At 42.1% G+C, this 141199-nt stretch overlaps 5 protein-coding genes across 5 annotated transcripts; 4 read left to right on the top strand and 1 right to left on the bottom strand.

Annotated features, from left to right (window-relative positions):
- Window positions 1–843: 843 nt before the first annotated feature.
- Window positions 844–23479, top strand: LOC104253195 (protein mono-ADP-ribosyltransferase PARP14). Its single transcript, XM_059820376.1, has 19 exons — window positions 844–1030; window positions 1156–1262; window positions 1362–1395; window positions 2409–2483; window positions 3246–3443; window positions 4425–4712; window positions 6629–6865; window positions 7767–10021; window positions 11449–11682; window positions 11965–12186; window positions 13201–13291; window positions 14257–14406; window positions 14929–14991; window positions 16010–16177; window positions 19909–20115; window positions 20207–20800; window positions 21681–21826; window positions 22375–22549; window positions 22773–23479. The coding sequence occupies exons 1-19, from the start codon at window positions 844–846 to the stop codon at window positions 23060–23062; spliced, it is 5721 nt and encodes a 1906-aa protein (XP_059676359.1). The 3' UTR covers window positions 23063–23479.
- Window positions 23480–24111: 632 nt separating this feature from the next.
- LOC104261588 (protein mono-ADP-ribosyltransferase PARP14) lies at window positions 24112–48031 on the top strand. The gene is made up of 17 exons (XM_059820328.1): window positions 24112–24298; window positions 25358–25497; window positions 25589–25622; window positions 27701–27961; window positions 28574–28810; window positions 29890–32168; window positions 35926–36162; window positions 36409–36630; window positions 37087–37150; window positions 38110–38259; window positions 38961–39023; window positions 40387–40554; window positions 41825–42031; window positions 42121–42729; window positions 43307–43452; window positions 44761–44935; window positions 46576–48031. Exons 1-17 carry the CDS (start codon window positions 24112–24114, stop codon window positions 46863–46865), a joined length of 5469 nt encoding a protein of 1822 aa, XP_059676311.1. The 3' UTR covers window positions 46866–48031.
- A 1926-nt stretch (window positions 48032–49957) lies between these two features.
- On the top strand, window positions 49958–64125 carry LMLN (leishmanolysin like peptidase). Its single transcript, XM_059820634.1, has 17 exons — window positions 49958–50125; window positions 50490–50587; window positions 50690–50720; window positions 51422–51504; window positions 51982–52099; window positions 52923–53101; window positions 53728–53833; window positions 54077–54171; window positions 54991–55108; window positions 56397–56504; window positions 58186–58262; window positions 58889–58999; window positions 59629–59761; window positions 60357–60516; window positions 61459–61589; window positions 62344–62554; window positions 64031–64125. The coding sequence occupies exons 1-17, from the start codon at window positions 49958–49960 to the stop codon at window positions 64123–64125; spliced, it is 2022 nt and encodes a 673-aa protein (XP_059676617.1).
- Window positions 64126–70379: 6254 nt separating this feature from the next.
- On the bottom strand, window positions 70380–84723 carry LOC104257663 (glycerol-3-phosphate dehydrogenase 1-like protein). Its single transcript, XM_059820362.1, has 8 exons — window positions 84683–84723; window positions 79117–79289; window positions 77054–77130; window positions 75680–75818; window positions 73835–73947; window positions 72044–72277; window positions 71790–71896; window positions 70380–70476 (listed from the first exon to the last, which is right to left on the bottom strand). Exons 1-8 carry the CDS (start codon window positions 84721–84723, stop codon window positions 70380–70382), a joined length of 981 nt encoding a protein of 326 aa, XP_059676345.1.
- An 11605-nt stretch (window positions 84724–96328) lies between these two features.
- Window positions 96329–138885, top strand: OSBPL11 (oxysterol binding protein like 11). The gene is made up of 13 exons (XM_059820174.1): window positions 96329–96468; window positions 113663–113731; window positions 114851–115026; window positions 115796–115875; window positions 116889–117071; window positions 121102–121303; window positions 125540–125685; window positions 127749–127889; window positions 129969–130467; window positions 132019–132205; window positions 136289–136471; window positions 137104–137257; window positions 138650–138885. Exons 1-13 carry the CDS (start codon window positions 96329–96331, stop codon window positions 138725–138727), a joined length of 2238 nt encoding a protein of 745 aa, XP_059676157.1. The 3' UTR covers window positions 138728–138885.
- The last annotated feature ends 2314 nt before the right edge of the window (window positions 138886–141199 follow it).

The raw sequence follows: 141199 nt of genomic DNA on the forward strand, positions 1-141199 counted from the left end.
GCAAAGTGACCAGGTATTTTGCCAAGGGAGGAGAGCATGCACCTGGGCTAACTGCTGAGAGAACAGTGCATTAGGAAACAAAAGATTAATCGCCCACCGAGGAACGAAGGCATCCCCAGGAGTCCGCTCAGCAGCGTGTCTGACGACACCTATGTTTAGCTGACATCCACCTGTGCTTATTGTATTTAATAACATTTGGTTATTATCCATTTCCTCAACGAACTTTCAGTGAAATTAGGGGGAGAAACTGTCGTTTCTCTGCTGTTTTAGTGTCTCATATTAGGAAAATACACAGCAAGAAGTAGCTGGAAACTGTAACCTTTACGAGGGGAAGTCCTGAGCGCTCAGTTGGGAATGTCTCAGCTAGCTGATATGTTGGTGTGAGGAAAATACTCTTTCATTGCAGTCTCGCACAGTTGTACAACTATTTCTGATGGAGAATGGTGGAAACGGGTAGTTTTACTTTGCGTCACGACTTGATTTGGCAGCGTAACGCAGGGCGAGCGAGGCCTGTGCTACCCAGTGCCTCACCATTATAAGCTCAGGCATTGAAAACAGCTGTATTTGTAAAACCGGCGTCCCGTACGGCTCTGTGGAAGTACAACGCTACGTCTGTGATCTCCTGAGCGAAGCGGGCTGTGTAAGCCGGGCCGCATCCCGCGGGCGGGGGAGGCCGCGTCCTGCCCGCCGTGAGGAAGCGTGGCAGGGGAGCGGGGCCTCCGGCCGACGGCTCGTCCGGGGCCCCGCCCGTCCCCGGTGCGGGGCGGAGCCCGGCGCCGCTGCCTTCCTCGCTGAAGAAATGAAACCGAAAGCGGGGAGGTGGGGGGAGACGTAGAGGCGGCCATGGCGGGGCAGCGGCCGGGCGTCTTCCCGCTGCTGGTGCGCGGCGACTGGGGCTCGGCCGAGCCGCCGCCCGCCCTGAGGAAGAAGCTGCTCTGCTACTTCCAGAGCCAGAAGCGCTCGGGCGGCGGCGAGTGCGAGCTGCGGGCCGGGCCCGACCACCTGCTCGTCTGCTTCGCCCACCCCGAGGGTGAGCGGCCGGGCCGGGGGGTGGGTGTGCGCTAATGGCCATTACCCGCGTTTGGGGGGGGGGGCGGCCGCCGCCGCCGCCCCCCCCCCCCCCCCCCGCCTCACCGTTGTCTGTCACTTTGGCAGTGAGGCAGCGGGTGCTCCAGCGGCGGGTCCATGAGTTCGACTGGGGGCCCAAGGGGCGGCTGTCGCTGCTCGTCACCGAGCTGCCCGCGGACGGCGATGCCGCGCAGGTGAGGCGGGCGGCTCTGGGCGGGGAGGGGAGGGGAGGGGTGGGGTGGGGTGGGCGAGCGGGGCCGTGGGTAACCGCTCTCCTCTCGTTCCGCTTCCAGGAGGTGGGACGAGCCGATGGGCCCGAGGCGCCAGGTAGGGTCTGCGTGAGGCGCGGTGCGGGGCTTAAACGCTCGCCTCAGCCCTGCGCGGCCGGGGCGCCCGGCCTGGCCCACCCCTCCCCTCCCCTCCCCTCCCCTCCCCTCCCCTCCCCGCAGCTCGGCGCTGGCCCGGGGAGGCCGGACGGGAGGAGCCGGGGCACCGCGGGGAGGTGGCAGAAGGGGGTGACGGAGCTGTCTGCTCGTCCGGGCTGGCGCTGAGCTCTGCTCCATCCTTTTCCCTTTTTCCACCTTCGGCACTCTCCTTCATTGTTTTAAAACCACAAAATTAATTGAATTCATAAAGCAGAGCCCTTAAGTAAACTCCAAGGCACGCATAAAAACTGAACGAATTAACCTCCCATGCGGTTTTTGTTGCGGTTCCAGCTGACATCGCCTGTGTTCTCCCTGCGGGCCAGAGTTTGCTGATCATGCACAGCCCGCTTATCTCTGCAGGCAAATTACTTATTTGTGCAAATAAGGGCGGTGCATAGCTGAAAATTGAGACTAGAAAAGCAGTCTGGCAGATGTTACCTTTACCTACTCTTTTTCTAATTTAGCTGTGTTCCTTATTGTTTTAAACTAGCAGATAAAGATGTCGTGCAAAGTCAGAATACGTCATGACAGATGCTTTTACAGAGGTGCCTGGTTTCTAAAGGCGCTTCCCTCCAAAGGAGGGATGTCCTCCACAGATTTCTTCTTCGGTGGCACAGTTTTTGTATGAGGATAGTGCTGTAATGCGTGGGAGAACCTACTTGCAGTGGTTCACGCAGCATGACTATGTGCTAGTTTGTTTTTTAATGTTATGCCCGAGGCTTCTTGAGCTTAAAGAGTGTTTCTGTAACCACATTCAACACATGGTTTAAAAAAAGGATTATATGGCAGTCTGCGATGCTGGCAGTGTCAAATGAAACTAAATTGAAGCTGTGTTAGCTCTTGGGTCTACAAGAGTGTGACCTTTTTCTTCTTGAAGAACCCAGTAACTGAGAAATCATTGTCATTTATCTCTAGTTAATGAACCCCAGGTATCTCTTCCCCCCTGCCAGAATAAGGAGACTTCTGCGTGCACTCAGCAGGAGAAGGCAGGTAAGTGTGCCACTTTTCAAGCAGAGACTAGTGTGTTCTTGCTTCATTGGTTTTCATTGACATTTATGCTGCAATAGTGCCCTAGTCACCTGGTTGGCTTGTGGTGTTTGTCTAATGTAGTGTAGAAATCATGACCTCAGGCTAAAATAAATACTTTTTTTTTTTCTTTGTATGAGTTCCTTTAGGAAACTCCCCACTTCACTGGCTGCCTCAGACAGGTCAGTTCCTTAGGTAGAGTATGCAGTGGATGCTGACCTTTGTTCTGGGTAAGGCTGTCCCTGTCCAGACCTTCCCAGCTGCCACCAGCCCCGCTGCAGTGACCTGTGATAGAACATCGCTAGCTGTGTACCCCAGGTACACCTGAGCTCCTGTGGCAGCCAGCACATGTAGACCCATGGCGACCCACAGCAATGGCTGTGAGTGTAAATGGAGAGGATGCACAGGAAGAAGAGTGATGGTTCCCCGCATCGTGGATTTGTGAAGAAACTTTCGTAGCCGTTACTTATGTTGCTCTTGCCTGGTGATGAACGGAAGCTTTTTTTCCTCACTTGCTGATACGACAACTCAGGCTAGTGATAAGCTCAGCTTTCTTGGGATTTAAAAGCTGTTGAGGAAAAAAAAACCCACCTGAACTACTGTTTGTTTGCCTGTTCTTTTCCCTGTGATCTGAACAAAAAGTGGTGTGAAAGCTTGGAAGATATTAAGCTTGGTTTTTTGTCTTAACTCTTGCCTAAGGTATTAGAGTGTGATCTTTCATTTCAGAATCATGTGAGAAATTCAAAGCGGAAAAAGCAACCTCTAGAAAATCTGTCATAGTAGTAACCACTGCCTCTGGGGAGGAAATAGAAGATGAGATTGTGGAAATGTACTTTGAAAATAAAAAGAAGTCCGGTGGGGGGGCCATAGAGTCCTGCATCAAAAAGGATCAGCAAATAATCATCACCTTTCAGGATGAGGAAGGTATGATCATATCTTATGAGTGTTGTATTACTAAAGCTCCCTTTTAAAAATAGGCCTTTGCTAGCGTGGGATAACTTTGTGGGCATTGCTCCACCAGAAATGGCGTATTATTCCCAAAGGGTGACATGATGTAAAAGGAGCAAATGTGCCTGTCTGTCCAATACAGGTGTGGGTTTCTGACTGTTTATAATAACCCATGGGGAAAGAAGTAGTTCTCTAGACTTGTCCCCAATGCTTGATCAAGGCTCATAGAGAATAATGCAGGAGAAATGGTGTCAGGAGCACTACAGAATAAGTGAGCTTTAATTCTGGTTCAGGAGACTGGATAAACAGTATTAACTGCAGGTCATTGGGTGAATATTATCTCGTGTTCTGGGGATTGGGAGGAAAAGAGATAGTAAATATTATGAATTTATAAGACAGAGAGGTGAATGCTCACTTCTGTGGAGAAAATGATTTTAAAGTAGCCTCAATTTATCTGTAGTTTTCCTATGTTTTCCTCTACACTAAAGTGCTGTTGGCTACTTGTTCGTGTGTGAAGGATGTGTGCAAAAAGAAGAAACTGTTTATGTAGGAGAAATAGTTAAATATGGTTAAATATTTTAGCGTAGTCAAATACAGTTAAATATTTGTTAAATACACAAGATAAGCAGGATGGATAACCCTTTCATTATTTGCTATTTATTAGGTGTTACTAATCTGCAGAACGAGTTCTTGCACTTGAGGGCACTAGAAAGGAGGTAGCACTTACCTCAAAAAGTTACTTCCCGCCCCCGGGGAGACTGCGGACATCTAGATCACAGAGTAGCTTTTATCCTGACCCTAACTTTCGGTGTAGTTTTGCCTTATTTATGTTTCCTCTGTGATACAAGAAAATATGGCTGGCCATTTTTTTTTTTTTTTGGAGTGTAATTTAACATGTTGCTCTGCTGTGGCGGGAGGGGAAGGGAAGATCACATCTTTGTTTTCCTGTGGAACTAGATGCCCAAGAAGTTTTGCAAAGGAAGCATCACTCGGTGAAGAAAATTGATCTGTTTGTGAAGCCATGGCAAGTGGAGACTCTCCAGGAGCTGTGCCAAGTGGAGGACTCTCAAGGATCCCTGCCTTCCTCCATAGTTGTGCTTGAAAATGTGCAGGAGACAGTAAAAGATTGCATGTTAATTATGCTGGTAGAGAACATCAGTGGCTTGTCAGAGGATGATGGTGACTTCAGTGTGGAAATGATACCTGAAATACATGCTGCTGTAGTTACTTTTACTGGAAATACTGGTAAGAAGGAGTCAGAGTTGTGGATCTCTTTTATTAGCTACTTGTGTGTGTGTGTGAGGGAGACTAAGCAGGAAATGAATGTTTTCTCTCATAGGTTTAAGGTTTAATCTGATATTGTGTCATTTTAAATGAGGATTTAATCTATTGAAGTAAATCACATACCTTTTATCTGTAAGGTATAGAGGCCACTGTAAGTCAGAAGAGGTCTAGCTCTGATTTGGATAGTAAATGGAACAGGTAGGACTAAAAATAAACTATAACTTTATACAAGCAACAAAAGGATGTACTCGGTCTTAGAACAGATCGATGATAAAGGGTCTCCTTGCCAAAAAGTGTTACGTGTGTAGTAAGTTTGTGTGGATTTGAGGGAAAATTGAACAAGTATGTGGAACAGAGCTTTTCAAGTTTATTTAATTAACTGCATCAGGCTTGGGAAATCTACTATACTGAAAAATAGTTAGAGATTGGGAGAGGATTAGGGAAGCAGCATCTTCTTACAGCGGTTCTCTAGATACCTGCTGTGGCCATTGCTGGAGACAGGATACAGGGCTGGATGGACTCTGGGATGCTGAGGCAAGTCCAGCTGTCCTTATGCAGAGTGGCAGCTGTCAGTTACATGAAGTGAGGAACTAACACTGTATGCTTTGCCTGATGCTGCAGTACCAACTAGTTGTTAAGCCACTGCGTGCCCACTGTTGTTTTTCAGTGTGTTCGATACCATACAGTTTCTCGTCTGCCTTACTAGTGATTGACGACAAAGGCATCCTCCAGGTGACAGAGAAGTGTCTGCTCCTACTTCTCACCAGTGAGAGGTTGGGGGGACTTTCTGGTTCCTGCCAAGATTTATGGTTGATATTTTTAACAAATTCCATCCCAGGACGTGGGTAACAGTACGTGGCATGATAAGACCAGATTCAGAAACAGTGTAAGCCAGTGCCATAGCTGATGTAGAGATAACAGCACTGCATTACTGGGAGAACTGCATTAAACTGACAGTGGTGAACTGGTTCCAGGATTCTTTGAGTGCTGCTGCGCTTGAGTTCTTTTAGGAACAAGGTGACTTTACGTGTGCTTGATTCTGGGTGAGGAGGTGGGACAGGAAAGAAGAGAAAATTCTGTTTTCTGCGTGGAAAAACTGTAAATCTCTTTAGAAGGTAGAACATGGTGAAAACAAGTTATATGCCACTTTGAATCAACTTTGTGGGAATAGTTTTATTACTGGTAATAGGTAACAATGAAGTTGCTCAGAAAACTTAAAGTTGTGAAGCGGTTAGTCCATGGTATAACTAAACCAAAGAAGTTTTTAGTCGCTCAGAAGGCATAGGGTTTTCTGCTTTAAAAGTCAGAAATTATTTGCCTCTCATTGTGGTCGAGTCCCAGATTTTTGGTGTAGCCTTTAGGAAATAAGTAGATCCTTTAAAAACTTAATTGTGTGTTTGCCTGACAGATCTAGAAGTGACATGACTATATCTTACTGCGATGATAACGGGGGGAAAAATAGCCAAAAATAGAATGTGTTTATCATAAAAATGAAAGAAGCCGAATTTGAACTGTTGACTTATGTCTGATTAGTTGTGTATAAAGCCATAGCCCAAAAATGAGCCTGATCTTACTTTCTTTTGGGGTTAAAGAGAGCCAATGCTACTCAGTAGGAAAACTAGTGACAAATTCTGGCTACGGTAGTTGTAGTCAACAATTGTGATCAAGCATGTGGTGAATATTAGGTGACAGATACTGAATATGTGGAAAGAAGTAGCTTTGTGGGCACCTCTGAGTTGATAGGTGCTTTCTAATTCAGTGCTTCGATCAATGCACACAGTGACAGTCTGCTAACATCATAATAGAAGAGCAACCTACTAGTTTGATCTTGGTGTTTCTGTTTGTGTTTTTTTTTTTCTTTTCCCTTCTCTTTCTAGCTGTAGGGGAATTTGCTAAAAAGCTTAATCAAAACCACAGAGTAAAGCAACAAAATATTACTGCACGGTGCCTTGAGCTAACAAAAAGTGTTAGGGCTGAAAATATACCACCTAACACACCTACTGACTATATAACTGTCTACTTCGAAAATAAGAAGAACGGAGGTGCGCAAGTGGTGGATGTTCAGCAGCTGCCTGATGAAGATGCAGCTATCATTACATTCAATGACCATAAAGGTAATGCAGAAATACAAAGCCCTTATTTCTTTGAGATCCTTTCACTTAAAGATCAAAATGTGGGTTTTCTAGGGAAATGCCTACTTTGCCCTCATAAAAGAGCAGATCTGGTGCTTTCTCAGCAGGTCTCTGCTAACTGGAGTGCAAGCTCAAGTTTTGGACCAGCTGGGCATGAGGCACAGAATTTTTTCCTTTTTATGCACAGTTTATTTCACCCAGCGGGCCTTCATCCTTACAGAGTCAGGTTAAAGTTTGAGTTCAATAGAGAAAGCACAGCCCCATGTAGTGCAGGAGACTTCTCCCCCCGCCTTGCCTTCACAACCAGCTGCCCCATGGCAATGTGTGCTGTGTGGCTCATCTGAGGACAATTTCTTGGACAGCTTTTTGGCCGGAGAGCAGGTGCTGTGGCTTGTCCAGCCAGTGACGGGAACATGGGCATCTGCAGAAGGTGGAGGACAAGGCGGGGAAGCTGGAGGCATTGCAGTGAAGGGGAGAGCTGAAGGGAAGTTGAAGAAAACAGATGCTCTTTTTGAGGGAAACAGAGGAGCTGTGATTTGATACTGCTGAGTAATAGCCCAGACAACTACTGAGTTGGACACTTCAAGTGCAGCATATAACAGAAGTGGGGGCAGAGACGGTGCTGTGCATACCTCCTCGTGGAGGGGGACAGTGTTGGTTCTTAACTGTTTCTCTCTAACTTAGTTTTTGGCGTTTAAAACCAGTAACTCTTCAATAATTTGGAATTGCTTCTATCTCAGAAGGGGGAAAATTAATGTAAAACTATTCTTAGACATAACAAACTTTAGTATGTAGAAAACAAAGTTTAAAAAAAAAACAAACAGAAGATCTTTGATTTTAAGTGCTAGCATTAATTGTTCGGGGTTTTGTTTGTTTATTTTAGATGTAACCAATATCTTGGCAAAACAGCATTCACTCAGCAGAACACCGATCTTTGTCTATCCTTACTACATCTCGCTGGGAACAGCTCTATATGGAAAGGAAGGGCCGCAAATAAAGAAGCCAGATCCAATTACAGTGCCTCTGGATCCATATATCTGGTATTACTTGCAGAAAAATAATAGGCTAATGGAGACAATAAGTTGTGAAATGGCAAAGTGTAATTGTGTGCTAACGTGGCCTGAAGTCCGCTGTGCAGACCCAACAGTTACGTTGCATCCTGCAGCTACTTTGTCTGAACAGAAGAGATTAGTATCTCGATTGATCAAGACATGGAATGAGAATGTCTCCACAGCATTTTCACATACCATATCGAAGTACAAAGTAATTAAATGTCAAATAAGCGCAGAGGTGTGGGAAGCCATTAGAAACAGCTTTACCCACGATGAAGTTCTGCTAATCCCATATATTCCCAAGGATTTTCTTGTTCTAGTAGGTGAAAAAGAAGTTGTGAAGAATGTTGAGCAAGAACTGAAGTTTCTGATAGAGAAGGCCACCAGAGAAATTGAAAGACACAAGCAAAGAACTGAAGAAATGGTGGTAATGGGTCCAGGGGAATATGCAATTTTACAGAGTACTGGTCTTGAAGAAAAAATTTGTACGGAGTTCCCAGCCCTGCAGATAACTTATGATCATTTTCAGAAGATAATTAACCTACGTGGAGTGCCTGAGGAAGTTTATAAAGTAAAAGGGGAAATATTAGATAATATACGCAAAATGGCAAAGAAAACAGTTAATATCCACCCTTATATTTTCCAGTTTTTAGAGCATATTGATAATGAAACCCTGTCACAGAGCCTGTTCATGTCAAAACAAATTAATGCCTTTTATGAGCTTGGCACAGAATCTATCACCTTGAAAGGAAGTGCTCCTGAAGATCTCCTAAAAGCAGAAGAAGAAATAAAGAAGGAACTGAACTACAAAAGCATTACTTTGGAGGATGAGTCAGTCCTCCAGAAGGAGGAATGGAGGATACTCACCAAGAGAAACTGTTCTAATGAAGCTGTAACAGTCACTCAGGTAGAGAGTCAGGTGATCATTGCTGGTTGTTCTCAAGCAGTAGCAAAAGCCTCTGAGGAAATTTTTAACTTTATAGATGAAAACACGCAAGTACAAAGGGTCATAGAAGGAAAGCCCATGGCGGTCATAATCTTTTTTGAGAAAGAGAAGACCAATATTTGGGGTGACTTACAAAATAAAGGTGTGAAAGTTGACTTTAGGACACAGAAGAATTGTAGAGTTATATCCTTGAGTGGGCCGAGAAGAGAAGTGCTGAAGGGAGCCGCCTTAGTTGAGCAAATGCTGTCTGGCCTGCATTATAAGCGTGTGGTAATTAGAGAGCCAGGAGCCAAGTCATATTTCAAAGAGCGAGAACACTTTTTTGCCGCCAGCGTCAAACACGACTTTAAGTGTCTAGTCAGGCTGGAAGAGCAGTCAGAAGAACAGCTGGAAGAACAGCAAGAACATAGTAATATAGGCAAACCCTATAGGCAGGTGACCATAGGTGGAGTTGTAGTAGCAGTGTATAAAGGTAACTTGTGTAATTACCCTGTTGATGTTGTGGTAAATGCATCTAACGAAGACTTAAAACACATCGGTGGCCTTGCTGAGGCACTGTTAGAAGCGGCTGGTCCACAGCTGCAACAAGAGTGTGATGAGCTGGTGCGGAAGAACGGGAGTTTGCAGCCTGGGTGCGCGGTTATCACGGGCCCTGGGAAACTCCCCTGCAAGAATGTTATTCATGCTGTTGGGCCCAGATGGAGGAAGGAGGAAGCAGAAAAGTGTGTGTACTTGTTAAGAAAGACAGTGAAGAAAAGCCTACAACTAGCCGAAACATTTAATCATCGTTCCATAGCTCTACCTGCTATAAGCGGGGGGATTTTTGGCTTCCCGCTGGAACTGTGTACCTATTCAATTGTATCCTCCATCAAGGAGACCTTGGAAGAATCCATGGGGGACAGCAGCTTGAAGGAAGTTCATCTTGTGGATATTGCACAGAATAACATTCAGGCTTTCAGCAGGGCACTGGGAGAAGTGTTTTCAGATTATTCACTTTCCTACAGGTTACTGCATCAGACCAGTACAGTTCATCAGCCTAGGAAAAGCAAAATTTCTCAAAATAGCAAGAACTTCCCATTGGTAACAACTGAGGAAGGCCTTGATATCATGCTGAAAAAAGGAAGCATTGAAGATGTTACAGTAAGTGTTTTAAATTTTCTGCTTTCAAAATATCAAATGGTTTTTTGTTTGTGTTTTTTTTTTTTTTAAACAAACACAAAGACAAAAATGACCAACCTTAGACCACGATCTGTAATTAGCAATGTAATATGTTTGATATGTTACTGAAATTGGCTATTACTGCTGATAATAAGAACTGCTGTTAGATGACTCTCCTACATAATAGATAGAGATGGCTGTGCAGTATTGCGTTTTGTCATCTACTGACAAAGAGGCACACAGATCTCTGTGGTACACGGTACATTACAGTTTAGTGGAAGCAACTGGGGTCAGCAGGAATGGTTCTGGGCTCCAAAACCCCTTGACTACCTTGCTGGGCAGGAACCACCTGCATGCAGTATTGACCTTCCCAGAAATCCTGATTACAACAGTGTGGTACTAGCGTAAAAGCAAAAGAAGGTGCTCAGTGTTGGTTAACATGAGTACCCTGCTGTGTGGGAGTGGCTGGGCTGCTTCCAGATCCACTGTGGTCCTGAGGCAGCACAGCCGTGCATGTCTGGGCCCTGGGCCCACAGCCAGTCTGGTTCTCCCTGCATCTGTAGGCTGTTGGTTTGTGGAGCTGTTATCCGTTATGCCGTTGATGAACGCTGGCATGCAACGTGCAGTTGCTATTGCATTTCCTGGGGACACCAACTTCACTAATTGATTTCCAGTTGCCTCCAGTATTGAATTGCTGTTAGCTGGCTGATAGCTACTTTACTGGGATCACAGATACTGGAAGCAACTCCTTTCAGAACCCTTTCCATAGTGGCCAGCAAGTCCTTTCAGGAGTGGATGCCTCCCACAGCTTGTACATGCAGCTCCTCCAGTTGCCCAGAGCAGAATATACATTAAAATATGTATAGAGGTCCTTCCTGAGGACCTGAGTATAGTGCTTGACACAATGTTCATAGCCCTTTGTATTTCTCTCCCTTATAAGTTACTGCCCTTCTCGCTTCTTTCTCCATAGCATTCCTCCAGCCTTGATTGTTTTCAGCTTCTCCTTTTTCTCTAGACCGGTCACGTATGGAAGGTCCAGCTTACCTCAGCAGACACAGATTTTTGGTCTGCAACCTTCTTTAAGAGAACAAACTGCATAAATGTTTTTCAAATGGAGGTAGACTGAGTAGACCAGGAATGCAGAATTTTAACTTTCTCCTGTTGGCTTGAAATGATATATTCACTGTTAACTTTGCTTTTGTGTTGTTAGGGGCAGGCTTGTGGTACTAAACTGAGCGTAACTTTTCTGGTTTATTCCAAAACTTTGTTCATTCTCAGATTGCTGTCCCAAACATTTACTTTGTAAATCAGCTTGTAGGCTGTATTTGATCAATCAGTGCAAAATTTAAACTTCATACTTAAAAGACTTGCTACTTAAAAGCTAGAGTTTTTGCTTGTCTGTTTTTCAGACAGATGTTGTTGTCATCAGTGTTGCCAAAGATCTCCAGCTTGATAAAGGGCCACTCTCTAAAGCTTTGCTAAGCAAGGCAGGGCCAATGCTTCAGATGGACTTAAAAGAAGAAGGCCGAGGAAAAACACCTGAGGAAGGATCTGTGTTGAAAACAAAAGGTTACAATCTAGGTTGCAGTGTTGTGCTTCACGCTGTCATACCTGCATGGTCCCAGAGACATGCAGCTCTGAAGGTATAAGGGTTTTTGTTTGCCTGCACTCTAATTTGACTGGGCTTTATAGTGGGTTTAATGGAACTTCTCCTTTGAAATGAGGGACAGATTCGTAGGAGATGAGAGAGTTTGGGCTGTTCTTTTTTTAGCTGTGTGGCTAATACCTTGTTGACAAATATATTCCTTGTGTTGTATGCAATTATTGTATTTTAATACCAAGAGATAGCTCAAAGGGAAAGTGCTACATTGCATATACTGGAAAAAATTACTTTCAGTAATTGAAAAAATAATTGTGCTTTACAGGTCTTGGGCAACATCATCACAAAATGCCTGCAGATTGCTGAGGAACTATCTTTAAAGTCAATTACTTTCCCAGCGATTGGGACAGGGAATTTAGGATTCCCAAGGTCTGTTGTTGCTAAATTACTGTTTGACAAAGTGTTTGAATTCAGCAGTAAAAATGGAGTAAATTCTCTTCAGGAAGTTCACTTTCTGTTGCATCCAAAAGACACAGATAATATTCAGGTGAGTTACGATGTTCTTCTGTCTCTATGCTGGTTTATTTGGGTCTATGTCATGATACTTGGCTATCTGATGATCGCCAAAGAATCCACGGGGTGCTTGTTCATATACTAAAGAAATTTGCTCATAGTCTCTCTTGTCTGTACTGGAAGTTCTCTTTTTGGTTCTATACCCCTCATGGTCACCTGCCTGTCCTGTAGAGCCCTACTCCCTTCCTGTCCTTTTCTGTTGCCTGACATTAATACAGATAAAAGTGTAATTACTCTTTATTTCATGAACTCACCTAACTCTTCAGTACGTAGGACTTGTCCACAGATAAATTTGCTGCAACTCCTGCATAGATGTCTTCACTCGTGGAAAAAAGGAGTGCTTTCAATGGAGTGCTGATGTCTTTTTAGGAAGAATAATTATGCTAGGATTGCTGTGCTGGTAAACTTCTCCAGTAGAAAACATATCGGTGTTCTGCCTCCCCCTTTCTTCAGTATCATGTTAGCACAAATTTTCTATATCCAAGCTCAAGTTACTCATTTCATACATGAATCTCCCAAAAGAGAGTAGTCACGCTGTGAATGAATGTCCAAATAAGTGTTTCTGCATCTGTTGACGTCTGCTATTTTGTGCAGTAGTTAATACATTTTGGCAGGCAAAACTTGAAGGCTACTGCACCAAAGCCTGAGCTATTGTGCATAGAGAAGGGTGGCATTAACTGCAGGACTTGAGTTAGAGTGTAAACTAGCCCCTTGGTGAAAGGGTGCCATCTGTTAATGTATCCCTCTGGAATGGTAACTAGGGCTTTGACTTAGTTATTTATCGATTCTGTCTGTTGCTCACAATTAATATCCTTGCTCTCTGAGAACAACAGTGCATCAGGACTTGCCATCAGTATTATGGCAGATGGTATGAAGTAATTTGCGTTGAGCTCTTTCTAAATGTTTTCTAACTTTACTTGTCAAACCTTTATTTCTACTGTGTAGTCTAAAGACTTCTAAAGGGGTTGACTGTAATTTTCTTCTCTAGGAATTTTCAGATGAACTTAAGAACAGGTGTGGAAATACTATAGATACTGAAGTGCAGAAGACTTCTCCAAATAAGGCTAGCCAATGCACAGGTAAGCTTGTTTCACAGAAGTTGTGTGGCTAGTGGATTGTTTTATTCTTTTAAATATTCCAGGGAATGCATTCATTATGGATGTTTAGATGTTTGTTTGGTGACAATGTCATTCCCAAAGTCCAAGTAACAGTCGAAGTGGCTGCTGTAAAGGCAGCATATAGTATTTTCAAGCTGAGTGCCTGTAATGTCTGAAACAGCGTTGGAGATGCTAAGAAAGAAAATGTACCTGTGAGTCATTATCTGGATAGTGCCCTACAGATCAGGACAGCAGAAACTATCATGTGCCGAGGGCACAATTAGGGCTTTTTCTTTTATTGCTGTAGTACTTGGTTAGATCGTGAACAGGTCGGTGTCTTCCTATGTCCTGGGAATGCAGGTGAGTTCCTGGTTATATGTCTTAAAGTGGCCCCTTTGGAATACTCTTATGTCTTTTACATGTTCAGATGAATAGCAAAACCAAACTGAAATATCTTTGGTGTTATCCAGCCTAATGGAATTGCAGAGTGTAGAAAATGAGTTACATGTTGAAAACTTAATCAAGTTTTTACAAATAATGCATAGGTAAAAAATTCCTGTCATGCAGTAAAGAACCTGCCTGAAAACTCTGAGACAGAGGAGCAAGGGAGCGAGACTTGGAAAGTTTGCTGCTCTCTTACTTTGGAGTTTCGCAAAGGCTTATGTAGTAAAATGTTGCAAAGTAGTGTCTGTGTATACCAGGTGTGCAGCAAAACAAGGCTCTTTTTCTGCCATCTCAGCATGAATAGCAGTGATGGGAATAGGTGAAGGTTGATCAGAGATTCCTGTGAGAAGGAATGATTTTCGGTTAACATGGCAGGCAGTCCTCTTCACAGGCTGAGTCTGGAGCCAAACTGTGGTCTCTGTAGGCGTTGTTGCCATGAACAAGCCCCTTATCTCTTACCTCATTGCTCCCTCCTGCTCAGGGTCTGTATTTCTTTCCTGCAGCTTTCTCCGGTGCCTCTTCAACCCCAGCACAGAATGTACGTGAAATGACGATTGGCTCCGTTGTGTTCCGGGTGGCGGAAGGCGATATTACCAAGGAAGAGGCAGATGTCATTGTAAACATAACAAACCAAACCTTCAGCCTCAAAACAGGTATCTTAGTTGGTATTATGTGTGAAAACAGTACGTGTGAATGGAAGGGCTGGATAAGGAGAGTAGGAAGTATTTTTTTTTTTTTCAGCGTTTCAAACCCTTCTGTTTCAGTGTGGTTTCTGTTTTGCTTCTTAAGGTACAAAGGTTCAATTAGGAAGTGTCTGAAACTTCCTTTTTCTTGTTAATGTGTTACAGGATGGCATGTTTAAGACTTTTGCAGAAAGGGAAACTAATTTTTTTTTTTTAAAGAACCTTTTTATAGAACATCTCTCGGACTAAAGGAGAAGACAAACCTCAGTGAGGTTTTGACCTCAGTGAAACTTGTTAGGTACTTTAGACATCACTTTTGAATTGAAAAGCATAAGCCTAAAATTTAGGCAACAGTGCTTTTCAATTATAACCTTTAGTGTTATCAGGATTGAGATATTTTAGATATTATGTGGTACACAGTTCTGCCTCAGATGGGACTTCAGTAGCATTAATAGTAGTAACAGTAGATTCGTATGCCTCTTCTCATTTAAGGTGTCTCTAGGGCAATTCTGAACGGTGCTGGAAAAGCAGTTGAAGATGAATGTGCTCAACTAGGTATGGCACAACATTTCTGATCTTTCTGAAGGTGTTCATGCATGGCAGAGAATCTGTTGGGATACTTTCTCAGTGCCTACTGTACATCCGATGTATTATGCACTGTGTTACATCAGCTAGTTTTTAATTGGTTAACATGATAGTTGTAAAACATCTAATGAGGGAAGGAAAAGAAAAATCTTCAAGGAGAGAGGGCTTCTAAGCATATGTAAAGAACTAAATCTATTCATTATTGCATCCTCTTATTCCAATAAAGCTTTCTGTGGTAAAAGCAAATCAAGTCTATGTCAAACAGAGCCAACAGGCAGAAATGTTAATAGAGAAGCTATACCTCACTGGAAGCAACTGTCTACCTGCAACTCCTTTTGTCATTCCCGAGTGAGAAAATACGTTTGCTGTTGGCTGAACTAGCAACCCACTACCATGTCCTCTGTGTGACCAAGAGGGAAAACTAGTGAAGCTGGGTTCCTGCCTCAGAAGAGGCATTTATTTGTAGACCAAATTCAGCTAGTGAACAGCAAATACAATGAATGGGGAGTGGGGATGGACAAGCACATGGTTTGAAACCCCACAAAGTAAGGGAAGTGGGAAAGAGGCTGGTGTGGAGGTCAGCTTGGAAGCATTATGTGGAGGAGATAGAGGTAAACCTCTGTTGCACAGGCCAAGAGGGTAATTCAGGCTAGGCAGCCTGAGGGTAGATAGCATGCTTGTGTGTGCGTGAAGACAGAGTGTAGTACTAGTCTACATGAAGCTCTTCAAGTCTGCAGAGCAAACTTGACAAAAGGCCCATAAAATTTATTTGCCAAATGAGGCAAATAATTTACAAACATAAAATGAATCCTTGTGCCTTGAAAGGGAAAAGGGGTGGGGGTGGGGGTGTGTGTGCACAGTTTGTGGAAGAAGACTTGAAGCTTATCATTGCGCATATTTGTCACCATTCCTTATCTCTTAATGAGGGTTAGTACACATCTATGTTGTGGATAATTGATTGATTATGTTCTCCTACCTAATGTTTCAGCCTCACAACCTAACAAGAGCTATATCATCACCCAAGCAGGAAGCCTGCCATGCAAAAAAATTATTCATCTTGTTGCCCAAGATGATATCAAGGTGCTAGTCTCCGAAGTGCTTCGGGAGTGTGAATTGCAGCAGTACACCTCTGTCACCTTCCCAGCAATTGGAACAGGTTTGTGTCTCCTTTTTGAAATGCCTTCAGTGCATGTGATTCTGCTGATCTCAGGGTTCAAGCCATGAGTTTGATTTATCTGGAGGGGTTATTCGTTGGTGAAAATATATTCAGAAACTGCGGACTTTAAAACTGTTACTATGAAGACCTAGAAAGCTTCACTCCTTGCAGTCAGCTAGTATGTAAAGAGTATGAGTGCTCTAGAGCTGACACTTCCTTGCTAACAGGGATTCAAAGTATGTCTATACTTCTGAAAAACCATAAATACTTGTCACAGCAGCCTGATATGTGAGGGCAGCTCATCAGGGAATATCCAGGGAGCTAACTCTCCATTGCTGAAATCAGTAGATGATGCAACTCTGGCTAGCAGCTGCACAAGTAGGGTTGATATGGATGGAATGTGAACCTGTCAAAAAGGCCAGATTGTCCCTTTTTCTTCTCTTGTTATTTTCAGTTAGATCAGTAGAAATCCCTAGAGTCAGGGAATCCAGAACTGGGCCCCATGCATGCAGGGACCTCTTGCATGAATAAAACTAGACTTGTTTTTTTTGAGCAAAGAGTTGGCTACTTGGCCATTGAGCGTCAGGCCTGTGGCCTATTAGGTAGCCAAGCCATATAATCTACATCCTAACCTGATCAGTCGCCGTGTCAACAAAAGTAAATTTCCATTTTTTTCCCTTGCTGGAAAGGTGGTGTCGTGGTTTAAGCCCAGCTGGCAACTAAGCACCACACAGCCGCTCGCTCACTCCCCCCCTGCCCCAGTGGGATGGGGGAGAGAATAGGAAAAGTAAAAGCGAGAAAACTCGTGGGTTGAGATAAAAACAGTTTAATAAATGAAATGAAGTAAAATAATAATAATAATAATAATGATAATAAAAATTGTAATGAAAACAATAACAAACAAGAAAGGCAAGTGATGCAAATGAAAACAATTGCTCACCACCCTCCGACCGATGCCCAGCCCAAGCAGCAGTCCCCCGGCCAGCTTTCCCCCTAGTTTATATACTGAGCATGACATCATGTGGTATGGAATATCCCTTCATCAGGATCAAAAGTACAGTAAGCCCTTCTAGTCTGCCCAACAGACACTGGAGCGGTAATTTTCCTGGATGGATGCCTTTTGGCTGTTGTTTTCCCTTGTAGTTCCTGTACCCGAGCTTCTAATCTCCAGGTGGGTTGACCATCCCACTTCCTCATGTCCTCCTCCTGGTCCCGCAGGAAGAACCACAGGGTTGCACGTGGTGTGCGCCACCGGTACTCTTTCGCTTGAACAGGAAAAGGCTGACTCTTAATAGATGAGGCTTTGGTTGGAGTGCATGAAGAAAACCTACGCTTCTCAGCTTGCTCAAACATGTTTTGGGTCAGTCTGTGTCTGTCCACAGCCGAGACACAAGCACACATGGAGGGAGCAAGATTATCTTCGTATTCTCGGAGTTGCCTGGCCAGTTCATCTATAGTTGGTGCCTCAATGTCTGTCCAGTTCATTATCGCCAGGGTGTGGGTATATGATGTCGCTGCATTTCGTACAAACTTTCGCCACATGGACCGTGTGCACCGGATTTCATCCGGGTCTTTGCATGCCTGGTCGCTATAGATCACCTCCAACATGGCTAATTCCCTTAGATACTGGATGCCCCCCTCAATGTTGGTCCATTTCCTTCGAGAATTTGCGAGTTCTTCCTTGAAGGGATACCTGTCCTTCACACTTGATAGGAGTCGCTGCCAAAGACTGAGGACTCCTGCCTTTTTTCCAATCCCTTTGTCAATGGCCTTATCCCTAGCAAGGGATCCCAGCTGCCGGGCTTCCTTACCCTCTAATTCCTGACTACTAGCCCCAATATCCCAGCATCGAAGCAACCAGCTGAGAATTAGCTCACCTGGTTGACGGCTAAAATCTTTTCGCATATCTCGCAGCTCACTTAGGGATAGGGATCGGGTGGTTTCTGTCTCATTGATTATCTCAGTCTCTTCTTCCTCCTGTTCTTGTGATTGCTCTGCCACAGAACAGGCTGCCTCTTCTGATTCTTTCTCCTGCTCCCTCTTAGGAGAAGCTTCTTCATCCCTTACTAAACGAGTTGATTTCCGCTTCCACTGTTTCTTTTTGGTTATAGGGGCGACTGATACAGTGCCTGGTTTAGCCACGGTGTCTGTTGGTTTGTTTCCCCTCTCTTCCTCCTGGGGGTACTGCGTAGTATCGAGCAGTGTTTGGTAGATACTGGCCAGGGCCCAGCACAGTGCAGTAAGATGTGCCTCTTTGGAATAGCCACAGCATTTTTTTCTCAAACATTCTACCACTTCATCAGGATCCTGTAGTTGTTCAGGAGTGAAGTTCTCTAGATACCTGCCCATATTTTCCCACATGCCGTGCCACCCATGACCATGCTCTCGCGGAGCCTGGGTCATATTCCTAAATTGCTTGTTAACCTTAGACAAAACTGAAGCAATATTTCTTAGAAATGCCAATAGAAGTATTTTAACTACACAAGGATGCTCAAGATACTGAGAAGTCGTTGTAACGAGGGAGACAACGTCACAGAAGAAGGTAGCAAGGGTGCCGTTCTGTATTTCCTCCTCAAAAAACCTCTCAGAGGAAGAAGTATAATTGTTAAAAATCTCCATGAGATGGTACCCGAAGTACAGTAATGGCTTCAGTGCAGAGACCAAATACCAGAGTACCCAGCTCAAGGTCAGTGTTTTAAAAACAAATCTCCCAGGCAAAATATCACTAATCACTAAAGAGCACAGCAAACCGAAAAAACCAATGCCAATCTTTAACAGGTACAGCAGAAAAAAGAGCATGGTGCAGATCAAATAAACTAATGTCAAGAACAGATGAATCAATATTGTGACCTGTAACTTTTAACAGATAGAAACCCCTTCTAATAAGTTCTGTTGAATCTGTTATTATCTCAAACCCTTCGAGCCCCACGTTGGGCGCCAAAAAGGACTGTCGTGGTCTAAGCCCAGCTGGCAACCAAGCACCACACAGCCGCTCGCTCACTCCCCCCAGGTGGGATGGGGGAGAGAATCGGAAGGGTAAAAGTGAGAAAGCTCCTGGGTTGAGATAAAGACAGTTTAATAGGTAAAGCAAAAGCTGCACACGCAAGCAAAGCAAAAGAAGGAATTCATTCACCACTTCCCATCGGCAGGCAGGTGTTCAGCCATCTCCAGGAAAGCAGGGCTCCATCACACGTAACGGTTACTTGGGAAGACAAACGCCATTACTCCGAATGTCCCCCCCTTCCTTCTTCTTCCCCCAGCTTTATATGCTGAGCATGACATCATATGGTATGGAATATCCCTTTGGTCAGTTGGGGTCAGCTGTCCCGGCTGTGTCCCCTCCCAACTTCTTGTGCACCCCCAGCCCACTCGCTGGTGGTGAGAAGCAGAAGAGGCCTTGACTCTGTGTAAGCACTGCTCAGCAGTAACTAAAACATCCCTGCTTTATCAACACTGTTTCCAGCACAAATCCAAAACACAGCCCCATACTAGCTGCTATGAAGAAAGTTAACTCTACCCCAGCCAAAACCAGCACAGGTGGTCTTGAAGCTCCTTTTCCTGATAAATAGAAACCTTTCCTAATTGCCAGCTTGAAGTTATTTCTGACTTGTTTGTTTTCCAGGTGATTGTGGATCACAATCTGTGGAAAAACTGTTCTTTTAAAGATGTTTTAACCATTTGTAACAGTTATTAATGCTTTTTAAAGGCAAAATGTTTATAACTTGTTTCAGGTGAGGCAGGCCGTGATCCAGCTGTAGTAGCTGACGACATGATAGATGCAGTAACTGACTTTGCAAGAAGGAACTCTGCTCTGTCTGTGAAAACTATTAAAGTTGTCATCTTTCAGCCACATCTGCTGAGTGTGTTCCATACAAGCATGCAGAAAAGAGAAAAACCTGCTAAAACAGCAGCCGGGTCATTGCTTTCCAAGTTAACATGTAAGTAGATGTCACTTAAAATAGATCGATCTGTTTAGCACCAGCTGATAATGGCTAATATTAATTGCAACATTTGTGTATTTCAATGTAGCATTCTGGAGCTCTGAGAAACGTTCCCCAAAGGAAAAAACCAAAGCAGTTTTGGAAAAGAAAATCGACCTGGCTGTCGTGCAGATTTGTGGTGAAAACAGAAAGAAAGTGGAAGAAGCTGAAAACTGGTTGAAAACTGCAATTTTAAAGGAACAGTTTCAAACAGAAATCATAGATGAGTCTATCTTGCATTTAGGTGAAGCGGAGAGAGAGGAACTGCATGACCTACAAAAGAAATTAAGAATTGCTCTTCGTTTGGATGGTACCTCTATTCGAATTTCAGGTGTTGAGAAAGATGTCTGGATTGCTTATTCAGCTGTTCAAAAAATGATCCACGGGGTAAAAGCTGCTAAACAGGAAGAGATCAGGGCAGAACTTTTACAAAACTTAATTGAGTGGAAATATTTTGAAAAGGATTCCTATGTGCCCTTTGATAGTCTCACAAATATGCACTTGGAAGATGCTTTCACAGGAAAGCAGAAAGATATTTCAGTCATCGCTGATGAGAAAAAATACACAGTGAATATAGAAGCTAGATACATGGTGGATGACCAAGGAAAACATACACACATTATACGTGTTGATAAGTCTGAAGGTAAGTAAAAGCATCTTGACAGACTGATGTTCCCACGTTGAAACCAGGTTGCATCCAGCCTAGTAAGAGTAAGGAATGGTAATTTTCTTACTCATCCATACAGGACTTTTCCCAGTGTATTAGTTTTCTTTGTCCTGCTGTGACTTAGTTTTACAGGGGCATGTTTTATATCTTAATGGGAACAACTTTTTTGTCCTCTTAACACTTGAAAGTGGAAGTGGATAGGTTTAAATAACTGTGCAGCTCCCAGTGCCTTAGTAATGCTTTCTGCACATATTTTCAGATTTTTATTTTTTTGTTCTCTTACCAAAAAAATGTCACTTCTAATTGAGGGAAACTATAATGCTGGATGTCTGTAGCATATGCATCAGTCAGAGTTACTGTTTGACAATACAGCTAGATACTAGGCCTCGAATGAAATGAGAGAAGGGAAGAAAGGGAAGACTTCTGCTTTTCAGATGGAGAGTATGTTCTTGGGACTTTTTAATTTAAAACCTTCCTTGTTCAGATGCTTTGCTCCTAGTTGATGAGAATTAACCACTCAGTATTTCTGCATTTGCTCCATGTCCTTGAAAACTGGATTTACAGGGAAGGCAAATCTGGTAACAGATGTTGCAAAGGATCCCTCTTCAGCTGTGAAGAACAGATTTGTTTAGGAACTACCAATTCAGGCACATCAATTGCCAGTGCAATGGCAAACTAGAAACTAGAACGCCCTAATCCGCTGGTAAAAGACCCATGGAATACTCGTGGCTGACAAAGAGCAGTAGGCACTAGTGATAAGCTAGATGTATTGGCTTTTAGAGGGGTTTGTAGCAGGGCGTATTTCATTTTAAGCAGAGGATTTGGGTAAATATGACTGATTACGTTTCTTTTGAAGATCAAGAGTCAACAGTGCTCCCTTCAACGTGGGATGATATGCAAAACCAGCGACTCAAAATAGTGGAACTAAGACCGGAAGCAAGAGAATATAGAGATGTGCAGGAAAGGTTTCTGAAGACCAGTCAGTTGTTAAAAATCGAAAAGGTAAAAGCATGTCATCATTTCTGAGCATAAATACTTTGATAACAAATGATGAAGAATACTAATAACAATGGAAAAATAAATTCCACTGGGATTTCTGAAGTTGGACAAGTCTTTACATCTGTCAGTAATTTTAATCAGCATTAGTTTAATGTTGCAGTTAAGATATTTGGGGCAAGTCTTAAGCAGTCGCTTCATCAGCACCCAGTGAGAGTGCTCTTTCTTTAAATAATTTTTGGTATAGTAGGGCACAGCATTTGTTTGCTTAAGCCATGTGTGCTTGGCAGGCAGGTATGTCATCTATGCCCCAGAAACCTGCGAAACTGTCCTTTATTGTATCCGATGGAGTCTTTCTGTCATGTTTTGAGCTGGGTTCTGCTCTCTGTCATGCCAAAGTTTGGAGTGATTTGGCTAACTTACTTCATAATCTGGTATACGTGTATTGGAGCTAGGAGGAGAACCTTGGAAGCCGGTTGAATTGTTGATACGCTACTGTTTTTCATGACAGCAACCTAAGGAAAATTAACGTGTCTTACTTTCAAACTTTGCAGATTGAAAGGGTGCAGAACCCATTTTTTTGGAAGGCCTACCAAATAAAAAAGCGTGAAATGGACAACAAAAATGGCAACAGAAATAATGAGAGGCTTCTGTTTCATGGGACAAGTAAGGAGTCATTAACCTTAATTAACAACCATGGATTTAACCGGAGCTATGCTGGAATGCACGGTAATGTGAATTTCAAAACAACTCTTGTTTCCCTGAATAGGTTTAGGACTGATTTGCCATGCTATCTGTATAGTCCCGCCTTGTATGCAAAATTATTTGAATTGTTAAATTTCCCTATTGCACATAAAAAGCAAAATCGTCAAGAGATTCAGGGCTCTGAAGATGGCAGATAAGTGATTGCTGCTACTGAATTGCTCACAAACATTTGTTTTTCTGACTACAGCTGCGAACTTTGGAAATGGAACGTACTTTGCTGTTAACGCCAGCTATTCTGCCAGCGACACCTACTCTAAACCAGATGCGAATGGGAAGAAGTACATGTACTTGGCTCGAGTCCTTGTTGGAGAATATTCTAAGGGGACAAGGGGCTCCATTACTCCAGCAGCAAAAAATGCTAGTAACTCTATAGATCTGTTTGATAGTTCAACTGATAATGTGAACCAGCCATCCATGTTTATCATATTTAATGACATTCAAGCTTACCCAGAATACCTTATCACTTTCACTAGATAAGCGTTTTGATTGCAGCCAAGACTGCATGTCTTTCAGTCTTTGTGTAAGACAGAAACACTTATAACAAAATACACAATGAAAACAATAAAGTTTTATCAAATTGAATTCTTAAGCCACCTCTAGCAACTTTTGGTAGCACTGAAATAGACTGCTTGTTTACACTCAGAGTAGTTGAGCATATTTAACACTATTCTACTGAAAACTGCTATTAGATTACATACCAAGCCTTTTTATACTGTATTAGCCTTTCCATGCAGCCTCATGGCCATCTGAGCTGGACTAGGAAGTGGGGAGTGCTGGCGGGGACTTGGAAGGGATCTTCTTTCAGCCACTGACCGCTTGATACTGCATTTCTGATGGCTTCTTATACTCTGTAACCCATGACACAGACTGTCATTTATGATACTGTGGTTTTCAATAAACAAACTAATTGTAGTTAGTGGCTTGTGTTTTGTCTAAACCTTTCCAAACACTTAGCATTAGTTGAAAACCAATGAACTTGATGTCTCAAATACGGCTTTGCTTGGTTTTAATACAACAACCCTCCCTGGCAGGTTAATAAGTTCTACAGAAGGTTATAGAAGTTGCCTGAGGTACTTTATGTATAGCCTAAGAGAGAGGGGAAAGTAAATGTGGAGAAGGTGTTTCTGTTGCCATATACCAGCTGCAGCAACCTTTCCCTGCTCTTCAGAAGAAATGAATAGAGCAAAGAAAAGCACAGAGGGGCTTTGGGGGGGTTGCTGAGGTTTACATAAACAGGTTCTCCCAAAGGGGTGATCATCAACAAGCCAAAGTTCAGGGTTCCATGCCGGAGGGGGGAAGCAAAGCCACATCATCTTCTTTGGAGCACGTTGACACAATAAAAAAATACGCCTCTCGGGCCTTAGATATCGTAAGATACCCAAGCACCGCCCGCCTCGGCCCTCGCTCCTCCGGCCCCGCCGGCTGCCGCTGCCTGCCGGGAAAGGCCGCGGGCCGCCCCGCCCCGCCCCGCCGCGCCGCTCCGGGAAACGAAAGCGAAAGGCAGCGGGGGCAGAAGCCGGGCGGCCATGGCGGGGCAGCGGCCGGGCGTCTTCCCGCTGCTGGTGCGCGGCGACTGGGGCTCGGCCGAGCCGCCGCCCGCCCTGAGGAAGAAGCTGCTCTGCTACTTCCAGAGCCAGAAGCGCTCGGGCGGCGGCGAGTGCGAGCTGCGGGCCGGGCCCGACCACCTGCTCGTCTGCTTCGCCCACCCCGAGGGTGAGCGGCCGGGCCGGGGCGGGGGGGGGGGTCCGGGGGGGGGGGGTCCAGGGGGCCGCCGAGGGCCGCCCGCCTCCCCCCGGGCGGAGGGGCCGGGGAAGAGGTGAGTGTACCGACTCCCTGTAGAAGTGAGCGTGTGGAGAGCTGTAACTCACAAGTCGTAACGTTCTGCAAGTTAAAATATACATGCTGACTTAATTATTATATGTAATGTAATGCGCGCTATCTAGTACGTAATGTAGACATCTATAACAATACGTCATATGCGTCTGTAACATGCAACGTAGAATATATAATATGTATTTGCTTACGCACATGCTTAAATTTGGTGCTTAGCCTCTAGGTTGCGTTTTGAATAACTCTAGGCTCTAACTTAATAAATATATCCTACCAGGTATATCTACATATATATTAATTTGGACACACAGTAGTATTCTCTAGATTGCACCTGGAATGATAACGCTTGTGTTAATATAACTTAATATATATTGTAGTTACAGATAGATATTAAAAATATGACATATGTAATATGCATGTATTTATATAAACCTGCAGCAAGGTGGCAAGCGTTTAGCTGCAGTTGTGTTAAATGTATACATATACATGTGTGTCCATGCACATGCATGTGCATGAACACGTATATATACACTTCTTTTTTTCTGCCTTATCATGCTTCCCAGTTGCTGACTCGCCCAGCCGGTAAGTTCAGGACGTACAGCCCCAAACCATTTTGAGACTGACTGGAAGAGGGTGTGCAAGGCGTGGGGTCGGTACCGGGACCCCTGTGCTGCAGCCCCAGGGTGGGGCTGCCCGCTGGGCACCGGCCAGGAAACGTGTGGAGCTTCCCTTTGCGTCTCCCGTGCTTTTTTTGCAGAAATGATATCCTCTGCTGTTCTTCCGTTTCTTTGCCTTGTGCATGCTCTGTTAGCATTATGAGTTTAAAGCGCTTTCATTTTGTGGGACAATAGATGCATTCTAATGTAATGGTGGAAAAGTGCTACGTAATTTGAAGTTGTATTTCTATTCAGATTGTCACTGGGGTTTTTTGGTTTTATTTAGTGAAGCAACGAGTTCTTGAGAGACAGTCTCATAAGCTGTATTTGGGAGAAAAAGGAGAATTGAAGTTGATTGTCACAGAGCCTGAAACAGCACTAGCTGCTGAAGAGGAGGCATTTGAAGAAAAATTAGTTCCCACAAAGGTGAATAAAAATTGTAATACTAACCAAAGCTTTGAAATAGTAGTGAGAGTGTCAAATCAGTGACGGATATTTTGCTTTCATTTTATTTTAGGCTCTGGATGCCACGAGCAACCTTCAAACAAAAGGTAAAATGTTATCCATCACTCTGTGTGCTGATTCTTCATAAAATGGAAATGTTGGTGCTTTTCTCCGCACAGAGCTCCAGTTCTGCGGGGAGTTGTGCTGGAAGTTGCGGAGTTTGGCAGCCTGGCTCAGGTGATACAGGGAAAGATGTCTGGCTGGGGACACTGTAGACTTGATCACCGAGGATGGAGTTCACCTTGCCAGACTTAGACCATGCACCTGGTTTTAGCTTCTAAAATAGCCTTTTTAATCAGAGGAGCGTCTCCAGAAAGGGATTTAGTTCCCTTATGCTGCATAACTGCTCTAAGATAAGATCTGCATAGAAACACCTAGATTGAGGGTCTTTAGCCCAGGCCTGGTGTCTTTGTGCTCCCTAGAGTTAGGAGAGTCTGTAAAGGCAAGTGGTGCATCTCCCCAGCACCTCAGTGACTTCTGCTCGGTCCTCTTTCAGCAATATTCTGCTAAGCTTTCTGATTCAGAAAGCAATCTAGAAAACAGTACTGCACACCCAAATATACCCACATCCGTGAAGAGTAAATACTCAGCCCCAAGACAGACCAGTTCATCAGGAAGTTCTTCAGTAATTACCCCCCCTATCTTTTCCTTTCCGCATGAAGTCTTGTTCGGTGCCGTTTTGGGTGATTTTCCTCCTTTCAAAATTAGGTACTCAAAGTTGTCATCTACTATTTTTTAGTTATGCTAGAGAGGACCCTAAAAATCTCCAGATGCTGCTCTTAATTGCTTCGTTGGGTCAGCCTAGCTTTGAGTTTTCTGTAAATGTTATGGGTTTGGTATCAGTTGTTGTTGTACCTCGGGAGAATTCGTAAACCCAGTGAGCGGGCAGAGCTAGCCTCTTTGCGCTGCCACCTGCTCGAGCCTTCCCACCCCATAGCTCTGTCTCTCTCCTTGGGGCTGTCCCCCATGGCCAGCCTGTTGGGCGCTACCCCAGGATTGAGGGATGTTTGGGTGTTCTTGAGCAAAAGCAAGCAGAGACCTTACTCCCGCACACATCCCCAGTCAGGTGTACAACTGCTCCGCAGAGCTCCTCTCCCCTCGGTTGTACGTGTCCTCTGCCACAGCCAGAGATGGTGGCCCTGGAGGCTTACATTGAGGGTGGTGAGCGCCACGGTTTCCTTCGATGCTCGTCTCCCCGCCGTGGTGCAGGGATGTGTTGCTTTACCAAACTGAGAGGGGCTTATGCTCTTGCTTGTGTTCATTGGGGCAAGGAGTAGAGAGCTGCCTTTGATTGCAGGTATGGCCATCTTGAGCACCCTGGGGTGCTCTTTGGCCTCTACCAGTCCCCTGCCACCCTGCAGCGCTCTGTGACCACCGTTTTCCATGACTTGTTGGACAGTTGTGTCACTGCATAGCTGGGTGACACTTTTAGTTTACGTAGGCACACGGAGGAGCACGTCGATCCCATTTGGACGTTCTCTCCTGCCTCCACCCTCATCTGTCTGCAAAGCTGGAGATGTGCCTTCCTCCGGCAGCCGTTGGACTTCTGGGGTACTCGCTGGGCACCCCTGTTATATTTTCTATCCACAAAATTCTGTTGCATTCCTGGCAGCCTTCTGTGCACATAGGTCCTTCAGCGCTGTCATGCCGCACTGATGGCAGGGCACGGTGGTCATCAGGAGGCTTTGCATCGAGTCACACAGAGCTGCTGGTGGCCTATGGTGCCTGCAGATGTCCCGAGCTATGTTCAGGCTTGTTACGCCTGCACCCAGGCTAAGAAACAGATGCAGAGGCTGCAGGGTCTCTCAGAACCCTTACCAATGCCTGAGTAGCCTGGATTTTATTTTGTTTTATTTATGTCTTCGACCCGGAGACATACCAGCAGCCTTGGACTTGTTTACTCATGGCTGTCTTTGTGCCACCAAAGAAGCTGTCTGCAGCCCTGCAGAATATTGCATCTGGGCTGTTTGGGATCCCAAAACATCCCGGGGTACCCTGCAGTATTTGATTGGTTAGATGATCTCTTTTCTTGGGAAAGGAAAGGAGAGGAAGCGTAAGCAAAATCTGCTTCTTCCAGGAAGTGTGTACCAATATGTCACACAGCTTATTTCTCTTTCTGTTGAAGATGATGCAGAAGCCTTGCAGAAAGCAGAGAGTTTTGATCCCAACAGTGAACTCCAGGAGGAAGCTGGCTCTGTGGAGAACATCGCAGAAAAGTCCGCAGAGACCTCGCCTTCGGTGGTGTTTGAAAACATACAAAGATGCAGTCCAAAATGCTTACGTATGCTGTTGGAGAACATCAGCGGCCTGGCAGTAGATGATGACTTCACTGTGGAAGTGATACCTGAAATAAATGTTGCCGTAGCTACCTTTATAAAAAGTATCGGTAAGACAGAATGAACACCATCATTCATTTCCATGTATGCGTATGAGTAATAGCTTTCAGAGCTTGATTCCTCTCCCATTAGAGATTCAGTTAGTTTTTAAAAAGTACCTGGACTGTAGTCTCTCAAGAAAGATGTAAGTCTTGTATGCAGTTGCACGAAAATGCCTGTGATCCAAATGTTACACTGAAAAAAAGAAAATTTTGGCATCTTCATTAATTGAAATTGGATGATAATGTTTCATTGTCTCTATCTTATTTTGGGTTAGATGGAGAAGGATTAGAAGCGGACTGAGTGTGGAGATGAGTTCTGCAAATTATTGAAGTATATAAAGTTTCCATTTGAGAAGACAGTGAACAGTGAGAAGTGCTTAGATTATACAAGAGATGAATAAGAGAGGAACAGAGACATAGTGGCAGTGAATAGCAGAGAGTAACAAGGCTGTGTGCATTTCCCTTTTATTATTACAACACAGAGTTATTTGGCATCAAAGCCAGTTTTGCTCCAAATACAGGGAGAAGTAGACTCAGCTCATTTCTCTGCCAGAAGTGATAGCCAGGGCTGATAATGACACAGGAAAACACAGTCAGTTCGTACTGCTCTTCCCTTTACAGATACTGAAGAATTTGTCAAGAAATGTTCACAAAACAAGAGAGTTAAAGAATTCAAAATGACTGCCAAGCTTCTTGAATTGACCCAGAGCATCAAGGCTGAAAACCTACCAGCCAGCGTTTCCACAGACTACATCACAGTTTACTTTGAGAGTGCGCGGAACGGAGGGGGAGCCGTGTCAGACGTCCAGCTCTTCCCTGACGAGAACTCGGCCATCATTACTTTCTGTGATCGCAAAGGTAACGCTGTCCTTCGACTGACCAAAGTGCTCCCGGGTGGACGACCTGAAAGAAAATTACTGCAGATTTGGGCATTTGGAGAAGCCTGGCTTGCTGTCGCTGAAGCCAGCATACACTGTCCTGTTCCTGGGAAGTGCTCCGAATTTAGAAGTACTGCTGCATGTCTGGGGTTTCAGAATCTCTCTGGGTTTTTTATGTTACCAAAGGTTCATTTTAATACCTGCTTTGTGCATGGGTTGTTCCCACTGATGTTTTTTCCCCATTTACAGAGGTTTTCATCTGCAATGCAACATGAATTGTACTTGCAGGGAGAGGAAGCAGGACTTGTTAATGACTTCAGCTTTCACAGTTAGCTTTCAGAAACTAAGGCCAAATATCTTCGTTATCAGGGAAGAACAGAGCTAAAGAACAATCTTGTTACTATTCCTTGTCTTGAATCACTGTCCCATTTTTGTGCCAGAACAACCTCTGGTAAATATCTCTGTGTTAGGAGACTTCTGGCTTAGTAAATTCCTTTACTTTTAGTTAAAGATATCTGCCAGGTGATTGTTTTTCTTCTGACTCTCAGAATTTGCTTAAGAATATTTTGTACATTAAGTTAATATGTAACTTGAGTCATTGTAATGTGGTTTGAAGTCCTTGCCAACATTATAATTCCTTTCCTTTGTCCATTCCAATTGAAATGGCAAAAAAAAAAAAAGTAAAAACGCACTGGCACGAAGAGTTTTATTTCAAGTTGAGAGTAAGGAGCATTTCACACTAGTAACTTGATACGGCCCTGATCTGTGGTGGGGTTTCCTTGGGAAGTGAGAGCAAGGCTTAGCTGTAGAGGTAAATACAGGCACAAGCATATTTACCAAATTAGTTGGAGCCAAGCCTTTTATTTTGTCCCCTACAGAGTGGTTTGGAAATCATAAAGACATAAAAATAGCTCTTTCAAATGATGATGATGGTGATGATAATAATAATAATAATAATAATAATAGAAGTTATTTTATTCCATGTAATAGTTCTAAGAACAGTCATTTACTTGATTTGAAGTTAGTGATATACGTGTGTTTGTGTGTGCTGACTTTTAGATCTAAACACTGTCTTGGAAAAGCAGCATTTACTGGAACAGACGCAGATTTCTGTGCATCCATATTACCACTCCCTGGGAACAGCTCTCTATGGAGGAGAAAGACCAACTATCAAGATGCCAGACCCCATTGGGGTGCCACTAGATCCATACGTCTGGCAGTTTTTACAAAGGCAGCCTAAACTGATCCAAGACATAAACCAGGAAATGGCAGTTTCCCATTGTGAGCTAAAATGGCCCCAGACAGACTGTGCACACCCAGAAATTAAGTTGTGCCCGTTGTCATCTCTCTCCGAGCAGAAAAAGCCAATGATGAAGTTGATCAAGACATGGAAGCAAGATGCTTCCACTGAGTTCTCGCGCATCATGGCACATTACATAGCTATAAAATGTAAAGTAAATTCAGTGGATTGGGAAGACGTGAAAAACAGATTGGTGAAAGATGTTGCTTTGATCATAACTGATATTTCTGAGGAGATGGTGGTGATTGCAGGCAACAGAGCAGCAGTGGACAGTGCAGAGAAAGAAGTGAGGGAATGCATGGAAAAAGCCATGAAGCAAAGTGAAAGGGAAAAACAAAGCATAGAAATTTCTGTGTCAGTGATCCCAGGGAAGTATGCTGTTCTGCACAATGCTGGGCTAGAAGAGAATATTCATAAAGAATATCCGTGCTTAAAGATCTTTTATGATGACACAAAAAAAACGGTTCAGTTGTGTGGATTACCTGCGGAAGTATATAAAATCAAAGCTGACTTACTGGAAAAGGTCTTGAACATGCCATGTGCATCAGTTACCATTGATCACCATGTTTTCTACTACCTACAGCATGTAGATAATAAAACAATGTCAGAGACATTATTCACTAGGAAAAAAATTAATGCTTTTTATGAGCTTGAGGATGATACTGTGTTGCTATTTGGAGATGCTCCCAAAGATCTTTTAGAAGCAGAAAAGCAGATAAAGACAGACTTAGAATATGGGTGCATCAATGTGGAGGACAGCGAGGTCATTAAAAAGGAGCAGTGGAGGAGTCTTCTTGCCTCCTTGCGTAAGAAGTACAATTCTTCCCAGGAAACTCTAGTCATTGATGAACATGTTGGAAAAGAAAATAAAGTGATTATTGCTGGCTTTTCTAAGGCCGTAACAGAAGCTTATCGGAAACTTGATGATTTTATAGATAGAAACACACACGTGGAAAAAGTAATCCCGGCTAAGTCGGTGGTGGTAGTGCAGTTTGTAGAGAAGGAAAAATCCAGTGTTTATCTTGAATTGACGAAGAAAGGTGTGACAGTACGTTTTGACACCAAGACACCATGTATTTCCTTGAGCGGACCAAGATCAGAAGTGCTGAAAGCAGTCACCTCGTTTGAAAAAATTCTCTCATCACTTTACTCAAAAAATGTGCCAATTGATAAACCGGGAGCCAAAGAGTTCTTCATTGAGAGGAAAGATTCATGTATTTTTGAGGCAAAGCAGAAATTTAGCTGTTTGATTAGGCTGGAAGAAGAAGAAGAACAACAACAAAAGAAGGGTGAAGAAGTTGGTGCTAAAGAGAAAACAAAGCTCTACTACGAGAAAGTACTGCCAGGTGGAGTTGTAGTAGCAGTGTATAAAGGTAACTTGTGTAATTACCCTGTTGATGTTGTGGTAAATGCATCTAACGAAGACTTAAAACACATCGGTGGCCTTGCTGAGGCACTGTTAGAAGCGGCTGGTCCACAGCTGCAACAAGAGTGTGATGAGCTGGTGCGGAAGAACGGGAGTTTGCAGCCTGGGTGCGCGGTTATCACGGGCCCTGGGAAACTCCCCTGCAAGAATGTTATTCATGCTGTTGGGCCCAGATGGAGGAAGGAGGAAGCAGAAAAGTGTGTGTACTTGTTAAGAAAGACAGTGAAGAAAAGTCTACAACTAGCCGAAACATACAATCATCATTCTATAGCTCTACCTGCTATAAGCGGGGGGATTTTTGGCTTCCCGCTGCAGGCCTGTGCAGATTCAATTGTATCCTCCATCAAGGAGACCTTGGAAGAATCCATGGGGGACAGCAGCTTGAAGGAAGTTCATCTTGTGGGTAATGTGGAAGAAACAGTTCAGGTTCTGAGTGAGACAGTAAAAAAAGCATTTACAGCCAAACCATCCTCGATACTGCTGATGCCGCGCTTGGAAAACTGTAAGGTGAGAGAAATCCAGAAGGAGAAGAGAAAAGGTGATCGGCAGACGGTTATGACAAATGAAGGACTGCGCATCCGAGTGGAGGAGAAAAACGTTCAGGATGCCACGGTAGGTGTTTAATTTTCCAGTTCCTTTCTAACTTGATGTGAAGATCTTCTTTAAATTTAAATAGAAAAGGAATAACAGTAGGTTATATTGTTTTACAAGGCAATTGCTGGCAATGTGCTAGCTAAACAAGGATGCAAGCTTGCAAAACTAATGGATTTCAGGTTGGGGGCTGTCACTCTGCAGCTGTTTCTAGTGGGCAGCTGTGACTTTTGGGATGTTTCGTTCCCAGCTAGGTTTTATTCGTTCTCCAGATCTAAGCTCAAGATGTAAAACAGTTTGATTTTTTCCTAAAAAGGAAATATTAAAATACTTTCTAAAAGTATTTATATGATCTGTAGCTATTTTTAGTTCCCTTCTCTTTGGATGGGTTAAAGGCACAGTCTATGAAGAAGTTACTGGGCTTTACAAAAGTGACCCCATAGAAGAGTGCATGCTTAGATTGTTTTGCCGAAGGCTAGACCTGATTATACTTATTTTTTTCCCCATCTTCTTTTTTCATTCTTTTTGCTAACAAAGAGTTTAATTACTACTCATCTAGACCATCAAGACTCAGCTTACACCTCTGAAGTAGTTTCTTTCCCATATGTTTTTTTTCTTCAGTGATGCAAAGTGCATCTTGATAAATTTCTCTCTTTCAACTGCTCCTGATTTTTCTGCTTTGGGAGTTTAAAATCTCCCTAAATTATTATTATTATTGTCCTGTATTGTGCCTGTAAAAGCCTATTCCAATAAAAGAGCAATAGTAGATGTAAAAAAGCTCAATACAACACAGCTGGTAAGGGAGCCTACCAGGGGAGGTGCCCTGCTTGACCTGCTGTTTAGGACAGAGCAGGACTGGTGAGAGAGGTGATGGTCGGAGGCCGTCTTGGGCTTAGGGACCATGAAATGACAGAACTCTTAATTCTTGGTGAAGTAAGGAGGGGGGTCAGCAAAACCACTACCATGGACTTCTGGAGGGCAGACTTTGGCCTGTTCAGGACATTGGTTGAGAGGGTCCCTTGGGAGATGGTCCTGAAGGGCAAAGGGATCAAGGAAGGCTGGACGTTCTTCAAGAAGGAAGTCTTAAAGGTGCAGGAGCAGGCAGTCCCCATGTGCCGTAAGAAGAGCCGGCGGGGAAGACGACCGGCCTGGCTGAACAAGGAGCTTTTGCTGGGACTCAGGAAAAAAAGGAGAGTTTATCACCTTTGGAAGAAGGGGCAGGCAACTGAAGGAGAGTACGAGGATCTCATTAGGTCATGCAGAGAGGGAATTAGAAAGGCAAAAGCCACGGTCCTAAGGGATAACAAAAAATGTTTTTACAAATACATTAACAACAAAAAGAGAGCCAAAGAGAATCTCTGTCCTTTACTGGATGCAGTGGGGAACATTGTCACCAAGGATGAGGAAAAGGCTGAGATACTTAATGCCTTCTTTGCCTCAGTCTTTAACAGCCATACCAGGTATCCTCAGGGTATCCAGCTCCCTGAGCTGGAAGACAAGGATGGAGAGCAAAATAAACTCCCCATAATCCAGGAGGAAGCAGTTAATGACCTGCTATGCCACCTGGACACTCACAAGTCTATGGGGCCTGGTGGGATCCACCCAAGGATACTGAGGGAGCTGGCTAAGCCACTCTCCATCATTTATCAACAGTCCTGGTTAGCAGGGGAGGTCCCGGACGACTGGAGGATTGCCAACGTGACGCCCATCTACAAGAAGGGCCGGAAGGAGGATCTGGGGAACTACAGGCCTGTCAGCCTGACCTCGGTGCCGGGGAAGATTATGGAGAGGTTCATCTTGAGGGCGCTCACAGGGCACGTGCAGGACAATGAAGGGATCAGGCCCAGCCAGCACGGGTTCATGAAGGGCAGGTCCTGCTTGACCAACCTGATCTCCTTCTATGACCAGGTGACCCGCCTGGTGGGTGAGGGGAAGGCTGTGGATGTTGTCTACCTGGACTTTAGTAAAGCCTTCAACACTGTCTCCCACAGTATTCTCCTGGAGAAGCTGGCGACTCGTGGCTTAGACAGGTGTACTCTTCGCTGGGTAAAAAACTGGCTGGGTGGCCGAGCCCAGAGAGTTGTGGTGAATGGAGTCAAATCCAGTTGGCGGCCGGTCACAAGCGGAGTCCCCCAGGGCTCAGTGTTGGGACCGGTCTTGTTTAATATATTTATTGATGATCTGGATGAGGGGATTGAGTGCACCCTCAGCAAGTTTGCAGATGAAACCAAGTTGGGCGGGAGTGTTGATCTGCTCGAGGGTGGGAAGGCTCTGCAGAGGGATCTGGACAGGCTGGATCGATGGGCCGAGGCCAATTGGATGAGGTTCAACAAGGCCAAGTGCCGGGTCCTGCACTTGGGTCACAACAACCCCATGCAACGCTACAGGCTTGGGGACGAGTGGCTGGAAAGTTCCCCCGCAGAAAAGGACCTGGGGGTGTTGATCGACAGCCGTCTGAAGATGAGCCAACAGTGTGCCCAGGTGGCCAAGAAGGCCAACGGCATCCTGGCCTGTATCAGAAACAGGGTGGGCAGCAGGAGTAGGGAGGTGATCGTGCCCCTGTACTCGGCACTGGTGAGGCCGCACCTCAAATCCTGTGTTCGGTTTTGGGCCCCTCACTACAAGAAAGACATGGAGGTGCTGGAGCGTGTCCAGAGAAGGGCGACGAAGCTGGTGAGGGGTCTGGAGCACAAGTCTTATGAGGAGCGGCTGAGGGAACTGGGGTTGTTCAGTCTGGAGAAGAGGAGGCTGAGGGGAGACCTCATCGCTCTCTACAACTACCTGAAAGGGGGTTGCAGAGAGGTGGGTGTTGGTCTCTTCTCCCAAGTGACTAGTGACAGGACAAGAGGAAATGGCCCCAAGTTGCACCAGGGGAGGTTCAGGCTGGATATTAGGAAAAATTTCTTTTCTGAGAGAGTGGCGAAGCATTGGAAGAGGCTGCTCAGGGAGGTGGTGGAGTCACCATCACTGGAGGTGTTCAAGGAACATGTGGACATGGCATTGTGGGACATGGTTTAGTGGGCATGGTGGTGTTGGGTTGATGGTTGGACTTGATGATCTTACAGGTCTTTTCCAACCTTAATGATTCTGTGATTCTATTTAAAATACATTGTGATTAAAAGACCTCCAGTGGAACCGCAAAGCAAACATCAGGCTTTGGGGCTTTGCCCGTTTTACTTCATGAGAGCACAACCATCTCCCTTCACCTCATTTTGGTGCATGAGGTGCTGCTTTTCTGATAAGGTGTAGACAATCCTGCTTCAGTGAAAAGCAGGAAAGGGACATTAAACTTTCCACATTACATGTACCTTATATGATACATACATTTTGCATCCTGTGATGATGCTAGAAAAGAAGGAACAATAGCGCAGCGGTTCTTCACAAGGAAATGTAGGAAAGGCTGGGTCTGGGGAGAGGGGATGAGGCAGGCTGCAGAGGTTGGGTTTATTTCACCTGCCCAGGCATTGGCGTCTGCTCAGGACAAGGTGAGTCCCAGCCTTACCTCCACTGAGGTCTTGACAGCTCTGCCTGGCTGGATGACCTGCTCACACATAGATACCTGTGGTGTTGGTACACACAGTGGGTCTCATGCTGCCTACCATAGGTTTGCTGCAAGTCCAGGAATACTCAGTATGGAGAAGCTGTGCTGAGAAGCACGTTATGCTCCATTGGCATCTTGTTTTTTGTGCTGTGTGTTGCTTTGGTAGTGCTATTAGTCTTGATGCATGTTTTTACTTGAAGTCTGGCTATAGATTTTTTTGTTGTAATGTCATTGCAGACGGATGTTATTGTCAACAGTGTTGGCACAGATCTGAAGTTTGGTGTGGGGCCTCTCTGCAAAGCCTTGCTGGAAAAGGCTGGACCAGCGCTCCAAGTAGAGTTTGACAAAGAAAAACAAAGCCAGGTTGCTGGTCAAGGGAATGTGGTCTGCACCAGTGGATGTGCTCTGGCCTGCAAGTCCGTGCTTCATGCCATACTTCCTGTGTGGGATGGAGGAAAAGGACCGAGCCTGAAGGTACATTTTAACTATTAAAAAAAAATTGATTTTCAAAACAGATTTATTTGGGATCCTATTCTGAAGTTTCAGGATTTAAAATAGTTGGCTCAGATGACTCAACCCCATTTACTTCTGTTTGAGTGACCTTAAAGGTGCCTTGATGCACTGAGAGCTTTTTCTCATACCAGCATAGTCTCTATGGAACTAATAATAAATGATGCCCTTTTTTGTTTAAAAAAACCTGATCTTTGCTGTGTTTTACAGACCCTAGAAGATGTAATAAATTTCTGCTTGAAGAAAACTGAAGAACTTGGACTGAATTCAATCGCTTTCCCAGCTATTGGAACTGGAGGATTTGGATTTCCTAAAACAATTGTTTCTAAGTTAATGTTTGATGTGGTATTCAAGTTCAGTAGTAGTTGCATTCGGAAGACTCTCCAGGAAGTTCATTTTTTCTTGCATCCAAAAGATAGGGATAACATTCAGGTAGTTCTTCTCAGGACAAAGCTGTCTATGTGACATACTGTTCTAGTTACCTCTTAACGATATGTTTTAGTTATATTGCTTTCTTAAGGGAATAATTTAGCGCTTTCTTACTGCTGTGGGCCGGTGACAGTGGGATGTCTCTCCAACGTCTCATTCAGTGTCTCTGAAATATAAACTCAGAGCAAGCACAAGCTGCAGACAAAATTGGCCTCGCTGCTGGCACTGTAAACACCTGTACGTGCTTGCTAATCTTTTGACAGAGGAGTTCTAGCAACACAAAGACAATATCTATTATCACACTGTCCACACTGAGGCTTCCACTGCTGTTAATGATACCTAAACACAACACTAAAATGTGTCAGATGGCTCAGCAAGAGCTATGTGACTGTTAATTATAGAAATATTCAGTATCTAAACTCTGAAATACTATCTTTGGTTCCTTTTTTCTCTTCTTAGGCTTTTACCATTGAACTAGAACATAGGGTATCTGAAAGTTGCAGTGCTCCAGCACCACAGTCAAGTAAGTTGCATAGGGGCAGGAGGTGGGACACATGGGAGAATAAATACTGTAAAGTGGTTTTATGCGTATCAGGAAACAGACGAAATGTCATCAAGACACAGAGCATTTTTTTTTCTTCCTAATGGACTGGCATTCTTAAATTCCATTTGTAAAAATCTTGAAGAAGAATTTCTTTGTTGAGGGCATGCTCATCTCTTAGTGATGCCAGTCTTATCACATGGAAGAGGATATCGTGGTAGGAGAACCATTAGTTTGTCCTACTCAAAGGGTATAAGAACTTGGCTTGCCAAACAAGCCACAAATAACATGTATTTCTGTACCTTTAATCTCCTATTTGGAGATATACAGAATGGATAATTTCCTTTCCATTTATTAATTGATGGTAGTGTGACATAGTAGCAAAAACATATGAGTGAACTGTATCAATGGCAGAGGCTTATTCATAAGAATATATAGCTTTTTCTTCTCAGTTGCTCTGAGTATCAGTGAGATGAAGTTGAGAGTGTGCAGATAAAATATGAATTAGATAAGTTTAGACTAGAAGTAAGGAACAGTTTTGTATCTATGAGCGTAAAGGTGAAATAACTTACGAAAGTAGTGTGATGGGATCTCCATTACTGGCAATGCTTAAGCTGTATGCTCCATTTCTTGTAAGAGCTATTCAGGAAACTCTGTTACAGAGCTGATCAGATCAGATAACCCCAAGAGTCCTTTCTGAATTTATATTGCATGCATTTACAGGTATAGAAATGGTTTCACTTTCACAGTATTTAAACAGGAAGAATAGTGTGCCTTCCTGCTTTCAGAAATGGAGTAAAGAGAAAGGCAGAGACTCTTTAGGTCCGTCAGACTGATCTAGAGCATATTCCTTAAAAGGATAAGTTGAAGTTTCCATCAGTGGAAGAGAAAAATACCCCAAACTAGAGAAGTGTTTGAAGGTATTTTTCTTTCCCTTGCAGGTTTCATTAGGCCTGTTTCAACTGAAGTATTGGGAGTTCATGAAATGCAGATTGGTCCCATTACACTCCAAGTAATTAGTGGAGATATTACCAAGGAGGATACAGAGGTTATTGTAAGCATAGCAAATTCAACATTTGATGCCACATCAGGTATTGTATTGAATATGTACCTCTTTAGTGATAAATTTGTGCTAGTTTTTAGAAGGGGGGAGGGGAAAGAATTGTCCATATGTGAAACTTTTATGAAGTATTTTTCTGATGAGAGAGAGTTGTGATTAATCAGGAAATAGACCTTAAACAGGTTTTTTTACACGTCTTGAATATTTCATTTAGTTTCCAAACTACTCAAACAGAAGGCATCTGACCAGATTTTTCTTGTTTAAAACCAAAAATGCTTAAATAAAAGGGAATTTCTTAGATCAAATCTAATTCTGCAAAACTGCTCTTGTCCTAATATGTTCCACTGTAAGCCAAAGCCCTGGTTAAGTAAATTGACCTGTAAGAAACAGAGGATTTTTTGGTCACATTATGAGTTGCAAGCATGAAGGACATCAAAGGATATAATTCAAAGCAATCAGAGTTCAGTGAGGGGCGTACTATTGGTTGGTGAAACGACGAAATACAAGTTATTCTTAATGATTTCTAATCAATAATGAAGGCAATGTTCTCTTCGCAGCCAGTACAGTGTGTCATGGAGGGTACTTTGGGGAACTAGCAATGTTTTGGACTTTGTGGGACCTTGCCATATGAGAATTTGGGGTATTTGTAGAGTACAGAAGTTGAGTAGAATTTTGAGTAGAAATAGCTAAGTTGACTTAATGAATGTGTATGCTTTTCTTCTATAATTTAAGGGGTCTTCAAAGCAATTATGGATGCTGCTGGTTCCCAGGTAGAAGGAGAATGTGCTCAATATGGTATGTCAAAGCATACTATTTTGTTTGCTTAAATTAGTTTTTTGTTCTCTCTGAAAACTTAAGGTTGTTTCATAATTCTCTGCTCTGATGGTATAATTATTTTATCTGAAAAAAAAAGCTTTCACTTTTAGGAATTTTGGAAAGTCCTGTTGTTTTGACACCTACTTTGAGAATTTTTCTTTTCACAACTGAAAAGAAGATGGATACAGTTTTCTGATGCTAATAAGTACTGAGAAATTAATGTAATTCAAGTTCTTTACCGATGAAATTACTCAAGCATGTTCCTCACTTAAGAACAGAAACAGTCCCATTGACTTGAGCATAATTTTTAAGCTCATCTATTGTCAGCGACAGGAGAGTTTTGCAAGTGAAAAAAGTGGTGGGAGACTGTCTTTTGGTGTAAGCACATGCAGGACTGGCTTTTAAAAGCTAATAGCAAATCTGGGCTTATATTCACAAATACATAATTATTTTTCATTGAAATAATGTAACTCTGCTTATCACCCTGATCATGAGTTCTTCTGTAGTCTGCATTCTGCCAGACCAGTAGAGCAGTGAAACCCCAACTCACTGTGGCTGGCCTCTACGAGCACAGAAAGGAACACATTCTGGTTGCATTAACAAAATGTTCCTGCTCTGAGTCCAGAAGTTAACTTTCAAGGTGGAGTTTCCTGGATGTTTTTCCCAGCCTTTGGCTCTGCAGGTTCTCCCTGTTTATCAGCCTGATCTCAGCGCATGCAGAGTACCTTACAATCAGTCATTACCTTTGTGACCTTTGAAGTGGTATGTAACTCTGTGTTCATCAGTCCATTCATCCTCACAATATGACTCCATTTTGAGGTGTTTGTAATCAAACATGAGTGCTCTGAAAAATACAAATGTCTTTTTAAAGATTCCATACCGCGGTTCTTAGATCAGATGGTCATTATCTTAATATTATTTTAACCGTTCAGCTCTTCTGCAGAATAAGAGTTTGAGCTTTCAAGGAATAAGTGGCATAAGAAATGATTTCTCATACAAATGAACTGTGTTCATTCTATTGGCATGCTTTTAAATAAAAGTGAGCTGTATTTAAATTCAACATAAATTCTTAAGTTGTACTTAATAGGAAACTACTCTGTAGCAGAGACCTCGGGAAATTAGAAAACACACAATTACTTGAATTACTTTCTCAAAGAAATTCTGCGATCAGAATATTTACAGAGAAAACCAGAATAAACTAAAACCAGGATAATAGAGCTCACAGTGGATTTCTCTCCACTTTTTCCGCTTCTCTTCTAGCATCAATATAACCAGCTGTTTTATCAGAAGAGATAGCCACTTTCAAAATGTTATGTCTCCTTCTTTATCTTCTCTCTTCCAGCTGGGCAGTCTCAAAGTGGCTTTATTACTACACAAGGTGGAAAACTGTTGTGCAGTAAAATCATCCACTTGATTCATGATAACGACATAAAGAGTCAGGTCTCCAAAGTCCTTCATGAGTGTGAGCTAAGGATGTACAAATCTGTCGCTTTCCCGGCAATTGGAACAGGTTTGCATCTCCTTGGGAAAGTGATGAGGGCTGTGAGGGGGGTAGTTCAGAAACTGGGACAAAGTTAATACCTCTGATATGGGTAACAGTAGATGTGTACGAGAAACTCTGTAAATTGTGATTTGTGAAAGTTCATTGTGGTCAGTTCAAACACCACCTGCACACGTCAAAAATGGGGCTTTTTATAAATATTACAGTCAATACTGATTGAGCAAGAAGACCTAAAGAAAAGGTATTGCCCATAAAAGACATTCTGCCCCAAAACAGACTGTGTATCTCAGCTGGCCACCCTGCACCTTTCTTCAAACTTCCCATAGAACTTGCTTTGGGATTTCAGCCCCGCAGAAGGGCTGGGGTTGGGGTTTGTTGGCGAAGAAAGCTGGAGTTGTCCTGAGACCAAAACCTTGCCTGGCTGACTAGGGAAATTGTGGGCTGGGTGCAGAACACCTGCAGTTCACACCTTTTATAGGTCTTGTTTCAGCCTACCTGCTCCAGCGGAGGGCTAGAGGCAGGCTGGCTTATTTGGCTTAAGCTTCTGGTTAGCTTGGGGAGTGGGACTTGAAGAAAGCAGGGTATCCTTCTCAGACCAAGGCTCCTCTTGACTGGAAAAAGAAAGCATGAGCTGGTCCTTGCTCAATGTGCCAGGTTAGGGTAGGAGCTGGTGTGTGGGTCAGCGTTTGGACTCCACGGTGACAGTTATGGCAGGTCCCCTGGACTGCCAACATCATCTGCGTGCTGGTGTCACGATGGCTGTCCAAGGGATGCCGTGACTGAAATTGGCAGGGGTCCCACCAACGTTTCAGGATAAGCTTCAGGTTGCACTTCAGCCTTGTAGGGGAATGAGAGCAGTTGTTTTGAGTCTGATGTTCCCATTTGTATGTTGAAATGCACTGTATGCTTGTGCCAAAATCCTCTGCTGATTTTGATTTGGTTTGCCTTTGGTATCTGGTTTAAAGACGGGGATAGAGTTAGTGATGTGTGGGTTTAAGAACATCAGGGCGATGCTAAGGCTGAAGTGCTTGTTGGAGCCTCAAAGTAAACGGGGGGAGAATCCTAGAAGGGCTTCCTGCATCTGTGTAGGGTGTCAGCTTCTGGAGCTTACCAGCTTAGGTGTAAAGCTGAGGTTAAGCCTGGGGCTTTGGCCAGAAAGCATAACGAGGGAGGAGAGAGGGACACCAGTCTGTATGAGCTGGGGATGTGGTCTCTGTTTTCCGAATGCTGCCTTGATTTAAGTGCTGTTCACTGATACGTGCCTTTTGTTTTTGTTTAGGTCAGGCAGGACAGAGTCCAGCAAAGGTAGCTGATGACATGTTGGATGCTATAGTGGGATTTGCAAGCAAAAGATCAGTACAGCATTTAAAAAAAATTAAAATCGTCATCTTCCAGACGAATATGCTCGGAGACTTTTACAAAAGCATGAAGAAAAGAGAAGATTCAGATTTATCCACAACAGATTCATGGATGTCTCTGTTTAAATGTAAGTAGGTGGGTTTTCCATGTGCACAGGCACATAAAACTAAAGATCTTTTATTTAAAACTAATAACTAACATATTATTTCTTCACAGCATTTTTTTGGGGCAAAAAACAACCCACTGAGAAGAAAAAGCCCTTGGTTTTGGAGAAGAAAGTTGATTTAGCCACATTTCAAATTTGTGGAGAAAGCAAAAAAAATGTGGATGCAACTGAGTCCTGGATAAAGAATTTAATTTTGAAGGAACAGTTTGAAAACAGTATTTCAGATGAGCTAATTGAAAATTTTGATGAGAGGCAAATTGACATTTTGGCAGATTTCCAGAGAAGAAAGCATGTTACCATTCAGCTTGAAAATAAACTTTCCCCCCCTCGCATTAAAATTTCTGGTATTAGCAGGGACGTCTGTTTTGTGTCTGTGGAAGTTCAAAAAATGATCCAAAAAATTAAGGATACCGAAGAAGAACGATCCAAGGCAGAACTTGTTTATAATCTGGTAGAATGGAGGTATCCAGGAAGCAATGATACCATTGTCGCTTTTGATAAACTGACAAATATGCAGCTGGAAGATGCCAAGATAGCTAAAAAACCACATCTTACTGTCAAAATTAACAAGAAGAACTACAAGGTGGATCTGAATACTCTACAGGCTAATGATGACCAAGGAAAAACTATAAACATTCAACGTGTGCCAAAGAATGAAGGTAAATTACAGCTTTGTTAATAAAAAAAACCTTTAATAGTGATTATTGAATGATAATTCTCATGAATGCAAACTCAGGTATTCTAAAGAAGCAAGCTATTCCATAGCTTTTTTTCCCTTTTTTTTCCTTTTTCTCTTTTCCCGCCCCCCCCCTCCCCCCCCCGCCCCGGGCATGCCATAGCCAGCAGTTTTAGTTTCATAATTAGTGGCAGGTATGACTGAAATCAGAACATCTATTTTAAATACAAATATTATCCATACGTATGTGACTAGAGAGCATAGATTTCATGCTTAAGTCTGACAAAGGAAGTGGTGTATGAAGAATGCGTAAAATTCTTCTGTGGTATTCAAACTTCTTTTAGTTAGATATTGGTATGGGGATAATTAGACTAGAGATGATGTAAAGTCTTAGCAGTGCATTACAGAGCCACTGATGTATTGAAGAGAGAGAATATTCTTGGAATAAAGTATTGTGTAAGGTGCTGTCCTCTCAGCCCTCTATATGCAGTTGGTGTGTAAGACATGCCTACAAAACTGAGCTAGATACCTGTGATAATAATGCAATCTCTGTTTTGCAGATAAGCAGTCAATAGAGCTCCCTGTGCAGTGGGAAGACATGCAAGACCAACGGGTCAAACTGGTGAATCTCAAGCCATCAAGTCAGGAATATCTGGAAGTTCAGAACAAATTTAAGAAAAACTGTCCCAGCTTTGTCATAGAGAAGGTGAAATCCTATGCGGGGAAAAAAAGTTAATTCTTAGGCTAAAAACATTAAGACACTTCCTAAATATTTGTTTGTAAGGTGTCTGCAACCTAATACACCTTTTATTTGTCAGTCTCCCAGCACTGTACAGGGTGGATATAAATCGAATCAAATTTCCTAAGAGTTGCCCTGCCATTTCTGCCTTCTAATAACGCAAAACCAGTGATCATCAGTCCTCAGGCTGACTCTATGTTCAACTAATGTGGTAGTCACTAGTTAATGTGGTATTTCCAATTAGGAAATTCTATGTTGAAATGGAAGCATGAGCAAGTGCATTCAGAATACAAAGGAAAATACAAAGTCCTTGCAGAGGCCGTAAAGATTTTTACTATTTTGTTGCTTCTTCCCTATCAGTCCCAGAGCCTTTCAGGCTAGACTGTTGGTTTTAACCAAAGTATCAAGATTTCATTCTGCTTATTGAAAAGTCTGCAACACAGTGCATAGAGTTTTAATTGCCAGGGAGAAGATGGAATTTTTCAGAATCCGGAGGAGCAATAAATAGGAGAAAATACAATGAAGTTAAGAGTGAGAATATGTGTTTGAAAAATTTTTTTCCATGATGAGATTCAATGAGCATGGTCACTAAGACACAAATGGAACAAAATATTAGTGTACAATGGAAAAAATCAGGTAATGACATGAAGTCTTTTTCCATTGAAAATGGAGAGCTGTTACAGATCATACTTTGACGCAGATACGCTGTTCACCCCTGAGCTATATTCACATTGTTGGCATAGGGAGCCAGCAACATCTATCCTCCCACCGATTTATTTTTATATAGGAGTTTCTTATGGGTTGCTAAGCTACACAGTAAAGGAAGTAATTTTGACTTCCAAGCTGAGATCTAGAAGAGAAACTTAAATTCAGCATAATGCTATTGCTACAGTCTACCCTTTAGTGAGAAAATCATCAATAACGATGATTAGGATGTACAGAAGGCATCTTACATCATTGCCTCTAGCAGTGGCACAACAGCCTATTTCTAAAAATGACAATGCACAGCTACCATGATTGCCTGTGTAGCTGGTATACTAGGCAAGACAAATACATGCCAAAAATTACCAAGCTTGGAAACCTCTTGTAAGATACTTTCATTTCTGATTTTTCAGGAGGCTCATGTATTCAGTGCCCCAACCCAAACCACACACTAACAGGGCATAGTGAAAATTACTGTCATTCATTCGGTTTGGTTTGGTTTTAATGCTTTCCTGCCATGATAAATATTGGTCCCTGCAAGTATAAATATAGTTCTGTTTTGTAACTTTGCAGATTGAAAGAATACAAAATCCCTTCCTCTGGCAGACATACCAAATCAAAAAAATCTCTCTCTGTACAAAGAACAAAAGCGAAAATAATGAGAAGTTGCTATTTCATGGGACAGCTGCATCCTCATTGAGCACAATCAACTACAATGGATTTAATCGTGGGTTTGCTGGAAAGAATGGTGAGTCATTATCCAAAGCAGTTAATTTCCTAAACATGTATGAGGTGCTAGGGAATGTCAATGTTATAGTGCTATCAGCACAACATGAAGACTGAATAAGGTTGGAGAACAAAATAATGAACAACTCCGGAGCATAATCTATACGGGCAGAGGAATTAACCTGTACAGTTAATCCCTTGTTGATGAATGCCACCGTCTAGAGGGTATCAGAAAAAGCTCGCCTACTCTGAAATCAAGCCTGGGCAGCTTTTTGAGAAATGCTTTGTGTGATCTGCCTACAGAAAGGAACAAGGACCGCTGTTCAACATCCTCAGCTGAGATACCAACCACTAGCTGCTGATATCTCCTCTCTTCTTAGACAAGGGCAGGTAGCAAAGTAGAGGTGCAGATACTTCTCCTGTTGCCTCCAAAGATAAGGACAGCACAAGCAGTCAGAAGATCCCACTCCCCTACCATTTTTCTGCAAATGAAATCAGTTGAAATTGATGAATTAATTCTTCCCCTTTAATAGTTGTTAGGGATAACTGTTAAATATTTAGCAGAAAGACTTTCTGCATTAGTTCAAAGATTATTTTGTCCAGTTCCTCTAGGACAGTCATGTTATGTTTATTATTTGGTAGCATTCAAAGATGAAGGACAGGATCCAAAGAAGTGGAACTTGGGCTGAATTGAGGTGCCAGTCACTCTTAGAGGTCCTGCAGCCTTACTTCAAAAGTCCTTACTTTCTGTTCTTAATCGTTTCTTCCTTAAGACATAATCGTACATGCCTAGGGCTGACTTGATCTTGAGAGAGCTGGACAGCTTAACTCAGATCTTGTTGACACTTCAGTGTGATCTGGATCCAAAAGTAGACATTTCTCTGTCTGGATCCTCTAGAGGTACTTACTCTTGTATTTTCTTGGGAAAATGAAGCCCAACATACCCAAAATACATCAGGCTGTGCACAGATAGAAATGGCAGCCACCATTTCTTTTTAAAACATGACCAGAGGAGATGTAGTTTCACTTTCCTGCTCTTTGGTAGTGCCAGGAGGTTGGATTTACTTGGGAAGCAAGAGTCCTAGATCCCCATGTCCTCTTTCTACCTGTGAGTATGGACATCCACCTCTTCATCTCGGCCACGATTTACGATAGGAAAAGCATGCTTCCCTTCTGTCAGGCTGGGTAGCCATGCAAAAATATCCAAAGATCAGAGCAGCCAGATAGGAAGGACCTGTCTGGCCTGAACAGCTTTCTACCAGTGTCAGAAAAAAGAAATCTGTCTCTGACAAAGAAACATGATTCCTCTAACTTCTTGCTGTGGAGTGTAACTAGAAAACTGTAATTGCAATTACATAGTCATTTTAAGTTGAAAAGGCTCCGAAGATTTGCAATTTGATGGATTGCAGGCTGAATAACAAGGCTAAACAGAGAGAGGAACCCTTTCCCCATAGGAAGGGGCAGTTAAAATCTGGGTGTTGATACTTACCCAACATCTAAGTGGATTCGTATTTGATTCTGATACAAAGGATTATTACTAGAATTTGCTGTTTAAACTCCAACCAAATTTATAACTTCCACAGAGTACAAAAAAAGGGGAGCTTTAGAGATTCTTGTGGGAATAACACTAACTATATTTGAAAACGTTGTCTTTCTGAACAGCTGCAGCCATTGGAAATGGAACCTACTTTGCTGTTGATGCAAGTTATTCTGCTCAGGATATTTATTCCAGACCGGATGCGAATGGCAGAAGATACATGTACTTGGCTCGGGTCCTCACGGGGCAGTACTGTGCTGGGAGAGGAGGACTAATCACTCCACCACCAAAAAACCCAGCAGATCCTACTGACCTGTATGACAGCGTGGTTGATAATGTGAATAATCCAACAATGTTCGTCATATTTAATGACATTCAGGCATATCCTGAATACCTTATTACTTTCAGAAAATAGAATATTCTTAATAGTCTGGAAAATTTTAGTGCCTTTTACCTGTGGGAATTAACTGGGCAATTCTTGATTCCTGTTCACATCTAGGTTTCTTCAACTAATTGGTTATTTATCTGTCCATGTGTTTAAATATGTCTTCAAATTATCAACACAATGAGACGAGGATAAGCAAATATTTTAGAACATGTTATTCCAATACTCACATTTCAAATCCAGTTATGCAGAGGTGTGGGCAAGTACTGTGAGAACAGCCCTGACCTCTTCCTACGCAAGGCAGAGGGGACTGGGAGGAGAGGGAGCTGCTCTGCCTTACCTATGGCCTGAAGTAAGAGGTGTAGGGTAGGCCAGTGCATCTATGCATGTTCCCATTTCCAGTATTGTCCTGGAAAAGTATTGTGCATCGCTTGTTCTGTATATACTTTTATCATCATAATTATTTTCTTCCTTTTCTGTCCTATTAACTTGTCTTTATCTGTCAACGCACAAGTTTTACCTTTTTTCAAATTCTCTCCCCCATCCCACTGTGGGGGAGTGAGTGGCTGTGTGGTGCTTAGTTGCTGGCTACGGTTAAACCATGACCAGTATTCACCATAAAGCACCAAGTGGCTGGCAGCCTGTGAGGATTTATTTAAAACACTTCATGCTGGAGGAATAACCTCTCTCACCAGCAGAGTCTTCAGTCATTCTCAGGTATCCACTCACCCTTGTTGGTGCTAAGAGTCCTGAAGAAAAAAAATTCAGTATTGAACATACACTTTGCATTCATTGTTTCACACCCCTTGTGCTGTTGTGGCATACTTTGCTATTCCCTAGGTACAAATCCCTATATTCATACCTGTTTCTTAGGGGCATTTTCTATGGTCCTCTGCATTGTGTATGTCCAACTTCCACATACAAAGTCCTTGCTTCTGGAATTTTCAAGACAGTGAAGAAGGGCTTTTCATTTCTTTTGGTCGGTACCGAAAACATTACCGAAAACAAATTTGCAGAGAGTCATCTACAGGGACATACTCAGTTACCACGCTTAAACCATTTGAGAATTTTTAAAGTTCTGTAAAGCAAATAAATAATGGCATTTGTATATCTTTGCAAGCTGTACACTTAATTACAGTGATAATCTTACAACTGCCAATCAAAAGCCATATACACCTTGTTTTAATAAAAGCAGTTTCAAACAGCTACGTTGTATTACTGTGTCATTGTTTAGACAAAGGAACGTGCTTCAAGCAGAAGTGTCGCTTTACATTTGAATATGTTACAGTGATGCTATAAATAGTGAGAAGCTGAAATGACTTAGAAGACAAAACTGTTTTCTTGTATTGTCTGTGTGACAGATTTGTGTGTACAGGCTCCAGTGAAATTGTCCTGCCGTAGTCCAAAGGAGACCTGTGCTGCAAATAGCTGCCAGGATGTGTTAAAACCCTGGCGCGACGTTCCCGTTGCCTGTAAGGGGGAAAAGTGCTTACGGTATATAAAAAGTTTCTGCTCTTCACAGCAGATGCCCATGCAACGCTTCAGATGAACGTCCTGCGTAAGTTCCCATTTAAAGCAAAACAGAGTTTAACCCACTCCTGCTTTAATAGATTTTTCTCCCTGTTTAAAGGCGAGGATGCTTTTCTCCCTTCTCTGCTTTTCTGGGTGCTTTGCTGTACTGTGGAAACACCGCAGCAGCCAGAGGGACTGGGGCAGCCCGTTTAACTGACGGCACCCGGCGTCCGACGGCTTCTCCCCGTGCTGCCACCGAGCCGCCGGCTGAGCTGCGGCGCACCACTTTCTATCTGCGTGGCCCTCGTTATAACCGAATGCCTTGGAAAGCAGCAGGAGCTGCACGATGAAGCACTACAAAAACCCAGACAATTTTTATCCCCGGTGGTGGTGGCAGAAGTTTCTTTACCCATTTCTGTACTAGGAACTTGGGGATACTCTGTTGTACAGTGTTTGTGGACTGAGAAGCTGGAGGAAGGTCGCGTTGCGTATGAACAATGACATCCCAGCCCCGGACTCGAGCGCTGGGATGGGTTGGCTGCAGCGGGCCAGCCGCAGGAGGACCTTTGCTTCTAGGCAGATTTCAGACTCACGGCCTGGAGCAAACCCCTGAAGGCGCAGGACTCCCAGGGACAAGGAGCTCGGTCTTGGGGGGAGAATGAGGGGCCTTGCTGAGCTGGGGACCTGGTGCCCCAACCCGAAACTAGCTTCAATAGCGGCAAGGCAACCAGAGCTCTGTGAGGTGCAATGAATCTCATGCAGCAACGTGATGCACTGCTCCCTGCTGCACTGCATGGACCTAGCTAGATTGCACCACGCTGCACTGCGCTTACGTGGATTGCGCCGCACTGCACAGCACTGCATTATGCCACGCTGCACCTAACTGGATTGCATTGCACTGCATTGCACCACACAGCACTGCTTCGCCCTGCATTGCTCTGCACGGTGCTGCACCGCCCCCCACCACACTGCATCCCATTGCCCAGCACTGCATGCGCTGAACAGTGCTGGGTTGCGCTGCCCACGCTGCATTTCTCTGCACAGTGCTGTGCACTGCATTCTTGGCACAGCACTGCATTGACCCATATACACTGCATTGCTCCACCCTCTACTGCACCACCCTGCACTGCACTGCACTGCACGGCCGAGCGCTCCCTTGCCCCACATGCGCCACGCTATTGCCCTGCACCACTGTGCAGAAGGCTCAACTGCACAGCACTGCGTTGCCCCTGCAAGCACTGCATTACGCTGCATTGCTGCCCTGCAGAATGCTCCGCTGCATTGCATGGCATGGCATGGCATGGCATGGCATGGCATGGCATTGCATTACGTCGCGTCGCGTTGCGTTGCATCGCGCTGCCCATCCCCGCGCTGCCCGACTCCGCGCGGCCCTGCCTCGCGCGCGCGCTTCCCGCCGCGCGCGCCCTCCCTCACCTTCACCTCACCTCCCCGCCCCTTGCCCCACCCCTCACCCCCTCGGTGAGCGGCACCCAATCAGAAGCGCTCGTGGCCTCCGCCCCACCCTCTCCCGCGTTCCCCGTTCGCCTATTGGCGGGGACCGCTACCAACGGCGCTGCCTCCATGGCGACGCGGCGGAAGGGCAGTGGAAGATGGCCGCCGAGCCGGGCGGCGGGCGCCTCTGGCCTTACCGGCGTTACCGGGCGCTGCTCGCCGCTTTTACCGCCGCGTTGCTGCCGCTGCTGGGCTGCGGCCGCGCCGCCGCCCTTTCTTCCTCCTCTTCCTCGTCCTGTCACCACCGCGTGCCCAGCGGCGAGGAGGTGGGGCCGCCGCGGGGGCTCCTCAGACGGCGGCGGGGGGTGGGGAGCGAGGGATCCCCCGTTTCCCGCTCCCGCTGTGGGGGGAGAGTCGGTCTGTCCCCTCATGGCTAACCCGGGCCGAGCTGAGCGGGGTCTGGCCCCGCGGCCCCCCCAGAGTGTGGTCCGTGGCGGCGGGCGGGTGCGGGGCGGTTTCTGCCTGAGCGGCGCGGCAGTGTGTGAGGAGAAGGGCGGGAAGGGGCTTTGCTTAAAAACAGACAAAAAGAGGCTCTCGTAGACGAGAAGGAGTGAAGGGCCTGGGGGCACTCCTCGGTGTGGCAGTCCGGCTGAGATGCCTAATCCAGTGGCTCGTTCCTCTCCCTGCCAGGTTGCCTATCAAGTTCCTCTAAAGGAAAATCATGTCTTGAAGAGAAATGTGGATCAACAGCTAAGAATTAAGATAATATATGACAGAAGTGTTGAGGAGTGAGTATAATGTTGTGACTTTTTTCCTCTCCATATCTGAGAATGGAAATCCTGTTAACTAAAGCTTGTTTGTTTTGTTTTGTGGTTTCTTTTTTAATATAGTTTGCTACCTGAGAAAAGACACCTTATAAAGGTATGTCATATTTGCTCCCTCTTTTGTTTGTGCATAACTTATTATGTGGATGAAGTTAAGTCTTTGCCAATTCAAAGCCTTTAATTAAAGGCTTTAAATACCAGCAATTTCATATCCTCTAGTCAGGGAAACCAAGGCTCTGGGTACAGATTACACCTCTGTTCCAGATGCTTCCTGTGTTCTGCTGAGTGTTGTTTGGCAGGTGCTTGCTATATTCCAATGTGCAAAGATTCAGTGAGCAATATGTATATAGTTTTAAGAGTATTTTTGGCACCATTAAGAGTATTTTAAATATCTCTTCTGGCTTCTTTTGAGATACTGTGCAAGTAAGGAGTAAAAGAGTGCAGCAGTCAGGCTTGAGGATTGTAGAGAGACAGGAGCTGCAGGGAAATTTGTGATGGGCAGTTCCCAGTGACCAGTAAGTTCAGGGCTGAAATAACTTCAGGCTCTCTGAAGATGTACATTCAAATTAATACTGGCTCCCTTCTCATTTTGTCATTCCAGTAACAAAATATGGGAATACCAAAACAAAATATTTCCTAAATGTATTGATAACAATTGAACTTCTTAGGAAGTCTGGATTTCCACTATTCTGCTATACCGCAGCATCTAGCAAGTTTCATGTAACTTGGTAGTTAGTAGTTGTAAGATGACTTATGTCTGCAGTGTTACTGGCTGACTTTTATTTTTGTTCTATTTAGAACAAACTTTTTCCACAAGCTATATCTTATTTGGAGAAGACATTTCAAGTGCGCAAATCCACAGGTACTATATTACTAAGCAGGTATGTGAAAGTTTGTTGAAAATCACTTGCTATGTTTGCTATTTAACATTGTGTTGTATAGCCTTTAAAGTAAGAATAGAATAAGAGCCTAAGAAATGCCCTCCTGAATCAGACCAGTGACCCATCTGACCCAGTGGTGGTAGTAGATGCTATTTAGGGAGCGTACACAAATCTGCCAACCTTCCGTGACCAACATCTATATATGTTGTATTGGAGATTTTAAAGGGTATACATGCTGCCTGTTTTCTTTTACATGTACCTCCATGTATGAACCTGTTCCTAATCTCTCTTTGAACCTGTGGATACTCCATTAACAACTGGAAGCATTATGTCTTCCAGGGCAGAGTAACTAACAATTCTCACCATGGAAGTTACATTAAATACCTGTATTACAGTGTTGTTGGGTGCTGTAAGACTATTCTACAGTTTCTTTTTAATTATAAAACAGTGCTGACTGTCTTTCATGTTTGATTGAAGGCAGTGTGCGACAAACCAATATTTAAGGAGGAAAGCTGACCCTCACAGATACTGCCGAGGAGCCTGTGCAGACCATACAAGATGTGGGCCGGTTATAGTTCCTGAGAAACACCTCCAGGTAAGCTAAGCTATCCAAGTGCTTCTTAACATTTGAAATAGTATTGTTTGTGGAAATTAATAAAAAAGTTAATATTGCTAACTGTGCATGAGTGACCTGTTTGCGGGAGATCAGTAAGTTTGAGTGATAGAACAGAACAACTTTTATTAGTGGGCCTTTCTTTAGTTTATGCTGTTGAACCAAAAGTCAAGTAAAACTGGACTGTTTACTGTTCTCTAAGCCTGTACGGAGAGGATAAGATTCAAAGCTTGTTAAATTGCTACTAGTCACTTCATTATTCACCTTGGTCACAGAATTAATAAGTTTTGATTTTTTTTTCTTTTTTTTTTTTAAAGACCTTGTTTGAAGAGATTATCCATTGAACCAGGAGCACAGTGCAGGAAATGCTTCTAATTTGTTTCTTGCATGAACTTTTGATTCAACTACAGTATGTGATCAGTAGATTTCTTTCTTTCTCGTAGCTTGAAGTTTCAACTACAGTATTAAAATTGTACTAGATTACATGTGAGATGCAATTGCTACTTACGTATACTGTTTCTGTGAGCCAAATTTTTTTTTTAATTTGTAGGAAATAAAGGTTGCTAATTTGGGGATATCTGCTTGGCAGGCCCTCTTTTTCAAAAGCTGCCACCTTCATGGTATCTAATAAATCAAAAGAGCTAGTTATTTGAAAGTTATTCCTTGGCTCTGGTTTTGTTTACTGTCTTCATAGGATGTTTTCTCATCTTCTGCTGTTTTACAATGGGATTTATTCTTGGCTTCAAGCTAATTGAATTTTGTCATGCAAAAGTATTTTAATTGTTCCATTTGAACATTGTCAAAGCAATGCAGGGTGTGCAATGAGAACGAATGGCACTGCGGACCCACTGGCTTACCTGACCAAGAAGGCATTCGAGATGCTGACTTTGTACTTTACGTTAGTGCTCTCACTACTGAAAGGTGTGGCCATGAAAATATCATTGCATATGCAGCCTACTGCCAACTGGAAGCTGAAATGGACAGGCAAGTATTCCCGCTGGTACAAACTCTTTTTTTAATTAAACTTTCGAGTTTTTTAATTCTTTAGATGCATACTATAGCAAAGTAGAAGTTAATATTGAAATAGACAAGCACTATCTTTATGTAAAACCACAAAACAATCAAATAGTGCTTAACTTGCAGAGCTGAGGCATTTAATTCAAAGCTAATCCTCCACTGTTACTGCCTAAACTTTCAAGATTCTGCTTCTCTTGAAGTGAATGTCATACTTTCACAAATTTAAAGGAGGATGCAAATGGACCCTACTTAGGCTCCTTTTGTTTCTAGTTTAGTTGTAGTCATTGTAACAGACACTTTATACCTCTATAGTGTCTTACCTAAAATTCAGATCTCCTATACTGTTGTCACTAACACCTATGCAGAATACTGAATATAGAGAATGATCCTGTTCCATCCCTCCCCATTTCAACAGTAAACTAGTCACTGTATTATTAACAGACTATTTATTAATGATGGGGGAAGTTGTTTGGAAGGACTTACTTTTACATTAGTCTCCATTTTCTTTTAAATCTTCTGCCTCTTCAAGTGAGTATGATTTGAATTTGCTAGTATTTTACTGAAAACAATTTAATTTTAAAACTGTCTTCCAGGCCAATAGCAGGATATGCTAACTTGTGTCCAAATATGATTTCAACGCAAGCTCAGGAATTCATTGGCATGTTGTCTACAGTGAAACATGAGATTATCCATGCACTGGTAAGGGTTGATGTTTCCCTGAAATTTGTGCCTGCTTCCTCACGTAGCTCCAGCTTGTTGCAAGAGAAGGATGTTTGGTGGAGGAAAGCTCTTGCTTTGCCTCCTTTGATTTTTGTGTTACTTGCCTTGAGGTGCGGTACTTCCAGTGTATCTGCTGTGGGAGGGATAACTCATTCATGGCATTTGAGTTGGTACGTGAATGTCTTACCAAAGGTTTCTGTGTGATTGGTTTTTAACGTGAAGGGTTTCTCTGCTGGACTGTTTGCGTTTTATCGTGATGATGATGGAAAACCTTTGACAACAAGATACGCAGATGGACTCCCTCCTTTTAATGAAAGGTATTTTATTTTTTTGGACCTCTCGGTACTCCCATTGAAGGACGTTTTCACGTTGCCTTTTTAGGATATACTCTTGCCTGTTGAAAATCCAACTGGATTCCATCATTAGAATGCTTTGCCTTTATTATGTTCAAACATTTGGTGTGGGGTGTTTTTTTAGTCTTTACATTGACATTAAGCACTTATCCACATATATTACAAACTAAGGCAGGATTTCATTTATCAGGAGGGTTGAAGTTAAGCATTAAAATAACGCATGCTTCAATTTCAATACTTGCTGAACACATTACTAAATTGAAACTTGTATTTTCTATAGTCTGTCTAATGTCAGCGCAGTTCATTTTTAAGATGTATATCATTCAAGGCTTATAGTTATGCAGAACTGACAATGTGTGTAGTCTGCTGTGTGATTTTTCTGACTTGTTATTGAATGAACAGTTTGCATTTTTTTTTTTCTTCATTTAGGTGATACTGTAGAAATGTCCTTCTAGGGTTTTTTTGGAGGTGGAAGGGTAGAGAACCTCTTGGTTTTGTTCACCTGCCTTTTTACAATAGCAATGCTGAGGATTTTTATTTAATTTCTTAGACTTTTGATAACTGTAGAAAATACATATTTTTAATAATCTGACTTTGGCTTATTAAATCAGAGTTGTGTATATAATGAACGCATATCTTGCAAAGGAGAAATGTTGCATAATAAACTTCAAAAAGCATGAGGAAGTATAGAGATTATTCATGATTCTGTTTCTCACAGATCAATCTTTGCACAGTAGCGTGTATTTGTGGGAAAGATTTGTAACCAAAACATTCTTCTTACAGTCTAGGTTTGTATCAGTGGAGCAATAAAGTCGTTCATAAAGCAGTGAGGTTATGGGATGTACGTGGTGGCAAAATGCTGCGCCATGCTGTTTATCTTCTGGTAACACCTCGTGTAGTTGTAAGTGTGGATTAACTTAAACTTTTACACTTCGTATGCCAAGGTTACCATCGCATTCTGAAGTGATAAATATTTCTTATTCTTTAAGAAGTAATAACCTAACATTGAATACCCTTTTCCTGAAAGTATGGCCCAAAGACTGCGCGATTAAGACTATAATTATAGTTGAGAGGATGTATCCAAAGTAAAGTGGAAAACAGTTGACAGACAGTGTGAAATAAATAAATTGACATAGTGAGAGACAATGAAGGGACTGGGAAGTAAATTATAAAAGGTTAAGAAAAACTGATGTTGAATAGATTCCTTAATCCTACTCTTTAGATGTTTTCCTACAGACTTCGACAACTAGTGTTCCTGTTGCCTTAACAGATGGTGTTGTCACTGCTTTTCTCACTTATAGGTTCATCCTATTTTCTACTTTAAAAGCATTGTTTTAATCTTTTTCTGATTTTATTGATTACAGAATAATTCAGTTAACATTTTGTCATGTTTAAAAAGAAATTCCTCAAGTATTTTTGGAAATCTTTCTTGCTTCCCACACCTCTGACTCTCCTCCCCACCCCCAACAGAACACGTGCTTAAGTGTCATAAATTGGTATTGGAAATAAGTTACAGCATTAATTATATTTGGCCACAAATAATCTTTTTGTTTGTTTTAAATCTAACACAGTATATAGAGCAAGCTTGGTTTAATTACCCCTGTTTTGAAAACTGGCCATGCTGGTCAAACTGTTCAGAGCATTAAAGGTGCTCCTGGGGAGTGCTGCACTGCCAAAGGCTGGGCTCCTGACCCTAAGACCACAGCATTGTTGTGATGCCTCTTAAGAGCTCCAAATATTTCGCAGAAAACACTTCCCCATGCAAAACTAGTTGACACGTAGCGCTTCCTAATAGAAAAGCAGTTTTCCTCTGAAACATTTGACGGAAGCAGGGTTGTAGTGTTCCTACATCATTTGGGGTTTTTTTGTTGTTTTTTTTTTTGTTTGTTTGTTTAATATGGTCTTTAGCGTGTGCGTGCTATTCTCAGCTAATTCTGTTGCTGTTTGATTCTTATAAATTTCCATAGTTTATTTCCCGGAGATAAGTAGACAGATTGTTAGGCTTGGTGTTGGGGTATTTGCTGGCTTACTCAGCCTCTGAGTAGAAGTGGTTTAGATCTGGAGGAAAACAAGATAGTAGAAAAAGAAATGCCAAAATACTTCTCAAAGATAATTCTAGAAGATTAGGACTGTATATGGGTATCTATCTCGATATTTTGAGAGTTGTGTGGAGATGTTTTTTTTTCTAGGAAGAAGCTCGAAAACACTTTAATTGTCCAATTCTAGAAGGAATGGAGCTTGAAAATCAAGGTGGCATGGGTACTGAGCTCAATCACTGGGAGAAGAGATTGTTGGAGGTTAGTGCTGATATTAGGAATGGAGGGGGATGTGGGAATGTCTGCTTCCCCCGCTTTTATTTTTAGGTTTCTAGTAGTACCTACTAGAGCCTTGAAAATGCAGTTGTATCAAACCTCACTGAAATAGCTCACAAACAGTACTAAACTACAAATACTTAAATGTCCAATTTCTAGATAAATCTTTTTACCTTATTGCTAAATCTCAGAGTATGAATTTGAGATAAGCTGATTACTAAAAAACTAAATGTTTCTTATTTTTGTCTGCCATTTACCCTTTTGAGAAGGTACTCTTCCTTTTTAGGGGAGAGGGGGTATTCCTTATAGTCAATTCAACTTTGTCACCCTCTGCCTCTTATACATCAAATATTTGACCATTCTATTCATTATCTTGGCTTCATCTTTATTCATGTGTCCTGGGGTTAGCTTTTGCCATCTCTATGCCAGAACTTTATCTGATCAAGGAAACACTTATTTCCCTCCTGACATTTAAGCTTATTTTTATTTATAACTTTGCGTTGTGTGATATTTTGGGCAGAGATACACTTTGCAGTTATTATTGTATGCAGTAAGGTAAACAGAAGGGAGATGCTTCAGGACAGACCTTTTTGTGGAAGTAATCTTGAAAAATGTGTATTTCTTGAGACCAAAACTGTTAGCTTTTCCTTCTTTTCAGTAACCTTTGGTGTGGAACAGTAGTTTAAAGCCAACTGGAAAGACTGCCATTAGAATGAGGATAATTCTAAGGATTGAATAGGATTAGCAAAAAGGCGTTAATTACTAGTCTCCTTTACACCTTTCCAGAGAAAGTTTGTGTCTGGAAAGCAACCCATATAGTTTGGATTTGGTCTTGATCCGACTTTTATTAAGTATTGTAATGGTAGCAAATTTGACGCTAATAAGTCTGCTGGTGGCAACTCCTCCTAACCACACTAGTGGAGAGGGAAGGCTGGGAAACGGCATGTTTTGAAGAAATAATAGAAATGAGATGAAGTTTAGTAACAGAAATCCCAGAGTTGTGTAATTAAGGGTGAGTGACTTTTGCTGTAAGCTTGAAGTTTATCAGTTGGAAATGACTGAGCGGGAGAAAGACATGAGTGTTACAATTGCCAGTTATAAGATGATTAAGAAACTCCAAGGTGACAGGAGTTGCTCTTTGAGGATGGTGTGAACTTGCTTATTTTTATATGAAGTGGAAATTCCGCTGCCACACTAATAAAGCTTCCTTTGAAGTGCAGTGTTCCTTTAGTCATGCGTCCTGTGCACCTCACTCCTGAAAAGGACTAGAAATTCTAGCAAAATGAAAAATTCAGTCTTACACAAGACAATTAAATAAGCTTAGCTTTTAGCTTACCGAAAGGAGACGAAAGAGGGGGGTGTAATTGCTACTTGTAAATATGCTAGAAGAAGGAAGAGTTTTATTTTACCAAAAGAAAAATGAGTACATGTTGGTCATGAATAAGTTTAGCTGGAATTTGGAATGGGGTTTCTGACCTCTAGAATTCTGAAGCTTTGTAGAATGGAGTGGGGAAGGGAGTTGCACTTTTGATCCCTTTTATGAAAGAGGTTGGGATTTGATTGTCAATAGTAAGAAGGGACTGGAAATAAAATGCTTTTTCATAGGAAGCATTTTTGTACAATAATAATTTTCAGTGGCTTGCTAATAGTAACTGGTAACTTTCAGAACGAAGCAATGACTGGATCCCATACACAGAATCGAGTCTTTTCCAGGATCACCTTAGCATTAATGGAAGACACAGGGTAAGAATTAATAAGGCGGGGGTGGAGGGGTTGGTTCATTTGTGTTTGATTTTCATTGTACTTGCTTTTATTTGGGCTTGATGTACTTTTGCAACACAGTAGATAATTTACATAATTAGCATTACCTTAGACAAGGAGTTATACCTAGTATGTTAAGTTTTCTTCATGTATTTCAAAACCCATCCATTCCTAGTCTAGCCTTAAAAAAACCACATGCATTGCAATGCATAGTACTATTTGTAGTGTCTGTTTACTTTTTTTCATAATATAAGTCTTCTCTCAGTTGCATGCAGTACATATTGATTATTTTTTCAGCTCTTCTTGCAGATAGAAAGCATACATGGAGGAAAAGCAGAATAGTCTAAAATGTCATCTTTCTGTATGCATTTTCCTTTGCAGATCACGATGCATTGCTCTTGAACAAATAAGCAGTAAAATTTTCTTTTAGTTCATTATGACTTGAAAAATAGTGGAATTGTAGTATATTTTGTTATAGGCAGAAAGGGATGCAATTTCTATTTTTCTTCATTTGAAAACCTTAAGGCATAGTATGAAGTCCTTGAACTACTGTCTTATTAATCAGATTTTTGAAGTAACTATATTCTCATTTCAAAATCCCTTTACAGCTGGTATAAAGCAAATTACAGCATGGCAGAGAAATTAGATTGGGGACGGCATAAAGGCTGTGACTTTGTAATGAAGAGCTGTAAATTCTGGATCGACCAAAAGAGACAAAAGTAAGAATACGGTCTTTTTAAAAATAAAGAGGAAACCCTGATGCTTGTTTATATTTGTCATTCAAATGCAGCTCAGTAAAAAGAAGCAGAGTTATATACAGATTAACAAGGAATGCTGTCCTAAGTACCATCAGAATGTACCCAAGGAGGAGCTTACCAAATGTATTAAGAGCAGAACCATCCCACCCAATAAATACAGAGCCAGATATCTTAGGGTGTAGAATGCATTTACACCGTAAGAGGGCTATGCTTTAGAGAGGAGGGGAGGGACTTAATCTAAAAGTGTTTGCTTTCTTGTTTTGTCCCTTTTGATTGGAAATGCAACCAGTATCATTTTGCATTACTGGATTGTATTTAAAGCAACAGAAGGAGATGATAGCAATCTTCAAAACAAAGCCTTCCTTGTTTGTTTGTTACAATACTCATTAATTTCTAGGACACAGCTGCATAGTGGGCCTGTTTTGCTTATATGTTTTTTTCTTTAAAGTTTACAAAGCAATGTCACTAAAACTAAATAGGTGAGTGCATTGTAACTTTGTTTGCTGGCTTGATATTCTTTAAATCAGTTAAATTATTAAAAGCAATTAAAGTGATCTAATATGACTTTTATTCTTTTTATTTTTCTTGAGGAGGCAATTAATCAGTCCATACTGCGACACTTTGAGGAGTAATCCTTTGCAGTTAACCTGCAGACAGGACCAAAGAGCAGTAGCAGTGTGCAACTTGCAGAAGTTTCCAAAGCAGTTACCTCAGGAATATCAGGTATAATGGATCTTACTTTACCAAATAACTGAATGTTTTCGCTCTTGTGCTTTGCAGCCAGGTGATCATATTTGGTTGCATTTTCTGTCTTCTGAACTAATAGATGAGAGTAGATATTGTGAAAAATGTCTGCTTAGTTCATTATAAGGAGCCTGGGGGCTGAAAAAAAGCCTTGTGATCTTAATAAAACAATAAGGATGTCACTTGGCCATCTAACCAAATACCAGATGGAAACATTGTTGTATAACAGAACTCCCCCAGAATGTTTTGTTTGAGGTATTTCTTCACCCAATCTGCTGCCTGGTGTCATTGCACACAAAGAAATTTGTTCTGTTTCATCCCAGAGAATGCTATGATTGCAAAGGGTGGGCAGGGGGAGGGGTGGGGAGTGATAAATGCAAATGTGAATCTCTCTGCATTATTTAAGTATTCTTAAATACTTCTGGCTCATCTGGTCCTGGGTATTTTAAGTTGCTGTTAGCACTCCTGAGTAGTAATAGCTGATGTTCTTACAGCTGTAGTGATTGGTTCTATTAAAAAACAGTTATACGCTTGTCTTTGAGCAAACTGCTTCACTACCTTTTTTTTTTTGCAGTATTTTGACAATCTTAATGGCGTATCAGCAGAAGAATTGCCTTATTATGGTGGCTCAGTAGAAATTGCTGACTATTGTCCCTTTAGTCAAGAATTCAGTTGGCATTTAAGTGGTGAATTTCAACGCAGCTCAGACTGTAGAATAATTGAAAACCAACCAGGTCAGTTTTCAGGACTTCAGTATGGTATTTAAGAGACTACATTTGTTAATCTGGGACGGACTTGCTATATATCCAAACTAATTGGATGTGAAATCAGTTTTACACTACTAGCTGTGTAAAAGCTGTGCTGGGGTGAGAAGCACAGCATGATTACCTTGTACACCTGGGTAGCAAACACATCTAATACAAGAATTGCATAAAAGCTGAACAGAAATTAACCCCAAATGATCCAAATATAAAACAAAGGGTGGGGGTGGGCTTGGTTGGTTGTTTTTGGCAATTCTGAAAAATAATTCCACTTTCTACCTTTTGTAGGTTTTTTTTTTTTTGGGGGGGGTGGTTTTTTTTGGGGGGTGGTTTTTTGGGGGGGGTGTTTTGGGTTTTTTGTTTTTTGGGTTTTTTGGGGGGTTTTTTTTGTTTTTTTTTTCGTTGTTTGGGGGGGGGGGTTGTTTGGTGGGGTTTTTTTGGCTTTTTGGGGTTTTTTTTGTTTGTTTGTTCAAGGCAAGGAGCTTTGTGAATTACCAGAATGTGGGCTTATCTCCTAGGGTAGTGCCTGAACTTTCAACATTGCGAAGCTCCAGAATGCTATAGGATATTACCTGTCTGTGCAGTTGTCTCAAAAACAAACAAATAAACACTCTGTGCCCTCAAGCCAGCAATCACAGCTGGCACTCCCTGGGGGCAAAGGTATCCATGTAGTTCTGATGGAAAGTGCTTGCTGCTTTTTCTTTATTTATTTATTTATTTATTTTTAAATCTTGGGTTTCTTCCTGCTTCATATTCAAGACAGTATAATTCCCAAATTGATAATGATTAACAGTCTGAAATATTCCAAAAGTAAACCTTGAATTGTGAGACATTGACTAATTAGGGCATATTAAGTTGATGTGGACTTTCTGTTCCCCTAGTAAGTTGCAATTCAGTATATTCTTTCTACCTTAGATCCTACCAAAAACTATGGCGCAGAGAAATATGGACCAAACTCTGTATGTCTTATTCAGAAATCTGCTTTTGTCATGGAACAGTGCAGGAGGAAACTCAGTTACCCTGACTGGGGTAGTGGATGTTATCAAGTAAGTACGTGTTGGTTTTTTATCTTTATTTTTTTTTTAAATAATACTAAAGAGAAGTCAGGCATAAAATGTAGGCTATGACTGTTAGAACTTTGCACCTGAACACTGTACTTTGCACCTGGACACTGTACATGATCTTCTCTGCCTTAAACCACTAGATTATATGACACGCTTTGAAAATAAGTATCTTCCAACCACAAGCCTGTAGTTTAGATCACGCATCGAGTTAAGTGTGTGACCACTGGCATGGCTTGTGTGTTACTTCCAGGCTTGCTAGGGACTTCATCTGTCTTACCCCTGTGACACTTTTTCCACAGCTAAGTACGAATACTTATATTGGAATCTTCTGTTGTTGAAGCTTAATGTTCATTAGTTGCTCTGATTTTTCAAAGGTGGAAAGCACTGTGCACATGTCACTTATTTTTTCATTATCCTCCTTGTCCTCACGACTATTGCACTAAAGGTGTCACTTTCAGCAACTGCACAACTCTAATAAAGTAGTCATTAGCAGAAGCCGAATTTTACTCGTTCTCAGTTGATCTACATAATTGCCTGAAAAAAGTACAGTCAGTGCTTTAGAGCATTCTTGAACCAAATAGTTGCTCTGAGTGCATTAAAATGCTTGCAGTTAATCTGTGCTGTAATACCAGCTGCTTACTGAATGTAGTATTCACTTACTGAAAGAGCCTCCAAATGACAAAAACATTTCTGATAAATCATAATACAGGCTTGACTTTTATTCTTTTATTTTAAGGTTTCTTGTTCTCCACAAGGACTGCATGTTTGGGTCAAGGACACTGCGTACTTGTGCAGCCGCTCAGGTCAGGTATTAACTGTGAGCATTCAGATGAATGGCTGGATACATGTTGGGAATCTGATTTGCCCAGCCTGTTCGGACTTCTGTGACTCCTGTCCTCCGGAGCGGGATCCTCCAGCTTCTAACTTAACAAGAGCTGCACCAATCGGTAGGTTGCCTTATGATTTGCTGAAGTGAAACTTAATCTAAAACGTCTGAAAACTCTAAAGGTTTGTGCCTGCTCTGACTGTCAGGGGAACAGGAAAGGAGAGCCGTGGCCTGGCTATTCCTAGATCCTAGGTGTAGGAGTTAAATGAAAATGGCAGAGGTGCCCTGCTTTTTGCTGTGCAGTCGTGCTTTTGTTTCTGGGATCAGGATAGTGGCTAACATAGGAGAGAAATATGTCTGAAACATAACTACTTCATGTCTCCTTCTGGTAATCGTCCCAGAAATCTAGCTTTAGCCTAGCAACATACCAGAAATTCTGATCTGTGTTTTGAAGTTCTGTATCATTTTTATAACCTCTAAAATTACCACCTTGGTGGAAGGTGACTTCTCACTTGTATAACTTCCCATTGGCAATGTTAATGATGTAATCCAGACAGAACATGGAAGATAGGTGTCAGTTTGCTTTTTGAGGGAGGAAAAAAGCTTAATTCACTGACTACCAGTTACTGTTTTGTCAAGAACAGATGGCTTTCCAAAAAGCCAATTGATGAGAGAGAACAGTCTACAGTATTTTGCACACGTGGCCTATTTTTAAGCCCTTAGTCAGTTCTTTAATTGTTGGATGTTCTGTCTCTATTGCAGTTTTCAAGGAAAAAAGAAACCTGTTTTTAGTTTACCTACACACTCGATTCTTTTTTCAAAGTGGTGCACTTGGGTTTGTGTGTACCATTTCAAATAGTTTTTTGTTTTGTCTCAGAGATGGCAGCATTTCAGCGGTTGGTGGAATGACTCATATAGGTTAGATTTTAGCATGACAAAGCTGTAACCTTGGAGATTCACATCTGCTAGCATCTGTTTGAATTCATGCTTGGTGTTTCTCAGACATATATATGTGTGTGTGTGTGTGTGTCTATGTATGTAAAAAGGTTTTTGTCTGTGCAAGTTTACGTTTGTGTCCGTGGTTTTCTTAAGCCTCATGGCTGTGTGATTACCTACCATATGGACAAAACCCCTGATTCATGTATTGGGTTTTCCCCTTCCTTTTTTTTGTTTTTTTTTCCCCCCCTCTTCAGCTTGGTGTTTTGTGGCTTGGGTTTTTATATGACTTACAGCCATACAGATCAAAAATATTCATAAAACAGTCTTTTGAGAGTCAATGGTTTTGAAATGCTGCTTCTCCCCAGTCATGCCATAGGAAACTTCCTGCTCTTCTCTTGCAATATCAATAAATTTTTCTCGTTTGTTCTCCTAATTGCTGTTAGTGAAGGAATGCAGAAATGTATTTAATTGTAAAGGGAATGATCCATGTTACATGCTTCGGTTTGAATCCCTAGCCTTGAAAGCTAGAATAAATCAGTGCAGGTTACTGCAAATACGTTTTTGCGCTTTGGTGTTTTTTAGTATTCTCTTTGTTATTTTATCTTCTCTTTAAATACAAACTTTATAAGCTCTATGGTGTTTTGTTTTTTTATTTTAGACTTATGCTCCTGCTCGTCTAGCCTGGTTGTAACCCTTTGGCTATTGATGGCTAACTTAATTCCCCTGCTAACAGGACTATTTCTCTGCGCATAGAGTTAAGCATGGGGCAAGAAGATGTTCCAAGATGATACACCATCATGTTGCACTCCTTATTGTGGAGCATGGAGTTTTTTGTCTCTGCAGGAAGGTGTCTTCTGCTGAACCTCATCTCTCCTGGCAGGTATTGGTGCAGACAGTAGTCAGCGATGTACTGACAAAAGCAGCCAGAGTTTGGGAGGAGGAAAACTTACATTGTCATCTCAATAAGTGCCAGTATTTTCCTGAATTGCAACCTTTGATTTTTTTTTTTTTTTTTTAAATTTTTTTGTGATAGAGTAACAAGATCCACTATGCCAGCTGTGTTAGACTGCCTGGCAACTCGTTTCAAATCTTGACTGAGAACTCTTCTGTAGTAGAACTGAGGGCTGGTTTTTTTGTTATGTCCTCTCTGTGACTAGTAGCAAAGCATCCTCAAACTGGAAATATACCTCAGTGGTTTAGTCAAAAGCCATGTAAAAATCAGTTGTCATCACTGCTAATAACCCAGGCCTAAACAGGTGTGGAAACTTTTTTTGTTTTCTCAATTCTTACAATTTATGGGGCAAGAAATAATTTAATGGGGTAGACCAGCGTTTGGCAGTTGTCTCCACAAGTGGATTCTGCAGCTTTGAGGCTTCTCAGAATTCATACAAGTTTGTGGTAAAGCAACTAATTCTTGGGGTTCGCTTAAACCTTCCTACATGAACAAAGGGGAATTTCAGACTGGTAACCGAGACAACTGTCTAGAAATCCCATTCTCATTTAGCATGTGCCAGTTCTACTGTGAAATTTAATACATCGAATGTTTGAATATTCCCAGAGTAATTTGCTAGGCAAATGCATTTCAGTAATGACACCCAGCCTGTAAAACGGGGATAGGATCTCTGATTATTTTTAATTTTGTTGGTTTGTTTCTTAAATAATGGCATTATTATTTTTTAAATAGTATGAACATAAATGCAGCTGTTCTTACTTTTTGTTGAAGGGCAAACCAGTAGCGATGGCAGCTATAATCTTACAGGACCATATCGACTTCTCTAGACCAAAAACTATATTGAATGTGTAAAGGAAAGTCTAATCTGTCTCCCCCCCCCTCCCCCCCCCCCCCCTCCACACTCTTTTGGACATATAAATACTATGGGTTATTTGAGTATTTGTAAGAAGTTAGAGAATCAGACATTTTGAACCACACGAGGGCACACTTTGGTACAAAATTAATCACTTGGTGGACAAAATATGTAAGAGGAAGGAAATGAGCAAAATCTGTCTAGGTAAAGACAGCTACTTTATAGGGCACTTGTAAGGATGTTTTATTTGTTTCTGACTCTATAATGTATTGCAAATAACCCTGTTCAGAGTAAAAGAAACTCTTACGTCACCCAATCCATTGTCTGTCCTGTTAGGATAGTTTTCATTCTTGGAAAAGTGTTAAACTTGAGGGAGCAGATGTGCCCAGTGCACTAAAAAATGCAAGATGATGTTACTCTGCTTCTTAAATGTGCTGTGATGTTAGAATTGTCAGTGACTAGATCCCTTTCTAAAATGAAAGGCAGGGGGATGAAAGGAGTAGGCAGTAAAATTTCTTTAGCTACGATTAAACTTGTTTAATAACAGGACTTCCATTGTAATTGTAAGAAAATCTTTGTGCCTCCTAGACTTGGGTTTTTTATTTAAAGAAACTCTTATGACACTGCTGAGGTGAGTAAGCTGCAACCTAAAACTGTCTGAAGGCATCACAGTTGAGAGAGTACCTTGCACTGGGCTAGTTCCCCTTCTTAACTGCAGGTTAAGTTTGCTTTGAATTATACAAGGCCTAGGCTAGCCTTAAATAGGTGTTTCTGAGAAGCAATACGAATTAGGAATCAAATGCTTTAAGTGTATACAACTTCAAATTAAGAAACACTCAAATTAATAAGTGAACACTGATTATGTTAATATATGCACAATCAACAGCTGGTGTAAATTGATTCCTTGAGAACATAAATGTTTAAGAATACATCTTGGGTCCCAGAGGCTGATATTGTATTTTTTTGTCTGTTGTGCAATAATACAGTTAAAATAGTATCGCTCAACAACAATGGTTTTGATACTTGAAAAGAAATTATCAGTTATTTTTTCTTACTGTGAAATATTTGCACTGTCTGAACTTTCTGGTTAACTTTATAACTGTTAAACTTTTTTACTGGTGTTAATTTATTGTGGTCGGTATTTGATATGCTAGTCTTCTGTCAGTGTAAGTGTGAATTTTGTCATATTTAATTGAGTATTTTTATCTTCTACACAGTTGTTCATCTTGAGGGCTTTTCTGCTTTTATTCTCTCTTCCTGAGAATTAACTGAAAGATGGCTTAAAAAGTTGATGCTTACCTACTTCTGAATTGTATGCATTAATTAAAGAAAGAGGCTGTAGTGCATTGTACCTACACGGAAAAATCTGTCTGCCTGTCAGAGTTCTTGTGGTCAGATTCACCAGTACCTGCTGAGTAGCTGCATCAGTGAATCCAGTGAAGTAAAACTATTACTGCCTTAATAATCTGAGACTTCAGTTGTAATTTGTTTAACATGCAGCCTTTCAATGGGCTGTGAACTGCAGAACTGGACGTGACTTGGGGGAGTTGGGGAGGGAAGGTACCTTTAGCGGGCAAAATCCAGCATGTTCTATCCCGTCAGTGCATCAGCAGCTGTAGCAGTGTTGGAACTGCCAAGAAATGTGTCAAGTTCAGTTGAGAGTGAGAATGAATTGGTGACTGTCAAAAAGAGTAATTGAATAAAACGGACTACCTCAGTTCTGTTTGTCTTTTGAGTTAAGCTTCTAGCCTGCTGTCAACTTCCAAATCTTAAGATGAATTAAGTAAAAACATGTCTCAGGTTTTTAAGAGCAAAATAAATACAGTAGGCAGCATAAGCCATTTTTAAGTGTAGAACACAGCTAAAATTGTAGCTTAAACCAATCAGTTATGTAGCCTTAAGTGTAGTTTCTCCCATAAAAGTCAGTATTGGTTTTAAATAAATACAAAGTTTGCAGGCAGCTACTTTAGGTGTCCTGACCGTATTGTGGCAAGTCTGTCCTACTGCATTTCTTACATGTGAAAACTTTGAAATATCGCCCAGATAGGCCTTTGTGTTTTCACCAGAGCAGATGGGGCAATGGGAGCCCTGGAAATAGTCCTAAGAGATAAATGAGTTAACTTGTCTGTAGCAGAAACAATTTCAGTATATAATGTCCACAGTTTTGATTCTCAGTTAGAAGTCAAGGCAGGACATACTTCCAGAACACGTTTTTCTAATGTTTCAGACAATTACAAGGAGGAAGGATAGCTTTTGGCTGGAGTATGCAGCAAGTAAAATTACCCTGAAAAGCAGGCAATTCATTTCTCTTGAACTGAGTTGAGGTCTTGGGTGACGCTCACAGCCTCAGGTGTAGGTTAATTACCGAAAGAGAATTTTGACCCCTATTAAAGGACTGTTGGTCCAATGCAGCTCCTTCTCTCTGCTGAGCACTAGTAAATTAGGAAGACTGATGTCACTTAAGAGCAGACATATCTACAATCCCCTACAAGGGCTGGTTGCTTTTAAATCTTCCTGCCCTGCAAATCTTCCTGCTCTAATATATATTTCAGTACAGAGGGAGGCCTATGTCCTTTCTCCCCCGCATTTCCCAGGAGTGACTTCCAGCCAGCTGAGCGGGTCTGGTCTTTCCCCTGCAAGGTTTAACAAGCAGTTTTCGCTTGGCTGAATGTGCTGCTTTTCAGGATTTGGATCTATTTGTACAGTAAATAATGTGATCTTACACTACCAGACTTCCAAAGTGCAAATGTTGCCTTTTTAATGTGAAGCTTACCTTGGAGATAGAACAACTGTTTTGAGAGAACTGGCTGACCTTGAACCTGTGTCTCCTATTTTGGTACAGAATGTAAATATAGAACAAACTATTTTACATAGATTTTGCCTGGATTGAGATATAAGGGCTAATTTTTGTTATTTATGGAGTAAAAACTTCCTTATTTTACTGTGTAAAAAAAGTATGTCATACAAAAGAAGAAAAAAACTGTTCCTTAATAAAATGTCTGTAGAAAATTGACTCTTGTCCTTTTTGTTTGAGAGCTGACAATTAATAGCCGCACAAAAAAACGCAATAAAGGACCACCGTTACAACAGTTATTTCTTTTGTGAGAATTTTGCAAAATGAAATTACATCAAGTCTGCATATTGATCACTTTATTAAACTGTTATTTGATACACTTTGAATGTAAAATTACTATATTATTATTATTAGCTCATACATGACTTATCAGAAGTTCAGCCTGCCGGTGAAGTAAGGAGGTTCCTGAATTCTCTATCCCATCCTCATGTATTTGATACTTTAAAATTATGCAATATTTAAGTCTCTTTCCACTTGAAATGGAAAATCATAATTCCCTGTTTTGCGTGAAGCATTTGGCCGCATGACTCCCCTTTCAGCGGAAGGAATGTAGGCGTTGCCCTGCGGAGCCCCCAGCCCTTGGCTGTGACCGAACCCGGAGCTGGAGGAGCTGAGCCACCTTCACTGCCGCTCAGCAGGGATCAATGTTGCTGCAGCCACTGTGCCTGGCACCCAAGCCAGCTTTGCTAGCGGGGAGACTGAGATTTTTACAATGTATTTAAAATTACAATACATTTTTATATCTATATATTACTCTGATAAATGTGAAAGACGTAACAACATTCCTTTAAAATGCAGAGTGGAGACGATTTTATAATCTAGCTTTTTCTTTTTTCCCCCCTAAGCAATATGTCAGCGGAGACAGAGAGATTAAAAAAACCACTTGCCTTCCTCTCTGCTATTTTGGAAAATCAGATAAAGCAAAGCAGAAGTAAGTTATTCTTCCTTTTTGTTTGCCTTGTCTCAAAATAGGAGTCTTCCAAAAGGGTATTAAAGCTTATAAAATGTGCCACTGTTCGTTTCATAGATGGCTTTAACTCTGAAAAACATCAAGTATGTAAAGTTGCCCAAGTACAGCTGTAAGGTTTAAAAACTTCCATGTCTCTAAAATTAATGCCATTGGTAGCAAAGTAAAAAAAACCTGGTATATGAACCAGTTTGTGTTTAAAATTCAGAAGTAGATAGATAGCTCTTCCGGAGTGTAAGATGCGTTGCTTAAGCTACAGCAGGATCAGGGCATTAGTCCGCAGTCTAGAAAGAAGCGGGGACCTGCACTGGTGTCAGTCCAGTGGAGTTTCCCAGTGGAGTTAAGATGCAGCGGGGTTTCAAACGCAATTTTGCAGGATCTCTGTGCGTCTACAGCGGTCATTTTCATGCATGTATAAAAAGTCAAGTATCACAGATGGTTTTTCACTGTTACTTGTTACGCCCTCAAAGTAACAGCATTGCACAAGCTGCAAGCCGAGTCGTACATACATCCTCTGTGTCAACCTCTGGTTCTCCCTTCTCAGCTAGTACCAATTAATGACTCTGACTTGCTGAGAAATCCTGACGCTAACATAAATGTTATTTGGTTATTCCAAACTTTTTTCTGTATTTCAACGGAATAAAGTAAGTTTAAGGAAGTTCAGACTACTACTGAGGATTCCTAGTGTCCTGAATTTGAAACAAACACCACCATCCCCTGGCAAAACCCCTTCTTTCTCCTTCCCCCCGCCCCTTAAACTGTTTTATTTATACATCTGCTGAACATTCATGTGTGTCTGAGCAGAGTAACAATACCTGGTTTTCCAAAGAGACTTACCCTAGGAAACAAAATCAAGGAAGGCCTAAATGTCACAAAATACAAAATGTTATTTGTGTTTGAAGGGAATTATGAAACCCAACATTTGCCCATGCGATTGCACCTTATTGCTGTCAGACCTTCTTTTTTTTTACTACAATTTTTCTGTTTGGATGAGTTCTTAAATTTTTCTTTATCTTGTGCTGTTCTGTAAGTAATATTAGTAGGCAAAATGTTGAGGTTCATGTGAGCTAGATTGAGCTCTTGTTATGGAAATTACAAGGGGAACTGTTTTCAATCAACAAGAAAGTAATTCTAGGGAAAAGCCCACATTACTAACTCAAATCAAATACTGTTAAATTTTACATTCGTTTCCTGTTCTTTGGGTATATTGTTGAAATTAAAGGCAGATTTTTTTACCCCCAGAACGAGGATACTGAAATACATTCTTTGTTGCTTTTACAGCAACCGTTGTGACACAGCCTGTTTCTCTGCTTTATTTGCCGTGGAGTGGACAGAAGTCCTGGGGAGATGAAAACATGACCAGGTGAGGACGGGGGAATCTCTAAATGTGCTCTGGGTGGTTCTGCAGGCACGCGATGAAATCCTGGATCGACTGACCCTCGTAGCAGATCTTGTAGATGGTTGTAAATAACGGAAACCTAAAAGAAGCACGTAGCAATGAAAATAGTTTTTAGAGTTTATATAAACATTTCCATTCCATTTATAATGGGGGAAATTTTTTTTTTTTTTTTTTTTTTTGGTTACATTAAAAGGAAGTGGAAATTTTTCTCTCTCCTTACAATGTAATTTTAACTTGGAGATGCCTTTACTGGAAGACTATATAGGGCAATTAAGAGGAGCTAGGGGCAATTCTTGGGGGTGACAGCGGAGAAGAGCTTGTTCGGAGACAAAATTCCTATCCAGTATTTTTTATTTACAAAAAATCTTGAATTGCATAGCCTCTTTTTCCTCCTGTGTGCAAAATGCATATATTATTTGCATTCACTACTGATATCTAAAAGACTAAAAAGAATGATAATGTCTAATGGTTTTCTTTTCCAAGGGGTTCTTTCCCTTTTGCAAGCTGTCTTAGTCATTACGTGGTAACAAATGAGTCCACTGAAGGACTTGGAGCTGAGTGTGTGACTAAGTGCAATTATAGGATACCTATTAGATCAAGTTTTGATTTAAAGTTCACGTCCTGTGAAAATGAGCTTTTCTTTTCTCACTCATTTTTGAAAGATAATGCCACTTGAATCTTCTGTACCTGTTATAATTCTAATAGTGGGTTTTTTTAAGCATTCATTTAGCAGTGTTTGACCTCTTAGTACTGCTAATGTACGAGAGGGAATGGGATGGAGGGAAATTTAGCTTTTCTATTGTGTAAGCTGAGACAAAGGTTTCATATTATATGTAATCTTACATCATCCCAAACAAGTAGAAGTACTTCTTATCTCAGCAGTATTTGTGGCACTAAAGCATTGATATCAGCACATATTACCTATTCGATGCATATTAAAATTTTTTATTAGGAATGTGCTCCCAAATTTTATACTGAGATAACCTAGTTAACATTTGCAATGAGAGCAGTATTGCTGTAAGCTTTAACAGTGACATATTGAGAACAAGAAACCCTTTGACTCATAGATCATGTTTGCAAGCTGACTCTGTGGACGGCCTTCAATCTTGTTTAGGGGGACGGGGATGTCTGGGTAGCTCCTTTGGATTATTATTTCTTTTGTCTCCTATATGTCTGTGGCTTGTTTCTTCTAACGCTGTTTAGCCTTTATCCCATTCTGCTGACCATGGCAATGAGGAGTCAGGCTACGCTGAGATCTACAGTGGCCCAAGTTATAGAAAGCAGTTGTTGCAGAAATGAACAAGATAATTAAACACAAGTACCGTTAAGGAGGTTATGAATCACTCATAATTTTTTGTTGATTCAGTTGGTTTTTTAAATCAAAGCACTTACTTATCAAGCATATTTTTCTGTTTCAGAATCTTGTAGACTTCAGCTGAGGTCTGAGGACCTTGCAGCTTTTGTCCATTCAGCATCTCATTTTCCAGTTCCTCAATGGACTAGAAGAGAGGAGACTGATTACTTGGATCAGAGCGGATACTGCTGCAATACCAGCAGTTATCAAGAAGGTAAACAGCTAATGATGCCTTTGTAAAACACAGAAGGATTTCTTCATGCGTTAGTATAAAACATTTCAAAATCCTTACTTTTCCTGTGCGAGCAAAGGCTTCTGCTACTTTCCTGTTGCGTCCCCCGTAGCAGGTAGTGATTAGATCGGCGACCCCGCAGCTTTCCAGGAAAGTGGCTATTGATACCGGTCCCCTGCAGAACATCTTGGCAAAGGCCACCATTTCCATAAGGCCCAAGCGTATGACTGCTGCCTTTGTATTATCGCCGAAATCCAGTCCATCGCAGAACCCAGCTCCCACTGCTACGATGTTCTAAAAACAGTTTAGTGCGAGATATAGAGGAGGAAAGGAAATGGTCAGGCAAGATGTGTGGTTCTTCAGTGTGCACTGAGCTTTAAGAAAATCCTACAAATCTGTCTTCACCCCATTCACCAGAAGAAGATTCAATTTCCAATGGCCGTGAGTTTATGTTATGAAGAAGGCAGACAGTTAATTACTGCTGAACAAAAGTAGCTGGGCTTCTAGAGGTTTATTATAAAGTATCCTCTGTTATTCCCATGGCCAAAAATCAAAGCAGTTAATGTTTAATATAGTAATATTGCAATCACGTAGTGTGTATGCAATTAATGTTTTGTTTTTCTGCTGCTTCCAAGTTGGGACTCACTGACCTTTCTGTTTTAACTATTTAAAATATTCCACACGGAGTCATGCCTTTCCAGGTTTTCTCTGTGGGTCCCTAATTTAAACAGACATCAGTTCTATGTACTGATGCTGCAGTAGATCAAATTTTGGTTTTCCCTGCAAAAATAGTCAGTAGAATTGCCCTTTTCTACAGCTCTAAACAAATCTGTCAGCATCCTAAATATCTTCACAAATCCTCACCATTGTCCTGCACACCTCCCTTCCCACCTCCCCTTTTCCAGCCCCTACATAAGTCCCTAAATAGGTGTAGTTAACTGTAGTTGAGTAATATGTCACCTATTACTGCTGTTGAAGTGTTTGCTCCAGACATGCACGTGCCCCAGTGCAGATTTTTTTTTTTTTTTTAGCAAAGGCAATGCCAAATGATTTTGAGAAGAGCAAAGATTTCCCACAAAGCAGAAAGAACCTCTCTCCCCTCTGTGCCTGCCCCCAGTTCCAGTCTGTGGCCAAAAGCAATATCTAGGGGTACTTGGTTTTGTATGTAAAGAAACCTTTCTTTTTGTATGTAAGGTTAAACAGGACCAATTCTTTCCTAGCCAGTAATCCCCCCTCCCCTAAGGAAAGGTGAATTATTGAAGTACAAATGATTGAATGTATGAAAAAGTAAAGAGGATCACAGGCTGAAGTCACTTCAGCACATTTAAAAGCAATCTCCGAATCTTACTCAAGTGCCCCCTCATTGGAAACTTGGTGATTTTAGTATTGCTCTGATCCAGTCTGGGATCTCAAGGTGGGCATAGCTGAACGCCGCACAGACATGCTGCCAACACAGAGCGTCGCTTCTGACACAAACTTTCTAGCAGGTTACTACTTGAACTGTGGAAATAAGTTTTGGTGGGAGCTACTCTATGTAGTAAGAGTCTTTCTTCCATGCGCTTACAACACGCAGACAAGAAAATACAGCGGACTAAAGTCTGCCCTCAGAAGCAGAGGTGCCTCTGGTTAAATAAAGATAAAAATACAACTATTTTGAAATGCTTTGCCAGCAGGTATATTTTTAAGTAAATTTTCCCTTTTTAACAGATTGGAAAATTGGCACATGAACATCTTGTCTGTGCTCACTCATCATACGGTGGCAAGACTCATATTAGAGCCTGTGGCTTACAGAAGACTCAGGAGAGGGTAGAATTTGGCCCTAATAAAACATTTTGGTTTGAAATCACTCACTTTTAAGGCTCCACAAATCTCCACTGTATCAGAGTCAAGCACCACGGTAATCCTGAAATTGGGCGTCTGCATTAATTCTTTAAAGATCTCCCCTTGTTTTTCATTTTTGCACCCTGTGGGAAGGAAGGATGAAAGTTAAGGCATTTTTGCAATGTTTCAGAGTACACACAATTAACTGGAACCTGAAATAAGGTCCCTGGGACCACTTTAGGTTTTGTGGTCCCAGTAACTGAGTGTTGGTAAACAAGAGATTTGTGTGACAGCAGTTCCTGCTGCTGGAAGCGGGTGTTAAATGTATGCAAGTCCCAGGGCATTGACCAAGCATTGCTTAATAACACTTTAAAAAGCTTAAAAGTAGATAGCGATTAATGCAGCTTTCTGCCTGAGAAAGCTTGTATAACCACAAACCCTGCAAAAGATAATATTTACAAATCGCTTTGTACAGCACAATGGTATAATTGCTGCTTTGAAAATGTAAACCAATATAATTGCTAAGTATTATTATGGGGTGCAAATGATTAATGCCCAATTAATTCCCAATTACAGGAAGACCCACAGATGATGAAGTTGGATGTTGGCACTGCTCAAACATTTTTGTTTCCAGTTCTACAGAGGTTGTGTATTGTGTCATTACAGCGCTCACCCTAGGTATTGAGGGGAAGGGTAGCCAGCTGGGCAAAGACTTTGGAATGGAGTTTCACTTCATTTTTATATGAGGCAACTTGGTTTCCTTCAGGGAGAGTTCTGCGGTGAGGAGCTGTAGTGTTTTCCAGCTGTTGCTCCTGGAGGGGTTCTGGGCACTCGGTGCTTTTGAGTATTAAAGAGCCTGGGCAATAGCACTCTGGTAGCTCTGGGGTTTCTGCCCCATCTCATGAGAAACTTTGGGTTTGCTTCTCGTCCTTCGCAATAAATGCTGTTGGGGGATACCCAGTCTCTTTAAGGTGGCTGTTTCTGGGCTATCTGGCTTTCCACAAGGACAAAAGTGAGGGACAAAGCTCTTTGCACAGTCATCATCACAGCATGGCTTCAAACTGGGCCAGCAGAAGTTAGGCTCCCCCCAAGAAAATGAATATTGCTCAACTCTCCTAATCATGTCTAGTCCTATTTGTGCCTAGTCACTCTGCCAGCAACAAATGCCCATCTGGTACGGTTGTGACTATTACTGTAACCTTTGCAAGGCAAAGGAACAGTATTGCAACAGTAATTTTTTTTTTTTTTTTTTGTCTTCCCTAGCTATAGAAGGATTGTAACTTTAATTTCTGCTGACTTTAAAAATCATTGGGATTTAAAAACTACCAGATGAACTTTCCAAGTCAGGTCAGACCCAATTCTGGGAGGATCTGAGGCTACATCTTGGCAAGCAGTATGAATGGGAGGGAGGAACAGAATGTTACTGGGTGTTTTTTGTTCTTTGGGGTTTTTTTTTTGGATGGAGAAATACACCTCAGGGAGCATAAGCACATATGAGCTTCTGATTGCACTTCTCTATCTAGACTGTATAGTGTGTCAACCACTGATGTACTCAGTGTTAATCTGAGACATAAAAGGTGGCTCTTGCCAATTGCTGCAGAAACAGGATTAAGCTGTAATTTTTTAATGGATGAAATTAGCTGTCAGCACTGAAACCTGCCGTCAGTTTGGATCTGATCCTGCCAGCACCAAACTCCCTGGAAATAATGCTGCCTCCCTGAATGAGCTCAGCAGGCACTGCACCCACCACACCACTTGGGAACCACACAGGACCCATCGCATCCCCCTGCTTCCTCCAGAAGTTATCCTGTTGCCCAGCCACACGTGACGTTAAACCACAGCTAGCAGCTCTAATTTGCTCTTTGCAATAGTTACCAATGGTGGTTTCACAGAACTTTTCATCAGCCACTTCTTTGGCTATGTTGGCCCCCATAAGCACACTGATTTCTATTTTCAGTTTCTCTCGAATGAGGTCAGATATGAGCTTCAGGCCTTCAGGACCCTCATCGATCCCCTGAATAAAGACAATAGTCAAAGCCAAGTTATTAGAATAGGAAAATGACAGCAGTAGAGCACCGGTAAAGCAGAAGGTGTCCTATTTCCTGCAGCACTCTGGTTTTAATTGGAAGGATTTGGGTCTTGTATTCACTAGCATTAGCCATTAATACAAACGCTCTGGGTTTGTACTTTGATAACTGCAAATTCAAGGCAAGTTCAGGGAGAAGGTAGTGACAGTTGAGGTAATCCTGCAAGAGGCCTCACATCTAGTGCTGCTGGCCTGAGGCTTTCTTTGATGCTGTATTTTTCCTTTGTGTTAAATTCCTGTAGTACAGAACCAGACTTTTAAATTAAGCCTAAAAGCAGTGGCTTTTTTGCAAGATCTAGGTATTAATCTGAGTGCTTCATTGGTATTAAGGAGTATACTGAACTGTCTTGGTTTTTTTTAAGCTAAAGAAAGAAGTAAATTTGTACACATTTCCATCCTCTCCCACCCTCCTCTCCTTTGTGTGCTGCTGCTGTGAGATAATTTCTATAGGGGGGGAAAAAAGGGGGGGGGGGGGGGGGGAACAGCTGATATTGCAGTCTGAAAACTTGAGTTACATTTCTTTCATTAAAATTTTAAATTAGCTATTTCCTGTAATGCAATAAAAAGAAAAAGTGGTAGACTATATTCCTATGCTTTGCCTCTGGCTTTTAGTTTGAGATTCTCTTGAAATATTAATTCCTTTTAAGATTATGATAATTTGGTACCTCTAACCTTAAAAAGAGATTCCTCAGTTCATGCCAGATTGAAATTGCTTCAACTCTGCAAAATCAGTAGTGTTATTGTGCTGTTTTAATGCTGCCAAGAACAGCTTTAGCATGTACTTGGAAGAGGCACTTCAACCCAGCACTCTTTCCAGTTAAGAGTTAATAGTCTGATGAGTATTTTTTCTGGCAGCAGCACCAGCTTATGCAGCCCTCCCTCTGCCCATTTTCACCTCTGTGCTGGGCCAAGTGGAACTGATCCAGGCTAAAGATGGCTGGCAAAGAGGGATACCCTTAGCCTGGCTGGGTTGCCCCATCCTTTCCTCTCTGGGGCCACCTGAGCAGCAGAAGGGCTGGCAGAGGCTGGGTAAGTTTAACTCTTGCAGAAAGAAAGGCTCGTGTTTATGCAGAGCATGCAGCTGAGGGCTGGAACTCCTACCCTTAAGCTGAAGCTATTTATTTACTCTGTACAGATTGAGTCTTGTGGAGATGACAACTTACCTTGATCAGGGAAATCCCAAATGTCCCGGATTTTATCTGGCCTGCAATCTGCTCACAGATTCGTCCAACGAATTGATGTGGCAGAACAAACACTAAAATGTCTGCCCCGTTTGTTGCTTCGACCACGTCTGGTACAGCCACCTGGGACAAGAGTGGCAACCAAAATGAGCCCCAGGTAGTAATCCTGACATCTTGCGAGATACCAACATGCTGAAGCCATCACAGATGTGTTACAAATGTACTTAATTTTAACTGGCACTATGGCATAGCTGCTCGCTCTTCATGCTAGCAGCTACAGATCTCTTCTGAAATATCCAAAGCAGCATAACTATTTTAGGTTTGGGTTTTTTATAATTTTGCTTTTAACTTGCATGCCATCCCAGCCATGTGTGGATAATCTGGGGAAGACGATATACTTTCTAAACTTGCAGCGTCCTGGGAAGCCCCTTTGCTGGTTCAGCTTCTTCATGTGGTTGCTGAAGATACTGAGCAACCCCATATGGTTCTTCTGGAATGAGTGGTAGCACCAGGGAGCACAGGAGCAAACCAGGGTGGTGAGACAGAGCCTCTTTTGGCAGTCTTTAGTTTCCATGGGTCACCAGGTGAGAGTTACTCGGGAATAAACTTATCAAAAGGCGGAGATTATCATCTTTGGGGGGTATGCATCTTTCTTAGTAACTTGACCAATAGTTATAAAAACCTATACAACATGCTTAATAACTAGCAAGCTGTATCTTCCTCCAAATCTAGCATTACTCAGAACAACAATTTAAGCCAGGCTACAGAAGCAGCAGCAGGTGAATTTGAGTCTGCTATCACAAGCAGTTTACAATCAGAGCAAACATCACCCTCGGACACAGCCTTGGAGCACACTGCCTTAGAGCAAGCGGGATTCCTAGCGGGAGAACCAGAACTGCTGCCAGCAAGGCTGCTTTCCTGGGAAAACAGCAAAGCGGGAGTGGGGCAGAGGCTGGCAGCACTGTACAGGCAGTGCTCCTCTCTCCCGAGAATGTTGCAGAGCGATGCAAGGAAAAAATTAGGGTGGTTTTTTTATTTTTTTCTCAGTCGGAGATGAAGATGTGAGGATCCCTCCAGGCTTTACCGCAACCAGCTGATTTCTGCTGGTAAAGCCTCAGACTTTGCTGTAGACAGGATGAGGCTGATCTCAAGTGATGATGACAAGCCTGTTGATTTGCTAGAGGGTTGTAAAATAACAGTGACAAGTCAATTGTAACCCAGGAGAACTGTGTGCCGAGTTCAAACCATGGGAGTGCAAATGTGCAATCTCAGCACTAAATGGAGTACTAAATATAACCACTCTCCAAGCAAGGAGACCCACCATGTGCAGCATCTTAACTTCCTCTTACAACTGCAACTGTTCCAGAAACACAGCACTCCTTTCTTTAATTCACAAAACAGTGGCATTTGGTAAAATCTTGAGCAGCCAAAACCCCTCACGTTGCTTGCTTCAGTAGCAGTAAATTATCTAAGCTGATTAATTTAAGTAGAGATGCATAACTTGGTATTTTAAATGTTCATTACAATTAAATACTTTATATTTTTGGTGAAATTTACAGCATGAGTAGTTATAGCAGTGTGTTGCTATCCTGAGATCATCCATGAGCCAATAGCTCGGTATTCATCTCCTTGTAAACCACAGCTGTTAGCTGTGCTGTTGATATCTTTTTTAGAAGAAGAGAGAGCAGTAGCTTTCCCTTTTTTTCCAGAAGATGCTGTGGTTTTGAAATATCTCAGCTCTGTGTAGACAAATCTCTGCCTGCCACTTCTAGAGTTATGCTGATATCTGCCAGAAAGGAGGATGGTGCATTACCAGCACCTGACACAGCTGGGTGTTTGAAGTTGTGTGTGACGTACGAGACAAGCAGAAGTCACAGAAGTGAGTTATATTCTAGGGAGTTATATGTCAATATTGGAGTGAGTTAGGTGGCAAACCAGAACGAAGCAGTGAATTACTTCCTAGTTTTAATTTTGCCAGATGTTGCCTCCCTTCTAAAAAATAAAAAAAATTCAGTGATTTTTTTTTTTTTTTAAACTTACCACATTTTTGGGTATCTTGTATCCAGGCAGATACTTAACATTTTCATGTTCCTGGTTGATTATTTCTGAGAGTTTTCTTCCATTGATGATCTCTTCAAATACCCACATCTTGACAATAGGATCAAATCTGTTGGATTTCTGGACATTTTTGCCAATGATTCTTGCTATGGCTGATCCCCTTTAAAAAGAAAAAAATTGAGCTAACTAATAGGAAACAAATAGTTTTATTGTGAATTGGAAACACAAATTACTTTAAACTTAATAATTCATAAAAGGCCTGTGCTATAAAGCTGTTCAGGTGCTTGCTACATTTATCAGAAAGCTTTATTCACTACCCTCCATCAGTTTAAAAACTGAAAGTAGAACCAGAGAAAACATAACTATAATAAGGGATCTGAAGTCATATTAAAGATTATAGAGTGGGAGTGTGATGTACCATCAATAGCACTAAAAATACAGTATCTGGGATTAAAATCTCTCTTGCTCCTTGGATAATTCTTTTTTTCTAAAGACCAACAAATGTAAAATAATCCAGGTGGTAAAGCAGTGCTGAACAATCTTGCTGTGACAGCCTTTGTGCATCTCATCTAAAATAGATGCATCCTACTTTCCTACCAATAACGTAACAGTTGCAATAAGGATTTTATCTAAGAGCTAAATCCTCAGAAATTGAAAAAAAAGTATCTCCAATCTGATGGTTTCTCTTTATTTATTGTTCTAATTATCACTGTAACAGGATCTGTAACAGTTGCAGCTTGAGGATATTTTCACCATCCAGTTTACTCTTCTTCAGTCATGCTGAGCATTTTTTAATCTCAGTTCAGGAAATTATTTTATTTCCCCATCACCACTGCAGCCTTGCAAACATTCACTTATTTTCTTGGCAAGAGAGAATTAAAAGCCCTGCAGAAAATATTGGAAGTATTGCTTAATGCTCTTTAAATTATATGGGGATGAGTGGGGATTGTATTTACTCCTCTGTTCCCTCTTTCCATTTTAATGCCACTTTAATATTTCAAGTACTGGCCATTTTACTAACACAACTGAAAAAGGAGCTCCAGTTGCAACACTCTTGTCCTCTGACCCACTTGCAACACAGCTGCAGTGAGGAGCATGAACAGGATTTAGCTGTGGTATGTTTTCTGGAACCGACCAAGGTCTCAGGTATATCCAAGACGAAGTCCAGGTAGGTCTGTGCTGTCAATGGTTCAAAGGGAAACCACGTTGTAAGTCGCTCTCCTCGGCTCAACCATATTTTTGATGTAACAGGTTTGCACAAGGCTGAATTGCTCAATAAGTAATAAAAGAATAAGGGCTTCATCTTAATCTTTAACGATAAAGAAATCCTATTGAGATCAGGTTTCACTTTGCTTGGTGTTCACTGTACACTATATCCCGAGCTGCCATAATGCTTGTTTTGTTTTGTCTTGTTTTGTTTTAGGGGGGTGTGTGTGTTTGGGGTTTTTTTGTGTTTGTTTTTTTTTTTTTTTTAAAGGGATGATTGGTTTTGGTCCTTTAAAATATTTAGGGAAATGTTTTAGGGATTAATCTTTACCATTAGAGTTCTGCTTTTTTGAAAGAAAGGCCTGCAGTTGTATCATACATTCATATTATTTATAAAATTACTTACAATTTGGTGCTCTTGCCCTGCTATCAACAGAGAGCACAATCAAGGCTTGAGCTGAGGATGAATTGTGGCTCCCCAAAATAAATGTGTATTGATAAGAAAAGTTCTTTTTTACAGATAAACTTGAGATCTAAATTCCTTGTCCAGGTTGTGCTGGAGTGTCCAGCACAACCTGAACAATGAACTTAGACCTCAAGCCTATCCATAAAAATAACTTTTCTAGATATGTACCAAGTTCATACGATTTTCTGTTGAAAGATGCAGACTCCAGCTCTAACCTCTGAAATCCGGAATGGGACTCGCAACTCTCGGTAGATAAATCTGATCTTCTAGCAGAGCTGTCATTACCCCTGTGCTTGGATGTTGCCACCCAAGTATTTTCCTATTGACAAGATATCGGTGAAGATATCTCAGGCTTAAAGGTAGCTCCATAAATGATAGTATTTTCATTTGGTTTCTCTTTCGCTGAATGAGGATTGGGGGGAGAAAGTGTTTAACGTTTAAAAGGCATTGAGTAGTCATCAGGGAAAATACCTTGCCACAAAACCATCAAACAGTTCAAAACCTGATGCTCTGTTTCACTTAGTTCATTTAAAATTCAGTCACTGCTGATCAGCCTTGGGAAGAAGAATTGCTTTGTCTGTGAAGGCGGTGTTTGGTAGACTACACAGGCTTGGCAAAAGAGGGCTGCTTATGCAAACAAAACCAAGGACGCTCACATATAAAGACTGGCATGGTTTTGTCGTCTCCAAAACTCAATTTAGTGAAGATTAATAGAAGGCAGAGAACTCCACTTAGATAATTTTTAAAAGTAAGTGAAAACTGCCAATCAGGTTTTTTCCCCCAATTATGTTAATTCATGTTGGAAGTGATTTACATATTGCTAAGAAAAAGAAAGCTTTTATCTGGAGATTTCCTATCAGTATAATGAGAAAGCTTTGATGTAGAATAACTCAAATAAGACCCATTATTTACATATGTGAATACAAAAGTGTTTGCAGCATAGATCAGATCTGGTGAAAAATAGAGCTTAACAGACCCCATGAAGCTGCTAGTCCCTTCTCTATACAAAGGGCTGTCAAATATACTTACGCCATTCCTAATAGATTTTCCAAGGAGGCCTTAAAGACCTCAACGGTTGCAAGTCTCTTCCCTTCCCCGACCAGCCTGTCCCAGGACTTTGCTATCCTTAACATTAGAAAGATCATCCTCACGTTTAACCTAAGTCTTTCTTACTGCAGTTTAAGCCCATTTCTATTCTAGAAGGGTGGAATATTGTTTTTCTCCTTTAGATGCTTGAAGGTGATCAAGTCTTCCTCCAGTCTCTTTCTTAGCCAACCACCCCAAATGTTTTAAATTATAGTATCACTAAGGTTGGAAGGGACCATGGGAGTCTCCGAAGTGGGAACAACACTGAGTTCAGATGGGTTGCTCAAGGCTTTTCTCAGTCAAGTCCTGAAAACTCTCCAAGGACCACTCCTCTCTAGGCAGCCTGCCCCAATGCTTTATTATTTTCATAGGTTTTTTTTTTTCTCTCCTCTTTTTATATATTGAGTCAGAACCTCCTCTGATTCAATTTCTCACCACTGGCTCTTGTTTTCCTGCCGTGCACCTCTGTAAAAAGCCTGGCCATCTGTCCATGCTGAAGACAAGAACCTAGTTCAAGCTGGATCTTCGCTGAGGACTCAGTAGTCCAAATGAATCTAAGAAGATTGGGAGAGCTTTTGGATTCTGAAGGGCCAGGCAGTGAATTAAACCTCTATTTTTAAAAACAGGTAACTGAACCATGATTAATGTAAACACAAACCCTCCTGCACCTGGCTGGCAACCACAAAATGCAGTGCAGCACTTACTTCGCTTAACCACATCACTTGTGAGTCTCCTGGCAGTGTTGACTTAGTGAGTTCCTGTGACCTGCCGAACTTCTGCAGCTGACATGACCTATTGCAACATGCTGCGTCACATGTCAACCACGTTTCTGAGCTGCAGGAAAGACTCAAGAGCAGTGATCTGAACTGTCACCCAAATATTCAGGAGGAACATAAGAAAAAAATGTTTGCCAAAGATAAACATTATATTTCTATGTTGTGCTAAGACAACCAGTTCTGCCACAGAGGCTGTGAATAGATGTGATTTAAACATCAGAGCACAATGTCTATCTCCTCCCCAAAGATTTTACAGTCTATGTATATGGTAGGAAGCAAGAGAATGGCCCAGGCAGACAGTATTGAATGACCTGGGGTCTCTGTGCCTCTGTGTCACAACTCTTTCTAAGTTTGTAGGTACGTGTGAAAAAAAGAGAACTTTCTCGAGTACAGATCTGAAGGAAGACAACTAAGTGGCTTTGGAGAATGTCTTATGGCAAGGGGACAGCCTGGGAAAGGCAGGAGGTGCTTGCTTAAGGATGCAGCATAAGAATGATGAAGGCTGTCACTGTGGGCTGACCAAAGGTAAAAGCTGACTCCCAGACGTGCAGCCATGCCTGCTGAAGGGCTTGGAAGTGACAACGAGCCGCCTGCACAGGCTTGGATGCCTGTGGTTAAGGTGCGGGAAAAGAGGGCAGCAGGGGAGGGATGCAAGCACTGGAATGACATGGTGAAAGTGGCAGTTGGGGAAACGCTGGTGCAGAAATGACGGGGCAGGACTGTGTCCGTCAGGGCCAGAGAAAGCCAGATCCGTGATGACGCGTTCCCGAGGAAGACTTAGCTGTGCAGTTACATGTGAAAGGCTGTATCTGAGAGACATCATGCGCAAAGAGCCTGTGATCTGGAAAGAGCATGCATGTGGGGGCTCAGAAAGCGGTGGACTGGTTTTGCAAGGCAAGAACGCAAAGAGCCGTGCTTTAACTATGCTGTGTTCTCAGCAGCTCACAAGCAACCACTCCCTCACCTATTGATTTTTTTTGGCATTTGCTTCCACTTAGCTGTCAGATATTTTAAAAATCTTAAGGAGCTTGCCCTCCTTGTACAAAAACAATCCCCAGAACTACCTGGAGGCTGGGTTTGCTAATCCCAAGCGCATGCACATACATGTTGGTCAGTTTGTTTGTGCTTAGCCTACATAAACCGTAAGAAAAGTAAGATGCGAAGTCCAGTGAGATAGGGTTTACCGACTTCAGTGGGGTCTGTCAGGCCCAAGGAGCTCTGGAGACCTTTTGTCCAGGCTAGAAAGAACTGAGCGGCTGCAGACTTATGAATGGGGATAAGGATAAACTGGGGACCTGAACACAATGCTTGCACAAGGCTGGGTCTGCACCACGATGCAAAACAACATCCTGAGGAGGACTGAAGTGAAAGATGCCAGTATGTCATGGCTTTAAGTGAAGCCTGTGCCCTGGTTCCTTCAAAGGGATACAAACAGCATCACTGCTCTCCTCACTACTCAATGCTTACATCTGAACTGCCTGGGCCCTGCCACAGGCACACACAACCACAGCGGGACAGCTCTGGTCCTCTCTGGAATCTCGGTGTACTGTCACCAGGCTTTACATGGCTCACACACCTCGGAGAAGCAGGAGCCCCAGGTCCTTCCATGTCTCACTGCCTGGTGCGCCTCTCAGGGAGGGCGGTCCCTGCCCAAGGAGTCCACAAGGCTGAGGCAGGAGAAGATCGGGAGCGGGGCCGCGGTTTCAGGACCATGGAGACCCTCCGCCGCCCGCCCTGCCCGCCCGGCTTCCCCCGGCTCCCCCCGGGCCCCCGCCGCTCCCCGCGCCGGACCTGTTGCGAAGCCCCCGGCAGCGGCGGGGGGCAGCCGGCCCGGGGCGCGGCACGGCCCGGCGGTCCCGGTGTGCCGCCCCGCTGCGGGGGGAGGAGGAAAACAAGGAAGGAACGGGAAAAGGGGAGAAAAAAGGAAAGACGTGCAAAAAAAGGGAGGAGTGGGGAAGGGAGGAGAGCAGGAGAGCGGCGGGGGGCACGGAGGGTGCCCCCCCGCCCTGCGGCACTCACCAGTTCCCCGAGCCGACGATGCAGACGCGGAGCGGCGACATGCTGCGGGCTGCCCTCGGCCCGGCGCTGCTGCCGGCGGCGCGGCTCGGCTGGGCTCGGCTCCTCGGCTCGGCTCGGCCCGGCTCGGCTCGGCTCGGCTCGGCTCGGCTCGTCACAGCCCGGCCCGGCCCGCCCGCCAGCACCGCCTCTCCCGGCCCGGCCCCCGGCGCCTGCGGAAGGGACGGGCGTGAGCGGGCGGCGGCCCCGGGGGCAGTGCCAGCTCCCCCCCGGCTCCGCCTGCGGCCCCGGCGGCGGTTCTGCCTGGGTCGGTCCTCGGCCCGGGGGGCTGCCCTACGAGCGTCGGCTGAGACCAGGGGGGGTCAGTGCCCTGGGGGGGGGGAATGGGGAAAATGGTGCCGTCTCCGAAATTCACGGGGATGAGGACCTGCGTGGGGAAGGCGGGGGAGCCCGGCACTTCTCGCGGTGTGGGACCTTCCTGCCCATCGGCAGCCCCGGGGGTTTCTGCGGGGTGGGTAAGGGGGCAGAGTTTGGGAGGGATACAAGCTGGGCCCTTAGGGGCAGTGAGAAGCATCTCCAGGTCCCACCTGTCCTGCCAGACAGATGCATAATGGCTTAAATTCTTCTGATAGATGAGGAGCACACCAGGGAAAGGTTTTGAGTGCATTTGCAGAGCCAAATTCAGCTGATAAATCATGGATTATATCACAGTTCTTAATACGGGACATCAAATAGAAGTTATCTGCAACAAAGGATGAAACGGAGTGTCGTTCCTTTTCCCCTACATGGTCTAATCGTGCATAGCACCCTACAAATCACCACATTCTACCTCTCAACCCTCCACTAGCCCCTGTCTCCTCTTCAAAGCAGCCGCCTCTCTTGTTTTTGAGCCAAAGAACTGCATTTGCTACCTTCTCTGTGCTTGCACTCCTGGCTCCCCTCGTCCTGCCGTGCCCAGGCTCCCTTCCCCGCCGGGGGGCTGTAGGCTCAGCGGTGACCACATCTGCTGCCCTCGCACCGGAGCTTGGCTCAGTGGGTTTCTGGCTCCGTGTGACAAGGACGCCTGACCCCGTGATTCATAGAGGGAGGCTGGCTGCCAGCGTTCAGAAGCCCGTGGGTGTTTCTGGAGGTACACATATGTTCAGCTTGCCTGCCGTCAGCTTCATTGGCTCAGCTATTTGGTGCATCCTGATGGCAGTGAGAGTGTTTGGGGACGTAACAAACAAATGAGGGCAAAATCCTGCAAAATAATATCTTGAGAAAATGACCAGGGCAGGTTGCTGAAAAGGAAGGTGTGTCTGGGACCCTGGGCACATGTGAAGCCTGACGGGGAGCTCTGCAAGAAGAGGCATTACCCACACACACAGTTTGAGCACAGCCAAGGCACAAGAGCCTTTCTCTGGTTCCAGGTGCATTTCCTCCAGTCTCCTGCTTGTTCACTGTGATTTCTTCTTTCCCTGGCTGTATAGCTCCTCTGTGCCTCTTACCTCTCTTCTCCCTTTAACTTATTCCCACCCTGAGAAGAAGATCTACTGTGGACATGAGGAGGAGCCATCATCCTTCTTGCCCTGTTCAGCCCCTGAGACTTCTCTGCTTATTGCAAGCTCTTCTGTCCTGGTGAGTCCCCAGGCCCCAAAGGGAGGACACGCTCACCGAAGCACTGGCTTCTGCAACTAATGCATGCAACAGAAGATGTCCCTAGTCTATATAGTACATAGGTATTGCAAACTGTAATGGTTTCATCTAAATTAATGTGGAAACTTTTAATTACAAAGGAGAACTGTATCAGTTCAGTGGCCTCTGGACTGATGGTTTTATGTGCCCTCCACACTCAGGTTGCACTGACCATTTGGTCAGTGCACAGAAGCTGGCAGGGCTGAGACTGGCAGGGGACAAGCAGGCAGATGGATACGGCAGCACTTGTGAAGAGCAGAGGATGCAGCCTGGGACTGAGTGCACGCATTAGCTTATACATCTGTGACACTAATTGGCCGTGGAAGTAGATAACTTGTGCTGCTGATGAACTGTCCTCTGGATTTGTGCAGCCACTGCTCTGTGGACATGGATAGGAGAGCATTCATGCACAAAGGACTGTTCCAGGCGGTCTGCAGGCAGTTTTACACAGCAGGTTCGGATGCCAAGGCTGTCTCAATGGCAGTGTTGTGTGGGGACATAGAATGGCATCGAGAAATGGGTCCTTTGGCAGATTCCAGAGCCCCAGAGCATATAGCACACACTGGCAGATGCTGATGACTGTTGTTTTAAGGCAAGGAGAAGGATCTGTCCTTTCCCACAAAGGCACGTGTTTTTTTCCACATAAGCCCACGAGCACTACCTCTCAGGTGTGAGTCATTAGTACGTAACAGACATAAAAACTCAGTCCGCTTAACAGAGAGGATAAAGACAACCCTTTCAAGGCCACCCCACCCAAGCTCACCTGATCTTCTGCACCTAATGGGTCATGCACGTGTCAGTAGTCGGAGATCACACAGCCGAACAGTTTTCCTCTCCCTAGCAGCTGCTGCAAACAGAAAAACCTCACCGTCAGTGCTGCAAAGCCCAGGCAGCCGACAGGCATTTTTTTCTAAGCCAGGTGTGGCTCTTTCTATGGTGGCAATGCGGGTTTTGAACACCCCGAAAAATGTGACTAAGAAATGGCAAACTCGGCAGGCAGAGGATGGGCAGGGAGGGGAGGTGGGGCCAGCTGCTCTGTAAAGAGGGACCTGAGGGCAAGGTAAAGGGCAGGACGCTCTGCCCTATGGTATAGATATAGCCACTGTGTGCTTTGCTTCCTTGGCCACTGGTTGGTGATGTTTGGGCACCCTATACTACTGGGTGCGTAGGGTAAACCGGGTGAGTATGGGATAGGGCCAGTCCTCTGTTCTCCTTCCCCAGGCAAGTGGAGCTGTGTCTGGAAGGACACTCTCTACCCAGTTCTTGCTGCCAGCTCACAGCCTTATCATGCTTCATCTTAAAACTGGTTAGTTTTTTTGCCCCCTCTTCTCCTACCGAGAAGCTGTTTGAAACCATTACTACTCTCACAGTGAGAGCCCTTCTCTTCCTTTCATATCCAATTTGTACCCATATCCAACTTACGACAATCTGCTGTAGCACAAGCACTGTCTATAAATGTGAATGATTCTTGTCCCCTGGTGCTTATTCTCCCAGTCTGCCCACTTAAACCCTAAATGTATTTACAGAGAGGAATCAGATCCCTTCTCAGCGTTCATTTTGCCAAGCTCAGCAAGACACGTTCTCTTATATCCTCTTTTCTACTCCTCTGATTATCTGGATGGCACTTCTCTGTACCTGTTCTAGCATGACTTCAGGCTTGCTGAACATTGATAACCTGAGTGATGCCCTAAATCTCAGCGGAATTTTACTCAGTGCCTTGTATCTATTTACTTATTGTTCCTGGAAATGTGTGGCTTGCTACATGTAAGACTGCATTTACCTTTTTAATAACTACATCAGGCATGTGGCTTTTCCTCTTCTGTTGTTCATAGCGGATAGATTTTAATTTACAGCAGAAATTTTATCAATCTCTCAGGGCATGTCCCTGCATTTTACACTGTTACACTTCATCCCACGTCTGTTACTAGGGCATAACAATCATATAATTCTTCCTGTAGGATCTCCTCTCTATTGAAAATGTCTCCCAACTTTGTCGTTAGCAAATTTCATTACCCCACTCATCATTTTTTGCACCAAGCTAACTAATGAAATCATTCAGTAAGGCCGCTTCCTCCAGTCCTATAATTGTGCTATCAGCCTCATCAGCAGTTTTCACCCCCAATACTAGATTCCTTTGGCATTTTATAGTGCTTATGTTAATCCTCATCTTCTTGAGTTTAACTAATAATTTTCCAGGTAATACCAAATCAAATGCTTTACCAAAGTCCAGGTTGATAAGATTTATTAGTTTTCCTTTGTCCGCAAATGCAATTATCTTATCAAAGAAAGATATCAGGTTAGTCTACATATAACATGCCTATCTTGCACTTCAACCCATTTTCTGCTTCCCTCCAGGTCTTTTGTTACTCATGGCTAACATTTGCTCTACAAAGCCTATAGATTTTTTGCTAAAAAGCCTATAGATTTCAGTGATGGAGATTATTTAGTCTTCAGAAGTGAAGGGTAAAGAGCTCTTGAGTTTTGTGGGTGTGTTGCATGTGGCAATTTCCATATCCATGCCCTTTAGCCCATTAAACTGTGCTGTCTCTGCTCTCTGGGGTTACATTTTCTTCCTTATGGAAATTGAAGCAACAGATTCCTTTAGCTTTTATCTACCCTGCTGTTATTGTTGGTGATACTTTCCCTTGCTTTCTTTGTAATCATACAGCTAAAAACCTTTTGTTCCTGTTTTCCTTCCCTGTGCAGGTCTGATTTGTTTTGATTTTGAGCTGTACCTTTAATTTTGGATGTCTGAAGGATAGTTTTCTCTGTATATCACTCCCTTCTCCTTTTTTCACTAGGCTTTCTGTGTATTCCTAAGATGTCCTGCACTGTCTGCATCACAGTTGACATCCTGTGTGGGCACATGGAACTACAGGTAGTATTCTGCCTTATTTTGTCTGATCTCTTTGGAGAGAGGTAAGATACAGGGACCCTCTTCTGTCTTGTGACTACTTGGAAGCAAAGCAGCATATGAATTTTGCACTCCCTGGGGTGGTGACCAGACAACATCGCTCCTTGGCATCTCCAGGAATGCAGGAATAAGTTTAGGGAAAGAAGAGCTGAAAATCAAGCTTTTTTTTTCTGAACCTTGTGGGCTGATGTCAGTAGGACTCACCAGCAAACATTGACTTTTCTCACCTGTGGAGCCATGGGTCGAGTTAAAGTTGGGGTAGGTCTGGAGTTTAGAACAAAGGTTTCCAAGTTCAGTCTGTGTGTGCAAGAGGACCTGGTCTGCTGTGAGTGTCCACAGAAACCTTCTCCTGGCTGAGGTCTGCAGACCATTAAAAACCTAGCACTTCAACTCTACCCAAACTGCAAGCGCCACACCTGACCCTCCCCTTACGCTAGGCAACCTGGGGGACAGCATTAGCATCAAAGTTACTCATATAGCACAGGTCTCTTAGTTTTCCACTGGAAAATTTTAGCACATAAGCTTTCCCTGCATTATATTCTAAATGGAAGATTTGCAAGGTTTTAAATGCGTATATGTATAAACACTAAATTATTGTCTGCTTAATTACTTTTAATTATGGGTAGTAAATAATAACCATTTATATGAGGTAGCATCTCAAAGCAGCTCTTCCAGGATGTTAGGTACAAATAAATAATTTCAGTTTATGTCCCTAAGAGCTGACAGTCCAAATTACTTACAGCTTTACAGCTTCCACATGGACTTCTTGCAGTCTGCTTTTATTGACCCACGGGATCTAGAAAACAAATCAACAGTGAAGTTTTTACTCCACTCATTTTATTTAGTTGAGTTCTCTGCTGCAGATTCTGATTGGATTATATAGGAAGAACTTTTTTCCACACTTAAATTAGTTCCCCAAAAAGGTACTTAGCAGAAAAGGAGACTGTATTTTAGCCCTATAGAAATCCACAAAATTCCAAGTAATTTAAGGAATTTAAGCAGAACAGACTGAGAGGCTGATTGTAAACCATCTGTACTCCTTAGGGCTTTCTGTAATGCAATGGAGAACGTTTTCAGGAGAAGCAACAGGACTATAGCAGAACTGAAAAATGCATTGGCCGGAAGAAAAACAGCACTAACTTAGTGTTAATTTAGTATAAAATAGATGTCAAACCCCAGGCAACAGACCTACAAAGACTTTCCAGAATCCAAATATACCTACTCTGTAGGCAGCACAGGTTGCAACGAGAAGGAAGGATGTCATTTGGAAATTATGAAGTGGATGCTGAATTTGTTAGAGTGTGCAGATACAAGTAGGAGATCTGGTAATGAGAAGCGCTCGGTATCAGTATCCCACAAGTGGAGCTTACATAGAAACATAGCAGTCAAACTATGAAGGACAGGTTTGCCTACAAAAATTACCAAGTGCTTTGGCTTGGTTTCCAAACTGATCTTGTTATCATGATACACCTGGAAATGGCATTTGACTGAGATAAAAAGCAGCTAAACATGATAATGGGGATCTACAGCAGATGGAGAGATACTCATGTTGCCATAGAAACCACGCAGAAAAAGTGTGTAGGAGTAAAGCATGACACAAAAAAGCTTCTAGGAGAAGGCACGAGTGACTGAAGAACTGAATTCACTCAGCAGCTGTTAAGGTTAGTTTAGACATTAATAAAAACACATTAGCTTTTCAGGGTATTGAGAGCCATGGAGGAAAGGAGTCCTAATGGTGAGCTGCAGAACAGTTGAAGGCAGCAATGCCATGTTGTGCCATAGGGTAGGGCAGAAAAAGTCTTTAGAGAAAGGCTGGAGACAGTCATGAGGCAGATGAAGAAGCTGGGAAGCTCCTCAGCCACAACCACAGTGCATGTTCCCCTTGCGTCTGCTGAGCACACACTGGACCCAGGCTGGTGGTACTGGGATGTGCTCTCCTTGGCCTCCTCTTCTCTCCCTGCAGCAGGTCCATACGTGCTCAGGAGGTGACCCAGCCCTGCTCATTTGGTACCCCCTCACTTTCCCCTCATGGAGAACCTGTTAGGTGGTCTCACAGTGCTACAGGGCTGACTCCTCAGTGATGGACTCACATGTGGCTACATTTATTGAAGATGGAATCAGGCCTTAAGCAGATGAAAGCGTGTTTTTGAATTCCCCACACAAAGGGCTTGACTAGGGGACTATCTGGAGGAGTTTCTGTTTCATTCTCTGTTGGGGCGAGTAACATGGCAGAAAAGATCCCCTTGAGCTCAGGGAGCAGAGTCCCCCGGGGACTGTTGAGGCGAGGCAGAAGGCGATCCCTCCCATGGTGCAGAAGGACCAGACAGAGGCCATGGGCTCCAGTCATCGCCCTTTGGGCTAGAACAGCCTGCACTCTGCTGCAGCGGGCAGTGAGGCAATACCCTGAGCTCTCTGCCTGCTCACGAGTTGGAGTGAAAAAGGGAGGGAGGCATCCCTGTGTGACTTGGGCAAGCAGAGGGCTGGTGCTTGGGAAGACCCAGGACACACATCCAGCTGTCAGCAGCAGCTCCAGCAGACTGCCAGATTAAAGCCATGCCTGCTTCCAGAAACCCTGCTGCTGCATGATGGGCAGCTGTGCAAGCATGGGCAAAGGGATTGAGCTGAAGTGCTCATTGGTGCTGTGGCTACAGAAATGTCTCAAACTCTGGTCATAACACAGTTATCTCCTGCTGCTGGTGAGCTGCCTCTCTGGGACAACCTTTAGTCTGTTCAGGGACTTGGAAGTCCCTGCCAAGACTGGTTGCAAGTGGTTTAACTGTTCCCAGGCCATGGGGCTGGGTGGCAGGCAGAACTGTAGGCTGTTGAGGTCTAAAAGATAAAAGGCAATGTGAGCGTGCTGGTCGCAGTATGCCAGTGTGGAGAGGGATGGGGCTGCCGTGATCTCTGCTCTCATGCAATGACTGCAGAGCAGCGTCGCTTCTGCTACTTTTGCAGCCCCGTGGCTGCATGACAAGGATGACAGCTCCAGGCTGTGGCAAGCTTCTCTCCGCACAGAAGCATTAAAGAAAAATAGCTGTACAGAGGCAGCAACTCCACAGAAGCTGCTCTGGAGGCAAACACAAGGTCCTTCAGCCCTGTTCTTCACTGAGCTCCCAGGGCATGGACCTTTCCTCAGAGGGTGCCTCACGGGGGGGAAGCTACTGGGATCACACTCCCGGCTTCCAGCCAGACCGAGCGTTTGCTGCTGCCCCAATTTACATTTCCACGTCTGGATCGTGTTGGGGTGACATAATGCTGGAGCCTGGAGCATGACTTAATGCAAAGACACGCTGAGTGCAACTGGAAATGATGCCAAATGTGATTGTGAAGGACGTGAATTGATTGTGGACGGGGAGGGGAACTTTGTAGGCAATGTGAGCTGCTGCCATCTGTGAGTCTGGTGGTTTCAGCTGGACCATGCTGGACATTACAGCAGAATACAATGCATAGGGATTGATAGGGAAGAGCAAGGAGATTAGGAGATGACTGACAGTGACTGAAAAGCCCAAATGAAAAAAGCTTTTGACTCATTAAGACTACAAAAGGGCTGATGAATAACCATTAAATGCAAGCACTGGAGATCCTGCATGTCAAACAGAGCAGTGTTTCATACGCATGTTAAGTTACAGCAAAGCCACAGACCCAGTGACTCAGTGATATCTGTGAAGCTCCAAAATTAAAGCATTCTGTCAAATGATCGCTACAGTGTAAAATCCTCTGGAGGCTGAAATAGTTGGTATTATATTTGCCTGACCTTACTGGCCATTTTTGCCTACGGTCAGGAAAATGCAGCTGTGCACTCAAAATGTTGAAGTAGAAAGGCTGTTCTTGTAACCAAATTTCCTTTCTTGTTCTTGTGTCACAGCATCTAGAGTTTTAGTAGGCAGGTATCTTTTATTTTTAGTAAGAATAGGAAGTTGTTTCATGTTCATTATCTAGAAGAGCCCAGAAAACATTAAATGTTTCCCAGACTACTAATAAACTCAAGTATCTGTTGCCTTGAGAAAGAATCTAACCCTAAGAACCACTGATTGTACAATTAACAAATGCAGATGTGAAGCACTATTAGCAACGTTATTTTTCTGGCCATTTTCTCATTAGCCAGCAGCTTTCCCAGTTCAGCAATGATAATCAAAAATCGCACTCCTTGTGTGATAAAGGCAGGTTTCTGGCTTTCCTTTCCCAGGATTGATGTCATTCCTCCGTATGCCTGTAGAGGATGTAGCTCCCTTAGCAGACAGGAGCAGTAATTGCTTATCTTCTGTGCACCAGCTACCAGAGGAGGACACAGGTTTAAAAATATGTTAAACTTGGTCTCATTCAAAGACACTTTTTAGGTCAGGAAAAAAACCCTGTCCAGCTGACAAGGGCGTGGTAGAAAACTTGTATCATCATTTCTATTTAAAAAAAAAAAAATTTTTTTAAGCTCACAGGTGATGAAAAATATGCTGGATTTTAGAGATTTACTCTTTGAACATGAATAGATCTTGTTGCTCTGACGAAATGATACTGATCTGAAGAGATGCTAAGCATGTATAGGCAGACTATAAGCTTCGGAAGAAATCAGCAAGAGTAGTAGATGGTTTTGATCAGGTCCTGGACAGTTTCCTAGAATCAACAGAATGATAAATTATGGCAAATTTGGCAAATTTGCTTTAACATAAGTTAAAATAAAATACAGTCTACTTCAGCTTGTAGCCATAATCGGGCCTACAAGGATTTGATTTGACAAATGTCGATAAGCATATGTTATCCTAGTCATGCTTTCCTCCTCCAGATCTGCAGCTCTTCCTCATTTCTTCCTCCCGACCTAGAAGTCACAGCAAGTGGCAAGGCTCAGGCAGGCTGCAGGCAGGGCACTGCTGTGGGACCTCAGCACTCTCCCTCTGCTGCACTTGCAAGGGCCAGGGTGGGATCTTGGTCATTCTGAGCCACTAAATTATAACTGGGGAAGGAGACTGAGAGCAGTGAACCTGAACACAAGTTACAATTAGTAGCAACCGTAAACCAAAGATAAGGCAGCTTGAACTGTAAACTCTCAGCAAATGTCGTTAAGCTGTTAGCCTTTCTATGCTATTAAGCATTTTGTCAATGCCATCTTACGACAGCCTCTGGTACTGCGAGTGCAACACCTTTTTTTAAGAGAAAAAAGCAAATGCATGGGGGAAGCAAATCTGAGTTCACCGCTCTGTGCTCAGGGACCAGGTGCTGAGGGGCTGCAGAAACATGCACTAAGGATCGCTGGCCTGTCTTGGGCGTTGGAGAAGTTCTAGGTGGAGGAATATCCTACCGATCACCTCTGATGGTTATGAAAGGTCTAGCATGGGTGAAGCTATATCTCTGTTGGGACCAGTTGTCCTCAAGCAGGCGGGAAATAAAACACACAAGTGGAATTCTTGCTCGAGTTGCTTTTGCTTCACATTTTCCCAGGAAAATTTCAGTGGAAAATTTCAGAGGTGTTGGCATGCATTACGATACCATGCAACTGTATTATATTTTCAATTAAAATGGCAAGTGATGGGCAGAGGAGGAACTAACATGTTTGGAGGGCAAGAAGGGTGCTGTTCTGGCCAAAATTTTCTTCAGTGGACAACGTAACTCTGCTGATCTGTTCACCTGTGGTTCCACAGGAGAAAAATGCAGCTTTTTTTTTCCTGCAGTGACAAGCGTGCTTCTAAAAATGCAGAAGTGGGGATTTTGTGCCTGTGCAGTGGTAATATATTATGTGTCTGTAAGAGAGATTACAGGTGTAGGTGTAACAGCCAGTCCTCGCCTGGGGTCTGCTAGCTGAGATTACGTGTGTGTGCACATGGCAAGGAGGGATGGATATATGCCAATTTAGAGCCAGATTAAAGCTTAGAAATGTATGCTAAAGACATGATGCTCATAAGGAGCTATCCTCATTTGATGGCCAAAGGCAAAGATGTTTTGAACGTCACCGGGAAAATGGGAACATGCTGGTAGGAGATGGGAAAACCAGGGCAGCTTTCATGGGGCATGAAGCTGCTACCGGGGGGATGCTCTAGGTAAATAAATAATTTGCCTGAATTATGTTCTCCCTTACATTTTTGCATCTATGTTGATTCTCACATAGGGAATTTTTAGCATCTTTTGTGTAACAGTTGTTTACAGTATTATAGGTGTATAATAAAAGAGCTGGAGAGTGGGAGTTTGGTTAAAACGCGGAGCAGAACCACAACCTCGCTCACCATGGCCATGTCTGATTCTGCCCTCCTCGTCCTCACGTGCCGATTGATTAAAGCCACAACACGGATCCTCTGCCCCTGATTTTAACAATGCAGCCACAGCCAGTTACGTTTTGGCTGTCCAAAAGCCAAGCCTGGCCTGAAAGACCACGCACAACCAAACCAACCTCTCCCAGGTCCCTCTGCTGTCATTCTGTGAAGGAAAAAAAACTGCTTAGCTGTTGCCCATATGCAGTAATTGGAGGGAAAATAGGAGGAAAGACGTATTTCCTCTCGCGGCCAGGACGTGCCATGGCTTTGCTTGGGAATGAACTGCTGAATTTGGCCCTGTTTCGCTGGTCTCTGTGACAGCGCTCGGTGAGACCCCAGCCACGGGCTTCCACGTCCCTGCTTGCAGCAATCTGCATACGACACAGCTTGGATCCCTCACTCCTCTTATTCCTCTCTCTTTTTTTCCGGGGGAATGCTTGTGGCCATGAGTTTTAAATTATTTTAAAGGTTCGCTGTTGCTTTAAGCGCGGGAGTAGCCCAGCGCGGCCTTCCCCCCGCGCTGCTGCCCGCACTAAAGATGGCAGCGGCGCTGACCCGGAAGGGGCGGCCGGGCCGGGCCGCGGGGTGAGGGAGCGGGAGGGCGGGTTTCCCAGCCCGCCGCGGCCGTGCGGGGAGCTGAGCCCGGCCGAGCGGGGCGCGGGGGTGCCGGCAGCCGCCGCCATCGCAGCCCGCATGGGGCGGGCACGGCCGGGCCCCGGCGCGGCCTGAGCGGGGCCGGCGGGCCGCTGGGGCGGGCTCCCTCCCCGGCTAGGCGGCCCGGCCTGGGCCGGGGGCGCCCCTGCGGGTGCGGGGAGCCGCGGCGCCATGCAGTGCGCGGACCCCGCGGCAGCCATGAAGGGGCCGGAGGGCGAGGGCAAGCCGGAGCAGCAGCAGCAGCCGCCGCCGGCGGGACAGAGCGGCGGCAAGAGCGGCGGCGGCCGCGGCGCCAAGGGCTGGCAGTACAGGTGGGCGCGGCGGGCCGGGCCGGGGGCGGCGGGGCGAGGTGGGGGGCTGCGGGCCCGGGAGCCGCCGGTGCTGCGGAGCCTGGCGTGGGGCGCTGGGAGCGCCCGTGCCCCCCTCGCGGGGCTGCCCACGCCCGGTCTGCCCTGAGCGTGGGTCCTCGGCGCGGCTGCCCCGGCTTTAAACGCCCTCGGCAGGCAGAGCCGCCGCGGGGTACCGGGGGACGGAGACCTCCTCCGGCCCCGGGCCGAACCCGGCCGCTCGCTCTCCCCTCTTAGGGCCCTTTCGGCGTGGCGGGCGGCAGTCGGGCTGGCTGTCAGTCGGCTCCGGTTTTCGTGTGCCGGTGTGTTAGCACAAAGCCCCACGTCCGGGCTGCAGATGCTGCCGGGGACTGTGCCTTCGCTCCTTCCTTTCACAGCTTATTTTTTCCCTCGCAGGATGTGGAGAGCGGTTTAAAGTTGCTGAAGGTGCTCTGTCACTTTCCAGCCTTTCCAAAACGCTAAACTTTGTGCCAAGTTTTAGCTCGGTGTGTCTTCTTTAAAAACTTAATGGCACTCTTTTCTTTATTGATGCTTTCTGTTTGTTGTTGATAGTGAAACTCTGAGTATGCACGGAGTTTGCGTCTTATCTGACTTATTTTAAGAATGGCTGCGCTTAGCATAAATCGGGGTGATTACTCGGGTACAGCAAATACAGCAGAGAGAGGGGAAAGCAGAAGAGGCTGAGCCCACAGCATTAGTTTGAAAAGGATTCAAACTCAAATGCTTCCTTTGAATGACCTGCCTGTGCGTTCGAGGGATTTAGGTGATTTCACGTCCTTTTTTCTGATGTGCTTTCTGGCTGAAAGAATTTCCACTCACACACTGAGAGCAGGTTCTCTAAGGCATTGCTTGAGAGACTTCCGAATCTCTGCTTTTAGGTCTCTCATCCTTGACTGGAGTTCTGCCATGTTGCTGTTGAAAACACTGCTGTTAGGCAAAGTTTGCACACTTCTTCTTCAAATGGAGACTCTCCAAAGCTGTCATCTGCCAGCCCAGATGGACTGGCTTTCTGTTTCCTGCATGTGGAGACAGCAAAACCGGAGTGTGGTACATCTGTGTGCACTATGCGGGATGGAGGGCCATCACATGGCTTAGACAAAAGAGCACCCAGGCCCAGGCTGTGCAGGCACTGAGGGCCTGATGATTTTAATAGGTAGTGAACCTGCTGCCGAGAATCTGGGTCATGAGTAATTTACCTTTCTGGTGACTACTGCCAGAAGGAAAAGTGGTGATTTTGGGGGCCAAGATTTCAGGCTGTTAAATAGGGAAAGCTTCTTGTCAGATTCAGTTATTGGTTGTCTCACCTGTTGTTTCCAGTTGCTTCTGAACTTTTTTGAAAACTCTGGATTCAAGTATAACTATGAATTTTCTTATGAAAATTGCTGTTACTGTGACCAAGCACTTACTCTTCATGTGTTTCACATGTGAAACACAGGAGTTAGTTTATGCAATCAAAATGGAAGTATTTATATGTTTATGTGGAATCGGAGGCAGTGGAAGGGGTGAGATACCTGATTTGCCTGAACCCCTTTGTGCCATAGTATGTTTGAGATGGTAGTCACAGGTCAGTGCTATGCAGTGAAATTCCACTTTTTAAAATTATCCATCTAAGTATTTTGTTTCTTCTTTCAGTGCCGTGGCTTGTAGGGCAAAAGTTGAACTGACTCTCTGAGTGATAACCAGTTTGGTGGCTTGACAGCTGTAAGTGGGAACTGTCCATGTTATCCCTTGCAGCTATCAACATCTGGTTTAATTTGCTCTAATACTCTAGTGCAATTTTTTTTGTTTCCTTTCTAGATCATTGGGGCATGTTTAATGTACTAACTGTATTATTGTGGACACTTGAGGTACCTCATTGTTAATCTCTGCTCTGTTGGGGATCAATTATTTACTCCTACGTTTGTCTCTATATCTAATCACCCACAAAATACCACCTTTCCCCCCTGCCTCCCTGGCACCTGGATGGGATGCTGGAGGGTCACCTGGATGGGATGCTATAGCTTAGTTTTTGCTTTGTGGGTTGCTTCTATACCAAAATGTATTTGAGAAAAGAAAGAGCCCTCAATAATAAATCAGTGTCTAATAAACAGGGTTTAGAAAGATTTGCTGGGAGCTTCTGGTGGAAGTTTGATCTTTAACTTCTGTAGCACAAAGTGTGAGCAATGATGCAGCTTGACAGAAGCAGGGTCCTGAAGTACTCACTCCGCATAGACTGCATCTGATGGAGAAGTATAACTTTGTATTTGGTGAAGCATCTTGTCAAAACAGCTGTAGCATAGTTGTTGTCAGACAAATGGGACAACAGGTACTTGATACTTTAATGCTCCAAATGGGGAATTATGACTAGGGAAAAAAATAAATCTCCAGCCCTGCTGGAACCCGAAATAATGAAAATCGAATCTCTTAAAGAGGTGGCAAGTCACAAATTCTTGGGATAAAGTGCATGTCTAGAAAATAAAAAAAATAAGCAGAAAGTCTAACTTTATATTTTTGTAGGTGAATGATAGGGAGATTTTTAAATAGCTCTGATAAAGCTAGGCCAAACTTTTATCGTAGTGGAGAATAAGAGACAACCAGAGCCTGCCAGATACTTCAGATAATGTGGAGATACAGCTGAATCCCTCTGCAGACTTTCTGCTTGTAGCCTGTGTACAGTGAGCGCAGGCAGCCAGTACAGCAGTGCTTCCTTTGAAATTTGTAAGGGCTCAGTTTCTTCAGAGAGCAGGAAGATACTTTTTTTTTTTAATTTAATGGAAGGGAAGAGTTCTTGAGAACCTGCTCTTCTAGACATCTGACAGTAAATGGTCTTGTTTACTCACGAATATATGATCAGGGTCAGAGTGCGTCTGAGAGCAACCAACCCTTGGCGGCATTTTCCTGACTGGGGTCAGGAATAGCATGAATGTTAACTTGCAATTAAGTAGATAAAGAGAGCTGAGAGTCTGTGCTGCAAGCTAAGCTATTTATCCCTATTTTCATTTAGAGAAACAGTTATCATGAGGTGAGACTTCTGAATAACTTCAAATTATTAAAAGATTACTTGATAAAGTAACTTAAGATTATAATGTTTTCTAAAAAGCTTCTTAATTTTCAGCAGTAATCAAGCTAGGAAGTAAGTGTAGCGTTGCCCATAGAAAGAATTATTTGCATTCAACGATTCTGCTTTTAGTCTTGACCATCTTCATTTGGTTTTTGCCTTGCTCTAGATTACATGAACAGAGTAGTTTCAAAGCAGTGAGAGAAAGGAGACAGCCTTGGCAGGTACTTCTGTGACATGTGAATTGTTGTCATTGAAATAACATAAAAACTTCACAACCAGAAAGCAGAATCTGAGCTAAATAGAGAGCTGGTCAGAATATGTGCCAGAGAAGTATAACAAGTCCTTTCAGCTTTGAGGCTTTCAGAGGGCTTGAGGGGCTTTCAGATAATTTTGAGAGAAATGACTTGCAATAACTGGTTCTCATTTATCTACAGAATGAAAAGTTCAAAGCACTGTGGTTGACTAGAGAAACAAGATTGTTTTTCCCAGTTGGAGACATGCTAATGTGCCATCCTCTTACGTTTTTCTTAGTGGTTCTGCTCTCAAATACGTAAATCAATTCAGCTGCTATTAAAAGGATTCCCAGCATTTCTTCCCTTGCCAGTAGAAGTACGTGTAAATGTTAATGAATTTCCCAAATGATTGCTGATTTTTAAGCTTAGAAGTTATATTTAAAAACCTATTTCCTTTTTCAGTTCTGCATGTATTTTTGTAGATAACTGCCTTTGTTCCTTATTTCTCAAATGGTTTTTGCATCTGCTCACTATGGATTTAGCCATATGTATTTATAAAATGCTACAGAGTATATGTCTTTTGCTTCTTTTTTTAGGAAGCAAGTTAACTTCAGTTAGCTGTTCCTGAAAGTTTACTGAAGTGCTGCAGGGTTATTCACAGTTTTAAATTAGTATAGAGAAACATTTGGATGAAAGTAACTTCTAAGGAAAGGAGTCAACTTGCTAGACTAAAATTACTTTTTTTTTGTTAGGGGTAACGATGACAGGTAAGAGGGTTGCTAATGCTGGGTGGATTCTGCTGCTTGTTAGGTTATCAATTTAAGGCAAATTCTCTTGCATAACTACTCCATGTGGCTTTGGGCTGGAGTAAGAGGGGCTGAGAGTAAGCAAACAGAAATGTAAACAAACAGCAGAGAGAGGGTTTTGGCAAAAAGAGTAACATTGTAAATTTTCTTGTATCAAATGCAAAAGGATAACAAATTTAAAGCAAGTTAAATGGTTGCCAGTCTTCTTTTAAGGGCTTTGTTTATTTTGCAGTTGAGGCTATGTAAGGACTCTTCATAAATACTGAAAAAAGGGAGTAAACAATTACTGACCTTAATTCAGTCTCCTGTGTTTGAGCAGGTCAGTACATGATAACGTAACAGAACTGGTAGCTGAAACACGTGAATATATTTTAATTCTGCACTTAAAGATGATCATGAACACTTCTTCATGAAGTGAAAAGAGGAAATGGCCTCAAGTTGCGCCAGGGGCGATTCAGGCTGGATATTAAGAAAAATTTCTTTACTGAGAGACTGGTGAGACACTGGAACAGGCTGCCCAGGGAAGTGGTGGAGTCACCATCACTGGAGGTGTTCAAGGAACGTGTGGACGAGGCACTTTGGGACATAGTTTAATGGGCATGGTGATGTTGGTTGATGGTTGCACTTGATGATCTTACAGGTCTTTCCCAACCTTAGTGATTCTGTGATTCCATAGGAAATGTGTTTTAAAGGAAATGCTTATTTCTGAGTTTGATCCCAGTTAACTTGGAGGGTGACTGACAATCCTTTGCACTTCAAACATGTGGAAGCAAAACGTGTGAGACTGAGCTAGACTGTGGAAGTGTTTATTACTTTTATTCATGCTATCTTGCAAAAAGGATCTAATTAGTAGTAATAAAGGGAAGTGTCTTGAAACTGATAGAATCTTCTTGAGTGGATGTTGCTAATCCTTTTATTGAGGGTGGCATTGATGTCAGTCTTAGTTGCAAGAAAATGTATAAAGTTTTTCTAGTTTCTATGCTTTTCTAGTCACATTCCAAGAATGTTTGATGTCAGGAGGATAAATTTCATCTGTTTGGCCTTTAAAGCTGAAACCAGCTTGGTAGAAACAGATACAGGAGGTAACAGCAGCACAGTGTTCAACAACGCTTCATGTTGCAAACCTCTTCCTTGCTGGTCCTCCATTCTTGTCTCTGAACTTAACATTTCTCATCATAGTATTAACGTAAGCATCAAATTATTGTTTAGGCTGCAATAGAGTGTGTTAGCTGACCTAATTAACTCTAGACTCCTGAGAGCAGGCCAGAATTTAAGTTAAAGTCCCTATCACTTGATAAGTAGAAGAAAAGAAACCTCCCAAACCTTCATGTAACTGTTAGTGTCATCCTAGGTCAGTTCCCTCTAATGCTGCTACTCCTAGTATTTCCTTTTTATTACCCATCTCCCTTGTTCTGGGTTTTGTCTCTGCACTGCTTAAAACAAAATTCTTTGGGATCCTACATGGAATTTTTGTATACTCACAGTAACTGATGACTGTAAACCCCTTCCTCGTTGTGCCAACTGCAGAGGGAGAGGCAGGCTGTAATTTTGTGGTGGTACCTGGGAGGTCTGGCAAGGGCTGCTCCTGCTTCCACTTTTCCCTGCTCTTAGAGCCCACCCCACTTCCTTGGTTTCCCACTGTCGTAAGAACTTGCTGGCATTGTGACATCAAGGTGCCGGCCACCAATGGGGATGGGGGTTCTGTTGCCTCTGCCACTATACTACTGCTGGCAGCTTTTGGGTTGGTTGGTGGCTCTGATGTCAAGCTTGTGTCGAAGTGAGCCCTGATCTTCCTTGGTTCTGTTTCTGGTGATCTGTGGAGATATCTCACCACTGCGTGGCCTTCAGAAAGCCCTGGCTTCTCGCTTTCTGACTTCTTGCTGGCCTTTTGAAGAGGAAAAGAAGAGTTTCTCAAGTGGTTGCTGTGAAATTCAGAGTTTGTTTTTGCAATTTTGTGTGTTGTATTCCTTTTTATTACTAAAAATCAGATTAGGATGGCTGTCACATTTGTTTGATATGCTGGAGGGAAATGGCTGAAAAACCTGGTGCCTGAAATTCTTTATCCTTGTTTAAGTCTTTGCTTAAAGAGTATACCATATTCATAACACTAATATAGAAATCATAGAATGGTTTGGGTTGGAAAGGACCTTAAAGGTCATCTAGTTCCAACCCCCCTGCCATGGGCAGGGACACCTTCCACTAGACCAGGTTGCTCAAAGCCACATCCAACCTGGCCTTGAACACTTCCAGGGTTGGGACATCCACAACTTATCTGAGCAATCTGTTCCAGTGCCTCACCACCCGCATGGTGAAGAATTTCTTCCTTATATCTAATCTAAATCTACCCTCTTTCAGTTTAAAGCCATTACCCCTTGTCCCATCGCTACAAGCCCTTGTAAAAAGTCCCTCTCTGCCTTTCTTGTAGACCCTCTTCAGGTACTGGAAGGCTGCTATAAGGTCTCCCCGGAGCCTTCTCTTCTCCAGGCTGAACAACCCCAGCTCTCTCAGCCTGTCTTCATAGGAGAGGTGCTCCAGCCCTCTGATCATCTTCGTGGCCCTCCTCTGGACTTGCTCCAACAGGTCTATGTCCTTCTTACGTTGGGGGCCCCAGAGCTGAACGCAGTACTCTAGAACTTCACATAATTTGCTCATTAGAATAGACAAGAAGCCTGTATTTAAAATGGACAGCTGGTTATATTCATCTCAGGATTCATTCTGTGTTATTAAAATGTTATGGTCATCTTTTATCAAGCTGATTTTACCACTTGCTGAAGCCCCAACACTTCTCAAAAGGCAGGTGAGCCATTCATGTTCACACATGTATGTACAACCTGGAAGAATGCGGTTGGAGCAGATGGAAGCTCAAATGCCTTGTAAATTAAGTAAATCTCTGTGTGAGTGGTAATAAGTGGATAGAATTAGGGAAACAGGTTTGGGTAATTTAAACAGGAGCTTCGTGTTGGCTGATGTTCTAGTAGGGAACCTGGATTCAATTCCTGAACCAGGTCAGCAAGGTCTGGTTTCCCTTCTCCAGCACTGTGGCTCCTCAGTGAGCAGCTATCAAGAGCACTGCCCCTCTCTTGCTTCCTGAAGCATCCCCATGTTGAACGGGCAGGCTGTAAAACTCGCTGGGGCACGGGTGACAGATGTGGGAGTTGGTTCTGGCATCGCAGGATACTTGTGTTAATACTGGGATATTAATTTAGAGGTCAAATTAAGCTAAACTGAAAAAGCACAAACATTTGAATAGCCTCTAAATATTGAATAATATGTGCTTTCCATGGAATAGATTTCTGCAGGAGTTAATGGTTGTTACAAATGTCTATCCTTCAACTAAGTGCAAAGGGTATTTTTCAACTTCATCTTTTCTAATGTAATTATGTAGCAGCAAGTTAATTAACAGTGCCTACAACATTAACATCCTGCTCTGCCACACACAGCTCTCTCCCCAGAGAAAAGATGAAAAACAAACTGCATGCGGTTGACCTAATCACATTGCTTAATGCAGAAGCAGAAAGTGCCAGCTGCTGCTGCTGTTGGACAAACCTACCTAGGACAACCTGCTATACTCATCGTACCATGAAAATTAAGGTGTGTGTGCAAGGACCCCTGTTTGCTTAAGGACATTGCCTTGACATGCACTCTGATCACCTGCCAGTGCTGATGAATTCTTTTTGTAGGGGATCGCTGCCTGCTGGTAATGCTGCCGGACAACTTTCTTTTTAGGGTGCTTGCAAAGTTTGTACTATTTCAGATTTTCTGTACTCTGTGTCTAATGCTGAAATGGGAGGGGAGGGCAGGCTGAAGTGGGGTAGGAGAAATGCTGTTTCTTCGTGTGTGTTAAGCTGACAATCTTATATTTGACAATGTGCTTTGGAGCAGGAATGTCAGTGTCAGGGAGAAGGCTTTTTGCTACAGGTATGCATTTTTTCTTTTTCCTTCCAGGTGTAAATTCCTGAGTTTTCGATGAGGCTGGAAGTCTTTAAAATATTGATTAATGTTTAGGTATTGACAGATCAGTTTCCTGAAGAGCCCAGTTTGCATTGGGATGTTGTTTTCATTCATTGCAGTGGAGATGTAACAGAAAGCATGAGATCTGCTGGGCAGAACTGCAGGGTGCTATGTTAAGGAGCTGGTTTCTGACCCTGGCTCTGACTTCCTCTGTGGTAATAGTCATATTGTTTAAACTGGTTTCCCCCTGTAATCACTAACTGTGTGTTCCTCTTTTTCTTGGAGGCCTAGTTTGGAACAGTTGGCTCTGATTTTGCAAAACTTTTGCAGGGCCACAGCTGCAGCTGAAATCAGCAGAAGCTGTTATTTGAATGTATGAATAAAATAAAATAACAATTGGGCCGCAACTATCTCAAAGTTAGAGAGGCTGAAAATTCATTGTGCCTCAGTTCCCTGTATGCAAAATGGGATGATAATGTCCTCGTCCTTTTATTGTTCGGTACATGACTCCTTCATAAATCTCGATGACAAGCACAAGAGAAGAAAACCATAAGGAAACTCTTTATTAGTGCATGAGTGCCAAATGTATAATACCTGATGCTCGTTGGGCAATCAGAAAGGAGCAGTTTTGAATAATTCCTTGTCTGGGAAATCACTGTCCACTTAACAGCACTGAACAAAAAAGTAGTCCTGCTCTTTTTATGTATTGTCATAATCATAGGTGGTTAACACGTGCTTTCTTATTACAGTTTAAATCTTCTGAGTACCTTATGCCTCAATTTTAATATAGGAATATTTTTGTTTAACTTTTCTATATCCAAGAATTATAGAATAATTTGGGTTGGGAGGAACCTCTGGGAAATCTCTAGTCCAGCCTCCTGCGCAAAGCAGGGCCAGCTTCAAAGTTAGAAAAGGTCGTTTAGGGTTGCTGGCTGAGTTTTGGGCATCTTCAAGGATGAAGGTGCCACAGCCTCTCTGGGCTCCTGGCCCAGGACTTATCCCCCCTAATCATGAAGAATTTTTCCTTGTTTCAGACAAGGAATGTTTTTGCTACAACTTGAGACCATTCCCACTTGCCTTTCTGCTGTACATCTCTGAAAAGAGTCTGTCTCCATCTGTCTACCCTACTGCATCCTGACTGCTCCCCTAGGTTTGGTCTCACCTGAGAGGTTGCAGAGAGTGAGTGCTGGTCCATCAGCCAGCTCAAAGGCATTTAGTGGTATTGACCCCTGAAGCGTACCACTTCTAACTGTTCGCTAGTTAGATTTCAAAATGTTGGCTGTTGCTTCTTGAGTCTGGTTGTCCACAGTTTTTTGCCTGTGTTGTACTCCAGGCTTATGGTCTTTCTGAATATTTAGATAACATAGTCAATTAATTGTGTTCTTGCTTGCTTGGAAGGTGGTAATAATGGTTATCCTCTGTATTTAATCTGAAATGTCTCAAAAATGGTTAAAAATGTCTCAAAAATGGTTAAAAAAATAATTAAAAAGGCAAGAGGCTTATCTGGAGTAGCTGATCAGTGTATTTACCTTCCATTTAATAGCCAGTGGTTTATGGCTGCGAAGTCCAGGATGGCAATGTGTAATTGTCAATATAATCTTTTAAAAGTCATAATCACAAATACATCTTAAAACTGGAAGGGCATATCTTTATATTTCTGATAGGGTAAGAGCTACTACAATAAAAGCAGACCAAAATGCCTTGGGATGGAATGTGTAGTAAGCTAAACCACGTTGGACTGTGGTTAGAGTAACGAAGCGATGCAGATGTTTGCTCCACCGGTTTCTATGAATAGTGCTTACCAGGGTCCACTGCTTTCTGAGGGGTTGTAGGTAGCAGATAGTCCAAAACTGTAAAGATGCTGATACATCTGTGTGTTTGCCTTGCTTATGTTATGTCAGTACTGTTCGCTGGGCAGAGTAGCTTTAATTTGACTGCTTGAGCTTTCTGAAACTAGACTTCAAGGGAAAGCTTTGGGTTTTGGTAACAATAATATGTGAAACTGTGCATTATGGTGTGCTAATGTAAACTGGTAATATAAATGGTAGCCAAGCTGCAGGCAACAATCGTTCTCCAGAGGTATCAAGTGGAGAGTTCAGACCTTTTGAGGTGCCCGTGTTTTGTATGCTCCAGCTCTAAAATGTTGGCTAAATTTACAGTTATTTTTCCAGTGATAGCTTAAGTAGTAGTTGTCATTGCAGAAAAATCTGCAGGGTTGGCTACTGACTCTCGGGTCCAGCTTCAATTGTGTTATGCTGACACAACTCCACAAATAAATTGTACGTGAGTGGAGTTCTTGCTGACTTGAGGTGTTTGTGTGTGTGCAAGAGAAATTGCTTAGCTGAAACTCGCTGCAGTTTTTTTCCAGGCATATGTATTTTGAGAGCTGAAGAGCTCTGTAAGTGATGAAGTAGTTAAATAATCAGCTTTACAGTGGTCCAGTGAGAGCAGTGTTTTGCTACTTATTAATTAAATATTATATCTTTCCTTTTTTTCTGTTGCTACCCTGCAAAAGTGTTACAATACAGTTTCATTTGTGTATAATTGACCTGTGGCATTAATGCACAAAAGAGAATCGAATGCAAGATTAATTAGGATGGTTTTAAAAAAAACCCTGTAAACTTGATTTATCTTTTCCCTTGAGAACCAGTATTGATAGAAACTTTAAGTGCAAACACAACTGCCATGTTGATAGCAGGGGGCTGGGCAGTGGGACAGTCCTTCACCCTGGATAGGAAGCCTGGGCTGCGTCATGCTGGGCTGATGGGCAGCTGACAGCTTATTTCGGCTGTGCCGCGCCCTTCCTTTGTGGCAAGCCTGCGCTTCTCTTCCAATGCGTGTCCGGGCTCTCAAGGGTTTACAGGAGTACATATTGAGAGAAGTCTTTTTATCTAATGAGGATATGTGTGTTGCTAGCACGCTTGCTGCTGAGTGGTATTCTGAAGCATCCCCACGGTCTATTGTCAATGTTCTTGTTGTATTGTTGGACCTTTTTTCCTTGCACTTGTTGTTGGTTTCCAAACTTATAATTGAATAGTCAAACACATGAGCTGAAGAGTAGGAGCTTTGCCATTTTACGGTTGACTGTAGGGCACTGCTGGTGAATTGCACAGCAAGGTTAGCTGTTCCAAAAACCTGTTGGAAAAGCAGAGCTAACTTATTAATATAGATACTCTGTAAGCAACATGAAGGCTTCTGCCTTACCTTGCTGGGTGTACTGGGGAACCCACACTTGCACCAGCAAGCCGTGGGACTGGAGTGTGCTTAATGTGGTGGTGGTTTCTTGGGAGCAAGTGGTCTCTGTAGTTGCAGAAGATATGCCCAAAGTTTCCGTTGCTGGCATAGGTTTTTTTTTCTTTCTCTTCTCCCCTGCTGTTCCCCTCCAAGTAATAAAAAGGGGAATGAGTGTGTTGTAGGTAAGCACTTTGCAGTGGGCAGTGAGGAAAAAGCAAGTTATTACAGATGGCAAGCCCGTGGGGCAGATAGATAAACAAGTTCAGTGAAAATGGTTACTGCTTTTTTCAAACTACGTAGTCAAAACCACTCATTGTTTTGCACTGTTACGATCCTGATTTCTTTCTTGCCTTTGCTTTATGCTTTGCTAGCTTTTAATCTGAAGACAGTCTCTTTCACCAGGTTTTTGCGTCTTGCTGTGAGCTCATTAGAAGGGAGCCTCTTCCCTTGGCCAGGGCCTGAAGGCACTGTCATAAGGGTGGTGGCGGCAGCTATGAAGGCTGGATCTGCCTTCAGGAGCCCTCCCCAACATCTGCGTGGGCTCCGTGTCATCCTTCCTGCTGGAAGCAAATCCACGCATACTCAGCTACTACTTGAAGCCAGGCCTTACGCAAGTCTGTAGGGAAGACTTTGGCCACTGTGTTTGCTCTTCAAACAGCTGTTGGGTCTTCAGAGACCTGGCTCCTCAAAGTATCCCACGCAGTGCTGTCTAGGTCCCAGCAAAATTAAAATCTACAGAAGGGCAGTCTTGGAAGTTTTCTGTAATCGCTTTCCAGATGAGTGTAATTTTGTGCCACTGCTAGCGGTGATTTGTTTGTGTGGGGCTTTTGTGGGGAGCTGTGCTGTGAGGGGTATGAAAAAAGGGTCAGGAGGCCTTCTACATTGGTGTGTGTTCTTGGAGAAAATGTTGGCCCAGTGCTTGTCAGGTGTGAACCTGGGTGTCTTGGCTGAAGCTCCTGGAAGACGTCATTCTGGGACTGCTGTTCCTCAGCATCTGTGTTCAAGACTCGGCTGCTGCATGTAAACAGGATACAGGGGGAATTTGGCCTGACTATCACTATCTTATTCCTCCCTCAGGACAGGAGACCAGCCTGCAAGGCACTGACAACTGCTGCAACTTGAGGCATATTAGAAAAGGACAAATAAAACTAGAAAAGGATAGATAAACTAACAATAATCCTTTTGTGAATGTTTTATTCGTGGTGTATTTTAGTAGCACTTAGACATGTAGAAATCTGGCTTATGGTAAACATCTTTGAAGTTGGGGAGGGATCGTTTTCTGGAAAGAATATGAACTGATTTTTATTTTTTCATAGATTTCAGTCATTTGCTTACGAGGAGAGTTTCAGTCCATCTCACAATATTTATAAACTAAAAATGTGTGATAAATGGGCAGCCAAGTTCAATGGTGTTTAGCCTTTGGGGGAAAAAACCCATATTTTGGGGGGTGGTAAATGTGCTGGGCTGGAGTTCAGATGTTGTACGACGAGTTCCTGGATAATTTTTTCCTGGATTATGATTTGCACAGTATCCTCACTTAAAGTAGTCCAGCAAAAGTTGAAGTGACATTTTTTACATCTTTAAGGCTGTGACAGGTCTGTTGCAACACTTAAACTTTTTTTGTCATTCTTTGACAGGACACGTGAATTTCTAAAGAAATACGGACTTTAAGGGTTGTTGACTCATCATTGCTGAGCTATTGCTGTTCCTTTGACAATCTGAGACTGCCGTGAGCATTTTGAACAGCAACAACAGTATCTTGGCTATGAAAGGATACACGTACCCATAGGTACATGTACATGCATGTAGGCAGCAGTGTGAATGCAACGGTATCCTTAAAGTTGGGAGGGATCCTGGTGCAGCCAGGCCTCACTGTCAATGTTGAAATAAGTTGCTCAGTGTTCTGTGTTAAATTCGCTTCTGAAATCTGTTTTCTAGAAGTCAAAAACCCCAGTGTGGGGGATTGTGGAGGCTTCTGAAGTACATAGGTGACTTTGAAACAGGTTTTACTGTTGTTTCATTAGAAACAATACTGGTAAGGCCTTTAAGGAAGATCTTACTCATATATTAAGAACTGTGGTTATCTGTGAGCAGAGCCAGTGCTTGAACCTCAACCTCTACCATCTCAAAAGCTTTCTGTAGTGCTCTGAAGAGCTTTGCTGTTAATTCTATAGTAGTGAAATATTACTGGGGTTTTGTGGTTTTTTTAATGTTAACTGCCTTACAACACTGCTTTAGCAACAACAAATACTTTAGTTTAACGCTTGCTGTGAAGGCACTAATCTTAAAATCGTTGAAGAAATGCTCTAGTTGTAATTCCGTGGCCTTGTTGTTCATAAATAATACTGAATATTTTTATGTATTTGGAAGAAATTACAAGTGCTTACCCAGAAGATTAGGAGGTTAACTGTAGTTCTGTAACGGGTTTGTGTATGGTTATAGGATCTACATTTTGTGAATTGCAATTTGCAGGCTGGATTTAAATCTCTTTTTTTAGTGTATAAAATGGTTACTTACTTAAAAATAAGCCTTAGTTCAAATGTTGAAAATTCCCTGGCCCCCGCGGTGTGGGAATTTGTGCTGGGAGAGTATGATTAGTGCCTGTAAGGTCTGTGCTTTTACTCTTTTATTTGCTTATTTGTTTGCCTCTAGGCCCTTATACAGTCAAGGGAAATGTTTTAAATATCAACCAAGTTTTTCATACCCTTCAGGCAGGCTAATCCGTTACTTGCATGGGTGCTAGAAGTTTGCCCAGCCTTTGACAGGGTGAAAACTAAATACAGTCTTCTGGGTTTGTGCAGTTCCATTCCAGATGCATGAACCCAATTAAGAAGGAATACAATTTAATCAATGTTGTCCAAGAGGTGGCTCGTTTAGCAGGGACCTCTGTTCATGCTCCATCGCTCTGGACTTTGGCTCTTCTAACATTCTCCAGTCTCCAAAAAAGCAAGCCACAGCTCAGTCTGTCATCCCTGGCAGTCGGCATGTTATTATATTCCTCCCCTGCTGCAGAGGTTCGTCCGTAAGGGATCCCCACCCCGCAGCTGACTGTGTGTCTTGGGATGCACACCAGCCACCGCCGCTACTTGTTGGGCACTTCAGTACTGAGGTTTGGCCATCAGTGCTTAGTGTGTTTCTGTGATCTGGTGCAGGCGGATGAGGTCTTTTTGCTTGTGAATGGGAGATACCTGCTAAATGTACTTCTGAGCTTTACCTTGTACATTGAGTTATAGCTCTTTTGTGTGAGATATGGGGTTTGGGGACCCCCTGCGTGCTAAGTTAGGGATTCTGAAACGCAGCTGGTCAGTGTGTTTAATATCATGCACTTGCGCTCATGTTCATTTGCTGCCACATGCTCTTTCCAGATTTGCAGTGTCCTCAGCGCTGGAGGTGACTGGCTTGCTTGTCCTCAGTCACTTTCTCAGACTTCTTTGGGGGGCTGTTTTCAAAGTTTTTCAGTTAAACCATCAACTTTTGGGACTGCTGAGGCTAGAGATAGGAATTATTGAAGAGGAGGCATTTGGAGAAGTTTGGGTGTAGTCAAAGTGAGAATCTGAGTGGAGAGGAACACGTGGATGAAGGCAAAAAGTAGTCAAGTGCTCATTTGATGTGGAAATACATCACCGAAAGGGCTGCATTCTCTTCTATGATTCCTTTTTCCTTTTTCTAAAGACTGACAAAATCAGATATCTCATCTGCCACACTCAAAACCAGTTGTCAAATGATTTTAATCAGACTGTTTAACTTACTGTTGCCAGATGAATGGACTTCCAAGGCCATACATACAGTCCTGCTGTATTCACTGCAGTCTGAAGTTACTTCTCTGATTTTTCTTGGGTTCTGTTAAACATACCTGTGATTTAGGCACATTAGTTAATGGGAGAGTACAGCAGCTCTAGCCCAGTTGTGCAGGGGTCTGTACGATGTCTAACTGAAAAGCAAGGGTGAAGCTTGCATTCGCTAAAACTGAAAAACAATTAGCTGTGACTAGGGACAATTTTCAGACAGTTAAAACCCAAGCTCATACATTTTTATTACTATGCAATCTCATAATTTTCAGCTAAATTAAGACAGCGAGCAAGTCTAAACTGTACTTCCCTTGTATGCCAATAACAACAAATGAGAGGCGTCTGTAGAGGATGAGTTTGGCTATGTCTCCTTTAGCATTTGTGTACATTTAAAATATATGATAGCCTGAATACCCTCTGCTCTCCTTGGTTTTATTTTTATCTGTAGTACCAGTTAGTGAGCTATTAGAAATTAAATTCCTAGATAGTCCTGCTGGCTGCTCTCCATTGCAGGATATTGCTGCAGTAATAGCTAGAACATGTATTTTTGTTTTTAAATGTAACATTAAAAATCAGCAGCTTGTTTTTTCTTCAAAAATGTACATTCTTGCATCTCTTCTTTGAATAGTATTATTGATTGGCAGTGATATGGCATTTGATTCGTATGGCAGTGATTTACTCTGAGGTTACCTTCATTAATGGCATCCTAAATGATGAAACTTATTTAGGTTATATTTATTGAATTTTCAGGTATCTAACGAATCTGATGATACTGACAACTGTTTATAAATAAAGTGTAGACAGCAGCTTCGGCTATTATTTGGAATTTACCCCAATATTTGGGCTGACTATGTTTACAACCAAAATCCTCTAATGAAGGTGATCCCTTGGCTCTAGTGGTCCTATTTTTCCTCCCCTTTCCACTTTTGCTGATATGGGGGTACTTTGACCTCTTAATGACCAAGACAGGCTGCTGCTCCAATGGACTCTGAATAATTTTCATTTAATCTTCAACATACTACGAGCTACAGAAATTTTAATTTAAAATCTAAATAAGATGGCTTAAATATAAGCTTCTCTTAAAAAGCAAGTAGTCCGTATCTGATATTTGGGTCATTCTTTCACTTCTTCATTAGAATAATAGGAATTTTTCTCACGCTGGACCTGAATTGTCTATCAAGAGTGTGTTCTTCAATGTAAGATTGTGCCCTACTGTAAGAGGCGAGGACATTGAGGTGGCATTTCTAGAATTATGGGAGTGTACAGTATAAAATAGGTCTTTAAACTGTGGTTTTAAGGTTATTAGTTCGTAGCTGTAAGACTTGTAATCCTTATTTAGGACAATTGATTTTCAGAAGTGGCAATGTATTTTTCCTGTGGTGATACTAAGCCTCTGTGCCCAATCTCTCAATGGGTTTTCATTTTTTGGTGGATGTTGCAAGTTGAGGCTTCAAAACAGAAACTACCTGATTTTCCTGCCGGGCCAAAGGAGGAAATGTTTCGGCTCTTGTTTTACATTTCAGAATATCTTGATGTGACCTGCATCCACATGTTGTGTTCTGTAGAACAACTGTTCAAGCGCATGATTGTCCGTGTAGTTGGGAGGGGGTCTGGACATTAAAGATAAATAAAACCACATTGGTGTAGGAGTACCTAGGGACTGTTTTTAGTTAGTCACCATGATCAAGTTTCTGTTAATAAGCTAGTGAAAGTTAATTTTGTTCAGGAGTGCAAAAATACAAAGCTTGCTTAGAAGAGGGAGCAGGAAACAGAAGCAGCATGGATACTAAGTCTTTAATTACCTGAAACTAGTACAAATGTGTCCAGAAGTGCCTGCTGAATAAAACGCAAGTACTGGTGAAAGTAATTATGCCTTGAAATTACTTGGAGTTTAGTAAGTCTGCTTAAACTGTCATACGAAATTATTTTAGAAACGAGGCTGGAAAATCTGTTAAATGTTGGTAGTTTTATTAAAAAGGTAGTGCCATTCTAAAAATGAAGATGAAAATTCATTTTCTGAGAATAGATAATGATGATCAAAAGCTGGGACGATCTAAAATTTGTTTGGTGTTGTCTGATTGCTTTTCTCTCTTGTTTTTTTAATAGTGATCACATGGAAAATATTTATGGATACTTAATGAAATACACCAATCTTGTCACTGGTTGGCAGTATCGGTAAGTCTTTTATGGTGCTTTTTAGTAATGTTGGTCTTTGCAGCATCTAAATGAACATGTTTCAGATTTTTTTAATACTACTTGGATTTCCCTTTTTCTATTAGGCAAACTTCATGGAAGAGTCTTATGCTTTTCTTAATATAGATTAAGCTAACGTGTAGATGAAGAATATTTGTATTAAGGCAAGAATAAGAAAAAAATGCATAAGAAGTATGAAGCAGTTAACTCATTTGGTGGCTTATAACTATGCTTGTATGTGTAAAAAGCAAGTACAGCATTAACTTTTTTCTCATTTTCTATTAAAAATGTCTTTGTTTCTTCTGCTGAGTCTTCAGCTTTATGCCAAATCATGCAATCATTTAAAAAAAAAAAAATTACGACTTCTTTACTGAAAATTCAAACTCAAACAAACTTTTCCCTTTGGTTCCCCAGGATGTCTGTCTCCCCTAGAATAACTTGCTTTTCTTTGACAGGTGAAACTCTGGTCAGGCTTCCTGCTTGATGCTATTCCCAGAGCAGCACAGTGCAACGAAATTAATATTATGGAGACAAGTCCTTAGCATACCACACTGGCCAAATTCCTGTGCATGCAGTGACTTGTGTCAATACACTTATTAAACTCAATTGAATAGTTGAAGCATAATGTCCACTTTAATTTTTTTTTAATCTGGAATTGCTTCAGTTTCACAGTTTTGTATCTCAACTGTTTTGTATCTGGGGCTCTTTTACCCTTAATTTATGTAGTTTAAGGATGTATTAAGCCTTAGAGATTCAGGATATTCTTTTGATTCCCAAAATCTTGCAGTAGTACTCTTCTGTGGGCATGCTGCTCTGTTGTGCAATCCCTGGTCTGTGAGAAAAAATTGGTAAGAGCTTAATTTTTGTGCAGCCTTGTTGGGGATATAGTTCATATGTTTGGGGTTGTACTGACTCAAGTCCTTAAGTCCCAATCCCATCTGTGCCAACTTGTAATGAAAGCCTTGACTTCTCCCAGTAACACACACCTTTCCCCCCACCCCCTGTGCCCCCCACCCCCTGTGCCCCCCACCCCCCGCCAAAAAAAAAAAAAGGAAAAGGATGAGCGTTTTATTTAGTGTACTTGCTTTGTTATCATTGCAGGTTTTTTGTTTTAAACAATGATGCTGGCCTGCTGGAGTACTTTGTGAATGAGCAGTCGAGACATCTAAAGCCCAGGGGTACCCTGCAGCTTGCTGGAGCTGTAATTTCACCCAGTGATGAAGACTCTCACACCTTTACAGTCAATGCTGCCAGCGGGGAGCAGTATAAACTAAGAGGTAGGACCTAGATTCTTGGGCAGGGCATTCTTCCACTAGAGGACACTCCTGGCCCTCACCTGTGGCTGCTCTGCTGGGCTTGGCTGTGTGGCCAAAGTGAGAGAACTTGTTTGGCAGGCTGCTGCAATGAGAGTTATAGGTGAAACTTTCATCCCACTCTTCAGTTACAGATGATTCCATACTCTTTGGGTCTGATGACTTTCAGAAGACCATGAACTGAAGATGTGCAGAATGGGGTTTAACCTTCATGTATAGTGTCCTTAAACTGTACTGGTTTGAAGTTTTCTAAATCATTGTAGGTAACAGTACTGTGTTGATGCTTGTACAGAACTACATTATTCCTAATGTTCAGTATGTTAGCCTTCTTGTGATGGTTATAGAAGCCCATTCTCTGACTTTTCAGGCTATGGAAATCTGGACTAATATCTTATAGTATTTCTTCCCTCGAAGACTTGCTGTCACTGTCTAAATCAGGGTACCTTACTCTAATTCCAGGAAAATGTGTCATGTTGTTAGATCAAAGTGTGTATGAGGGGAGTTATTGTTTGCTGAAGTTATTTCTGTGTTACAAAATTTAAAAAAAAAGTACATGCCATTTATGTTGAACTTTATTTAATGTTATAGCTAATTACTGGTCAGATGAGTAAGTTTTAGTTGAAAAATAGTTGTACTGTTAAAGTCTTCTGTCTGTTTTAAAGAATTAAGGAGCCTTTTGCTGATATTTCAAAATGTCTTCATGTACGTAATCATTTTGGTTTGCTTTTATTAGCTACTGATGCTAAAGAACGGCAACACTGGGTTAGCAGGCTACAGATATGTACACAGCATCACACAGAAGCTATTGGAAAGGTATCGTATGACTGATATTTTTGTGGGCAAAAATAATTTAGGCTTATGGTAGAAGTAGTTCCAAATACAACTACCTTGTTGTCTGAGACAAATTCTACAAAAGGGCCTGTGGTTGGACTTGGCATGTCAAGAAACATCTTTCTGAGTAATAGTTGACTTATAATAGAAATATGCTTTAGGAATGACACAAAGTGAAGTCAGTTTGCCTCTGAAGAGTTGAATGGACCTCCCTGAGCAGGTACCGGTGAGCTGGTGTTTGAACAGGAGGCAGAGCTGGAAGATCAGAGTTTTAGCCCAGTATTTTCAGTGGTTTTGCATTTTTTCTAATGGATAAGGAAACAGGTCTTCAGCGTTATTGAAGCCCTTCCATTTTGGGAACTTTCCTTTTATTTTAACCTTTTTTTAAAACCACTCAACAGCTCACAAATACATTTAGGATGAATTCCCATGTTTGAGAAGCAAGTCCTCAACACTATATCTGAGGGTTGTTGCTTCCATTTGCTAACCATGTGGTGGTTGTGAATATAGTGTATTTTATAGAACCTCCTGATTACCATAACACCTATTCTGATACCTGAATAAAGCCTTGCTTATAAGATCAACATCTTGTAGCTGGCTTTGTTTTAAGAAATAAGTTCAATGAATAGTTCTAAACAAAATCCCATTCTCTTAAGTGTGAACTCTATCCTTGCAGGATCTGTTAGGAGTCAGTTTCTAGTACTGTTCCAGATCAAGGACTAATTCTCAAGTCAGAGAAGTGATACATATTGATCAACCTCATTTCACAGATTGTTCATAGTTAGACTATAAAACAGGGCAACTGTCAGCAGATAGTGCAAAATATTTATTTAGCAGTTGCTAGTTAATACATTATTAGGGCTTTGTCAACTGTGCTTGCTCTATAAAAAAAATCAAGCATTAAACTGTTCTGCTGTATCTTTCAAATTAGAATATTTGCTGGTTATTTAGGAATTAATCGTAAATGTTTCTCAATATGCTTATTTATTCACTAGAACAACCCTCCTCTGAAATCTCGCAGCTTCTCTCTTGCATCCCAAGGAAGTGCCAACTCTCCTGGTGTGCAAAGAAGACCCAGTCAAAATGCAGTTTCCTTTTTCAATGTTGGACATCACAGATTGCCAACTGGAAAAAGAGTTCCTATTATGCAGCCAGATCACCTTGTAGATGTTAGAGAGGTTTGTATGCCTTAAATTATCTTGTAATCTTTTGAAAGAGCTGTCCTATTATTTGTAGGATTGTGGAGAAACTGGCTATTCTTAGTTGGATATATTATCCAATTATGTGCTATTATTGCAGAGCTGTGTGAGGATAAGTAACTTGCCTTGGCTAATTGTAGAAGTATGTGGTGTATATTCTATGACTTTTGTACTCCGCAATAATATCGTGATGCTCAAGGTAGAATTTTGCATGTTCTCATCCTTGCAGGTCCTAGCACTACAGGTGACAAGGGAATATTCTTAAGGAAGTATAACATCCTATACTATGATGCTATAATATCATATGCTGTTTTCTTCCCCTGTCAAGCTACAGAAGAATTGACTAAGCTGTACTTATTTCTCCTATGAATAAGGAGAAACTGGTCATGATTGATGTTTAAGAATACTAATACCGCTTTCTGGTACGCTAATTCACGTGGACAAATTGTCTAGGGATGGATGTGATTGAAAAGAGAGCAAAATAAAATGAGCAATTCGGAAGTATGCTTTTTTCACTACACATTCAGGTGTAGTGTATTTTGGAAAAAAAACAGAAATAATTACCTTTCTATCTTGACTGTCAGAATGGACAGGCTACTGGTTGATGCAACTTATGAATATTTACAGGGTAGATCGTGCAGATCTGAAGCTAATGCTAAACCAAAATTTGTTGCTGAATTACAAACCTGTGTTACTTAGTAGTAATATTGACATTAATGAATATATTAACGTTAGCAATGTAATTAGTGTAGTGTGATACATTCTTGGCAAAAATAAGTTTCTAATGGAGGGCTTTTTAATTTACAAATAAGGATCTAGGAAGTGTGAATAGTTAGAAATTGAACTTGGACAAACTGGGATAGAAGAGTGCTCTGTGTTGTGAGCGTCATTAACCTGTCATTGTTCCTTGATTTAAATCAAGTGCTGTGGCATAATTATCAGTAAGCTAGATGAGGTGACTGCCTCTTTAGACCTTAGTATCTGTGAATCTCTCTGTCCACAGCAGATTGTTCTTGCAGATGTCTTGCAAAAGGGTAACTGCTGCCATCCTGTTTATATCCTCTAATAACAGTATAGTCTCCTATAGCGCTAATGCAAAGGCATGTGAAGTCCTGTCAGGTACCCAGGAGAACTTCAGCTGGCATCCTATAGCTTCTGTTTTTTATAAGCTGGTTCCTCTGCTTTATCCTCTGAAAGAGAAGGTTTTGTTCCAAATAAATTTTAAAACCGAAGCTATACAGGTAGTTGCCTTTGTTTGATTCATCAAGTCACCTCTTACTTGTGATAAACATCTTACTAGTGTGCTACAACAATTACAACATATGGTAAACTTAAATAGTATTTGCGCTTTCCTACCTATTGCATGAAAACAGCAACAGTGCAGAATGTGACATTAATATTTGCAGAATTCATGCTTATAGCTCTCTTAGTTTTTCTTTCTTTTATCTGTTGTTGTATTTTGGTGTTTGAGAAGCTATCCTGTTTATGTAAGGTAATATTTCAGAAATGGCTTTTTAACTTGTTGACTTTTCAGATGGCAATATGGCATTCAAAATTTGAGGGAAGAAAGAGGAGAGTGTGTGAGCTGGAGCACTGAAGCAGTGGCTTGCGTCCTCTAACTGGGATTCTCACTGGGTGGGAAATAAAGTGGACTGGTTTTTCTTAGCATTGCAAAGAGCACAGAAGACTATTCATGTTCTCTTCTGATTGTTGAGTTTGACACAGCATGATTATCAATTTAAAAATTTTTGACCGGTTCAGATGAAGAATTGTCAGTAATGGTAGCTTTTCTGAATGTCAAAGTTAGTTTGCTTACCTTTTCGAAGCGAAAATGTTTGTTAGGTACAATGCCTACTTTTTTTTTAGATACAGTTAAAATACTTAAAGGGCAGGTGCGTGCCTGTTACACTTGAGCATAATACAGCTTGAATACTTGTAAATTCAGTTTGAGAAGCTGTGGAAGGAACAGCTGCTCTTTCAAAGGATCTGCTGCACGGTGATCTTTAATTTTCCCATGAATTGCGCTGTAGCTGGTTCTTCTGTCAGTCCCTTTCCCTTCTACTTCCCTTTGTTCTTGGCTAAATACATGTCACGCTGCTGACCTGGATACCTTGCAAAACAGGAGATCTAACAGGAACTTTATGCTGACTTGCACTAAATGCAGGCGCGTGTGTGTTTGCGGTGAGAACTGTAGCCTGTGTACTTCTGATAGATTTTGAGTTTTTTAATCAGAGTGCTTTTTCCTCCCCCCGCACTATTTCTTTTTTTAAACATATCTGAGTATATAAGCAGGAAAAACTTAGGACTGTTCAAAGTATGTTCTTTGAAAGGGAAGGTGGGCCTATTTGAATTTCAGTGCTCAGGATAACATGGCTTGTCCTGTTGTCTGGCCTGATCTTGGAATGAGGTGCTTGGGTGCTACCACATAGTAAATTACTAAGAGTGAAGATCACCAGAAGGGTTGTAGGGATTTGTCAACTAATTATCTGTGTCTTTTTTGTTGTTTGTTTTAATCCAGCAGAGTTTTTCAAAGTATTGGAAAAAAACTTGCACACAAAGACTTGCATCATGTTCATAACTGAAAGAAAATACGGCACATGTTCTGATAGCAACTGATGTGTTTGCATAGGCAAGGCTATATAACTGTTTCACTCGCCTTCTGCCCTATCAGTCTGGGACATGCTGAGGCTGACTGGGCACAGTTAACTCCACTTCCAAAGAGCCAATGCTCTGTAAATTCACACCATAGCACGCTATGTAGGCAAGCCCTAAAATGTTCCAAATACCACATACCATGAACTTGGATGAATACATATTGCCTAAGTATTTATTGCATAAAACCTTAACAGCAGTTCCTGGAAGGGATTGCAGGCAAAGGTACTTTAAAAAAAAAGTAATTAAAAAAATAGTAAGATACTGTTAGGATTGGTGAATTAAAAAACTAGGCGGTGCCATAGCAGTTAAATGCATGAATGCATCTCAAATTCTTTTAAAAATGTCATCTTCTGTTCTGCTAAATTAGTCTGTTCTTACATTTAACTTAACTGGCAGAATACATAATGATTGCAGAATAGTGCTATCCAGTTACTTTAATGCCTTTTGTTGTACCTCCCTAGAAAAGGGACTAGCACATACAGAAGTTTGCCGTCATCCCCATGATTCAAAATCGGACAATATTTTGCTTCTGTGAGTACAAGGAGGAAAGTATGTGGGTTTTTGGAAGACCACAGTGTGCTGCTTGATGGCTGCTGTGCTTTGCCACTATACCTCTTTGGGCAAATGTGCTGTTGCAGGTTCTGTGATGTAGGGGTGCTCTGTGTCAGAACGAAGGAGGAAAGGAGCTTGGGGTAGAAGAAGGGGGACAATGGCACCAGGAAAGCTGTAATTTGAACGCATAATGAAGGGGAAAATCCTGCTGCTTTTCCTTCCCCCTCTGGAAAGTAAACAGTGAGATAGTGATTCTAAGTGTAGTGGCAGTGCAGACAATAACTGAGAATCCTGTATGGTTTGAGCCAAACTGAGTGATACAGGTCTTTTCCTCTAAAGTGCTGCATCTCTTCTTGTAGGGAGTGAAAAGATCTTGATGCCCACAGATAGTACCTCCATAGATTCTCTTCCAGGCTGTGCAGAGCACAGAGCTTAATTACCCGTCAGGCAGAGTGTGGGATGTTTTTCCCCCCTGTCCCTATCAACCAAGCATGAAAGTGCTTGATATTTACTGCAGCAAGCATTATGTTCAAATTCGTCTTTGCGGTTTTTTTGAAGTCGCTTTAATATTCTTTTGCTTGTTAATAAGGTGCCATGTATTGCCATGGGAATTTCATCATGCATTCAATGACTCTTTAGTAGCTGCATCAAGAAAAAAGTAGTACAGTTAACTGTACGTTAATCTATTACCTTTTAGTTTTATTATAGTCATAAAATCATTTGGGATCCTCTGTGTGCACAGCTAAACACATACCACACAACACACTTCCACTACCTGATAAATGACTGTTTTGTTTGACAGATGATGTCTCAGGCTGAGGGCCAGCAGAGAGACTTGATCAGGAGCATAGAATGCCTTCCTGTCTCCGGTCACCTTACATCCTTGGATCAAGACCTATTAATGCTGAAAGCAACTTCCATGGCAACCATGAACTGCTTAAATGACTGTTTCCATATTCTCCAGTTACAACATGCTTCTCAACAAAAGGGATCCTTACCAGCAGGTGGGTATAGATGGTCACAAAGAGCAGAACCCTATAACAAATACGAATCCTTTCCTTCTCGCAAAAATACTTGTTGCAGTAAATCCAGTTTCACACAGGTAGAGAAAACTGCTGGCTGCCTGCTTTCTTGTGAGTTTTTTTTAGAGTCTGACTTGCTGTTGTTGGGTGAACTCCTGTGCATATTGTATTGTATTTTTTTATTGTTTTCTCTATTCTATCAAGAAGTCTCTGGCAGCAGCTGTAACATTTGTTGGGAGCATCTCACAACAAAGTACATAAGGCACCACAACAAGAAGGCTGCCTTTGGGATGTAACTGGCTGCTCAGGAGCAGTAATAGTGGAAGGGGACTTTTATGGGATTGCAGATTCTAGGATATGTGGTGTCCAGTACAGCTCTGTCAAATGTCATGATTTTCTTTTTTTACACACTAAATACCTATTAAAAGCATTTACATGGGTGTAGCTTTCTTTTCTAGTTAAGCATTAAAATACAAAGCTTTACATTTGCACAGGTTGTTATTAATACTGTTTATACATCAGTATTCTTACTTTGAGTTAGCCCATATTTTAGACTAGGATGTTAAGTGTTGCATTCCATTCTGATGCCAGAACAGACTCGTAAGTAAATGCAAATTGGTTAAAGGTAAAAAAAGAAAATAAATTTAAAAAAAAATCACTTTTCATAAACGCCACCACCCCCCACTCCCCCAACAAAGATCCCAAACCCTCCTACTAATGGGTGTGGAATAACATGCATTCACAGACAGCAGACAAATATGTTGCTATGCCTGCACAATTGATAGCTTCCATGCAAGTAGCTGCTTACCAGAATCGTTCCACCTAATTTGTGTGCGGCATATGGAACCGAATGTGTGCTTTCCTGTTTGTAAATTCTTCTGCATCTTACTGTGGGGATTTTTTTTGTGTATTTACTGTGTGACTTTCTGTGAGCAAAGGGTTTTTGAGGATTCTCAAATGCTTCTTTTGTACAACAGATACAGTAGATATGGTAAGTATGTAACAAAGCACACAGATAAGTTGTCTCTTACCTTATCTTTCCCATATTCCTATCATATTTGTGGTACTTGCTTTGCCAGTGCATATTATTTCGGAGCTGTAATTAGTTTAGCTTCTAAGATGAAAAAAGGTGTTGTATAAAAGTATTAAAGCTATATAAAAATAGTTTGTGATTTTTTTAAATCACCACAGGCATTAAAAGAGAATATGTGAATAGGATGAATTAACTTTTTTCTGTATTTCAGTTCAAAATTTCATTTTAAAAATGAAAAACTGGATGGCACCTCTCCAAATCTTTGTCTGAACTCCAAAGTTACTCACACTGGAAGAACTCTTCCTATTCCCTGTGAATTTTTTTAACTATTGATGCATGACTGTGGGAGGTGCATATCAGAAGTCTTTTTGTTTTGGCATTTTCATGTGTGCGCTACTAAGGTGGGTTTTTTGACCCATTACTGTATCTGGGGAAATAAGTAGGGCCCAGTGAGCACCACTGTAATAACTCATGAAGAAGACAGGGTTTTTTTGATGGTGTGTTTCTGTTGTTTTTTATATTTTTAAACTATGCAGGGAAAAGCTCAATTCATCTGACTGATAGTCAGTTGGTATCTGCCTGCTAATGGCCACATCTAAAAACATTGCTTGAAGATGTCCAAATCTTGAAGATTTCTGGTGATATCATAGAGAGAAGGATGGAGGAGGTGGAGCAGCAGATTGGATGATGCATTTGCATTTCTGGAGCCAGAGTTAAAACCAGACCATTAAAAGAATGCGTGTGTCTTTCTGCAGCCTTGCACTGGCGTGATCTTTCTAGAGACACCGTAATACCTTTGTTCCTCTCAAGGATTGTGAAGAATTTTTTTTAATTTTTAAGTCCATTTAGCTTAGATTTACCCGCCCCCCCAGGGGGTGTACTTATCCTTCTGGTTCAACTGGTGGAGTCTTTTTGGTAGGCTTCAGAAGTTGATATAGAAAGGAAAAGGGTTGTGGCTTAATTCAAATACTTAATTCAACACTTCTATATTTATGTGTAGGAAAATATAAAATGATTCCAGGAAAAAATCTTGAATGCAGACTCTTCTATCTAATAAAATATATACAAGCACTATTTAATCTAGGATCATAAAGGCATGTCAGCATGCTAAATAAAGCATTTAGCATGTCAGCTAAATACGAGTGAGATGCAGCAAGAAGTGATGTTGAAGAGGAGACTTGTCTAACAGAACATAAATTTAAACACAAAGTGGACAAAAGTATTTTCGGGTCTGGTACGGTGGTACTTGACTGCTACGAATGTATTGGGCAAGTGCTTGTCAGGCTTAAGAAACAAGGATTAGAAATTAGGTAAGAGTGCCAGTTTGCTATAAGTTGTTCAAAGAAAAAAAACCCAGAAGACTGAAAATATTGCCCCAAGTACATCAAGGTATATTATAAATCACAGACTTAAAGATGAGCAGGAGAGTTGCAACTATTGACTTGAAATTAGGAAAAGTTAAAAGTGGTGAAATAATGTACTGAATTAAAAAAAAAGTACTTCATTATCATAAAGGTGAATTGCAACAACAATTTGCAACTCTTGAAGAAAAATGTTGAAAGTGAAGACTATGGAAAGAGAGGTCTGTGTTGTAGCAGAGGGGAAGTGCTGACAACTGTTTAAAACAAAAAAAATGGGTGAAGACTTTTAGAGGAGGAGGAGATCACAAGTAAAGAGAGAATAGCTTGTGCTACCTTAAATAGTCGAGAGCAGATTTGAATATGATCTTCCAGCTGAAGAGAAGTATTAGTGTGGTATCCTGTCCACTCGCAAAGATTAAAACACAACTGGTAGCTCAATAACTTTAAAAAAAACTCCTAGAATTTAACAGCAAACATTAAACTGAAGTTAACAATAAACAAGGTTGTTTTAGAAGTAGTCGATAGGGAGTATAAAACGGAGTCTATTTGTTAAATTCAAGCTAATACAGAGGCAGTGAGTGTGGATTAAATGCAGCCTAGAACATGCAATTAGAGATTGTGTTGAAAGTTACAGCTCAGAAGGCAGGTACTGTTCATGAAGAGGTTTTAAAGATGAGTAAAACCTTTTCAAAAAGGTAAGCGTGACAGTGACGTTCTGAGCATCTTATTTTTTGACTTCTTTGAAACTTCTGTTTAAATAGCTTAAACTGCTGAGGGATTCTCATTTCTCACTGTGTAATGGATTAATGAGTAATAGACTTGATGAAAATAAGCTATCTTGTTGGGGAAAAAGTTGTCTGGTCCCATTAGTAGAGCTGGACTTTTTTCCTGCCCCAGTATTTTCCTGGTGAAAATGCTGCTGTTTATCTGAATTAAGCTTACTCTGCCTGTTGTGGTTGAGGATGTGACCCCTAGTTCCAGGTAGCAGATGTCTGGAAATCAAGGATTGTGTATCATATAGGAAGAGACAAGAGCCACCTCGGTGTAGGTTCCTAAGCACAGGAAACTGCTGTGTGGTGGTAGAAATTCAGACTTCCTAATTTCTGTGTTTGCAACCCAGCCAAGATGGTTTGTCAGTTTGTGTGTTCTTCAGTAAAAACTGACTGGACTCACCTGTACATTTATTAGCCTTTGAAAAAGAATGGAACATTTGTATTATTAATGAGGAACCCGATCCGTTATGATAAATTAGCTGGGAGTAACTAGAGATGCTGGAATCATTGAGTGGCTAATAGCTTTCCAAGCCCTGCAGCGTTTTTTTCTTTTGAGCAACTATTATTTATTCAGCAGCGTGTGCTTGCCTTCTTGCAGTGGAGAAAAGACAAGTACCCTCTCCAAACACTGGCAACAAAACTTTTTCTACTTTAGCTCTTAGTCTAGAACTGAGCTAGGTTTGAGAAGCTGATAAGTGGTGGGCTTTTTTTCTTGGTACTAGTTAAAGAAAATTATAAGGGTTACTTAACATTCCCATGGTTCTGGGTTCTTCCTGAAGTGTCTGATTACACCTTTCATGACACTAACTAGTTTCTCCAGTCCGAGTTGCATGTATTACAGCTCGCCAATAGCAGTGTTTGTGCTAATGATCACTGAAGGTGGTGTCTCATTGCACCACCTTTGTTTAGTGGCTGCTGAAGGGATTGGCTGCAGGAGGAATTGGCTGCTTTCAGCTTAGTCCTTAAAAAAATAGCTCTTTTGTGGAAAACTGCTATTTGCTGACCTTCCAGAGGATGAGCAAGTTTCAGCGCAAACTTTCTTTTGCTTCAGGAACGACGATCAGTTGGCTGGAACCGAAGATATCTCTGGCAAACCACTTCAAAAATGGAGCAGCTCAGAATTTCCCATCAGAGGTAAACAAGCCGGCATCTGTCAGAGAAGAGCAGTCCATTGCAGAGCCCTGCCAGCTAGCAAGGGTAAGGTAATGTGAACATCCCATTTCTGCGGGGAATCATTTTAAGCAATATCTGTAAATCATTTTCACATAATGTGATTGAAACTTTTAATGACAATTCTTCTCATGCTTTTTGATTAACTGTCTTGGAGGAAGAGTGAGTGCAGTTGCAGTAAAGGAAACTTTCTACCTTGCTTTTTCAATAAATTTCTGCTGCTTTCTGTAACTAGCTCTTAAGTGGAGGGAACGAATAGGGTTGGTAATGCAAGGTGTTGTTGCAGTATTCCCTTGCATTTTGATCTAAACCAACTGGAAATTGAAGTGCAAAAAACCTAACTGGAGTTCATGACACTCTCAAAATGGGCCCAAGAAATGCTGCCTAAGTAGATGAGACACAAAATTGCTGGTCCCCAGCTATTAAATCTCCCCGTCTGTCTTTTCTGCCTCTTGCTGTGTCTGTTTTTCTTAATCTGAGCAACTCTCACCACTTCAGGATGGCTTAATGTATTTTAAATACAGCTACAGTCTGTATCATTAAAACTGTCAAAATTGATTCGAAGTGCAAAATACTAAAGTAAAAAAACAGCAGGGATTATGATAAAGAACATGTTTTCCGAACTAGAAAATCATAATTACATTCTTTTTATACTAGTTGGTTTCATACAGTTGTTTGGATGAGACTGTATCATTGTGAAAAGATAATGTGCTGTTTTATCAGCTGTTTTCTCTGCAACAGCACTGTGCTGTCTTTATAGCAAAATTGAAATGGAAAAGATTTTTTCAGTTGCTATAGTTTATAGATTTTTTTTTCAATGGATCTGAGTAGTTGCTACTAAGTTAAAAAAGGAAAAAATGAAACAAACCAGGAGCTTTCAAATAAATCACTTAATTCCTTCCTTCTTCTAATAATTAAGCGAGTTACAGCTCAAGTGCTTAATATATATCACTGTCTGTATTTGGGATATAAGTAGTCTTATTACTCCCCATAGATATTTTCCGCTCCCTTATGACAGCAGAACAGCATAGCATCCTTGGAAAGGAGTCACCTGTGTGATACTGCAGTTTTCATCAGGGTTTGAGCTCTGCGTGGGGGCTTGGTGCCCTGTGTTTGGTGGCTGAGTGTTCACAAATTTGCCTTGAGCTAGGGCAGCTGGCCCAGGACAAAGGACTTTGCTTGGGCAGATGCATATTGCTGCCCTCCTGTGGCATTCAGTGCCTCTCCCCTCTGCATCTGCCTCCTTCCAGCTGTTTGCCTCCGGACGATGCTCCTCAGAGCCCTAGGAATACCACCATCCCTTCCGCCTGAAGCGTTCAACTTTCTGCTTGCGCGGTGATGGTTGTTAAAATGGTGCTTGCAGCGTGGTGGATGTTAAAACGGTGCTAATACAATTTCTGCTAGTCTGTCTGGGTGCTTTAGTTACACTAACAGAAAACCAGTGTGTGTTGTGGTGTGTGTATGTGTGTGGGTTTTTTGTTTTCATAAAACTACTCCAAGATACTTTTCCTTTTTCCTTTACTGTTACATATGGGCACTAGCAGCAACATTGATAATGCTTGTGAAGACTGGCCTGTAGCTATGTTAATTGCTTGTCATTGGGCATGACAGTAAGCAAGTAACTAGGAACTACTATTTGTTACAGCCTTTGGAGTAATGATGGCAACACTGGAAAGCCTGAGATAGTGTGGAGATGTAGGGGTGCTACTGAGCTGGTTGGAATTTCTGCTAGCATTTGCGTCACTATTTTTGTGTATGTGTTAGATGCATGTCATTCTGGTTAGCTCACAAAACTTACAGGAAAACAGGTAATATTTGTTTTTAAGCTTTTTTCTTTCCCGTGACCCATGTGAGAGATGGTGAGAAATCTTAGTCTGAATCCTCTAGATGAAATCTGCACTGAGTTATCTTAATGTCCCTTTAAATTCTTCAACTGTTGTTTATCTTGGGGGTAGATCCATTGTGTAGCTCTCTGCAGGGGTTTGTTTAGTCTTTTTCATACCTGGACAGTTAAATACAATATGAAGTCCTTTTTGAATGTTGTCTGGCCAGTCACATCTTTGAGCTGATGTATATGGCTCTTATCCCAGGAACCTGAAGAAATAAATCCAGATGAGGAGCTGGAGGATATCTGTGATGATAAAGAAGATGATCTAGGAGCGGTAGAGGAACAGCGCAGTGTTATCTTGCATCTCTTGTCTCAGCTGAAACTTGGCATGGACTTAACAAGAGTAAGTAACTGAAGTGTGAAGACTGGCTCCAGTAAAAGTGAAGTGCCATTTTAAACTCAACTTCTATATTGAACAATATTGAGTTTAATATGAAACTGTGGCCTGTAGCAACTTCAGGTCCCAAGAGCCGATGTCCCAGGACATCACAGGCTTTAAGTGAAACACGCTGAGGGCATGGATTTTCTTAAATGCAACTGGCCATATCTTTTCTATTATATTCTCTTTGTGTTTTCTACTATGGTTTTGTTGGCTTTCTTATAATGGCCTATTTTTCTTTCCTGTGTTTGCACCTTATTCTTTCCTGTGTTTGCACCTTATTCTTTCCTGTGTTTGCACCTTATTCTTTCCTGTGTTTGCACCTTATTCTTTCCATGTTTTCTACAGCCTTCTCATATTTTTGTCTTTCTGCTTTCCTTCCATGATCTTTTTTCTCACTTGATAATGCATTAAACCCAACTCGCATAACCCTACACCTGTATTAGTGCTGCTGCTGAAAAGAAGTTTTCTTTTGGTTCCCCATTATCTATCCTCAGGTGTCTGTTTACGCCTCTCTGTCCAATTCTCATTTCCGTGTTTGCTCACAGCTATAGCAAGCAGGAACAAAGTTATACCGGAGAGAAATGGGTTTGACGCTTCAGTGCAGATCTCAAAAGCAAGCAGCTTTGAAAAATTAATGCTCAGTTGCTACTAGATAACTTGGACAGCGACTCTGGGAAAATTGGGCTGCTAGCAGCTTATGTTCAGTTCACTCCTGTAAAGACTTCTTAACATAAGCACTAGACACTTTAAAGAAAAAATGGATTTTACAGTGGTATGGAATGAGGAAAACACTCTCTCTCTTGGAGTTATGGATTATAATTATTTTTAAGCTATGGGGGTTTTTTTAAGCACTAGCTACTTGGCCACTAGAAACACTTGTATTGTGGAGCTTACGTTTCACAATTCAGGTTAAAAAAAAAAAAAAATGATATGAACAGGCCCTGCTGCCTGTGGGCCAAACTTTAACCCCTGCTACTTAATCAGGAATTCATTAAGTCATTATTTCACTTATATTGAAGATTGGATTTGGTCTATCTTCTCTTAGTTGGAACAAATTGTCAAGTCTGTCTCCCAGTTGTGACTTTTGGCTGTGTGTGTGTGTAGAATTGTCTTTAGTTCAGAGCAGGCAAAGCGTTGAAATGCAACAAGCCTGACTTCAAAACAGGTAATGGAGGAGTTAGAATCGCATTTAGCTTAAATACCAGGGTACTGAAGTGAAAAGCAACTTTAATATTCCAGGTTGATGCTGCAACAACATGGCAAGTGTGTTCAGCTTAACTTAGATATCTATTAAGAGTCTTATGTCTGTGCTCTACCTCTTTGAATGCAGCTGATTTCAATGGACTGTCTTGATCTCACGGTTGAGACACCCTGTGTTGCTCTGTACAACAGAGTTAGTTACATGAGGTTAGTTGCCACTACAGGGAAGGAAAAGACTGATGACACCCACAGCCTCTTACTCCACAGTATTGCTCTTGTCCCAGCAAAGGACAGGACTGCTGTTTTTTATAGTGGTGAATATAACTGGGGAAGTATAAGGTCCTTTGCTCAGAGGTACAGGATCAATCTATACTATGTTATTTCTCATGGAGGCTTGTCCTAGTTGCTGTGGTGAGAGACTCTGCAGGCTCTCAAGAACACTGGCATAGCTTGCCTGCTTTTCTCTCCATTAGACCAAACCTTTCCAAACCTCTGCTCTGAACTTTTCTTGCTATAGTTCGAGCTCCTTCCTGCTTGTTTTATTCTCCATAGACATTGTATCTTTGCAGGTCTTTTATGTTTTTTGAGGGATGGTCAGCCTCTTTCAACCTCTTTAGTCCTAATAGTACTTATTGGGCTTTCTTCTCCTTGTGAGTTGCTTTTCTGGGACCTCTGATCACTGTATTTTGCTCACATCTTAGAAGAGGGACAAGAAAGTTCAGTCTGAAAGTGTGGTGTCCAAAACAGGACAGAATCCTCCACCTGAGAACTTCCCTTATAAAAATGCCTGTATCTTTGTTTTACTTACTAGAGCTTTCTGGGTTTTCTTTTTAATTTCAGGTGGTTCTTCCCACTTTTATTTTAGAGAAGCGATCGTTGTTGGAGATGTATGCGGACTTCATGTCCCATCCAGATCTCTTCATTGCAATCACAAATGGCACTACTCCTGAGGAGAGGATGATCCGCTTTGTTGAGTATTATCTCACTTCATTTCACGAAGGTCGCAAAGGAGCTATTGCAAAGAAACCATACAATCCAATCATCGGAGAAACGTTTCACTGCTCCTGGAGGATGCCTAAGAGCAACGTAGCCACTGATGCTGGTAGTAACTTCTCTGCTCACTCCCCCTCGGAGCAAGTAACTCTGTCTAAAGATCTGGAAGGCCAAACAGAGCTGGACTACTATACAGTAAAATTTGTAGCTGAGCAAGTGTCCCACCATCCTCCTGTCTCAGGATTTTACGCTGAATGTGTAGAGAGAAAGATGTGTGTCAATGCCCATATCTGGACAAAAAGTAAATTCTTAGGAATGTCAATAGGAGTGACAATGGTTGGTGAGGGTAAGTGTAACTTCTGTCCTTTATTCATTTTAGAAGGCTGTTAAAATATTAGTTTGAGAGGAAATTTTATGTTGTATGCCTCTTGCAGAAATACAGATGAATACTGTTCAGTAGTTTTCTTTCAAAGACTTTTCAAAAAAATTTGCTTGCAGAGATGTCAGCTATTATTGTGGGTTTTCAATTTTTTTCTTTTACGTACTTTTGTTTTTCCTCTAATCTTTGGGATCTGTAAACCTTAATGTACAGTCATTCAGTGATTTCCTTACTTTACTGTTTACAAAGTACAGAAGATACTACAAGTCCTCATTATAAACAGCAAGTTTTCACATGGTAGGGGGGAAAAACACCCTAGATAGGTTTATGCCTTGCCAAAAATCAGGATTATATTTGGAAATAAAATTTTGACTTTTAAACCAAAGGGCAGTTACTGTAATTGGAAACACCCATAAATATCAGTTTACAAGCATCGGACAAACTAATTTGCACCAGACATTTAATAAATAGAAGTGTTGTTCAATTTGCATATATTGCACTTACGTGTCTTACTATGCAAGTTTTAACTACAGAAATTGGATCCTTCAGGGACAGAAAAGGGTAACTGCCCTTAAACTGTAATTTCCCTTTAGTACTAGTATTTACTGCAAGAGATGAGATAGCATCTCCCAGTCTGTGTATATTGCCCAGTAACTGAGGATTCCAGGCACTTGCATGTGAACTGCATAAGTAACAGGGGAATGAGTGTGGCAAGGGATGTGGAAGGCACATCTTGATGCTTTGGCTGTACCAGGTAATTTCTGAAGTTAATATCTCCTGTAGGGCATTTCAGAATTTCTCATGTTTTTCATACTTATGTCAGATGCACAGTGATAATATGCTACAGAGGCATGGGTCAGTGCAGGCAGCAGTCAGTTGTCATGCTATGTTCTTGTAATGGCAAGGGGTAGAACTTGTGGGGGTGTTTTTTAATAGGAATAAAACAACCCCACCCATTTTAAAATCCAAAGAAATTCTAGGTTTTTTTTATGAGATTCTTGACATTTATTGCAAAAGCTAGAGGATTGTCTCTGCTACCTGCCTTCAGGTAGGGTAGGATGTATTACAGGAAGGGAAAACAGAACAGGAGAATTAGCCTTCCTCAGGTCTGCAGTTCAGGGTATTCATTAGTTATTTCCTTTTGGCAGTGTAAGTCTTGTGTTCCCAAGCTCCAGAACCATCAATAAGAGACTGACCAGGCTTTTTACATACTACATTTACATATGTTGCACAGCACAATGTTGTACATTATGGAGCAATATTATTAGGATTAATGTCTTTTCCCAAAAGAAACATAAATGCATGTTACTCAGATTAGTAATTTCAGGAAAATGTTTCTATCTAGAATCTGTAATAAATTTCAATTTCATGGTTGGTTTTTTGGCTGCTTTTTTTGTGTGTGTGAGAAGGGCTATGAGGAAAAGCAGTCAGATGTAGTATTGGCTATCTGTTTTAATAACTCGTTTGGTCTTTTCTAAAACGGTGCTGATTTAGGGATTCTTGTATTTCTTCACACAGGTCTCTTAAGTCTCTTGGAACATGGGGAGGAATACACATTCTCTCTGCCCTGTGCATACGCTCGGTCAATTTTAACTGTTCCCTGGGTAGAACTGGGAGGAAAAGTCAACATCAGCTGTGCGAAGACTGGGTATTCTGCAAGTATTAACTTTCACACCAAGCCCTTCTACGGTGGCAAATTGCATCGGTGAGAACGCTTTTTCCTATTTTTCCATGTAATCCACACTCTAGACCTGCAGTAGCTGTGTAACTCCCCTGTTCTGTGTGCTGAATAATACTCATTTGATAGTCTGAGAAAACGTAGTTTTTCCTGTTCATAAACACTTGAAAGTATTCCTGTGCTTTTAAATAATATCATAGCTAAACAACTGCATCTCATGTGATCCTCAAGGAAAAATCAGGTTGCCTTTAAAGACAGTAAGGAAATTCCATGTTTGTCTGACTCTGTGTTCAAACCACCGGGAAAACAGAGCTCCTGGCTTTTATTCCTGTCTGCCACAGGTTCTCTTATTATTGACAGAAGTTGTTAATTTTTCCTATTTTTCGATTTGCTCCTTGTTTGAAATGGGGTTGATCTCACTGTCTTAAAGGGTTGCGTGTAGTTTGCAACAGGCATTGTAGTTGCACTGCAGGGATCGTTAGTAAATAGTCTTCTGTTACTTATTGGTCTTAGGATTTCTGTATAAGAAACGTAAGACTATCAAGTTTAAGCAACTTACAGGAAATCTCTAGGTAAAAATACCTTTTTTAAAAGACAAAAACGGTAATTCTTGTGGTGGTAATTCTTCACGTGTATGTATGTTTAAAAACTAATAGGTAAAAGAAAGAAGATCCAGGGAAAGTTTGCTTGAGGTTACTTCTAGCAGATTCTAGGAAGTGTCTTCACACTTGGTGCAAAAGCTTTTGGAACTCACTGCTATTGATGGTATTAGGCATTTTATAGTGACTGCTGCAGATTAGCTTTGTGCTAATATTAATACAATTAATTGAGGAAAGAGAAAAATTAAGTAGTAGTCACACAAAGAATATCTTATTCCAGAGCATTTTGCTCTCAGCCATTTCTGGCCAGTGCTTGTTTAAACCTTTCTTAGATTAAATGTGTTAGAGATAATAATAAAATATGTAACAGCCTAGAACATCAGAATTTCTTAAACGTGGGTTGCTCTCACAGGTTGCAAAAAATGAGCAATCTTCCCTAATCACTTTTCCTGAAATAGTAGGGTAAGGCTGTATTTATTGCTTAAAGGAAAACAAAAGAATGCCACCAAAACCTCCATCTCGGAGAACTTTGCCCCATAAATTCCCATATGTGCTTTGAATCACAGAATCACTAAGGTTGGAAAAGACTTGTAAGATCATCAAGTCCAGCCATCAGCTAACACCACCATGCCCACTAAACCATGTCCCACAATGCCTCGTCCACACGTTCCTTGAACACCTCCAGTGATGGTGACTCCACCACCTTCCTGGGCAGCTTATTCCAGTGTCTCACCACTCTCTCAGTAAAGAAATTTTTCCTAATATCCAGCCTGAACCACCCCTGGTGCAACTTGAGGCTATTTCCTCTTGTCCTGTGAATTTAACTTGCAACCATAGCTTCTCTGTCCCAATGGCATCTGGAGAACTGAAGCTTATGTGTAGCTCTGTTTCACTTGCGACAATTTTGAAGTGATGCATCATTTAAGATTTTTGTTTCCTTTGCTTACAATGTATCTTCCACCTGGCAATAGCTCCTGTTGTGCCATAAAAAATAAGCGATAGGATGCAATTTTACTTCAATGATTTAATTTTGGAAACTTTTGTTATTTGTCTCTCTGAAATTAGTCACAGATGTAGAGGCTTTTTAAAGACATACCTGCTCAAGTTACTGTAACTATTGAAAATTTGACATGGTGATGATTGGACATTGCCAAAAGAGTCTCTTGATGGGGAAGCAGCAGTGTTGTCATAGTTACGCAGAGCACAAGTGAGTTGCTATGGCAATGTTATAGATTTTTTTTTTTGTAGAGTGACCCTTGTTGTTAGACCTCAGCTGGATATTGGCTCCTTGGTCCTGCACCTCTTTAGCTTGATAAACTAGAGGATGATGATAACAAACAGCTAGGCATATACCAATCATGACAAGCTTACAAATAAATGCTAGCTGATTTTTATCACTAATGTTAGTTCAGGCAGATAATAGGATCTGCAATGCTGGGAGTGGTTGTGTGTCACAGAGCAATGCAACTTGAAGAAATACAGGCTGCAATGAGAGTTTAATGTAGCAGCTCGATACGGCACCTTAGTAGTGAGTGATATAACTTTGTTTACTTGAAGCTAAGCAGAGACAGTAATTTTGTGATTAATATCAAAATACTGGATGTCAGTATTGTGTTGTAACCACACAGCACTAGAAAAAATTAAGCTCTTAAACTTGTGAAGATGTAACTGCAAAGTCTGAACAGGCTGGTCTCTGGCATCGTGTGGGTTCAGTCCGTTCAGAGATCTCTTGGGAGGAGGACAGGGACTCCACCATGTGTAATAGCTTTGGTGAGGTGTGGAAGTCACAGGATGAAAAAGCACAAAATGAAGGCTGCTTGCTTGTTGCCTACTCTTTCAGTTGTTTTCAGAAACTGTTAATGCTTAATGACTTCCGCAAAAAAAAAAGCTTAATAGTTTAATGTAAATGTGCTCTTATTGCTCATATTGCTCCAAATTTGGCTTGTTTTCTTGAATGAATCTTAAATTTTTGTGATAGAAAACTGTGCCTGAGCAGCACATACTTATCAGTCTGGTTTTTTGGAAGATCTTTCTAATAAAATTAAATTAGGTTTGAGCTGCTGGACCATGATGTGGCTCCAGCTGCCTCCTGCATGTGCAAGACGTGGCAGAAGCCCTGGCTACTGCCTCCTGCTCTGAGCCAGCAGCGAGCTTTCCCCGCTTGCCCTGGGGATTCCCCACAGGTCTGATTTGACTGGCATCTGGTATCTCTGTACTGGAAGGTCTGGCCTGTGGTGCTCGTTTCATTATCTGAGAAATTAATTTCTTTGTTTTGATGCAGGGCTTTGTGGGGGCACAGGTAGATGCAGACACAGCTGGAAGTGACCAGTGCATGTGGAAGAGGGGAAGTGGCTTTAAATGTCCTGCACGTCCTTCTTCCTCTGAGCGTGGCACCACACAGCCAGTGTGGGCAATGTGGGAGCACAGAAGAGCTGCTTTCTGCTCCTCTGTATGCAGTTGTTTAAAGGAAGTAACAGCAAACCAGTGGTGTGCTATTATTAGCTGCACGTAAGTGCAAAAGGAGATGTAACACGTGCTTTGTGTGAGCACTGAACTGCAGGAAGGGGAACTGGAGAGTGGTGTGTTGTACAGAGCTTGTGTACAGGTAATTGCAGTTTAATTGGAGCTGGAGATAGCGTCCTTTGTGAATCCTGCAGCACCTTACAAGTGAGAGTGTCTCAAGACTTGTTTGCATAGCGTGCAGACCCTTTTGTTTCTTCTTTCTGAGAGAAAACTTCTGTTTGAGGGTGGTAATCTGTTTGCCTAGCTATGCTCAGTAAGCTTCCACTCCTTGACTTGAAGTGAGTGTTGGGAGGTCTTTGGACAGGTCTTGATGTTGAGAAGAAAAATACGCATCAGTGCATGTAATTATGGTGATACTTGAGCATCTGTGCAACACTTTGAATGAAATATTGCATATTAGACATTTTTAGTATCTTGTTATTGGCAGAGGTTTCTGTGGAAGAAACAGGAAAGAAAAGCCGTTCTCCTGATTCCTAGTTTCCTACCTTTTTCTGCCTTTGTCTGCTGCTTATGTGAGCAACATAAAAATGAGACCACCTACATATGGAGAACCTTGAGATGTAAAGATGTGAGATAAAGTGCCAGCAGGTAGTGAGATACATTCTTCGTAGAAAGTTTAATTTTTTTTAAGTCTGTTCTACACATCTGATGTAATGTTTCAGGTGGAAATGATCAATTGCTTATCACATGTGAACTGTCCCGTGTTAGTTTCTTTTTCATTTTCAGTTCCGTTAAAAGGTTTGAAACAAGTTTAAACTGAAGCCAAAAATGGAGTTTCCTGGGTACTGTGAAGAGAACTAGAGCAACGAGTGAAAGTCAGTTTGCTCTTTGAGCTTCTCTGTGCATATGCAATTCAACTAACTAACATTTTTCAAGATAGTGTGATGAGTTTGCAAACTCATTCCAAATGAAGTTGGGTGATTATGCAAGGAATAGTCCTCAGGTGACTTCAGCCATGGCCTTTTAAAAATAAAAATTGGTTTCCTAGAGTCACAGGTGAAGTGAAGCAGAACACGACGAACACAGTGGTGTGCAGAGTGCAAGGGGAGTGGAACAGTGTGCTTGAGTTCACCTACAGCAACGGGGAGACAAAATACGTGGACTTGACAAAGCTGTCTGTGACAAGAAAACGAGTCCGGCCCCTTGAGAAACAAGGACTGTTTGAATCTAGGTAGAGTATGTGTTTACTATTGTCTGACCCTTTTTGTCCTAAGCAGTCTGGTGAATGCCTTAGGAAAATGTGCAAATGTAGATATTATTAGTGGATAGTGCTTAGCAGCAGTGTTCTTATTTTTTTATTTTTTTAAAAAACAAAAAACAACTGCATAACAAAGTGCAAAAAACAAGTGCAGGCACATGGTTGGGTTGTTTATCTTGTCTTTTATTCACGGACAGAGTTGTCTTATGAGTTCATAAAGTGGCTGCTACAAAGAGCCTCCTTATTTGTTTTGTTTTTAAGCATCAACTACACACAGTGCAGCTCCTGACAAGGAGGTCCTCACAAGAAGCTGTTTGTTGAATAACACTTCCATAGCCACTTTAAAGGCTGTAAAACCAGACATTAGATTGGCACAGCCAAAACCTCAGAGTCATTCTTATCTGCTCCTGATTGCTAGTGTAGCTGTAAGACTCAGCTGTGCACTCTTCCACCTGCGCTGCACCGTCGTGCTCTAACCTGGGTTGGTTTGTCATGCATAAGTGGAGGGAGTGCTCCTGTTCTGAAAGAACTGCATGCAGTGATCCTGTAGTTCGAGGTGGCAGGCTGAGAAAACTTTTGAAAACTGAAGTTAATTTGTTTTATAGGAGGCTGTGGCAGCATGTAACAGAGTCTCTGCGGGATGGAGACATCGATAAGGCTACGGAGCACAAGCGAGCCCTTGAAGAACGACAGAGGAATGAAGAGAGGCTTCGTGCTGAAACAGAAAGACCTTGGTGTACTAAATACTTCCTTAAAGAAGTAAGTTCCCAAGCAGTTAGCTGTTCATGAAGGCAGAGGCAGAGCTGTAATGGAAGCAGGTGCACATATGGGCCCGTGTCCTGTCAGAATAGAGTATTTGGCCTTAGGTCTTAACGTTTAGCTCGACGAGACCCACATGAATAAGGTGACATAAGCACTCCCAAACATGTAAAGGTGTGACTTTACCCTTCACTTCCCAAACACTTTGGTTTTGTGATTCCCTTGCAACAAAATGTTTGCCTGGTTTGTGGTTTGGTTTCTTTTACCAAGCACTTTCTCATGGCACATGGTAAACAGCTTTACATGTACACGTGTAAGTAGATTGTAACAGTAAATATCCAAAGAAAATAATCTGTGGTACTAATTTTGCTTATATTGTGTGTGTATGAACCCAAGGTACTACTGTTAGCAAGAAGAAACATGAGTTCACTCTCAACTTAGAACTTTTTGTGTTCTTGTATGTTATGATGTGAATGGAGCTTACTTGTTCAATGGCTTAATCAGTATTTCAATAATGGTAGTAATAATAATATAGTAAGACTTTTAACCAGGTGAACTGCAGACTGCCCAGGAAGACTGGGGGTGCCAGTATGATAACTTTGAAATAGGCTTTCCTTGTGATCCAGGTGATGAGACCCTGCTTGTGTAGAGAGCTTTGCTGAGCCCCATGCAAGAGGGGAGGACTCAACTAAAACTTATGCTGTAGTAGTTTAGATTCTCCTTGTAGTGAAAGCTTTATCTGTTAAACTGCAGTAAAGTAACTCCCCCTTCTTCCCCTATCTGTGGTCTAGCAAGAGTTTAAAACGTAGGCTAAAAAGTTTTTTTTTCCTGTTTTGTGTTTTAAAGTTCAGGACTATCTGTTAGCTCCAATAAAGTTTTTTTGTTCTCTAAAGCTATGTTAGTATGATTAGCTCAGATTTTCGATATTTGTCTTGTTAGTATCTAGGTTTAGAAGAGGTGAAATTCTCTTGCTAATCTGAGATACAGATCTACACAGAAAATATTTAAATGTAATCCTGAGCTACTTCATTTCCGGGTAAGCAGTTGAGCTGTGTTAGAGCTGATAATCCTGGATACCTGCCTCTTTGTTGGCTTCTCATTTGGCTTTTTAAAGTAATCTGGATCACGGAGTTTAGAAGAGTGGCTTTCCATTTGGGTTAATTACAAGTGCAGTTGATGCCCAGAGAGCACTGTGGCTCAGCGAGAGCCCGTATGTGTTCTGAAGTAGTCTCAGAAACCTGCAGTGTTGATCTCTGTGTCTTAATCTGTGGGAGTTAAAGACATAAGCTATGTCCCTCTGGTTTTAACAGTTATCAGTCTAATAGTTTTGTGAAGGGAATTCTCCCAGGGCAGTGTCTTTATTATAACCATATTTTTCTCTTACAATTGCAGGGAGATGGCTGGGTTTATCATAAACCCCTCTGGAAAACAGCCTCTGCTGCGCAAACTCAGCAAACGGACGCTAACTAGAAAAGCTGCTTTAAGATGAGTTTTCTGGTATTCCTCTCCTTTTCCTCTGTCTCTCAAAACACAGTAATCACACTGAGTGTCCCCTTTTTATGTAATTGTGAAAGTTTAAATGAGCATAAAGAAATAAATATACTAGGGCACTTTAAAGCTATTAAAAAGTTGTAGAGACAAACTTGCCAGGTACATTCAACCAACTTGTTTTTTGTATGATCCAAGAGATTTTATCTGAATTGTGTAAGATTCTTCTAAGTAGATCTGATTGCAAAAGCTGCCTAAGAGAAGAAGGAACTGCTGGATTTCGGAGTGACATGGGAAATTTTTTCAGAATCTGCGTCAAGCTCATTAATAACTGAAACCTGCTCAGTACCCATGTAGATAACAGCAACAAAAAAACTGCTGCTTTTATGCCCAGTGATTAACCTTTCTGGCGAAAACTGGAGGGGTGTTTGGAAGATGTGCCCAAAATCAGTGTTAAGAAACAACTGGATCATGATGACTTTTTTCTTCAGAGAGAACGAGTGCATGCATCGGAGGAGTATGGGATCTATGTAGAGACTACCTTTCTTTTTTATGGATTTATAAAAGCAATTAGAATTGTAACCATGGAGAAATTTTTCCTCTGAAACATTTTAATATACTTGAAATAATTGACTTGAATTGGAAAAGTAATTTGAACACTTTTCAACTCCTAATTTTATTAAAACTCTTTGAGTGACTTTGATTTTTCTCATGTTATAATGTAATGAGGTTTGGCCTTTTTTTTCTCCTCCACCTTCCCTTCCTGAGGACTAAGGCTTTCAAAATGAACAGAAAACGTACAATTTTGTATTTAAATTTCTCTGCCCATCTAATCATCTCAGAGGTGAAGTATCAGTGTTATAAACTGTCCTTTGGATTGTTTTGGTTTTTTTCCTGTGGTGTTATTCAGAACAAAGCAGTGAAATGTGACCTGTGAATACATTGACTGTAGGTCCTGGTTTTTCATCCTACCATAAAAAAAAAGCTGATTATGCTGAGGACTGCGTATTGATTTGAAACACAATCAGATATCAGGAAACTGTATTCAGGTACAAACATCCTTTGGGGTTTTTTTATAACTATTTTATTGAAGTCTAAGAATTGCTGGCAATTAAGAATAGTACTTATTATGGCTTTCGTTGTTATTGTAACTACAAGCTACCTTAATTTTTCCAACAGTGGTGCCTTACTCTGCTTTTTCTTCTGATGTAGTCTTCCAATCAGTGTATATAACATTTTCTGCCACTTCCCAGCCATGGCAATGGCTGCACCTGATCCAGCATCATGAGAATTCACAACTGTGTGTTCTGGTAAGATGTTTTTCATGGAGAAGATCCAAGTGTAAGAATGCATCAGAAGGTTTAAATAACCATGTTAACTTTCAACACAAACTGTAAATTGTGCAAAAAAAAAAAAAGTTGGGTTTATGCACAACTATTTTGATCCTCTTGTACATTTTTTTGCTGTGAAATGCACTGAGATCTCAATGCGAGTCATAGTCCATTTGTGAGAAGTGGGGGTGGGGATAATAAAACTACAAAATGATTCATTTGTTCTGTCTGCTTTCCTAGAGATCAGGTGACCAGGAAGAGTAGGTTGTTGTTATGCTGGAGATCTGTCTGTCTGGGCTTTCCTTGGCCCTTAAAGCGGGATATTTTGGCACTGTGCGCTTGAGTAGTAACTATATTCTCCAGCAGAAGAATGTTTTAGGCCCTGCTGTCTTGTTTGTGATATTCTATACAACCATCCTGTTGTGTTAGTTTTGGATATCCATTGGGCATTTTCATGTTTAACCAGGAATAAAAATAAAAATGAAAACAGTGGAATTAGTTCCTCCTTGTTTCTGGGCTTGCGGCACATTTGGGGTGTGCTCCTTGGCCAATTCCAGGATTTGGGAGTAGGAATTCCATGGTTCATCGGTACCTGCACCAAACTGGGGGTGGTGGAGGGACAGAAAATAAACTGACAACACTGTATATGTTTCATAGTTGTTTTATCTGTGTCACATGGCAGATTTGCTTTAAACAGACAACAAGGGCTGTGGTGCAAGGTCCAGCTTTTAATATTGCAGTGATCAGAGCAGAAACCAAACCTTTATCAGCTGAGCATACTCCAGGGATCAAACTTGTGCTTATTAAAATATAGACCTATAACTCAGTCACTGAGCTTCGCTTAAAATCTTGATTTGGGAATTTGTCAAGGTGATAGCTGTAAAATGGACTGGAAAGCTCCCATGCTGATCATAAACCCATTTGTGTTCTTTATATAATATTATTAGTCAAGTTATTTCTCTTCCACCCTCATCTGGCATGCTTGTGGTTTCACACTGAGAAAGCTGTTACTAATTCTGTTGTGTAAAAATAGACCCAAAGCTGAAGAAGCAGTCTTTTAAAATACATGAAATGATTTCTTTTAACATGGGGCTGCTGCTAGAAAAAAAGAAGGTAAGGCCTT

The sequence above is a fragment of the Gavia stellata genome, chromosome 8 (genome assembly GCF_030936135.1).
Source record: "Gavia stellata isolate bGavSte3 chromosome 8, bGavSte3.hap2, whole genome shotgun sequence".
In the NCBI taxonomy this organism is placed as follows: Eukaryota; Metazoa; Chordata; class Aves; order Gaviiformes; family Gaviidae; genus Gavia; species Gavia stellata.

Excerpts from the sequence above, each read along its gene's own strand:
- LOC104253195 (XM_059820376.1), top strand. The coding sequence starts at position 844 with ATGGCGGGGCAGCGGCCGGGCGTCTTCCCGCTGCTGGTGCGCGGCGAC. Across the intron at positions 4,713-6,628 it reads TACTTTTACTGGAAATACTG|CTGTAGGGGAATTTGCTAAA; the intron begins GTAAGAAGGAGT and ends TTCTCTTTCTAG. Across the intron at positions 14,407-14,928 it reads AACCTTCAGCCTCAAAACAG|GTGTCTCTAGGGCAATTCTG; the intron begins GTATCTTAGTTG and ends TTCTCATTTAAG.
- LOC104261588 (XM_059820328.1), top strand. The coding sequence starts at position 24,112 with ATGGCGGGGCAGCGGCCGGGCGTCTTCCCGCTGCTGGTGCGCGGCGAC. Across the intron at positions 24,299-25,357 it reads CTGCTTCGCCCACCCCGAGG|TGAAGCAACGAGTTCTTGAG; the intron begins GTGAGCGGCCGG and ends GGTTTTATTTAG. Across the intron at positions 43,453-44,760 it reads CCAGCTTTGTCATAGAGAAG|ATTGAAAGAATACAAAATCC; the intron begins GTGAAATCCTAT and ends GTAACTTTGCAG.
- LMLN (XM_059820634.1), top strand. The coding sequence starts at position 49,958 with ATGGCCGCCGAGCCGGGCGGCGGGCGCCTCTGGCCTTACCGGCGTTAC. Across the intron at positions 50,126-50,489 it reads GCGTGCCCAGCGGCGAGGAG|GTTGCCTATCAAGTTCCTCT; the intron begins GTGGGGCCGCCG and ends TCTCCCTGCCAG. Across the intron at positions 50,588-50,689 it reads TATGACAGAAGTGTTGAGGA|TTTGCTACCTGAGAAAAGAC; the intron begins GTGAGTATAATG and ends TTTTTAATATAG.
- LOC104257663 (XM_059820362.1), bottom strand. The coding sequence starts at position 84,723 with ATGTCGCCGCTCCGCGTCTGCATCGTCGGCTCGGGGAACTG. Across the intron at positions 77,131-79,116 it reads TGGATACAAGATACCCAAAA|ATCAATTCGTTGGACGAATC; the intron begins ATGTGGTAAGTT and ends TTGTTCTGCCAC. Across the intron at positions 72,278-73,834 it reads AGATTTGTGGAGCCTTAAAA|AACATCGTAGCAGTGGGAGC; the intron begins GTGAGTGATTTC and ends AACTGTTTTTAG.
- OSBPL11 (XM_059820174.1), top strand. The coding sequence starts at position 96,329 with ATGCAGTGCGCGGACCCCGCGGCAGCCATGAAGGGGCCGGAGGGCGAG. Across the intron at positions 115,027-115,795 it reads GGAGCAGTATAAACTAAGAG|CTACTGATGCTAAAGAACGG; the intron begins GTAGGACCTAGA and ends TGCTTTTATTAG. Across the intron at positions 121,304-125,539 it reads AAAGGGATCCTTACCAGCAG|GAACGACGATCAGTTGGCTG; the intron begins GTGGGTATAGAT and ends CTTTTGCTTCAG.